The sequence below is a fragment of the Bombyx mandarina genome, chromosome 15 (genome assembly GCF_030267445.1).
Source record: "Bombyx mandarina strain Sakado chromosome 15, ASM3026744v2".
Classification (NCBI taxonomy): domain Eukaryota; kingdom Metazoa; phylum Arthropoda; class Insecta; order Lepidoptera; family Bombycidae; genus Bombyx; species Bombyx mandarina.
In genome coordinates, this window is record NC_143221.1 from 13,887,640 (window position 1) to 14,024,140 (window position 136,501).

Consider the following 136,501-nt stretch of genomic DNA (forward strand, 5'->3'; position numbering starts at 1 on the left):
AGCGACGGTAACCACTCACCATCAGGTGAGCCGTATGCTCGTCTGCCTATAAGGGCAATAAAAAAAAAGGTGGTAATATACATTTTGCGGGGTTTTATTTTCGGGCCTATAAATAATACGAATATTCAAAGTGAGTTTTAATTAGGCAGAAACTTTTTAAACGAAATAGATAAGATACAAAAATATAGAAAGATAGGAGAGAGAAAGAAATTCCGATCATTTTCTATTTAATCCAACTGTTCTCAAACTTTGAAGTCGTCTTGGTCGAAAGAATGATACGCTCATAAGACGTCCGGTCTATCGTACCGAGCGAGGCGATTGTGTTGATGCTCGAAATTCACATTCAGGTACCAATTTTTCTAATGACATGTGTACTTAATACATATTCACGAATGACATCTACGATGAACGAATAACGTCGTGTGATAAAAATAAAAAACGCACAAACTATAATTTGAAGAATTAGTGTGTTCCGGTTCGTAGGGCGGGGTAGCCGGCTCACTGTAAATCTGAGACCCACAACTCATATCTCAAGGTGGGGTGGGGTTATGCCATTTACGTTGTGAATAATACATAGGCGCACTGAAAATTTCGAGAATTAACGAAGTGACACAATATTACTATTTAAAAATGTATTTATTGCTTTTCTAAGTATTCTTCGCGAAATTTGACACATTTTTCCATACGATGGAACCAACCATTGAAGCAACCATTCCATTCGGAAGTTGGGGTCTCCAAAATGGCCGTTTTGTAGGCGTCCACAGCTTCTTCAGGTGATGAAAATCTCTGTCCACGCAATTTATTCTTTATTTTAGGGAAAGTATAGAAATCATTAGGGCTTAGGTCGGGGCTGTACGGCGGATGGTCTAATAATTCTATGTTTTCTTTCTCTAAAAACTCTTTTGTTCTGTGCGCGGTGTGAGAACTCGCATTGTCGTGATGGAGGATGATGCGGCGGTTGCAGTTATCTTTACGGAGTTCAGAAATGACCTGTGGCAAACAAATGCTAGCATACCATTCTGCATTAACCGTTCTTTGTCCCTCAAGAGGAATAGTCGTAACATGGCCGGTTTTGGAGACAAACGTGGCCACCATTTTTTTTGCAACACTCCGTGAACGAACAATTTTTGTTGGCTTTAACTCATTTAACACCCAAACTCGTGACTGGTTTTTTGTTTCGGGTTCGTACGCGTATATCCAGGATTCGTCACCTGATACAATGTTGTATACAGCATTTGAGGATCCGGCGTGGAATCTTTCGAGAGTTCTGACGCACCAAGTAACGCGAGCCGCTTTTTGCTCTTCACAGAGCGAATGCGGTATCCATCGGGAAAACAACTTTTTTACACCTAATTGTTCATGCAAGATTATTTGTATTTGACTCATGCCAATGTCTAAAGTTGCCTGAATTTCGCGGTATGTCACATGTCGAATTTCCTCAATCAGCTTACGCACAGCATCAACGTTTTCTTGGGTGACTGCAGTTTTTGGACGACCTTGACGGGGATCATCACTGAGCTTGACACGTCCACGTTGAAACTCAGCAAACCAGCGATAAATTGTGGTTTTGGATGGGGCTTCATCACCAAATGCAGAAATTATCCGGTCAACACACTGTTTTTGTGTTAAACCACTTCGAAAGTCATAATAAATCATCGTTCTTGAATTCGAGTCGAGTCAATTCCATTTTCTCAACGACTAAACAAGTTTGACAAAACCTCGTGACAAGACCGAGAATCTTTTTTTAAATAAATAAATGATATTCGATTTTGAAAACCAAGGAGTTTTCAATAAAAAGATTTTAATATGACAGGAACAGTGGAAATATTCCATTCCCGATACTTTTAGTGCAGCCCTCGTATAATTGGGATCCGGTCACCACTTAAGACTAGGTCGTGAGCTCTTCGATCCATTAAAGCAATAAAAAAATATTGATATCACTTGGTACAATCGTTCCTGAGAACGTGTTAAAACCTTAGAGAAAATTGTAACATCCCTTAATACGAATGCACCGTGCATTTTTTCCATACTCTAAGTAACGCAGAATTCGATAAGTTGCGGAATATTAGAACACGGACAGAGAGTGTAGCTTGATGTAGGAGTGCTATTCTTGTAGAGTCTGATTGATTGTACAGACTGTAATTCATTTAATATGTTATGACGAAAACGTAAAAAACCTAACCAAATTAATTGCCCAGGCGACAATGCCAAATGATAAACAGTCACCAACATCCTAAGCACGATATTACTGATCCTCCCCTTTCATTATCGGTGCTTTTAGATATTCCAAGCACCGGACACCATTCTTGGCGAACCTGTCAATTGCGACGAAGGGTTCGTCGTACAACTTAATCCATAGACACAGCCCACTGAGTTTCTCGCCGGATTTTCTCAGTCGGCCGTGATTCCGATTCGGTGGTAGATTCAGTGGAGCACTACTCTTGCTAGGAAGGATGTTAACATACCTACTTGAGCCCCTGTGAGCTCGAGGCTACTAGGTAGAAGAAAAATAATGAAAATAGTGCTGCTATATCTGGAACTCACTAAAACTAAAAATAGCGAATAAAAATAGACCATATTATGATGAATAACAAGAAATTTGAAAGCGACTTAATTTAACTTTGATCTTTCTTTAGATTGAAGCTGTTTATAAACAAACATATGTTTGCATGTGCTGTAAGATCTTAACGTGTAATTTAGAATCTCAAAATTTACCACGGTTGAGTTTCGAAAGAGAATATCATTAAAAATTATATAGCAAAGGCTGCCAAAGAATAAATAAAACATAATATTTTCCTTGGTCAATTTCATCGAATGTTGTGTTACGAATTTTTCGTTAACGACCCGTGATGTTTTTTACGTAATATAGAAAACAACATATAATATTATTTTAAAACAAATAAGTGCTAATATTCAACAACAGTATTCTTTGCCAAAGCAGACAAGCGCCGTTACAATACATTTCATGTTGGTAATAAAACGTCTGGCCGCGATTTTCCTTTATCTCGCAGTTTTCCCGCCAGTTTCCCGACTGATGTCGAATGTTGAGGACGGTTGCAAACGAGCTCTGACGTCAGCTCGAGCTTGATATATCGCGCGCGCCAAATTTCGTATTTCGAACCAGTTTCGTTTTGACAACCATTATTGTTTTTTAATTAAAAAATAGATGTAAAAGGAGTTTTAAAAAAAAAGATATTAATCGTTTTTTCCCCTCCAAATACTTTGCTTTGGACGTTACAGTCGCATAGAGTTGTGTTGATTAAAAAAGTTTGTTTTTAGTGATGCCGTCGAATTAATTTATCAGTTTAAAGGTGAGTTTTTTTAATTTAATTTTAAATAACAACGAAGTCTTATACAAATTAGAGACATCACCAAATAACTTACATGGAAAAAATAACCTAGTACAGGAATATTCCAAACTTAAATTAATTTAAATTAATATTCAGACAAGAATACACTCATTTTTTATTACAATTTAATTTTAATTGTTTTAATAAAACTAAAGCCCAAAGACGCAGCGTGAAGAATATCGTAAATGACCGATCATCAATTATTATACTCAAAGTAATTATACTCAAAGTAATTATACTCAAAGTCGACAATCAAATTTAATATTATTCTGTCTCTTGAAGCTCTCACCAGCACACATTTCCAATTTCTCAAAATGTCTTAAAAATCGTACATACAAATTATTAATATTATTTTCTATCGGTTAATTGAGTACTTTCTGGACTTGTAGGCTCAGAAGAAGTATAACTACGCGAGTAGCCCTAACCATCTTGACACATGAGGTCGGAGTTATAATCTATACTTCTATACTAATATTATAAAGAGGAAAGATTTGTTTGTTTGTTTGTTTTGAATAGGCTCCGAAACTACTGAACCGATTTGAAAAATTATTTTTCCATTAGAAGCCGACATTGTCCCTGATGAACATAGGCTACTTTTTTTTATTATTTTTTTATTTTATTTTTTTGGTTACATGTGTGTTTTAATGTTTCCGAAGCGAAGCGAGGGCGGGTCGCTAGTAATATTATATAACGGGTGTCTCATCCTTCAAATTGAACTGCATCGTGGCAGAAATAGGCAATATCTGGTACATACCAAACCGGCTTTCAGTAATTACACAAATTTTATTACGGGTTTGATTCTACGATGTTATTTCTTCATCGTGGAAGTTGTCCGTGAAATGAATGTGCGTGTTGAGGCGGTAATTAAATAAAAAAAAGTTATCTGCAAGTATGGGCTCCTTGTCCATTAGATAGTGCTTAAATGAATACCGTTGATTGATTATTGATTGATTGATTGATTATTATTAACTTACGGCTTCAACTAAACTTAAACTAAAGATTTAAATAAAAAAATAAAAATAAAATTAATTTAAAATTAAATACAATTAAAAATTAAAAAAACTTAAATTAAAAGTTTAAGCGGCTTTTTTATTAGCATAAGCATAAACAGGTGCTCCGTTTAACGCTATGGGGTAATTTGACCTTAGAGACATAGAATATTATACCTATATACCTATCCAGGATTTCAAATCGTAACGCGTTAGGGCTTTGCGATTGAAATAGGCAGGACGAATACAGACTTAGAACACATCCTAAAACCAAAATACAAGATACATCAAATAGAGGGAGTAGTGTTAACGCGTCTTCAGGATAGTAGGGTCCTGGCAAAGAGAAGGAAGAGACTAAACGTAATCTATACTTAATAAAAATGAATTGTTGTTCGTTAGTCTCGCTAAAACTCGAGAACGGCTGGACCGATTTGGCTAATTTTGGTTTTGAATTATTTGTGGAAGTCCAGAGAAGGTTTAAAAGGTAGATAAATATGAAAATGCTCGGAATTAAATAAAAATAACAATTTTGTTTTTCCTTTGATGTGTCCCCCGTCGGACGGATTCTTTTTGTATGTTTTAAGTTTATTTTATACAAAAGTTTAGGTCTTTTATTTATCGATTGAGGCACTACGAAGTCTGCCGGGTCAGCTAATGAAATATAATTATGAAAGGTACCTATTTCGGCTGTGAAACAAGTAATTTCGGAGTGAAGCCTGGGGCGGTTATTCTACTGGAACAAATGAGATTCAAAGTGGGTGGCGACACTTAGGTTGTAGATGTGTAGTGGCTCCGGTAACTACTAAACACCAAGTGGACCATGAGAACGTTCACCCATTTAAGGAATAAAAAAAAACGAAGGCCAAAAACGTTGATGCAATGAAGAATACTTTAAGCGGGAATTTTTGATTCGAACGTTAGCTGAACAAAAAAACCAATGAAATGTTTAATTTTATGATCACCGCAACTTATAGTTATATTATGTTGTTTTTGCAAATCGAAGTCGTCGTGGCCTAAAGGATATCACGTCAGGTGCATTCGTATGTAGCGATGCAACGGTGTTCGAATCCCGCAGGCGGGTACCAATTTTTCTAATGAAATACGTACTCAACAAATGTTCACGATTGACTTCCACGGTGAGGGAATAACATCGTGTAATAAAAATCAAACCCGTAAAATTAAAATTTGCGTAAATACTGGTGGTAGGACCTCTTGTGAGTCCGCACGGGTAGGTGGCACCACCCTGCCTATTTCTGCCGTGAGGCAGTAATGCGTTTCGGTTTGAAGGGGGGGCAGCTGTTGTAACTATACTGAAACCTTAGAACTTAAATCTCAAGGTGGGTGGCGCATGTACGTTGTAGATATCTATGGGCTCCAGTAACCACTTAACACCAGGTGGGCTGTGAGGTCGTCCACCCATCTAAGCAATAAAAAAAAACTATAAGTGAGCTAATTATCCAGTGTACGACGCTTTATAATTACCCGTCATAGTTGGAATAGGAGTCATTTGCCAGTGAGAATAGATTGATGACACACACAAAGAGACATCCCCATCTAAACCTCCTCAGCAGAACTTAGCGGCTTCATTTATAAACGTCGAGCGATATAAGATTGATATACTGAATTATATAATTCGTAATGGCAATTCACATTCAAGTATATGTACTCTAAAAAACAAAACGTGGGTAATAGTCACTAATTGTATTCATTAAATTTGTAGAATTAAAAAAAAATTTCGGCAGTTTTATTGATTACTATTGTACCACGGATGTCATTGTGTTAGGCAAAGGATTTATCGAGGGGTAAGGTTATTTGCTTCAAGCGACACTTTTTGCAACTTAACAGGAGAGCGATTTAAAGTTTAAAATTTGAAAAAATTATCATAACAAAAAAAAAACTTCTTCACCTATTTTAACGGTAGGCAGCGGCTTGGCTCTGCCCTTGGCATTGCTGGAGTCCATGGGCGACGGTAACCACTCACCATCAGGTGGGCCGTATGCTCGCCTGGTACAAGGGTAATAAAAAAAATGGAGTAAACTTAATTGAAGTTCAATTAAAAACATCGAACTTGTTTTTTTTCCCTACCTTTTCCTACTGGTAGCCTAAGAGGCTATTCCAGCTACGCCCGGACGGGTAGGTGAGCTCACGGGCTCAACCTGAGAGAATTTGCTAACACTAGCCCTAGCAAGAGTAGTGCTTCGCAGAATCTACCACCGGATCGGAATGCCGACCCACTGAGAAGATCCGGCCAGAAACTCCGTGGCCTGTGTCTGTGGGCTAGTTCGTCTAACCCTTTGTCGTAATCGACAAGTTCGATGAGGACGGTGACTGGTGCTTGGGAGGCCTAAAAGCACCGAGAGTGGCATTCGAAGAGGTCAAAACATTGTTGGATGTAGCCGTCTCAATGGTTGGCAAAGCTTCGTAGCATTTAGATACGGATCATTTAAAAGTCTCACTGTATGTGTCCACTGATTACAAATAGAATTTCTAGATGTTTCTTTTTTAATTCATAAAGTTCGTAAAGTGTAAATCGCGTAGGTACAAGTAAGAACTTTTTAAAATTTCATTATCATACTTGAAGAATTATTTTGAAACTACGAAATAAGGGGGATCCGATAAGACATGCTTCTAGCGACGGCAGCTTTACGTTGCTCCGTCGCAGTCGGATAAAGCTGTTTATGCTATTAACAAATAAAACGGACCTTTAATTACAAAGATAAATGTCGCGTATTAACCAAACAGCTTTTAACCCCTCGATATAATGCGTCGGCTTTTTTTTCAATAGTTGCAGTAATAGCTGAAATGTCATGCGTATCAGACAATCTAAACGCCCCAATCTCAGATCGTTACATCACTAGCAAATTCACATCACTCGGTCACGCAATATTGTAATGAATCCTCACTATTAGGGACCACTTTTACAGATATCAACTCAATCATTGTTAGATTGAGATAATTTAAATTCGTTCTTCTTATGACTGTTCGATCCATCTATCCAATTATGGTTATCATTCAAATGCTGGAATACTAAGAAAAGTACGTACATACGAACGCGTAAAAAAGCTAAAACACTTCACGAAGGGTTTTTTGCACTTTTTTGTCGAAAGGCGCACCGAGACCAGAGACATTTTGTGGTTTAAGTGTAGATTTTACTTTTATGTTTTATTTTCTATAATTAATGTTTTGTTTAATCTACTTTACTTGTCAGTAAAAAATGTACATATGTTATAATGTTCGGGAAATAAAAGCATTATTATTGTTATAACATTAAAGATTTCGTACATTGATTTTGAGAGCTCTAGAATGATACAATAGTATGAGCGAACAATAAAGTTGTTACTGTGCCAGTGAAAGCAAAAATCAGTCTAAGCGAATAGTATTGATGAGTCATTGTGTAAGTAAGCTATTGTGTTCGTAATACAGCGGTTTCAAGGTCGAATCCTTATCCAGATCATTAGCGGACAATAAAAGGGATAAACAAACGTACAACCATAAATCGTTTCGTGTAGAATAAGCATATTAGAACATTTGTGTTCATGTAAGAAGTAAGAAGTCTGTGCTTAGCTTGAAGCGTGGTCACCTTGTCAGAATGACGTTCACAAATGACTAAGTTAATGAATTGTATGACTTTTGAATGTAGTGCTGCGTTTAGTTCTTGAATACGTACTCAATAAATGTTCACGGTTGACTTCCACGGTGAAGGAATAACATCGTGTAATAAAAATAAAATCCGCAAAATTATAATTTGCGTAATTACTGGTGGTAGGACCTCTTGTGGGTCCGCACGGGTAGGCACCACCACCCTGCATATTTCTGCCGTGAAGCAGTAATGCGTTTCGGTTTGAAGGACTTAGAACATATCTCAAGGTGGGTGGCGCATATACGTCGTAGATGTCTATGGGTTCCAGTAACCATTTAACACCAGGTGGGCTGTGAGCTCGTCCACCCATCTAAGCAATAAAAAAAAAGAAATAGGCACGATGTTGTTACTTTCCCTTGCGGACTCAGAATTGCACCGATACTCATTATGCCATTTTATAATTATCGAGTTGAGCTTTATTTTTATCACACTATGGTATTATTTCAGCGTAAAAGTCTTGTGAGCACGTGTCGTGTTGTTATTTTTTTTAAAGTTACCTACGTGTGTCCCCTAAGCGCGGGGGCCTAGTAGGAAGTTCGGCTCCTGCCCAAAATAATATTATTGTAACCCCAGCAGCGTCACTAGATCTGAATAAGACGGACATTAGGCCACGGTTGCGAAATCGGGTCAAATTTCTTGATCTTCTATCGGTGTAAATATGCACGATCGAGTGATACTCGTGTTTATGTTACTATGATTTATGTTTGACGTCAAATATTTCTTAGGCTCGACAGTAATGCTTTACACATTGTGATGTGACGTAACCGATTATTCAAGCACGGATCTCCACGTAAGTAACAGGTTGGGTAGCATCCATCAATCTATCCATTAACAGAATTGACTCGGTATATCGGGAATCCGGAATCTAGGCTGTTAGGTACGTGGAAGCGAATGATATGTTTTTGTACATCACTATTTGAAACAGCAAGTAGTTTTGATTTCATCAAACACTTTTATCAGAGCGATGAAATTTCGATGCAATTTAAAGTTTCTTTTTGATTTTATTTTCTAAAAATGTTTGACGAAAATATTTCTGACATCTAGTGTATTCCGTAATTTGACGAAATATTAGTAACCCAATTCAAAGATTCAATTGCTGAATGTAGGACCTGTAGAGTTCAAACGCCTTATGTTAAATTCCGGTTATCGTTCTCGTCGAACCTGTCGCTTGCGACGAAGTGCTCGGTGAGTAAATTAACCCAAAGATACAGCCCACTGAGTTTCTCGCCGGATCTTCTCAGTGGATCGCGTTTCCGACCCGGTAGTAGATTCTGCGAAGCATGGCTCTTGCTAGGGTTCGTGTTCGTTACCTAACAACGTCAGGTTTGGGCCTCGTGAGCTCACCTACTCGCCCGGTGACGCTGATATGGTCTCTCAAGACCCTCAGATTAGGTAGGAAAAAATAATGTTGAATTTTTTTTAATTAATCATCATTATCATCATTCTCATAATCATTATAGGCGTCCCCCAAGCTTGGCTCCAGCGACCATCTGTCTAAGAAGCAATGTGCTTCTACGAAAAGAAACTCAGCATGTTTCACGTCCGAATTCTCGAGTCAAACATTTTGTTTAAGTGAAACTCACTCAGACATTCCGTTTTGCCAACGCGTCAGTGAGTATTCTCTTGTAGTCCCCTGACTGACTGGGCACTCGCTCAATCGTTGCATTAAAGAGTTATTGCCTATTAATTTACGAGTATATGTCTGAGATGAAATACGTATGTCATTTGGAATTGTTTTATTTGCATTTAAAATATTTTTCGTTTATTTATTGCACCTGCAGACTATTACTGCTATTTGTATTTAGCTCCAAATAATATTTGTTAAGTATTTTCTTCGGTTTTCCTCGGTCGCTCGCATTATTGCCATTATTTTATTGTGAACATGAAAACAGTAAAGTTTGTTGTTGGTAGCCTAAGTAGCTATTCTAGCTATCCCCGGACAGGTAGGTGAGTTTACGGGCTCAACCTGAGAGAATTTGCTAACACTAGCCCTAGAAAGAGCAGTGCTTTGCAGAATCTACCAACGGATCGGAATCGCGTCCTACTGAGAAGATCCGGCGAGAAACTCAGTGGGATACGCTACACTGGACATGATTTCCTTTGTCCAACCCTGCTAATACTATGGGTCTTAGTAGCAAAGCCGCAATGAATGTTTACTGAAGACAACCAACTCTGATTAGTTTTGAAAAAGGACACACAGTCTGTCAATGGCCGCCTAACCTCTCTGTTTCGGCCCACAATGACATGACCCTCATCCGATACGAGCTCGCAAGGGATTAGCACGAATGAGACTCTATATAATTTTACTGTGGTCACGGGTAGTATCGCTCTATTCAATAAAATCGACCAGTCACTCCGTACATTAATCTATTGTGACCACTCAGAATGGAACGTCTTTATCCAGACACAAAGGTAGCATGAACTGGACTACTTTCCAAGGATATTCTTGACGTCCTCGTGGCATGGAGTGACGTGCGACAGATTTTTTTTATTATTTTATGAATCTTTGTAGCGAATGACTGTCAAAATCTGAACTGAAAAAAAAGGTTTTGGATTCCCACAGAAACCAAATGTAATATTAAACGTGGCCTAGAAACTATCTAAAGACTTGTAAAATTTAGGAGGCTGGCTCACTTTAGGCCGCTAAATTAGGTCAAAGAATCTTCCTAAATTAATTCTGAAGACGAAGAGTGGTCTTTAAACAAAATAATTAGTTGTTTACTTAATCATTATTTTGTAACAATAGCGCGAAGCTTCATCAGGCCTCAAAAGTTTGCGTTAGTGCTTAATTAGTTTAGCCTGAAATTTATACTGGTTTTTTATAAGTAGTAATTAGTTTAATTTTCCAAAGTTAGGGGTGCTATATAATAATGATAATTTCTTTAGCCTTTATTGGTCTTATTCTCCTTATCCTTCTTATTAGCCTTTATTGCTCTATTTACTGCTCTAGCCTTTATTGCTGTTAAAAAAATTACAATACTTATATCTAAATATATTATAATGCTAGGATTTTTATTATATATTTTAAGTATCGACGTCCGGTATCTTTAGGAAACAGCTTGTCTCTCGACATAGGCCTCCTCTAATGTCTTCCACAAGTTCCTGTCCTTTGACTTTCTCAGCCACTCTTCGCCAGCTATTCTTTTAAAATCATCTCTTGGGTACCATTCCGTTACATTCTTTGTCCACTTTTCTTGTGTCTCTCTTAACATATGTCCTGCCCATGGGAGCTATCCCCGTCGTCAAATGAGGGATCACTTGTCGTAGAAGAGTACTTGTAGTGGAGTGGAGTAGATGCATACACATCAACTTGTTTGAAGCACTTTTGTTATACATCAGCGACGGTAGTTACTACTGGTTCAGAGAGCCGACCGTTTTATTGCAATTAGTGCAATAGTAAGAAGAACTATCATCCACCTTGAGAATAAAGAATCAGAACTTCAATTTTTTATGATGATGGTTGTCAAACTTGGACACTTGATTGCTTTGCGCCAGAAATGATGACCATGTTTAGTACTTTCGGTCACATCACCAGCACTTGACAACTTCAGCAGGAAAGCTTCTTTAAGTGAGAATGTGTTAAAACACTTCTAAAGGATTCGTTGCGAAGTGCACGCATGGTTTTTGGCTTGACGGTACGTTATTCCTTGATCGTGGAAGTCATTCGCGGAAGTATTACCACGATGGATTAGTTGAAATTAAAGATTCGAAATAAAAATAAAACATTGAACACCATACAATATTCAAACAATTCTAATTTTCTGTACGTATGAATTTGTACCAGCAAAATATGTTTCTGTGTAAAAGAAATAACGTATTGCTGGAAACAAAGTGTCTCTGTCGAGGAGCTTTTAATTCTGAAGTTTAAGTGCTGCGGTGTGGGTTTGAAGTTCTCAATTATTTAAATTCATGTGATCTTGGTTCCGTTTTTAGATTAAGTTAGATTGTTGAACTTGCATTTAATAGTTTTTCAAGTGTTTCCTCAGTCTCTACGGTTTTTCTGGACATTTACGTCAATCTGTAGAGAGTATTCTATGAGCTTCATGAAGGAGGCTGTGTGACTATCATCACGTAAATAATGAAATTGGTAATATAAACAGAGCCGTAGAGGTAACCCATGGGGGCGGCGATACGATCCTCCGCGAAGGATCGGCTAGAGCGCGGAAGCTCCAATCTTCGTGGTTCGTGCTGGAGGCAAGGGTTTCCCTGTTTGGAGAACCCTTCGACCTGTGTACGGACTGAAGAGGTGCGCCCGGTTTTCGCGTATTAGGTGAACAATGGCGTCTTACCGTGCGATTAACGCAGGAGCTCACTGGTCATGGGTGTCTCAGCCGTTATCTGGAACGCGTCGCCCGGAATTACCGGGGGTGGAGTGCGACCGTTGTGGCTCCGACGAGAATACGTCCTAGCACTCAAATCAAATTAAATCAAATCAAAAAAAATATTCAACACAAATGAAGGTACATACTTGTTGACGTTAAAAAGAACTACCGCCAATTCACAAAAACTAGCCTCCGTCCTGAAAATAACTGGCAAGAAACTCAGCGGGCATGTCTTTTTTTTTTTTAATGGATTTTATGACCTGGTTACTAAGACCTTTAAGTCATGTCTTATTTTAATTTATATTCTTATTTTTATGATAAATGATAATATGAAGTGAAATGAAATGAAGATGATTAATTTGAGGCATTAATCAACTGGGATGACATTAAATGAAATGAGATGATATGGAATGAAATATAATCGCAGTAAAATGGTGGTCATTTACTGAGATTTTTTCAGTGGACTTTTTGGAGGAACCCGAGAAGTTCCGTCCAGCGGCTTTGTTTCATTTTCCCACATTTGTGCACTTTCACAGATATTAAACAGTTAATAAACCACCGTTATTACACATTTAAACCTGAAGAAACACGAAATAGACAAAATAAAACAAATCACACAACTTCACTCCTCGCGTTCCCGCCAAAAAGTCTGTCTTTTTTATTAGATTTTTTTTAAACTGCCCTGCATTTTTTTATTTTTTTTTATTTTAGATTTTTTTACACTGTCCTGCATGGCCAGGGCAGCATCGGACCTAGTTTTTACCGATATTTTTTTTGCCTTGAAAGTATTCGTAATAATATGGTGAAAAAAAAAACATCGGCCGCTTAAACCAACGGACAGAATATGAATTGTTTTTATGAATACTAGAAATCCATTCCATTCGCGAAAGTACTACGCGAATTAAAATGTATCAGACGATAGCTCAATTCAATTTAGAAGAAAGCCCGCTGGCGTTCCACGAATGCTTCCGTCCTAACCGACCTTTGTTTCTGATCTTGATGTTCTTAGCAATATTACATTTTCATAAATATTTGACCTGAGTGCTTGCCCCTGGGGAAATTCTGTCTTAAACACTTGATAGCAAGTCGTATGGGTGCTGATTTGCAACTATAAAAAATTTCTGAAACTCGCTTCTACTTCTATGTCGTTCCCTCACTACTGAGGATCGCGACCACATGCGACCACATGCGTCTGAAACTCGCTTACGTGGTTTTATTTTAAGCGTTTTAATTCAGCAGCTCGAAGATACATTTGACAAGAACGATACACCCTGACCCTGAATACGAAGCATCTTAAAATCGTTATAAATTCCGGCGTGATTCGAACACCGGTGCATCGCTCGTCACGAACGCACCGGACGTCTTATCCTTTAGGCCACGACGGAAGTAATCAAATTTTTATTTGTCTATCATGATACGAAGATTTTTTGTGTTAAATCTTGAAGTTTGTTGAAATATTGAAAGAATCCGTTACACAGATTAATTAAATATTTATAATGTCACGTTGATGTGAAGTGTCATTTTGTTAATGTTATATTTTTTCAAGCGTTAACTTCAATATCTTTGTTTAGAATATTCTTGTTCCTCTAAAATTCCCTGGTAGAGATCGCTCTTAGCGATAAGAACGCCAATAATACCTTTACTCTACTTTAGAACACTGATATTTTTATTTAAATATTTTTATTTATTTATTAAGACGGTTATCGTAAACTCTCTCAGTGTTAGTAATAAAGTTAAAATGTGCTAATGAAATATTATCTATTCGAAACGCAAGTACAAGAGCATCACAAAATTTATTACGAGACGAGTAAAGTATTAGGAATAGTCTTGAAATTTAATTATAAAGCTGGTTCGTAGTGAGGTATTTTTTTATTTCTGTGAGGATGATCCGTTTTTTGAAGTGGATGAGGAGAGCCGAAGACTGGGCTCAGTGGTGGGGATTGGGAGAGGCCTATGTCCAGCAGTGGATGACCGTGGGCTGATGATGATAATGATGATGATGACGTAAGTGAGGTATAAAAGTCATTTGATATAGTGAATTTTCTTACGAAGATCGAAGGAGGTTTCCTCAGTCCTTGCCTTAATGCCTTAATTTTTGTTGGTGACCGGGCTTATTGAAAGTACGGGTAAGTACCCCCCCCCCCGGTCTCAGCCTTATCGGCTGCAAAACAGTCGTACATTCCGAATTGAAGAGTGGAATATCCGTTACCGAGATTTCAAAAGAAATATTATTCTGTGAAGTCGTCAAGTTCCTTATCTATATCTTAAGAGTTTCATGGTAGTCGCCCTTAAAACAAATCTTTGAGCAATAACCGAAGACGACAACTGCGGCTATAAACAAACACACTATCAAGAAGTCAACCAAGCCAAACATATTTAATCATCGCATTAATACTCAGTGCGGCTAATGCCTCATAAAATCGGGCTCGTTTGTTGTACAGTATAAACTTTATGGCAGCATTAGCGTACGCCATTATTTTCAGAATAATTAAGGTTTAGTAGCGATTCATTTCAAAATGAAATACAGTGAGATGACAATCGTGGACAGCCCGCGGATCATTGTTTCGCGGCAAGCGAAGATTATTTCAGTGGCATATTGTTACGCCGGTAAGAGTAATGCCATCTATCGCCGAATAATCGAACGCATATCGAAGGATCTAGTTGCACCTAGAACGCTCGAGAAGTACAACGCCATCTATTGTCAGATAGCGGAAAATCAATACTCGAAGTGTGTGGAATATTCTCGATAATTCTAGGGATGCGGTATCAGCTATAAAAGCGTTGCAGAGTTGGCACGCAGTCAGTCAAAATCGGAACTACTCGAAGCGAAACAGCGAACGAATCACCTGAAACGAAGCGGAAGAAGCGAACTGAGAATTTTAAAGGGTTTTCAGTGTTCTAAGTGTTGAATACAGTGTTAACTTGTTCTTCGGTAGATTTATTTATTTATCCCGAACCCCAGCGCGTAACAATACGATTTTATTGACATTATAAAATTAAGACTTTCATAAATTATTACTACTACTTTCGTTAGCCGACTTCGGCCACGGCGACCACTTCAAGCTCCGTTTCTAACTGTTACGGTATGCTCGTGTGTGGCTAACATAGCCGATCTTATTCCTAAGCGTTCGTGCACATTGCGGAGAGGTGAGCACACTATTATAATAGTTGTAAGAGATAGTACAGCAACATATAGATGGTACGGCGGCTCGGAGAAGCTAATGGTGGCTGGCAAGGTGGACGGAAGAAGACCTCGAAGTAGAGGCTCGACACGTTGGACTGCCCAGATCCGCACTACCCTCGACACCACAGCTCACGATGATCTACACTCAACGGCAGATATAGGCAAATGGCGTGGAATGATCCGGAATAAACTCATGTTGCGAGGTGGTCACGACCCTCAGTATTGAGGAAGTCGAAGCAAGAAGAAGAAGAGATAGTATAAGGCGGGCGTGTTTTCAGTTTATTACGTGGAGCGTTTGTGTCAGAGCAGCGTTTATAAAGTTAAGCACTGCGTAATAAATGTAATATCAATACGAAAAAACAAGTGTGGCACTCGGCGACTGCCGCGTTAAAGCTATTGCATAGATTTTTTTATCAACTTGCGCAATTATAATTAGACAATAATAATTTAATATTAAAACAATAATAAAATAAGACCACACCATTTAACATTAACAAAAGCAAAACATTAAATGTCTCCTTCACACTCATAAGCTGGTCCGCGAGACTTTCATGATGCGCATGAAGCGCAACGTGTGAATGTGTTGAACGCGAGCTACATGGTAGGCGGAGTGGGGGTGTTAGGTTTTATTTTCGTTACGGAATTTCTTGATTCGGTCGCCACGCTCAAAGCTCGCGATAAAAGCTATGCAATAGCTAAAAAACATTTAAAACCAATAATGTATATTTAAATTATTATTATTTTTTATTATAATATGTTTAATTAAATTATTTTCTTCATTGAATGACAGGTGAGTGAACTTGTCTAAGAAATATATATTTAAAACGAAACAGGTTTTTCTTTACATGGCTTTAAGTGTATACATGTATTTTTGCGTCGCATTATCCGCGGCATTATCGCATCCCCTCATACACCGATTGGTTACAAACATTCGTACTATCGTACTGGAAGTGCTCAGTTAGTTTAGAGTAATTCATTGAAAGACCTGTTATATCTATACTAATATTATAAAGAGGAAAGATTTGTTTGTTTGTTTGTTTCGAATAGGCTCCGAAACTACTGGACCGATTTGAAAAATTCTTTTTCCGTTAGAATGTTTTAATGTTTCCGAAGCGAAGCGAGGGCGGGTCGTCTTTAATATAAAACTATTACTGTTTGCTGCCCCGCTACGTTTAGCTATTAACTATTTGAAATTCTGAATCTGCAGTAAACGTGGAAAAAATCTGTTTGAGGAGTAGAAAAAATTTAAAAGAAATCGAAATTGAAATCGCGCGTGTCGAACTAATGTTGTGAAGCCTGAAAAGCTACTGTGGTTCGTCATTTACGAAATTTATACACTACATTTGTAACGTTATATATTATTTTTTTCAAAGTCTGCGTAACCTTTGGCACCGTTGCACGTATTAATTTTAGACAGACTCATACGTGAATGGGACACGGAACTATTTCTTGTTATTGTATTGTTTTCTTTATCTAATTCGGTTGCTCTCATTCAGTTACGTACAAGAATTCCGGTAATAATAACAATAAGGTGAAATCTGTCTGTCTTTTTTTATTGCTCTTGTAGACTGACGAGCATACGGCCCACCTGATGGTGAGTGGTTATCGTCGCTCATGGACGTCAGCAATGCTAGGGACAGAGCAAAGCCGCTACCAACCGCTAAGTACTTTCCACGTGCTTCGTTTGAAGAAGGACGTTTTATAGCACTCGGGAAACACGGTAGAGGGGAGCTCATTTCAAAGCCGGGTGGCAAAAAAGATCCCTGGAAACGCACAGTGATTCTAGGTAGTATAGAACTCTATTCCAATGGCGAGCGGTGCGATGGTAAAAACGAGATGATCAATCACAAGTGGCTAATAAAATAGTATATAATTGATAATGCCTCAGCCCATAAAAGGCACCTATTAACATTTCATCATTCGGCTATTGAAGCAGAATTTCCACTCCCTATGGTCTCTACTATTTTTATCTTAATTTTTTAGACCAAAAATTTGTCTTTGACCTAACGCACTGCATATAATCTGTGATATTAAAATACGCATATACGCAATAGGACTTTTTGGCGGGAACGCGAAGAGTGAAGTTGTGTGATTTGGTTTATTTTGTCTATTTAGTGTTTCTTCAGTTTGAAATGTGTAATAATGGTGGCTTATTAACTGTTTAGTATCTGTGAAAATGCATAAATGTGGGAAAATGAAACAAAGCCGCTAAACGTAACTTCTCAGGATCATCCAAAAAGTCCACTGAAAAAGTCTCAGTAAATGGCCAACATTTTACTGAGACTTTCACATCTCACTTCATTTCGTTTTCATTTTATTTCATGCCATGTTTCATATTAATCAACTTCATTTCATTTCATAATATCATTTTTCTTAGTTACCAGGTCATAAAATACCTTAACAAATAATAATTAAAAAACATATACGCAATATGTACAATACGCTACAATAATTGTGTATATTAAATTACAATAAATATAAATAAAATATAAATATAAAATACAAAACGAAACGTAATTTTTAAGAATTATTAAAAATAACACGCAAACACTCTTCCGCCATTACAGAATGCAAAACAAAATGGACGCCAAACAGTAATGGCGTCCCAAGCGTTTCGTAACAACCAAAACCAATTTTCTACTCTTTTGCTGTACGTTTTTGTACAATATACAGTTGCATCGTGATTGCAGTCTCCTACGTAATGGACCAATGTAATTTTGTCGAGTCAGTGTCGTAATTATGTTCTTTTGTCTCTTGTTTTTATTCAATTAATTAATTCTGGGCATTAATACGGGACTTTCATTAAATCGTGCAAGTGAAGAGAAATTGAAAAAAGTTGATCATCGTAACGTAAAGTACCTAATTCAGTTTGAGCACATAAAGTACTCTATGGAATTGTTTGACTTGATCACACAATCTTCTTTTACTATTAAGATAAGCTTTGCTAGTGAAGTAATTTTTTATGCTACCTTGAGAAACGCATCAATATTTTGTATTTTTTTTATTGCCTTTATGGGTGGACGAGCGCACCTGGTGTTAAGTGGTTGCTGGAGCCCATAGATATCTACAACGTAAATGCGCCACCCACCTTGAGATATAAGTTCTAAGGTCTCAGTATAGTTACAACGGCTGTCCCACCCTTCAAACCGAAACGCATTACTGCTTCAAGGCAGAAATAGGCAGGGTGACGGTACCTACCTATGCGGACTCACAAGAGGTTCTACCACCCTGCCTACCTCTACCATGAAGCAATGATTCGTTTCGGCTTGAAGAGTGGGGCAGCCATTGTATTGTAAGACTGAGACTTAGAACTCATGTCTGAAGATGGGTGGCGACATTTAGGTTGTTGATGTCTATGGGCTTCGGTAACCACTTAACACCAGGTGGGTCGTGAGCATGTCCACCCATCGGGGCGTGCTATATTCTGGTCTATAGAAAAATACGTCCGACTTAACTATAAGCTCCTCTGGTATTTAAATTAAAAATTAAATTAAGCCATGACCGTCATTCCTAGATTTACACAGTTGAAAATTATTTTTGAATATGTTCACAAGATACAACTTCCTCAAAACTTCAAACACATACCGACACAGTAGTAAAAGTCAACATAATAAAATTTCTTTAAAATTATCTAGATTAACACGTACCACCAAGACAGTGAATCTCTTTTCATGCAAATTTCTTTCAAATCTTATTTCCATCTTTATGTATGTGTATGATTGAGCACAAGTGACGTCATACATATTCCTTTATTTCTATATTATTTTCCCTCTTTTTTATGATTCATTTTATACTGACGGCTATATTACATTTGTTGGAATTGGAAGAGACCAACTGAAACAGAAGTAGATGATTAATCTAAAGAAAAGTAGGTAGTTACTTCGCTGCACTTCTGGTATTATTACTGCCCATGAGCGATGGCGGCACGCACCACAATAAATTGTTACGATAAACATAACGATAAACGAACGATAAACATGTTAATTTACTAATCGTCAAGAAACATCAAGGCAACTGGCTGTCGAATGAGGGCTCTTCGTCATTTCGGATCCTCCCGATCCACTAACGGTGCTTTTAGGTACCTCAAGCACCGGTCATCGTTCTTGTCGAACCCGTCGCTTGTGACGCAGGACTGAGCGAGTAAATTAACCCATAGACACAGCCCAGTGAGTTTCTCGCCGGATCTTCCAAGTGGGTCGTGCGTATAAATAATAAAACATTTATTTCAGAAAAAATCCATAAAATAATAATAATACAATAGTCAGCACACAAACAGTTCAACAATACAAATAGAAAATGAACAATATACTAATTCAATTAATTAAATATACAAAGGAAATGAATTAGAAACACATAATTATATGAATACAGTAGTAACCACTCTATGTCAATATTAGATATCATTATGTCAATGAGTTAATTAATTTGGAGAAAAAATAAAATAAAAAGAAAATCATACACATTTCATAATGAGGAGTAAAATAATAATAAGGATATGTCAGTCTTGTCCGGTAATTATACACATCCATTTATGTTGGATCGGACAATCAGCGCGAGAAGCAATCATCCCGAGGATGCCATTATTACTGTCTCTCACTCGTCTTAAAAAAGAGGCAACCTTTTTTCGGATTATAGCTTGATAGCCATCCGTCCGGGCATCAGCAAACATTTGCGACGCACTGCAGTAGGGAGGCAGCCGCAATAGCACCCTGAAGATGTTGTTATATTGAACGCGCAGGACCCTGGCAGCCCGTTGAGTATGATTCACCCATAGACTACTCGCGTAAAACGATTGGCAAAATGCCTTAAACAAAGAAATTTTTACTGGGGAGGAGCACCGAGCGAATCTACGGGCAATCATGTTTCCTCGGACCGCCAATGCCCTGCGCTCCCGCTCCAAATCTGCGTCATCGGACAAATCATCCGTTACAATGTGGCCCAGGTACTTAAAATGCAAACCTATCTTTAAAACATCGTTACAACGATTCGATTCAAGTATCAGTCACATAATTATCTTTTGTTCTATAAAAAGCACCGTTCCAGTATCCTCTCGTCTAGTTACACCAGGTGTAACCCACCAGGTACACCACTAGTTACACCAGGCTCGATATGAATCGTTGGTTACGTATTGATGTACATACATATGTACATACATATAATCCAGTATCAAGAAACATTCACATTGCATCGAACCCAATGAATATTGTTTTTTTTCCTATCTATACGCTGGTAGCCTAAGATACTATTCCAGTTACGCTCGAACGGATAGGTGAGCTCACGGGCTCAACCTGAGAGAATTTGCTAACACTAGCCTTAGCAAGAGCAGTGCGTCGCAGAATCTACCAACGGATCGGAATCGCGACCCACTGAGAAGATCCGGTGAGAAACTCGGTGGGCACCAATGAATTTAATTCGGGTTCAAGTACCGTTGTGAACACCGCCTATATATATACTAGTAGGACAGTCGTGATCTTTCGCGTGACTGATTTTATTTTTTATTACATTACATTAAAAAAAAAGAACGATTTAAGTTTTCGAAGCTATCTTTGGAACATTCATTATCAGTACCTTCTACTACAATATGTCTTTGTTTTAGAGAGGACTTGCAGATTTTGAACCTTATTTTATGTTAGTAAATAGGAGTTTTAATTCTTAATTAAAACTACTTTATCGTTTTAATCTCGAGTAATTTCTTTTAATTAAATTATTCACGAAGATTCGAATAGAGTTTTTGTGTTCAAGAACGTTTATGGATGAGGTTGTTTATCGAAATTGGAATATGGTGCTAACCGCCTTTTACTTTTCTAAAAAAATTCATTCCAAACAGAACGAATTAATAATATCTTGGGTTCGGCTTTGGTTTCACGACAAGAGGATCCCAGGCGTTAGATAAGCGCCAACCATGTTTTTAAATCGCTTTAAAAGTCAACTGTCTGTCATCTATAAACCGAAGAGGGAATAAGATTATTAATTACTAGCGACCAGCCCTCGCTTCGCTTCGGAAACATTAAATTTTATTATTAATAGCCGAGTCCCGCGATGTTACCCGCAGTTATTGTCGTACCGCGGGTGAAGCCACGGGGCGAAGCTAGTCTAAAAAAATTACTCCTTATATCATCAGCTACCTATCAGTGAAAGTCCCGTCAAAATCGGTCCAGCCGTTCCAGAGATTAGCCGGAACAAACAGACAGACAGACAGACAAAAATTGTAAAAGATGTTATTTTGGTGTATGTACCGTATATATATTCATATGCATGTAGTAAAAAGAGGCTATTTCAATATTACAAACAGACACTCCAATTTTATTTATATGTATAGATAACGGTCGAATTCTAAGTTAAGCGTTTCATGATTCTGTAATAATGCGTCTGTGTCAACGGACTTCCTAATGGAAGGTTCATGTATTCTCGATACACAGAGATTTTGATATTGTACCTCTCAACAGAAGGATAGCAGGGTATTGTATACATTTAACATCAACGACGACATTAAATTTGGCACATTCGAGATCTGAGATAAATATGGTAATTGACCCAGAACCCGAAAATATTTCTCAAGAAGGAGGCATGTGTTCCAGCCATCATAGCGGTCTGCTTGTAGGCTTTCGTTTTTGAAGTGTAAGGGCTTTAAAGACCTCCAAATAGGCAGAGAACTTCTCAAACTGAAGTATGTAATGTACTTCTTATGGCTTAGGTCAGTTACTGTTCTCTTAGTATCTCTTAGTATCTCTTTATGCTTAAATTATGAAAGGTGTTTAATGAAAGGGATTCGAATATAAGATTTCTATAAACTAGAAAGAAAAAACAGAACTCGTAAGATATCAGAAAATATCATATAAATGCAGTATTTGGAAGCCCTCGTCCAGAGGTAGGAGACATGAATGACATAAAAAGAAAGGCACCCCACTATTTTCTTTTCTGTACACCGAAATACAATATGAATGCAATATTTCATAATGATCGATTGAGCCGAGTAAGACGCGAAAGCATAACAAACAAACAAACAAATATATTTTTGAATTTATAATATTGGTATGTATGTATGTATAGGGTTTATTAGATATTCAGTTACCATTTCGCATCGCACATACATTCATGTATTTTAGTTTCTTTACGAGTTTGTTGAACAGTAAAAGGATGTTTTTATTGAAACTTTACGATTTATTTTTATGGTATCCGGTTTTTCATTGGATTTTATATTGGGTTTTATTAATCTTTGGTGTTCACCGTACTTATAGTAGAAGAAGTCTTTTGAAATACTGTTTGTTACAGCGATTCGGATTGTATTAACAATTCATCAATGTTATTGTTCCATCGATTCCTAATTGTGTTGTTTCGGAATACATTTATGAATACGCCTTTTATCCCATTATATTGGGTTTTATTAATCCTTGGCGTTCACCGTACTTATAGTAGAAGAAGTCTTCTGAAATACTGTTTGTTAAAGCGATGCGGATTGTATTAACAATTCATCAATGTTATTGTTCCATCGATTCCTAATTGTGGTGTTTCGGAATACATTTATGAACACGCCTTTTTTCCCATTATATTGGGTTTTATTAATCCTTGGCGTTCACCGTACTTATAGTAGAAGAAGTCTTCTGAAATACTGTTTGTTACAGCGATTCGGATTGTATTAACAATTCATCAAAGTTATTGTTCCACTGATTCCCAAATGGGTGGTTTCGGAATATAATATATTTATGAATACGCCTTTTTTTTTCATTACCTAATCGTTGGTACATTAAGGGACTATTCCAGTTACGTTCAAACTGGTAGATGAGCTCACGGGTTCAACCTGAGAGGATTTGCTAACATTAGCCTTAGATAGAACAGTGCTTCGCTAAATCTACCACCAAATCGGAATCACGACCCACCGAGAAAATCTGGCGAGAAACCCAGTGGGGATAACACCGTTATATCTACTTACGTCACGACGCGATCCTGGTTTTTAGCTTGTGATATCTATAATATATACTATATGTCTAAGCCGACCTCATGAATCAAGTTGGACGGCGACCTTTAGATTATGAAGACTCCAGTAAACCCGCCCAGGCGGATGTTATTAAGATGATATTATCGTAAATATTTATATCGTTAAGATAATTAGAATCTCTAAACTGTAGATTATAAATGGATTGTTCTTATAACTCACATCCAACGCATAGTTACGTAAGTCACGTCCATAATATGTTAGACAAGTTTACGGTTTGCAATGTATAATACTCGAAAAAATAATATTTCAATGCAGTTTTTAAAACTAAAAATACAGCTTTCAATAGCAAACCAAACTCAAAATAAATTTCTTTCATTTGTATCCTATTAATATTTGTCAGGTTTTTTATTATTTTATTGCTTAGATCTGTGGACGAGCTCACAGCCCACCTGGTGTTCAGTAGTTACTGGAGCCCATATACTCTACAACGTAAATGCGCCACCCATCTTGAGATATGAGTTCTAAGGTCTCAGTATAGTTACAACGGCTACCCCGCCCTTCAAATCGAAACGCATTACTGCTTCACGGCAGAAATAGGCATGGTGGTGGTACTTACCCGCGCGGACTCACAAGAGGTCCTACTACCAGTGATCGAAGTTATTATTGTCTTGACACCATCGGGTGGCGTTTGCAAGCTCAAGTTAATCGGATGTTTTTAAGCCAATGAGAAAGACATTCAAAGATTCCGTTACATACAAACAAACACCCATACATAGCAAGCCTACAGACTACATATACGTGGAGATTTCTTGGTTTTAATCAATGATCCACCGTCTCTGCATTATCGTTGTGGTAGTACTAAGCGAAAAACCTTGGTTAGTAACTTGATAATCCGTTGTGCTCTAGTAAAATGCTTTTAGAGGACCCAGACCGGTGTGTTATTGCGCAGTATTCACTAGTGCATGCAACACTTATTATAACCTTGACGTGTTTATTGTAAAACTTGGTGAAGGAAACGCAATCTAACATTTATAGGAATATTTTTTTTTACTTTTTTTATTGTTTAGATGGGCGGACGAGCTCACCCGATGTTAAGTGGTTACTGGAGCCCATAGACACCTACAACGTAAATGCGCCACCAACCTTGAGTTATAAGTTCTAAGATCTCAAGTATAGTTAGTTATAATGGCTGCCCCACCCTTCAAATCGAAACGCATTACTGCTTCACGGCAGAAATAGGCAGGGTGGTGGTACCTACCCGTGCGGACTCACAAGAGGCCTTACCACCCGTAAATACGCAAGGTGAATTCGTCTTGAGGTCTTTGGGGCTCTATTACCGCTTAATACCAAAAGGACTGTGAGCTTCTTCATGTACAGCAATAAAGAACAGTAGAGTAAGTCTACATCTAGGGCAACCAGTGGAAATATAACGTTATAATATTACATTTGTGTAAAAGCATGCTGAAAATCGGTTACGTATTTTTATTACATTTTTTTACGAATAATATATTCGTATTTATTGGCACGTAGTCTGAACAAGAAAGCTCCGCGTGAGCTTTCCACGATTTCCACGCGGATACGATTTGGAGCTTTCAATTATTGTTTCCGCAGACATAATGGATGTTTCCTCGTGCGTGTTTTAAGTCAATAAATTGTAAGAAAAAAAAGAAAAAAAAGAAACGTGTTTTCGAGAAACCATGTAATTGAAATTATGGGCACAAAATTGATTATATTTTATCTATTATATATATAAATGAATTGCTGTTCGTTAATCTCGCTAAAACTCGAGAACGGCTGGACCGATTTGGCTAATTTTGGTCTTGAATTATTTGTGGAAGTCCAGAGAAGGTTTAAAAGGTAAATAAATATGAAAATGCTCGGAGTTAAATAAAAATAACAATTTTGTTTTTCCATCGATGTCCCCCCGTTGGACGGATTCCTTTTGTTTGTTTTAAGTTTATTTTATAAAAAAAGTTTAAGTCTTTTATTTATCGATTGAGGCACTACGAAGTCTGCCGGGTCAGCTAGTTTGAAATAAAATAAAACTTTGAGCAATTAGGAAGCTATTGATCTTTTTTTTGTTCAGATAATTTTAAAATACGTCACATTGAGCGAGAAAACGACAAAAATTTGACCAACATTTTATACTTCACAAACATATTCACGTGTTGACGAAACTAGTAACATACGTCTGATGCGAAATTCTCTCTCTCTCTGTGGTCTACAATCCCGAAAGTTTTGACTCGCAATACGGCGTATTGTAAGCCTGGCTATGTGCTATCATACTGCATATTTTGCCGCGAAACAGTAATGCATTCCGGCTTAAAGGCTTAGAAAGTATAAAGGTGTAAGGTGCAGATTGGTTGTTCATGCACAGCTCTGTATATAATGGTATTCAAGCACCCAGACGAAGGTTACGGTTGAGGTTACCGGCGTGCCTCCGAGAGCATGTCCCACGTCAGCTGAAAGAGGTGCTGTGTAATGATGTGAAAGTAACTGAACTCTGGTCTCAAATCGCGCAATGTATGGACGCTTTGGAATATTTACGATATATGGCTCTCTTTTACCTTAGAAATCTCATCTGAATTTCAAGAATAATGGGACATATTGAGCCAATAGGAGCTGGTTCTGTCTCTTTCTTTCGTCAAGTAGCATCTAATAGGATAGTCGTGGATGAGTTTGCGTATCCCAAGATGAATGGCCTGACATTAATTTTCCTAACACCGTCATATTCGTCAGACATCAGATAAAAACAATAAAATTCCAGCGAGGTCCATTAGAAAGTTGTTTGTCAGTAATCTGGACTACATCAGCTGCTCCCGTCTAAATTATGTGCGTTGGTTCAAAGTTTCCGTTGCGGTTTTCCACGGAGATTGTTAGCCAAGTTCACAGTGATGTGGTCGCACTGTAAGATATGAACAAGTTGTCATCCAAAAGAGTCAATCAGTCTTAGTTTTGTATTTCGTGTCGAAATTATAGACTTCTTTGAATGTTTTTCGTTTCAACAATGCCAGTGTTATTAATAATGAGAAATAAATCTTCAGTCTGCCCCACACCAGTTAGTCATTATACAATTAATTCATTAATTATACGGAAGGTTTGTTTTTTGATTGTTTGTTATGTAGAGTTTTCTAAAAGTGGGCATTGACAGGTAGTTTTGTAAATGTCGAACTACGTTCAAATAAACCTTTAAATTTATATATGTTTATTTTATATTATAGCATTTATTATTTATTTAGTATATAACGTATTTATTATATTATATAAAGATTATGACAAAGTAGAATAAAACATTAATAAATTATGCAATCAACTCTAACAATGAACCTAAAACTAAAAACCTTACAAAATAAAAATAAAAATAATAATTGTGCTGTAGACACCGCCATCAGCGGCAATCTATTTCAATATAGTGTTTTTAAAAAATTGTATTTTTAATATCTTTTTTAAAAAATATTGTGTAATTACTAATATTTTAAATAAATATAAATAAACAATAATAATGATTTAATAACTAAAATATATTATTAAAAGGAGTCCCTTTAGGTAAGGTTCCGAAAATACTGGCGGCGTTCTCCCTTTGAATAATATGAAAAATAAATCTTTAACGTAGATACCGGTACAGAAGTAAAAATTAAATGTAAAACGTACTATCAGAAGTTTGTGCTAAGCTACTTTATTCCTATTTCTTTATGCCCAGATATCAAATTATAAAAAGTGCCTACTGACATGCATCGCTTAGTCCCTTTATAAATTTAAATAAATTAAGTATACAATAATAATAATAAATAATAAATAAATATTTACTAACAATCACGCCACTTTATCACGGGGATAAGTTCGTAAAGAACTTGTGTTACAGGTACCAGATAAAGGAAATAAATGTAAGATTTTTATTATACACATACATATATTTAATATACATCCATAACCCTGGAAAAGCCATTTATATTTATCATACAAATATCTTCCCTTGGCGGGATTCGAACCCGTGACCCCCTTGTGTAGTGACCATGTCACTTACCACTACACCAGGCGGCCGTTAAACAAATTGAATACAAATTGAAACTAAGTACTCATTCTACTTCCTAGCCGCTTAGAGTTTATTGATGGTACCATCGAAGAATTTAACCCTGAAGTGTCTACAGCAAACTTTATTGATCGATTCTGATTGTCTTATATTAAAAACACGGTTTCTTTTTATTTTATTTGCAAAAAAACTCATCTATTAATTAAATAAAACAATCAGGGGTTGATATTTGAGTACAGTTTGTGATTATATAAGCTCCAGCAACAGCTTCTCTACAGGCGGGCCATGAACTCCTGTTTATATAGACTAGGCTGTTTGTGAATTCACAATGCGCCTTGACATTAGTCTACTCATGAAGATTGGATAAGACCGACTGACTGGTGGTAGGAGACCTCTTGTGGGTCCGCACGGGTAGGCACCACCGCCCTGCCTGTTTCTGCCGTGAAGCAGTAATGTGTTTCGGTTTGAAGGACGGGGCAGCCGTTGTAACTATACTGAGACCTTAGAACTTATATCTCAAGGTGGGTGGCGCATTTACGTTGTAAAGGTCTATGGGCTCCAGTAACCACTTAAAACCAGGTGGACTGTGAGCTCGACCAACCATCTAAGCTCAAAAAAAAAACGCGGACTACTTTCGTTTCTGCGAAGCACAACTCTTGCTAGGGTTCGTGTTAGTCACGTCGTCAGGTTTGAGCCCCGTGAGCCCACCTACTGGTTAAGGTTCCGCTGAAATAGCCTCTCAAGGCTATCAGCATAGGTAGGAAAAACAACTGGACTCAATATTATCTAGAATTTGGGGGTTGATTGCTTCCCGCTTCCGTAGGTTTAACCCGCGATTCTCTACAAGTGACCCCTGGGTGGTGCAAAACGGGAGCCAAATACATAATCGGTGGTAGGACTTGTCCGACTGGCTGGCGACCACCCTCCAACTAGAGTCCGCCGCCAAATAGCCTAGCTGTGTTCCGGCGTGTGGGTTGGAGAGCCAGTTTTATTCCTTCCCTTTCCTCTTCCTTGTTCGGGGTGAGTCTTGATGATACCTGGAACATGCGGAGCAGAGGTGCGTGCGAGCTCGCGGGACGTGATTGTTTGACGGGGGTATAGGGAGACCTAGTGAAACGGTGTTCGCCGCCGCCCGCCGGTCAGTTGGGGACCTGAACCCGGGTGTCACTACTCAACTCCGCCCCGGGAAGCTGTCCCGCCAACCGGTGTAAAATCGTGTCGTGCGGTCGTCGTGCCATCGTCGATCTTGAGGATCGCCAGCTGATCAGTGACCGACAGTATGGCTTCCGTCACGGTCGCTCAGCTGGCGATCTTCTTGTATACCTTACCCACAGGTGGGCTGAAGCCTTGGAAAGCAAGGGCGAGGCTCTTGCTGTGAGCCTTGATATCGCGAAGGCCTTCGACAGGGTCTGGCATAGGGCACTTCTGTCGAAGCTACCATCTTACGGAATCCCCGAGGGTCTCTGCAAGTGGATCGCTAGCTTTTTGGATGGGCGGAGCATCACGGTCGTTGTAGACGGTGACTGCTCTGATACCATGACCATTAACGCTGGCGTTCCACAAGGTTCGGTGCTCTCCCCCACGCTTTTCATCCTGTATATCAATGACATGCTGTCTATTGATGGCATGCATTGCTATGCGGATGACAGCACGGGGGATGCGCGATATATCGGCCATCAGAGTCTCTCTCGGAGCGTGGTGCAAGAGAGACGATCAAAACTTGTGTCTGAAGTGGAGAACTCTCTGGGGCGAGTCTCCAAATGGGGTGAATTGAACTTGGTTCAATTCAACCCGTTAAAGACACAAGTTTGCGCGTTCACTGCCAAGAAGGACCCCTTTGTCATGGCGCCGCAATTCCAAGGAGTATCCCTTCAACCTTCCAAGAGTATCGGGATACTTGGGGTCGACATTTCGAGCGACGTCCAGTTTCGGAGTCATTTGGAAGGCAAAGCCAAGTTGGCGTCCAAAATGCTGGGAGTCCTCAACAGAGCGAAACGGTACTTCACGTCTGGACGAAGGCTTTTGCTTTATAAAGCACAAGTCCGGCCTCGCGTGGAGTACTGCTCCCATCTCTGGGCCGGGGCTCCCAAATACCAGCTTCTTCCATTTGACTCCCTACAGAAGAGGGCCGTTCGGATTGTCGATAACCCCATTCTCTCGGATCGCTTGGAGCCTCTGGGTCTGCGGAGGGACTTCGGTTCCCTCTGTATTTTGTACCGAATGTTCCATGGGGAGTGCTCTGAGGAATTGTTCGAGATGATACCAACGTCTCGTTTTTACCATCGCACCGCCCGCCACCGGACTAGAGTTCATCCATACTACCTGGAGCCACTGCGGTCATCCACAGTGCGCTTCCAGATATCTTTTTTACCACGTACCATCCGGCTATGGAATGAGTTCCCCTCCACGGTGTTTCCCGAGCGCTATGACATGTCCTTCTTCAAACGAGGCTTATGGAGAGTATTAAGCGGTAGGCAGCGGCTTGGCTCTGCCCCTGGCATTGCTGAAGTCCATGAGCGACGGTAACCACTCACCATCAGGTGGGCCGCATGCTCGTCTGCCTATAAGAGCCATAAAAAAAAAAAAAAAACTAAGTGAAATATTACGAATGTAACAATATAATTTATTTCTCTCACACAGTTAGCTTACTGTGACATCGCTAAGATTTAATATCACCGTAGCTAGTGACTTGACGTGTCCTTTATCATCTTCCAGACTAATCCTGTCAGGGATGCGGGGTTCCTTTGCAACTTAGTTCTTTGGGGTTGTACTTTTGAATTATTTAGGAAATAATCTTTTCTATGCTTCTGTGAGATTGATTTAATAAGCTCCACAAAACGTGGAGATTCGCGATGTGGTAGGAAAAATGAAAACGTAGAACATAGAAATGACTAGTTTTTCGACTATATTATATTGTGGTGTCTATAAGTTTAACGCTAGATGGGTCGTGAAATCGTTTTTATAGCCTTTCTAGGCAAATAAGCAATCCTGATGTTTTTTTCCTACCTATTGCGGTTACCTTGAGGGGTTATTTTAGATTCAACGAACCAGTAGGTAAGCTTACAGAGCTCAAAACTGATGACGTTGCTAACACTAACCTAGCAAGAGCAGTGCTACGCAGAATCTACTACCGGATCGGAAACCCGACCCACTGAGAAGATCCGGCGAGAAACTCAGTGGCCTGTGCCTGAGGGTTAATTTACTCGTCAAACCCTTTGTAGCAAGCGACGGGTTCGACGAGAACGATGACCGGTCCTGATGGTGACTGATTATCGGCGCCCATAGACGTCAGTAATGCCAGGCGTACACTTAAGTCGCTCTCCATCGCTGTGTACTCTACACAAGTCTTGTTTGAAGAAGGACATATGACAGTCCTCAGAAAAAGCCCTCGAGAGGAGTTCATTAAAGAGCCGGATGGTACTCATCTATACTAATATATAAATCTACTGCTGTTTTTACGGATGTTCCGTTATAACTACTGAACCATGCATCCGATTGACTTGTAACTTGGTATCTATGTAGGAAATACATGTACTTAATAGGTAGGCTAATCTTTATATGAGTGTTGGACTCCCTACATCAGTTGGGGGGTCGTTAATGATGAGAATCTTTGTCCCCCACAAAGATTGAGAAATAATAATGTTAATTTTAAATGCCCAGCGAAGCGGACCGGTACAGCTATCGCTTATATGCGCAAAATGTTTTCATAGAACTTGCTTCAAATCTTAAAAGTTTATAAGTTAAACCATTTGTAGTCGAATTACGAGAAAAACAGTGATCTCGATTATGGGAGTTCTTCCCAAAAAATTATTAATTAGAGCGAATTTGCACTTCAACGTGTTTGAAATGTTGATAGCAATTTCATTTAAGTACACTTACTCAAATAAGCATTAGAATAATCAGATATTTCCTAAGCTTTAGTTTATCTATAAAAAAAGGGTAAATTTAAATATATTTTATACCGCTTGTTTATTTTAGCAGTTACCGAAAGCTGTATCACGAGTATAAAGGTATCTCATCTTTTAGACGCGGGATTTCATTCCTGAAATACATAGAACGGTGAATATTGGTCCCACCAGTATTAAGAACTAGGTAGGAAACGAATATTGACGATAGTACTGGACTGACTACATTTGACTGATTTAATAGAGAAAAAAAAAACATAAAGGTGAATTAATATGATTCGTACCGTGATTATTGAGGTATGAACACATGTACGTCGCAAACGCAATGACCTGTTTCCGTCAATGAGCATCGCTAGTCATGTGCACACCGCCGTGTCAAGTCGTATTGCGCTCCCTCCCTAGAGCTGAAGGCGACAGTCGCTCAGAAATATTGTTAAGGTGAACTTAAGTCAATTGTTTAAATCTATACTTAATATTATAGAGCTGAAGAGTTTGTTTGTTTGAACGTGCTAATCTCAGGAACTACTGGTCAAATTTGAAAAATTCTTTCAGTGTTAGATAGCCCATTTATCGAGGAAGGCTATAGGCCGTCCGGCTCTTTCTATCTAATCGATTTTAAATCAATCTTGATGCAATTTCATATCCTAGTTTCACATCTCTATAGTTTTTTGCTTAAGAACGTTAAATTATAACGAAAAAAATAAATAATAGTTAAAAAAAACTAACAAAATACGCTTTTATAGAAAATCCAACTAAAACACAGAAAATAAAATATAATAAATTTGAATTAAAAATAGTGTAAGAAAAATGATTTTATTGTAAAAAAGCGTGGGGTGCTTTTCAGGATATTATCAAAATAACCCTTCTACTCATATCTGTTCATAAAATATTTATAACCACTGATACCATGCACCCCACGCTTTTTACAATAAAATCATTTATACTTACACTTACGATTATTGGTACTAATAGATGCCGGTTGAAGTCTGCAGACGACTAGTAAAATGCCTTAAAACGCTATTGCTGATACCTACCCGATAGCCAAAAATCAGCAATTAGATTCTGTCTCTCTCTCCCTCTCCCTCTCCGCCTCTCTTCCTCTAGTTTACTCCACAAACTGACGATAGGTCAATAACCGACATAAGCTTTGCTAACACTATCCGTAGAGGATTACATTAGAAACATTTCGTTAAGTTTCCCGCGGCCTGTTTACAGCTTCATAACAAACGTCATAAAACTTTATTGGGCGTTTACGAAGAGCGATCTTGCGGTGTGAACGGTCCTAATAAATTTAAATTAATGGTATTCATTAATAACAACGACTTTAATTTTTAACGAAACTCATTTTCTTTCATTCATCGTAATAACCGTTTCCAGTAATAGGAAAAAACTAAGAACAAATTCCAATTCTATACTAATACTAATATTATAAAGCTGAAAAGTTTGTTTGTTTGAACGTGCTAATCTCAGGAATTACTGGTCCGATTTGAAAAATTCTTTCAGTGTTAGATAGCCCATTTATCGAGGAAGAATACAAGCGGGAGCATCAATAAATAATGTTTTAAAATTGGTGTTTTTTTACTTTTGAGAGCTTCCGCTGCGTGCGCTGCAGAAACGGTTAAAGTTTCGCTAAAATAGTGTATTATAGAATAGTGTATTATAGAATTGTTCCGCTATAAAAGATCTAAAAAAAAGTCCGCGGCACCATATGTCTATATGTTAAGGTTGGCTCACTATAATGTTTTTATGCTAACCAAATTTGTTCTAAAATAAAGCATTATTTGTGAACTATTCCACGCGAAGTCGCGGGCAAAAGCTAGTATACAATATAATTTTTTGTATACTTCCAATATGTATTCGTGGTTGTATTTGCTGCGAATCGCGTTTATGCTGTTGTAACAGGAGATTATCCAATTAAATAGACTAGTGGTCGCTTAGTGGTCGAAATTCGACGATAATTCGTTGAAGTTATTAGTTTGAATATTACTAGGTTCAATTGTCAAAGACTATAACTTCTACGAGTATAATCACAGATTTCGCCGAGGCTACACTACAGGCAAATAATATTCAAGACAAACAATATTAATCTATTCTCAATTAGATCACAGACTTTATTAATCTATTCTGAATTTGACCACAGACTTAACAATAAACAAAAGAGTATGTACACGTGTGTGTCAAATACATGATAGTGTGTGTAATGTTTTTATTTATTAATTTAATGTATTTTTATGTATAATTTAAAAAAAAATTAGCTTTTTACACTTCTTCATTATATTCTAAATGTGAGAAATTTCAAACTCCTCCGTCCACGCAATTTTCTTAAAAAGGGGTACAAAGTTTTTGCTTCACGTATTAATATTTATAGATATTCAAAAGCAAATTAATTTATTTTTATCTTGAAGTGTTATCTGTTATCAGAAATTTAGGTCACATAACTGATAGTATTTAATACGCTTTTATTAGCTTCAGACGTATGTATGTATGTTTGTAACGGAATCTTTGAACATGATTTTGACCCCCTTCAAAACGTTGGATTAAATCGAAATTTGGTATACTTATTAAGGACCGATGACAATTCAATATTTAAAAAAAATTTAAAAGATTGAAATTCAACTAAAAAAAAATATATATAATAGTTTAAAAAAACTAACAAAATACGCTTTTAAAGAAAATCCAACTAAAAAATAGAAAATAAATTTTAATAAATATGAATTAAAAATAGTGTAAGAAAAAATGATTTATTGTAAAAACGCGTGGGGTGCTTTTCAGGATATTAACAAAATAACCCTTCTACTCATATCTTTTCATCCATAAGTCTTCTACCTGTGTTGTCTAAGGTGTTTGAAACGTATTTCTAAAAAGACTGAAGCCGCTTCTTGACCAGGAAAAGATTATACCGGATCATCAGTTTGGATTTCTGGCGAAGCATTCTACTGTCGAACAAGTACACAGAGTAGTTCATAAAATTCGACAATCCTTAGAAAAGAAGGAATACTGTTCTGCGGCATTTATTGACATCAAGCAAGCTTTCGATAAAGTCTGGCATAAGGGATTACTATATAAATTGAAAACCCTCCTACCGAATTCTTTTTTCATGCTCTTGAGATCCTACTTAAAACACAGAAAATTCCAAGTTAAATTTGGAGAGGACTGTTCGAAGCTGTATAATATTAACGCCTCCGTACCCCAGGGATCAATGCTTGGTCCGGTCCTGTTTTCTATCTATACTGCAGACCTGCCTCAATCCCAAGATGTTGTAACTGCGACTTACGCTGACGATACAGCTTGTCTGACAAGTGACATAGATCCACATAATGCATCATTACAACTACAAGTACAGCTTGACAAAGTGGATGCTTGGCTGCAGAGATGGCGATTAAAACCTAGTGTAACTAAGTCAACGCAGGTAACATTCACCCTTCGGAAAGGTGTCTGTGGCCCTGTTTACATGGAAGGTAAAGCTTTACCAAATGCCGACTCTGTGAAATACTTGGGATTACACCTAGACAGAAGATTAACCTGGGCGAACCATATAAAAGCAAAAAAACGAGAAGCGAACTTGCAATTTCTCTCTTTGAATTGGTTACTGGGACGCCAGTCTCCACTGTCACTAAGTAACAAACTCCTGGTCTACAAAGCGATTATAAAACCTGTTTGGACTTATGGAATAGAGCTGTGGGGTTCCGCTAGCAACTCGAATATCGAGATCTTACAGAGATTCCAGAACATTGCTCTTAGAACTATCTCAAACGCGCATTGGTTTGTAAGAAATAGTGAGATTCACGAATACTTAGAAATGCCGACTGTTCGAGAGGAAGTCAACAAGAACAGCAACAGATATAAGGAAAGACTAAATGAGCACTCAAATGAATTGGCAAGGTGCCTGCTAGACACAACTGGAGATGTGAAACGTTTAAAAAGATGGCAAATTTTAGACTTAGACCAAATATACTAAATCTACTGCTAATTGATGACATTTAATGTAATGTCATCCACAACTCGAACTTCTTGGAACACATCTGATTATGGCTATAGAGCCGATTGCAGATAAATATAGAGAAAAAAAAAAACTGTTCATAAAATATTTATAGCTACTTATACCATGCACCCCACGCTTTTTACAATAAAATCTGTTTTCCTTACAGTATTTTTAATTCAAATTTATTAAAATTTGTTAAAATTTATTTTTTAATTGGATTTTCTATAAAAGCGTATTTTGTAAGTTTTTTTAAATTATTATTTATTTTTAAGTATTAATCGTTTGAGAAGATTTAGTGGGTATAAATGACGTAAGTGCCAGCCAAGCTTACAGACTTGTGGTTCATTCGGTTCATTGACTGATTAATCAACGCAGAGTCCAAGCTGTTGCGGCTATTTGAAATATTAAAAGTTGATGTCGTGTATACATCTATTTAGGAAGCCTTGTTGGAAATTTCACTGTTAAGTGAATAAAATAAGTTATGAAGATTTCTGTGCAAGCTACCTGCTTCTATTTAGATATCAGTGTTTTTATACGTTTATCGCTAGGAGAGTGGAATTAGGCGTTGAGAGTTAAAATGGATAGTTCGTTAATTTTGAAGACAGAAGATGAAAATTTAATTTAAGGTTTAAAAAAAATGGTTTTATAGTGCCACAACCCAAAATATCTCCACCCGTTTTACGACTTTATGTCTTGTACTGATTGCACGATGATTCTTACAACTCAAATGAGAAGACGAGATTGCGTTGCACCAAAACATATTGACCACGAATCAGAGCGGCCATAGATTTAAAACTTTGATAAGACTGTATATTGGGACTTTTTGTAACGTCGTCGTGTGATGTGAGAATCAAATGAAACAGATAATGACAAAACCTCTTTCGCTCCCAATCTCATTAAGCGTTTCTTTGTTTATTTCCCTTACAGAGTTCAAAAACCCTTTTTTATTTGCCGAACAGAAAATCTATGCAGGGTAACAGATCAAATTTGTCTTCAAACACCTTCATAACACACCCACGTTTTTGATCGGCGCTCGATTTTTAAAGAGTAATCATGTCACTAAGCTTCACTTCGTTTAGTATCTATTTCAGTCTCTGTGTTTACTTCTCGTGATAAATCTATACTAATATTATAAAGCTAAAGAGTTTGTTTGTTTGAACGCGCTAATCTCAGGAACTACTGGTCCGGTTTGAATAATTCTTTCAGTTTTAGATAGTCCATTCATTGAAAAAGGTTATAGGGTATATAAAATCACGCTAAGACTAATACAAGCGGAGCACCAATAAAGAATGTTTCAAAATCGGGGTTTTTTCCCCTTTTGAGAGCTTCCGCTGCGTGCGCTGCCGAAACGGTTAAAGTTTCGCTAACAGAATGTATGACAGAATTGTTACCCTTTAAAAGATCTAAAGAAAAGTCTGCGACAGCATATGTCTATATGTTAAGGTTGGCTCACTATAACGTTTTTTATGCTAACAAAATTTGTTCTAAAATAAAGCATTATTTGTGAACTATTCAACGCGGACGAAGTCGTGGACAAAAGCTATCAAATTTTTTTATTTTTTTTTTTTATTTTTTTTTTATTGCTTAGATGGATGGACGAGCTCACAGCCCACCTGGTGTTAAGTGGTTACTGGAGCCCATAGACATCTACAACGTAAATGCGCCACCCACCTCGAGATATAAGTTCTAAGGTCTCAGTATAGTTACAACGGCTACCCCACCCTTCGAACCGAAACGCATTACTGCTTCACGGCGGAAATAGGCGGGGTGGTGGTACCTACCCGTGCGGACTCACAAGAGGTCCTACCACCAGTGATTACGCAAATTATAATTTTGCGGGTTTGGTTTTTATTACACGATGTTATTCCTTCACCGTGGAAGTCAATCGTGAACATTTGTTGAGTACGTATTTCATTAGAAATAATTGGTACCCGCCTGCGGGATTCGAACATCGGTGCATCGCTACATACGAATGCACCGGTGTCTTATCCTTTAGGCCACGACTATATCGACGACGATATAAAATGGCTTTTAATTTAGATTAGTAATGGTATTAGTAAAGGTAGGCACTACCTTTGTTTGAAGGATAAAACAGTATTTAAGTGATTAGGTTTTAGGTTGAACTTCATGTCTCAAGATGGGTGGAACAATAATTACGTTCCGGTATCTTTGGGTTTCTGTATTCCAGACCATAAGACAATAAGACCTTCAGCCGCTAGCATGTTTGGTCTACAAGCTTCAAATGCAATACGTTTAAGTTAATATATTGTTATTAGTATGAAGTATAAGTTGATTAGGATAGGAAAAGGTAAAATAAAAAATAATAATTAAGAAGTTGAATTGTGTGAAAACGAATGAATGGGATTAAGTGTGAAGGGCCATGGTGAAAGTTGAGTGTACGAACAAAATGTTAAAGTCTGTGTGCTTAGGGAGAGTTTTTTAACGTTAACTTTTACGCTATCGAGAACGTTAAAAAACTCTCACTAAGCACACTTAACAGGTAGCGAGGACCTATCAAATGAATGAAGTACTACTCAATTTGGCTGAGATCTTTAAATTGGGTTTGCTTAGTAAAGGTTTTTTTTTGGCTTTGCGAGAGTTCGTCAGTCGTCTGCTTTTAAAAGTTTGAGAGTACTCTAAGCTTCAAGTGACACGTGCGCTATCTCGTTTAACGTATTGGGGTTTATAGGAAATTTGAAATTAGAAAAAAAAAAAACGACCACACTGCTTATAAAGTGAATACTACTTTAATTATATTAGTATAATAGTAAATAGTTAAATAATAGTTTCATAGCTTTGACAATTAGTGAATTCTGTGTATATTTACAACGCGTTGACTAGACGGCTTATAAAATACAATATGTATTATATTCGGGAGACCAACGTCTTTGTTTCTTCATCATGAATATTTTGAACCTGGTTATGGCTTTGTTTGCTGATTAGGCCGGTTATATCATGTGATGACGTGTGAGCTTAATAGCAAAAATTTTCTTTCGAAGCTTCGAAGTACAAAAGAATACGGGATACCAATTTATTTCTCTATTTTTGTAGCCATTTAGGCCCACGCTGTCTGCACTGATCCCCGAAAATAGTACTTGTGCTAATTAAAGCTATGAGTAAATAAAGCACTGTTTTTCCATTTTGTTTTCTTACGGAGGCCTGGGTTGAGTGAGTTTCGTGGAAAAGTCTTGTTAAGCTTTATGATAAAAGTTTCACACGCGGATTTTCTTGTTTGATTATTTTATTCTTCAGTGTTCCTCTTTCTTCCTTCTTCCGACATTCAGACGCATAATAAAAAAAACGTTTTTTTAGTTCCAAGCAATGCCAAGAATAAAAATCTTCTGCTGAAGATTCTAAGGAGTTGACTTTAATACGGAAGGATTAAGGAGTGGAGTTCATTTCAGAGTTGGATGGTAAGGGGAGAAATTATCTTTGGAATTAGACTGGGATGAACGTTATACACAGCAGTGCTTCAGGGTACTAGAAAAGAACTATCTTTTGGTGGAGTGCGATGTTAAAAAGAAGATGTCTCTATTATCTTCACAATACTTCAGCACAATTTAGATTCCTAAAAAGTTCTTTGAACATATGAAAAGACGGCCTAAAAGCCGGCTTATTATTCGGAGCGTATAAAACTAGAAAGTGCATTGGCGATAATGTAGATACGTAATGTCAATAGATTGTTCCTGAAGATAAAACAGTAACAAACTGACACAGTATTTATTTGCTGATAGCAGCTCAGCACAATGATTCATTTTAGTGCTCCGTTGAATTGCCATTTTAGGTGGGCCGCAGCGGCTCGGCTATGCCTTTGTCGATTTTTTATTTTTATTTTTTGTTAAGTGTTTATTTGTTTTCATTACTTACGATCAGATCGATCTTAGCCTTCGACCACATATTAAGGTGATGAAAAGAAAGGCAGAGTACTTTGTCTCGATCCAATCGAAACTATGACTCCCGGTTCAGAAGTCAGGCTCATTAACTACGGCACTAACCAGAAATACCTAAGGATATTATAGATAATAAATAATATAGTTTTTGGGTTATTCGTAATAATGAACGTTTAATAGCTCCGACTAAATTGACGATATTCTCATTTTATTTTGTTTAGGTAGATTCTGTGTTTTGGAAATTAAAAAAAATAATCGAATAGATTAATATGTTTCAATTCGAAATCATTTTGTGTAAACTGTAATTAAACCTTACAAACTGTGTCATAAACGAAGCCCCTCAGGTATTCCCCCTGGACCTTGGTCCTTGAAAGTTAAATTGACAATGGTAACTTAATCGGAACCTTGATTCCTTGATTACAGCCCCGAGAAATCGTAAACAAAATTTTTGAAGCCAAGTTTCATTTTCAACTTATGTATTTTATCAATAATCGTCATGTTTTTATAAGCTTTTTTATTAGCTTCAGACGAATGTATATTACTATGTTAGTATGTAACGGAATCTTTGAACATGATTTTGACCCCCTTCAAAACGTCAGATTAACTTGAAATTTGGAATACTTATTGAGGACAGATGACAACACGATATTTAAAAAAAAAAATTGAAAAAATTGAAATTCAACTAAAAAATGAAAAATAAATACAAGTTTAAAAAAATTAACAAAATACACTTTTATAGAAAATCCAACTAAAAAATAGAAAATAAATTTTAATACATTTGAATTAAAAATAGTGTAAGAAAAATTGATTTTATTGTAAAAAAAAAGCGTGGGGTGCATGGTATCTGTAGTTATAAATATTTTATGAACAGATATGAGTAGAAGGGTTATTTTGATAATATCCTGAAAAGCGCCCCAAAATTTATTAAAATTTATTTCTATTTTTTAGTTGGATTTTCTATAAAAGCGTATTTTGTTAGTTTTTTTAAACTATTATTTATTGTATAGAAAATCAACTTTACTACGAACAGTAGGTTAGTATGTACGAATACTCAATGCTAGTACATTCTCAATATATTTTTAATATATTATAACATGGGTAGGTCCACTAGGGCAGAGAAAAAGAGGAAGACCAAACACGCACGCTGGACAGACGACATCATAAAAGTAGCAGGCATTCAATGCAGGGGTGGGGTGGCTTTGGCGGTGTCGCTCGATATCGCCAATGCGTTTAACACCCTGCCCTGGTCCGTGATAGGGGGGGCGCTGGAACGACATAGAGTGCCCCCCTACCTTCGCCGGCTGGTGGGTTCCTACTTAGAGGACAGATCGGTCACGTGTACCGGACACGGTCCTGCACCGGTTCCCGGTCGTGCGCGGTGTTCCACAGGGGTCGGTGCTCGGCCCCCTTTTGTGGAATATCGGGTATGACTGGGTGCTGAGAGGTGCCCTTCTCCCGGGCCTGAGCGTAATCTGTTACGCGGACGACACGTTGGTCGTGGCCCGGGGGGGAGTTTTGCTGAGTCTGCCCGTCTTGCTACGGCTGGGGTGGCGCATGTCGTCGGCAAAATTAGGAGATTGGGCCTCGATGTGGCGCTCAGTAAATCCGAGGCCATGTGGTTCCACAGGCCCCGGAGAGTGCCACCTGTCGATGCCCATATCGTGGTTGGAGGCGTCCGTATCGGGGTCGGTGTGCAGTTGAAGTACCTCGGCCTCATTCTGGACAGTCGTTGGACCTTCCGTGCTCACTTTCAGAACCTGGTCCCTCGTTTGTTGGGGGTGGCTGGCGCGTTAAGCCGGCTTCTGCCCAACGTCGGGGGGCCTGACCAGGTGAGGCGCCGTCTCTATACGGGGGTGGTGCGATCAATGGCCCTATACGGGGCGCCCGTGTGGGGCCAGTCCCTGGCCGTGGGGGTGGCGAAGCTGCTGCAACGGCCGCAACGCACCGTCGCGGTCAGGGTCATCCATGGTTATCGCACCATCTCCTTTGAGGCGGCGTGTGTACTGGCTGGGACGCCGCCTTGGGTTCTGGAGGCGGAGGCGCTCGCCGCTGACTATAGGTGGCGGGCTGAACTTCGTGTTCGGGGCGTGGCGCGTCCCAGCCCCAGTGTGGTCAGAGCGCGGGGGGCCCAATCTCGGCGGTCCGTGCTGGAGTCATGGTCCAGACGGCTGGCTGATCCTTCGGCTGGTCGTAGGACCGTCGAGGCGATTCGCCCGGTCCTTGTGGATTGGGTGAATCGTGACAGAGGACGCCTCACTTTCCGGCTCACGCAGGTGCTCACTGGGCATGGTTGTTTCGGTGAGTTCCTGCACCGGATCACAGCCGAGCCGACGGCAGAGTGCCACCATTGTGGTTGCGACTTGGACACGGCAGAGCATACGCTCGTCGCCTGCCCTGCATGGGAGGGGTGGCGCCGTGTCCTCGTCGCAAAAATAGGAACCGACTTGTCGTTGCCGAGTGTTGTGGCATCGATGCTCGGCGACGACGAGTCGTGGAAGGCGAGGCTCGACTTCTGCGAGTGCACCATCTCGGAGAAGGAGGCGGCGGGGCGCGTGAGAGACGCACAGGCCCGCCGCCGTCGAGCGGGGGCCAGGGAGGTGGATCTCGCCCAAGCCCTGGCCCTCTAAGTGTTTCGGGTCTCCCTCACATGTCGGTCTGGGGACCGGCGAGGGGGGCCTAAGAAGACGTCGTGCAAGCTGCTCTTCACGCGCTTTACGCAAGAGCATCCGGGTGATGGAAGGCCGGCTATCCTCGACCCACGCTGGTTCTGGCCCAGCGGGGTATTCCGTAGGGTAACCCACTCTAACCGGCGCCATCTAGGCGGGCTTCGGACAGTCTGCCGACCGAGAGGACTGGTGGTCGTGGCGCCGACGACCGCCAGTTCGGCGTCCCGAGGGGGAGGGTGACGGGAGAGATGCACTAAACGCTTCACTTTCCCCCCTTTGCCTTGTCATGAGACATCTAGTGGCCGACGCCCGGAAACAGTTTTGTTGAGTGCTTGAGTTGCTTGTCAATAACTAATTTATGTGTATTATCTATGGACGCAGCGGCGCGGCTGTGCCTTTGCCCTTGTCGATTTTTTGAAATTTTTTTTTTTTAGTTTTATAAATTGATATAAATTGAACAAGTGACAAATTGAACAAAGCGACTCGCACTTATTATTATAAACTAGAGGTCCCGCAGTAGTCGAAATTCGACTATAATTAATTGGAATTGTAAGATTGTATACTATTATGATTGTATTTTATACTTCTATAATCACAAATTTCGCCAAGACTAAAAAATATTAACAAAGACAAACAATATTTAATCTCAATTTGACAACAGACGTCAAGAACAAAAGTTTGACAATAAATAGTATGCATGCGTGTGTGCGTCAAATACATGGTATGTAGTGTGTGCAATGTTTTCTTTATTGATTTAATTTATCTTTTATGCATTATTTAAAAAAAAAATAGCATTGTGCACTTCTTCTCTATATTCTCCATAAGTGTGGAAAATTTCATACTCCTCTGTCCGCGCAATTTTCGTAAAAAGGGATACTAAGTTTTTGCTTCACGTATTAATATATAGATTCGTCACAATTCTTCCGTACTAGTTATATTAAAAAAAAAAAAAGTTTACTTTCATAAAAATACGAAACTTCAATGAATTTAAATTTGTACTGCACAAATGGCTGGCCGAGGACATGAATATTAAACTTACATGATTGAATGAGGTTTAAACTCTCTTAACTGGATTCTGTGAAGGCTTTATCGCGACTAAATTTGGAATGTGTAGGTACACATCCTGCCTTTTTCTACACATAGTACCTACTTATTTACCTGTGCCTGCTCGCAATACGTCCTACAACGACCCATATTTAATGCTTTAATCCTTGAAGCCTCGAAGAAGAAGATTTCAATAATATGATAATAGGGGTTAAAGCATGAGCTTGCCATTTTATTGTAATAGATACTTCGAGTTGACATAGAACCTTCATGATTTGAGATTTTTGAGTGAAACTTTTTTCAAATGGTACCTTACCTTCAGAATAATCTCCAAATTATGACCAAAAATTGATTTTATAATAATAAATACTATAATAATAAATAAAAAACCCGCTTTAGTAGCAGGCCGCAATAAAAATTCAAACAATCATTTTCTATTTTGGTCAGGATGATAAAATTACTGTTTTATCGCTGATCCTGCGCGTAAAAAAATTCCAGTTACGTAAAACGTCTTGAGGTTTGTGCATGTAATGATGTCACATTCCGTTTCCTATATAAATTCAGGTTCCCAGCCCAGAATCCCAGGCGGGTACCAATTTTTCTAATGAAATACGTACTCAACAAATGTTCACGATGAAGGAATAACATAAAAATCAAACCCACAAAATTATAATTTACGTAATAATTGGTGGTAGGATCTCTTGTGAGTCCGCACGGGTAAGTACCACCACCCTGCCTATTTCTGCCGTAAAGCAGTAATGCGTTTCGGTTTGAAAGTTGGGGCAGCCTTTGTAACTATACTTTAGACCTTAGAAGTAATATCTCAAGGTGGGTGGCGCATTTACGTTGTAGATGTCTATGGAATCCAGTAACCACTGAACACCAAGTGTGTTGTGAGCTCGTCCACCTATCGAAGCAATAATAAAAAAATAAAGTAAAGCTAAAAGCAAAATCAAACAAAATTACACCTTACAATTACTATCAAATTAGCCGATTACCTACTTAATAGAATGGTCTCGAAAGCATATATTGACAGCATAGTCATACATTGATTGTGGTTAACACTAATTGCCTGCATCGGAATTATGCATGCAAATTCTATTTGCAATTTCGATTCTGTATGCTTAAATAGTCAGTGTTTTGGGTCGTAAAATTATTATATTAATATTGATGACGTAATGAGTTCGTAATAACTTGTGGTCTGGTTATCCAATCCAAAATTGGTCTACACGATTTTTTGTAACGAATTGTAGGCTAGTTTTATCTAGCCACGTTTTGTTTTGTGCTTTTGTCTGATATTAATAAGGCTCTTCCATTTAGATTGAATTTTGCTTACAATATCATGGTTTTATGTTTTCTGTACGGAACCCTAATTCTTTCACTAAAATAAAAGTAGCATAACTTACTCCTTATAATATCTCATCCGTGAACTTATCATTTTATAACTGTCACATTATAATTTATCACACCTTCACAAGTGTATTTATTTTTTTCGTTCAATCGAATTATAAGTAACTAGCCGTACTCGCCCGCTTCGCTGGACATTTAAAATTAACATTATTATTTATTGTCATTATTATATAGGGAGTCCAACACTCATATAAATATTAGTCTATCCATTAAATACATGTATTTTCTACATGGATACCAAGTTTCAAGTTAATCGGATGCATGGTTCAGTAGTTATAACGGAACATCCGTAAAACACACTGTAGATTTATATATTAGAGATGATCACAATTGACATAATGTTCGAAATACTAAATCTCAACTCCATCGCGTCGTCTCAGAGTCGCAGCGCGCAAGATACGCCCCACCGCTTTTCACTGGATTCTCTTTTGAAGCGATCCTCAAAGGCCATCATTTCACAAAGTGCAAATGTGTATAGGCATATAATACCTCTGTTATAGGCTGTTCCGTCGGCATAGTTCAAGCGAGTTTGTTTTGCGCGTCTGTTGCAAAAAAAATTGTTATGAGAAAGCATAGCTTACTAAACATTAAAGTGGAACGCATGTTTTGTATCACAATTTTTTTATTTTTTTTTATTGCTTAGATGGGTAGACGAGCTCACAGCCCACCTGGTGTTAAGTGGTTACTGGAGCCCATAGACATCCACAACGTAAATGCGCCACCCACCTTGAGATATAAGTTCTAACGGCTGCCCCACCCTTCAAACCGAAACGCATTACTGCTTCACGGCAGAAATAGGCAGGGCGGGACAAATACTGCCGTGTATATGAAATATACTTTAAGTTCACATAACTCAAAATACATGCACGACTGTAATGATTCGACGTATTTGTATTTATTTCTAATAGACTTCTTAAACGGAGACCAGACGATGACCGGTTTTTTTTTGATAACGCCATCTTGTTGTGTCTTTACATCAGTTAGTTGCCCTCAATTAAGAGAAATAGTATTATTATTCGCCAATATATGTCGGGAAGAGTTGATTATTGAAAACACGAATAAAAAAATATTTTCTGAAAATGAATCGTAGCTAGATCGATTTATCGCCCCCAAAATCCCCTGTATACTAAATTTTATGAAAATCGTTGGAGCCATTTCCGAGATTCAGATTATATATATATTAATATATATATACAAGAATTGCTCGTTTAAAGGTATAAGATAAATATTACGAATAATGTACTGATATATACTGAATCTAAAGGAAATCAGAAGTCTAAAGACATTCGATCAAGCCCTTAGGCCAATCATTCATTCATACTTAATAGCGTCCAACAGTTACATATATTATGTGAAAATAATGATATAATAACACAAAAACGACCATACTTTTCCAAATTCTATATTTCCGGATTAGACAGATGAACGCTTTAAACAAAATCACTGACAAATAAAAAGATTATGAGATGCCTTTGTATCATTTCCATATGAATTCACTTGTCATTTCGCGTGCCACATTTTCGCAAGGTTGGACTGTCAATATTTATACCACATCTATGACAGGAATTTTTTTATTTGAATTACAAATACATTTCACGCTGATATTTTTTTTTGTTTTATACTCGCTCTTCTGTGACGGCAACAAGTCTATTTCTTTATCCTTATTTGTTTAAAAAATGGGCCGGAATTAAATGCTTATTTATTCTTTTGAAAATTTGAGGTCTTAATTTAATTTAACCTTACATTTATTTGGTCAACAGCAATTAAATAATTGAACCATGTTGTCATAATGATAATGGATGTTAGCGCCTATTGTAAAAGACAATGGATGGTCCATTTTACCTATTTCTGCCGCAAGACGGTCGCATTCTTAAAAACTGAAGATGCTTATGAACAGCTCGGGAGTCAAGCATGCGATTAAAAAATGGGTATTTGTGCAGCGAATAACTCTGTCTCTTCTTAAGAGAAAAACCGTTGGTCCAACAATATACTTGTCGGAGAAGCCACAATTATTAATACCATCGTTAGACATCGTAGGGGCGAATAGGGTGGTCGAGCTAAGAGAAATATTGAGTACACCAATCATGTTTGTTGTCTTAGAACAATTTAGAAATCTTCTCTTGACGTTAGCACAAATGAATGACAGTTCTTAGGACGGAGGCACCGCTTTTCAAGAAGGCTGGTTGGTAAGTGTGATGGCGCCTATGCGTCTCCATCGGCTAGGCTCTGTCGTAGCACGAAGTTAGCCGAGTTTCGATACCGCAATCGTGCTGCCATCTCTCGAGAATCGTACCCCGTTTCGTTTAGCTACCAAATTTATGATCGTCTTCGACACACTGATTGAGCAACTCCCCTTTTCTTGGAGTCTTTAAAGAAAATAATTTAATTTACTGAACTAGAACATGGAAATTTGATACTGCACTTTCTTATCGATGACATTGAAACGGACATCCTAGACGAATATTGTAAGCGTCCCGCTCTCAAAAAAGTCACATATTGGTCTAGCGATATTTCAGGAGGATAGTTTTGGTGTACAGTTTAGTTTTTGGCTACTGACATTGACATTTGTTGGGCAAGCTTCATGCTCGTAGGGCCAATTTACAAAAACACCATTAGGGACTTCACAATATGTACATAATGGCTTTAAAACATCATGGTACACACCGAGTGCAGACCTTGACCGAGATGCGTGAGATGAACTTGCATTACGTCAAAATATATTATTATGAGGTCTTTGTGATCGATGTTCAAGAGTCAGTCTTGAAGGTTTCGCGTTAATGAGTCCTTGATAGCTCGCCTTGCCTGTTTAATATGCAGGGGGAAGTGCTCTCATGGCTGTATCAAGGCTTTGATGCCTTTAGTCTCAAAGCCACACGATTATACTTTGGTCATAAAATGTGAAGCACTTATGTATGTTATTAAATGCCTATGATTTTTCACGGAGGAAGGAAGGTCTCAAACTTTTACTTTTCTGTTGAGAAATTGAGGTTTAAGTCATTGTAAATCAGTTTATTACTGCTAAAGTCACTCTCGCCCGAATGGCGAAGAGTTGTCTTTTGACATATGGGTAATAATAAAAATTAATAGTTTCGTAAATATTTATTTATTTATTTTATTACATTATTACACTTCATGTATAATTTACATTGGCGGACTTAATGCCTAAGGCATTCTCTACCAGTCAACCAAAGGTAGTGCAGAGTAAATAGTGGTAGGTGCAATGAAATTTAAATTAGGTTACGAATACATAATTATTATAATAATAAATATTATACGTAGGTAGCGGGTTTCCAAATTTCAAAAAGCTAAAAAAATTGTGAATCCCCTTTTTTTAATTTTATGATTTAACATTAATGTGATAATAATATAAATCTCCAATTTTCTTTTTGGTTCTAGATGTGACAGCCACGTTTCATTCGAAGCTGCGGGAGAAGAAGTTCTACAGTCATGGAATGAGTATGGATACTAATTTCACGTTCATTGAAGAAGCCCTACAAGATTTGCCCTGCCGATTGTACCCTGGAAAGTTTTGCGGCTCTTACTATGGCGTCGACTGTAGCAGCGGAGACTTTAACGCTTATATTTGCGAACTCAACATCGACATCCAAAATGAGACCTCTTACAGCTGCACGACTTGTTTTAATACCAACCTGGTTGTTGATAGCAACGGCACGATCTGCAGCACTGGGCTCAAGATGAATTTGATGAATGTTATGTTCGAAAACGCACTGAAGAGCTTGTGGTTGAGACTGCCTGATACCATTTGCAATTCGGATTTATATTGCTATAGTGATGTGTTGAATCGGACGTTTTACATTAACGATTTTAATAGCACATTCGAAACAAATACAGTGGAAAGTTTTCAGTGTAGCTTTAACTATAGAAACTTAACGGGCGAAGTGCTGGCCGGTAAGGGGTATGATTGGAGTTTTCTGTTTGTGATATTATTTATAATAGCCGGGGGCTTAGGCAATATATTAGTGTGTTTGGCCGTTTGTCTGGACAAGAGACTACAAAACGTTACCAATTACTTTTTACTGTCGTTGGCCATCGCTGATCTGTTGGTTAGTCTGTTTGTGATGCCAATGGGAGCTATACCAGGATTTTTAGGTAAGCTATAAATATTTGAAGTCATTATAATAAGAACACTTTATTTTTAGTTTAAAAATCCATCTATTTGAATTATAAATGCACAAGTCAATCGTAGTAAATCAATTATTTAATGACAATAATTTCATATTTCGGACCAATTTTGGTCTTTATCTAAAAGGAAACACAGTCGATTGACCGCGCACAAGTGACACACTTACAATAAAAATGAACAGCATAATTTCTAATATCTGGTGATTTGTTGTTCTGATATAAAAAAAGAGAGATTCACTGCGCAAAGTGTATTTCAAGGAGCAAGCTTCTATCGAGATAATACTGTCAGGAATGTTGACAGATCGTTTGTACTTCTCCACAACCGTATGTTAACTCCGTAAAGGCTTGTTATTTCCTATTCTAAACATCCTCGAATCCCTATCTATTCGACGGATGAAAGCAATTTTCCCTCCTTAGTTGTACGATCGCGTTCGATGTATGATGCCACTACAACTCGCGTCTGGAGTCACGTTTTTCATATATAATACTTATTTTCATGAAACCTAACAATATTTCTATCTCAGACGCAAAATATTTTATCCTTCATTCATACGATACTTTGTGCGCTGGTTACGGAAAATGAAATTCTTGTAATGTAACTGTAATATACATAGAATGAAGCCTTCATGAAGTTCACTGGAAATATGCTCACAATCTTACGTCTTTAATCCTTAATGGAGGAACCCGAGTTGTTCCGTTCAGTTCACGGTAAATGATTCACTTCGTGAAAGTATTTTTTTTTTGTTTTATTGTGTTCTTGATTTTTGCAGTCTTTTGTAGGGCGGATTTTGTTGTAGGGCTTTTTTATTGCTATATTATGATGAATGAGCACATGGTCTACATCTCTTGCTCAGATGGGCGGACAAGCTCACGGCCCAACTGGTGTTTTTTTTTTTTTTTTTTTTTTTTTTTATTGCCTTTGTAGGCAGACGGGCATACGGCCCACCTGATGGTGAGTGGTTACCGTCGCCCATGGACTTCAGCAATGCCAGGGGCAGAGCCAAGCCGCTGCCTACCGCTTAATACTCTCCACAAGCCTCGTTTGAAGAAGGACATGTCATAGCGCTCGGGAAACACCGTGGAGGGGAGCTCATTCCATAGCCGGATGGTACGTGGCAAAAAAGATCTCTGGAAACGCACTGTGGATGACCGCAGTGGCTCCAGGTAGTATGGATGAACTCTACTCCGGTGGCGGGCGGTGCGATGGTAAAAACGAGATGCTGGTATCATCTCGAACAATTCCTCAGAGCACTCCCCATGGAACATACGGTATAAAATACAGAGGGAACCGAAGTCCCTCCGCAAACCCAGAGGCTCCAAACGATCCGAGAGAATGGGATTATCGACAATCCGAACGGCCCTCCTCTGTATGGAGTCAAATGGAAGAAGCTGGTATTTGGGAGCCCCGGCCCAGAGATGGGAGCAGTACTCCATGCGAGGCCGGACTTGTGCTTTATAAAGCAAAAGTCTTTGTCCAGGCGTGAAGTACCGCTTCGCTCTGTTGAGGACTCCCAGCATTTTGGACGCCAACTTGGCTTTGCCTTCCAAATGACTCCGAAACTGGACATCGCTCGAAATGTCGACCCCAAGTACCCCGATACTCTCGGAAGGTTGCAGGGATACTCCTTGGAATTGCGGCGCCATGACAAAGGGGTCCTTCTTCGCAGTGAACGCGCAAACTTGTGTCTTTATAGGGTTGAATTGAACCAAGTTCAATTCACCCCATTCGGAGACTTGCCCCAGAGAGTTCTCCACTTCAGACACAAGTTTTGATCGTCTCTCTTGCACCACGCTCCGCGAGAGACTCTGATGGCCGATATATCGCGCATCCCCCGTGCTATCATCTGCATAGCAATGCATGCCATCAATAGACAGCATGTCATTGATATACAGGATGAAAAGCGTGGGGGAGAGCACCGAACCTTGTGGAACGCCAGCGTTAATGGTCATGGTATCAGAACAATCACCGTCCACAACGACCGTGATGTTCCGCCCATCCAAAAAGCTAGCGATCCACTTGCAGAGACCCTCGGGGATTCCGTAAGATGGTAACTTCGACAAAAAGTGCCCTATGCCAGACCCTGTCGAAGGCCTTCGCGATATCAAGGCTCACGGCAAGAGCCTCGCCCTTGCTCTCCAAGGCTTCAGCCCACCTGTGAGTAAGGTATACAAGAAGATCGCCAGCTGAGCGACTGTGACGGAAACCGTACTGTCGGTCACTGATCAGCTGGCGATCTTCAAGATACTTCAGGAGTTGTATATTTATAATTCGCTCCATCACCTTGGAAAGCAAGGAAGTTATCGCGATAGGCCTGTAGCTCGATGGGTCCGACCGGTCACCCTTCTTGGGGATAGGGTGGACATGGGCGGTCTTCCATGAAGACGGAACCCTGTTAGTGCAATAAGAGAGGCGATACAAACGCGTTAGCGCAGGTGTCAGCTCAGGGGCGCACGTTTTCAAAACCACTGTTAAGTGGTTACCGGAGCCCATAGAGATCAACAACGTAAATGCCGCCGGCCGCTTTGAAACCTAACTCGTAAGCCTCAGTTTTAAAGTACACGTTACTGCTTCATAGCAGAAACAGGCAGGGCGGTGGTACCTACCCATGCTAACTCACAAGACGGCCCGCGCCAGTAAAAAAGATGAGGTCCAAGATTGAACTGAATTGAGCAATGGTTTATATTTGTTTTACTATACTTGCAGTGGTTACGTGATTGTTGCTTCAAAGTACGAATTTTCGCATCTAGTTTCCCATTTGTGATTTTGTTGTTTTTTTTTTTCTTCTCTATCATTTGAATTTGAAGTCGTCGTAGCCTAACGGATAAGACGTCCGGTGCATTCGTGTTGAGTGATGCACCGGTGTTCGAATCTCAGGCGGGTAACATTTTTTCTAATGAAATACGTACTCAATAAATGTTCACAATTGACTTCCACGGTGAAGGAATAGCATCGTGAAATAAAAATGAAACCCGCAAAATTATAATTTGCGTAATTACTGCTGGTAGGACCTCTTGTGAGTCCGCGCAGGTGGGTACCACCACACTGCCTATTTCTGCCGTGAAGCAGTAATGCGTTTCGGTTTGAAGGGAGGAGCAGCCGTTGTAACTATACTTGGGCCCTTAGAACTTATATCTCAAGGTGAGTGGCGCATTTTCGTTGTGGGTGTCTATGGGCTCCAGTAACCACTTAACACCAGGTGGGCTGTGAGCTCGTCCAGCCATCTAAGCAATAAAAAAAAAACAGCCTACAGACGTAGACGCCCACTGTTGGACATAGGCCTCTCCCAAGCCTCTCCATGACGATCGCTGCTTTTGTCTGTTGGATGTTGTTTGTTTGATCCAATTTGTTGCTTTAATTGGTCATATTTGTCCAGGATATTGGCCGTTGGGTGTGGTGTGGTGTAACGTGTACGTCACTTGCGATGTCTTGGCCTGCTCCGCCAGCATCATGCACATGTGTTTCATCAGTATCGGAAGGTATGTATTATATATTATTACTAGCTGACCCGGCAGACTTCGTAGTGCCTCAGTCGATAAATAAAAGACCTAAACTTTTGTATAAAATAAACTTGAAACAAACAAAATGAATAAAAGGAAAAACAAAATTGTAATTTTTATTTAATTCTGAGCATTTTCATGTTTATCTACCTTTTAAACCTTCTCTGGACTTCCACAAATAATTCAAGACCAAAATTAGCCAAATCGGTCCAGCCGCTCTCGAGTTTTAGCGAGACTAACGAACAGCAATTCATTTTTATTTATATAGATATATAGATTGATTGTTAATAATGTTATTATCGTTGTAGAGTTGAAATTACCTTGACCGTTCTTATGAAATTTTGAAAGTTGTATAGAATCTTTTTTTATGCTATCATCGGCATTCCATTTACAAAAAACACATTAATGAGACAGATATTAATTTTATTTTAATTTTAATTTATCGCTATTTGGACTAACCATATAACAAGTAAAACATAATCTTTATCTGAATCTCAGTGAGCTGATTTTACCATGATGAGAAAAGTACCAAAATATAATTGGTATTAGAATTCTCGAAGGTCATGGTATACGGGCAAATACATAAAGATTAACGGTCGAAGAATACGAAGTGAGAGGTTTCTATCATCGCATTCTTCATCCTGACTACTTGAAACAATGACGCTCTTCCATAATGTGGTTCCATAGATTATATTTTACCATCCGGCATCGGATTCAGACTGTACGCCACTTTCTTTTTCAAACGTCTATAGTCTTTAGTCTTTAACAGTAGTTTTTATTGTAATGTAACTTTTGCCGCTCTAACTTTTTATTTATTGCTTAGATGTGTGGACGAGCACCCACCTGGTGTTAAATGGTTACGGGAGCCCATAAACATCTACAACGCAAATGCGCCACCCACCTTGAGATATAAGTTCTAAGGTCTCAGTATAGTAACAACGGCTGCCCCACCCTTCAAACCGAAATGCATTAATGCTTCGCGGCAGAAATAGGCAGGGCGGTGGTACCTACCCGTGCGGACTCACAAGAAGTCCTGCCACCAGTAATGACGCAAATTATAATTTTGCGGGTTTGATTTTTATTACACGATGTTATTCCTTCACTGTGGAGGTCAATCGCGAACGTTAGTAAAGTACGTATTTCATTAGAAAAATTGGTACCCGCCTGCGGGATTCGAACACCGTTGCATCGCAAGATACGAATGCACCGGACGTCTTATCCTTTAGGCCACGACGACTAAACTTTTAAAACGTTGACTGCCATATAGGTCGCCGGTGCCCTACATGGCGCAATGAAGTAACTTGTTCTATCAGAACGTATTACAAATATTCTACGAAAGAAAATAGCGGTATTTACTGATGCTTCCTATCCCGCAATACTCGACGTTTTATTGAGAACAACAGAATCGGACTCGTCTCGAGTTTGGTAATGACATTTTTATCGAGAACAAGTTTATATCGCGCACAATGTGACCCTTCGTTGTGTCAGTTATCTCGGAATATTGATAAACGAAAGCCCTGTGTGACTGGTGAAAGACAAAAACAAAAAAATAAAATCAAACGAACAAAGCGTATTTTCTCGGATATTCCATTTACGAGATCTGAATTTTTATGGAGCGTAATCTTTGAGCTGGATTTGAGGAGTTCGTTTTCCAGTCAACGGCGTGAATGGTGTTTGAATTGAACTTGGATTTTTTGGTTATAACATAAGATCTTCTTAATACGAATTTTGAATTAGAAGTAAAGTATTGATGGCTGATTATGGATTTTTTTGGAACGAAGTTCCATATGGGACGATGCGGAGGGGTACCCTAACCGGGGAAAAACGTCCGTAACGTAAGATTTTTATTAGAAATGCACACAGTGTACGACTTCACTTTGTAATAACGTTCAAATTATTAATGCACACAGTGTACGACTTCAATTTGTAATAGCGTATAAAAAATAACATATTTTTTTATCATTCATTGACCACAATCTCCGAGCGCTCGTTTGCGCAATACACTAACTCTTATGCAAACAACCGTGAATGAAGTGTACCACAATAAGTTCGCACGTTACCGAATGACCGTGGGTTGTTGAGAAACCTCCAGTTTTATTTTCTTTATACCTCGAATAGAACTAAATATTAATATTTTTATAATAAGGAACTTCGTTCCTATCCGGTGTTGCACGACACCACACATCTTTTTTACTTGAGAAAACGGGTGATTGACCTTACGGGTGGTGTTAAGTAGGTACTAAAGCTCATAAGCTTTACAACGTGAAAGCCAATAACCGTTTTGAGATTTGAGTTCTAGGCTCAGTTCTATACTACTACACCGGCTGTCTCGTACCTCGAATCAGAACACATTACTGCTTGGTGGCAAAAAAGGCGGGGTAGTGGTACCAACCTGTGCAGGCTCATAAGACGGCCTAGTATTACCCGATCAGTAATAACACAAATTATTGGTTCCGTAATTTCAATTTTTATTTCTCATGTTTTTCCTTCGCTGTGAGAGTCATTCATGACATGACAATATGTCGTACGTAGGTATTTCATCAGAAAAATTGGTAAGAAGAAAAATACAGATCTCTAAACCACTCTAAAACATTCTCAAACGTTGATACTTCCGTGTTCAGTTTCTGAACGTAAAAATGTCAGCGAGCGACGTCCGCCATGACACCAATCATCTTTCAATGCATAAATTTTATAGTTTTCTTATATTAAGTCGTTCATTTGTAATATAAAGGTACAATAAATATCTCATACAAAAAATATAGTCCACGCTCAATGACCACCACGCAACATACGGTTTATCTATGATATTATAACTTATCGAAGACAACATTAGTGGTGGTAGGACCTCTTGTGAGTGCGCACGGGTAGGTACCTCCACCCTGCCTATTTCTGCTGTGAAGAGGTAATGCGTTTTGATTTGAAGGCTGGGGCAGCCGTTGTAACTACCTATGTACTGAGACCTTAGAACTCATATCTCAAGGTGGGTGGCGCATTTACGTTGTAGTGGTCTATGGACTCCGGTAACCACTTAACACAAGGTGGGCCGTGAGCTCGTTTACTCATCGAAGCAATTATAAAAACAAACAAAAAAACTGTTTAGGAAACTTTGACTGATGCGACATATTTAGTTAGTATATTATTATAAATATTACTTGAAGCAGAACCTGCGTGTCTACAGATGATTAAGTCTAGCCTCCCGCAGTGAATATAAATCAATTTACTACTACCTTCAAAATAAAAACATTGGTATAACAGTAACGGATAGGTCTGGTCTGTAAATCTTTTTGTTGTCGAGCAGAGAAAAAAAATCCAGGACGTTCCCTTGAGTGGCCATTTTGAGTGACGTACCTTTTACAAGGTAGGCACCTTTTAGTGTTGATATTCCGTTCAGGTAATGCGAAGGGGCTCTTTCACATAAGCGATGTTGACGATGCGACGAATATCTATATATATAAAAATGAATTGCTGTTCGTTAGTCTCGCTAAAACTCGAGAACGGCTGGACCGATTTGGCTAATTTTGGTCTTGAATTATTTGTGTGAAGTCCAGAGAGGGTTTAAAAGGTAGATAAACATGAAAATGCTCAGAATTAAATAAAAATTACAATTTTGTTTTTCCTTTTATTCATTTTGTTTGTTTTAAGTTTGTTTTATACAAAAGTTTTAAGTCTTTTATTTATCGATTGAGGCACTACGAAGTCTGTCGGGTCAGCTAGTCTCTAATATATAAATCTACAGTGTGTTTTACGGATGTTCCGTTATAACTACTGAACCATGCATCCGATTAACTTGAAACTTGGTATTCATGTAGAAAATACATGTATTTAATGGATAGGCTAATATTCATATGAGTGTTATACTCACTAATAATAATGACAATAAATAATCTATATATTAATACGTGAAGCAAAAACTTTGTCCGGACGGATTCCTTTTGTTTGTTTTATGTTTATTTTATACAAAAGCTTAGGTCTTTTATTCATCGATTGAGGCACTACGAAGCCTGCCGGGTCAGCTAGTATAAACTAAATGTTTACGTGTTTGTTTGTTCTCGATGAGCTCGTGCGTCTTTCGTCCGTTCTAGTCGTTATAGTTCGTATTTCAGGTGACGTTTTTATTAAAGTTTGTTTTAGTAAAGATCCATCCGCGGGAATGCTCTTGTTGAGGATTTATTTCAGTCTGAGAGGTCGTTTTCGATATCGGGAAACTAGGAATGATGACTTCTATTAAAATCCCCGAGAAACCGGAGACTATAGAATATTTTCATTTGATAATTTTGTAGTTGAATTCTGTGTGGTTGACCAAACTCACTCTGGATTTCGTCACGCGATTTTTCACACACAATTACATTTTACATTTGGGATTTTAAGTTTTGACTTAGAAAACTGCAGTTAGGTAGTATGATTGATAAAAAAATAAGGGCCAAATATGTGTAAAGAAAATGTAAGTACCCACGTTCCTCGTAATATTAGAAAACATTAGCAGTACAGCTGGTATTTATGATTTATTGTGAAATTTAGAGAAAATATTCTTACTGGTGGCAGGACTTCTTGTGAGTCCGCACGGGTAGGTACCACCGCCCTGCCTATTTCAGCCGTGAAGCAGTAATGCGTTTCGGTTTGAAGGGTAGGGCAGCCGTTGTAACTATACTAAGATCTTAGAACTTATATCTCTAGGTGGGTGGCGCATTTACGTTGTAGATGTCTATGGGCTTCAGTAACCACTTAACACATGCCACATGAGTGAGTATGTACATGCTCACTCTACCTCGAGTTATAAATAAGCAGTAGTCTCAGCTAGAAGACCACGCACAATGAGAATCCACGTCTCTCTCTTTCTCTTCCTCTATTTCTAATACGCAGAGGGTTTAGAAGCTATAAATGACAAAACCAGGCAATTCTTTTCATTTTTTCACACATAGCTTTCACTCAGTTCCACTGTGTATATTATGTTCATATATATGTATATAGTGTATTATATATTAAATCTATACAAAAATACACAGTCAAACGATATAAGACACAGTCCATATATACAGAGCCTAGTATGACTTTATTTCACGGTAAAGGCTTGTTACCGGAGTAATCTCGTACGTGAGAGAATATAATGTTTGCACTAGGCACACTCAACTATTATATATCCCAGAATATTAGTTTCGATGGCACCGAATAGAATGAAACGACGGAAATTTAATTTTGATTTTACCAAATCAATATTATTACAGTATTTAACACAGAGAACCTCATTTACTAGCAAAAATATCTATATATTAATACGTGAAGCCAAAACTTTGTATCCCTTTTTACGAAAATTGCGCGGACGGAGGAGTATGAAATTTTCCACACTTATAGAGAATATAGAGAAGAAGTGCACAATGCTAATATATTTTTTAAAATAATGCATAAAATATACATTAAATCAATAAAGAAAACATTACACACACTACATACCATGTATTTGACGCACACACGCATGCATACTGTTTATTGTCAAACTTTTCTTCTTGACGTCTGTTGTTAAATTGAGAATAGATTATGGTTTGACTTTGTTAATATTTATTATAGTATAGTCTTGGCGAAATTTGTGATTATAGAAGTATAAAATACAATCATAATAGTGTACAAACTTACAATTCAAATTAATTATAGTCGAATTTCGACTACTGCGGGACCTCTAGTAGCTATAATTACATTTTCAAGATAAGCTACGGTGTTGAAATATGAGAGGAAGCCAGGAATTTTCTCGTAGAATCTTTTTCTTTCTTTCTTTTTCATTTCTTTTTCTAGTGAAATACGTACTTAATAGATGTTCGCGAAATACTTTTACTGTAGAGGGATGAGATTCTGTAATGAAAATCAAACCCGAAAAAATTACAATATGTATAATAATCACTGGCGGTAAGGCGTGTGAGTCCGCACGGGTAGGTACCGCCACTCCGTTATTTTTGCCGTGAGTCAAAAATGCATTTGTTTGTAGGGTGGGACAGCCGTTGTACTATAAAACTGTGACTTAGAACTCACGTCTCAAGATGCCTAGCGGCATTTCTGCTGTTGATGTCTATGGGCTTCGGTAACCACTTAAAACCAGATGGACCGTGAGCACTTCCACCCATATAAACAATAAAAGTATTATACCAGCGAACTGTGATTGCTCAATAACATTTAATAGTAGGTCCCAATGTGAGCTCGCACGGGTTGGTACCGCCTCAGTGTGGTGAGTAGGATGCGAGGACTGTTAAATAAAATAATTGAGACTTCGACCTATCCACCTATATAAACAATAAAAAGGCTATCATCATCGTCATTCTCCTGCCCTTCTCCCAGTCAGCTGGGGTCGGCGTAACATGTTTTCTCCTACCATACTCCTCTATCATATACCATTTCTTCGCTCACTCCCCTTTTACACATATCGTCTTTCACGCAATCCATCCACATTATCTATTAGGTCTACCTCTTCCTCTAAAACAGCTAGAGCAATAAAAAGGCTATATTGCGCAGTATTGTGTTGTTGCTGTATTTGCGACTCTGGCCAAATCGGCTACAACTTTCCTTATTTTATCTTGAACAGTGTTATATGTTCAGATTCTTAACTATATAACGGGTATGGAGGTTCTTTTTTTGGCCCACCTGGCGTTAAGTGGTAATCGGAGCCCATAGACATCTACAAGGTAAATGAGCATCCCACCTTGAGATATAAGTTCTAAGGTCTCAAATATAGTTACAACGGCTGCCCCACTCTTCAAACCGAAACGCATTACTGCTTCACGGCAGAAATAGGCAGGGTGGTGGTACCCACCCGCGCGGACTCACAAGAGGTCCTACCATCAATAAGTCTTGTTACAGGATCGCAGTCATACTTATTTGGTTCATACTTTATAATCTTCCACAATCAGTCAAGCTTACTCTGGTATCCGGCTCTAAATTATACCATTAAGACCGACGTCTAATATCTAAACTCACTTCTACAAACACTTTGTATATTACGTTTCACTTTTTTTTTTTAGCGTGTTTAGGTGAGCTCACGGGGCTCAAACCGGAGTGTTGCTAACACTGACCCTGGCAAGAGCAGTGCTTCGCAGAATCTACCACCGGATCGGAAACGCGATCCATTGAGAAGATTCGGCGAGAAACTCAGTGGGCTGTGTCTATGGGTTAATTCGCTCGTCGAGCCCTTCGTCGCAAGCGACGGGTTCGACGAGGACGTTGACCGGTGCTCGTGGTGCCTAAAAGCACCGTTAATGGATCGGGAGGATCCGTAATGACGTGCTTTGGGCGTCGTCGACGGTTTACCATTCGGTCTACAGGATCGGGTATGTAGTTTCCAGCGGCCACGACAAGAGGGTTCTCGTGTCGTGCCGCCTTTTCGAAGTGGCGCAACAATGCCGACTGTAGATACTTACTGACAGAGTCGAGCTCCAGGTCATCGTGGAGATCCACGTTCCTCAGGAACCATGGTGCTCCGACGGCTGTTCTGCAGAATCGGGATTGCGTTTTATATAGTTAATCTAAATTATATACCAAGATACTCACTTAATTTTACATAATTCTATGGTTCTCTATAGATGTCATCTTCAAACGAGATTTGAAACGGTCCTGTAGTAAGTAGAATTGTGGTTGTGAAATTAGCATTATTGACGTTATGAATAAGGCTGTTTTCTATCCATGTCTCGTACATACATCGTATTACTATATTCGACTGCATTCGAAATTAATAAAAGAATGTTTATTCAGAACTCTCAAACCTGTAGGAAACATTATATCACACGTAATTTTAGGCCCGATAAACATTCAGAATAAAATCCATCGCTTCCATTCCCTACTGTTATTGTAATAAAAGCGAATATAAGTTAATGGAATATTTATTGGTATTGAGCTGATATGAAAGATTATTAGATATAATATTATCCCCCTCAGTAATCAGAACGTACATTAGGTAATATTTGAAGTTCATATATAACTATAGATAGATATTGATGTTTCGATGATCCGAGTAATTAATATTATATTGAATCTGTGATTCGTATATTTCTTAGATAATCTTAGTTACAGAATTATTAATTTTATGATAGATTTGTTTCCATTGAAAGAGATTTATATAATGGTATATTAACAACGGATTATACGTGTAGGTGTTTATTTATTGTAATTTACATTAATTAATAATTAATTAATTTACATAATATTTATTTTTAATCAGTATTTAATAATCTGCTTAAGGATTTATAGATCACTCTGAATATTATTAATGTGCAAATATGCAGAATGGTCGATGAAATGGCGACACGTTTCGTTAATGCCGAATGTCCCCTAAACTTAATTATAAGATTTCCAATTCAGCTGTAAGACCTGTCGTATTGTTGGTCTGCGAAAGCGGGGGATGAAAGAAGGTTACATTCACCAGATAGTGTTGAGATGGAAGTGTGGAGTAATGAGAATGGATAAAATTAGAAATTAGGGGAAGTCTGAAAGTAGGAAAATGGAAAAACAGGACCTGCTACGCTGACACATTGTGGGATAAGAGCAAGACGAAGAAAACTCTTAATATTGTTAATAATAGCACACCGCAAAACACTGTATCTTTTTGAATTTTTTTATTGCCTAGATGTGTGGACGAGCTCACAGCCCACCTGGTGTTAAGTGGTTACTGGAACCCATAGACATCTACGACGTAAATGCGCCACCCACCTTGAGATATAAGTTCTAAGGTCTCAAGTATAGTTACAACGGCTGCCCCACCCTTCTAACCGAAACGTATTACTGCTTCACGGCAGAAATGGGCGGGGCGGTGGTACCTACCCGTGCGGACTCACAAGAGGTCCTACCACCAGTAATTACGCAAATTATAATTTTGCGGGTTTGATTTTTATTACACGATGTAATTCCTTCACCGTGGAACCTTCAATCGTGAACAATTGTTAAGTACGTATTTCATTAAAAAATTGGTACCCGCCTGCAGGATTCGCCAAACAAAAATGGTTGTTTGGATAATATCGGTTTTAGCGATAGGACATACCTGTCAGTTGACTGTTTTTCAATGTTGTATTTTGTGCAATAAAGTATACTCTCTCTCTCTTCTTAACATCGAATCTAATTTGAATTTAGCGTTCGAATCGTCGCTACATACACAGCGTGTACACACACACACATACGTCGCTATATACAACTGTATATAAGCTTTTGAGGTGTGTTCTTATCAAGCGATGTAGCCATGGTCTTCAAATCTTTTTATTTAGAAATAACTGAAATGTACTTTATATAATTTTGTTTTTTACTTATTGCGCTAAACGGATTCATTAAGTCACGGCCCACACAGTGCAAATAGGTTATCGAAGCTCACCGTGACAGATAAGTCGAACTCTCAGTCGTATTTTAATACAACCTTTCAAAACGGAACGCACTGTATTGCGACAGAATTAGACAGGATGGTGATACCTATCCACGCATGCTTACAATACCGTCTACCACCAATTGAATATTTCTATCATTACATCTATATGTATAAAAATGAATTGATGTTCGTTAGTCTCGCTAAAACTCGAGAACGGCTGAACCGATTTGGCTAATTTTGGTCTTGAATTATTTGTGGAAGTCCAGAGAAGGTTTAAAAGGTAGATTTTAGATTAATATGAAAATGCTCGAAATTAAATAAAAATAACAATTTTGTTTTCCCTTTGATTTGCCCTCGTCGGACGGATTCCTTTTATTTGTGTCTTTTATTTATTGATTGAGACACTACGAAGTCTGCCGGGTCAGCTAGTTTTTTAATAAAATTATTGACAATACAAATCTTTTGCAAAGACGGTAATGTAAATCGAATTCAACACAGATTTAGCCAGAGATGTATAGAAAACAGAATCATGTGTCATATAAGTCAAGACAAATGAAGCAACGCTAAGAAGTAAAGCTAACACACGCACGCGATTTTCTCGTCTACAATGTTATATTTCCGACTACGGGTAATAACAGTGGTAGCTAGATACATTTTACATTTCGTAGATGTGGCTACGTACGTCATTTCTTTTCGTTTAGTGCGATTGTAAAAACTTCAAGCGTTTTACGATTTTGTTCCTTTTTTTTTTTTTTTTTATTGCCTTTGTAGGCAGACGGGCATACGGCCCACCTGATGGTGAGTGGTTACCGTCACCCATGGACTTCAGCAATGCCAGGGGCAGAGCCAAGCCGCTGCCTACCAATCCTGAAAGGATTCTTTTGTTTTCAAATAACTACAAAGTACTATCTGCTCTGTCATACGAAAACTCGGATCCGAGTTTAATGTAGGTTATAAACGTTAAAACAATGTTGCGATGTTAAAATTAATGCCATTCGTACAGAACGTTAATAACATTGTATTTAGGTGTGATTACTGGTGGTAGGACCTGTTGTGAGTCCGCGCGGGTAGGTACCACCACCCTGCCTGTTTCTGCCGTGAAGCAGTAGTGCGTTTCGGTTTGAAGGGCGGGGCAGCCGTTGTAACTATACTGAGACCTTAGAACTTATATCTCAAGGTGGGTGACGCATTTACGTTGTAGATGTCTATGGGCTCCAGTAACCACTTAACACCAAGTGGGCTGTGAGCTCGTCCACCTATCTATATAATAAAAAAAAAGATTGGTTTCTTCGTGTGCGCGTTATGAGATAGTGGAACTAAGCGCTGATTGGGTCTTCGTCTATTTTTTTGCGCCCTTCCTCCTCCATGGTTCCGCGTGGAGGGGCGCAGAGTATGTTGGACTGGATGGTCCGCAGATGTTGGGAGTGGACTGCGGGCCCAAGGATGGTATTTAGGGCCCTGCGCATTAAACGACTCCCCTGCACTCTGCCCAAGCGTCCGATCCCCCAAAGGTCAGAACCAACCTGCAGGGTCGGGACGCGAGACACCCCCAACCGATCGCTCCGTTCATAATGAAGTCACCCATTTGCAGCGAGTTAGGGTCTGTAGTATGTACCTAACTAATATTTTTTTCGATATAACCTTTGAAATGAAAATCTCTTAACACCAGATGACCCGTTAGTTTGTCTGGCCACCGAAAGCATAAATTAGATCGTGTCGATCAAAATATTTTCTTTCTTTCCATTAAAATGTTGAGCGTCCATATTTAATTTTGTTCCATAATAAAAAGGATCATTCGAGGTTCGGGTCTCGGTGCTTTTCAAACATGCATTCAGCCGAAATACGTTTCGTTATTTAGAAAATCAATTGATCCAAACCGCTCGGAATACGAAAATAAAATCGCAAATGGTTTTTTTTTTTCGTTTTGACGAGAGAAAAAGGCATTCTTTTTTTTTGTGTGTGTAGTCAGTCATTCGTTTTTGGTTTATTTTTACGTAAAGTTTTTTTTTGTTGTAATACCATATAATATGTGGGTGAATGATTTCACGGCTGATACGTAGTTTTTTTTTTCTATTTTATATTGCTTAGATGGGTGGACGGGCTCACAGCCCACATGGTGTTAGGTGGTTACTGGAGCCCCTATAGACATCTACAACGTAAATGCGCCACCCACCTTGAAATATAAGTTCTAAGGTCTCAAGTATAGTTACAAAGGCTGCCCCACCCTTCGAAAAGAATATCATCGATATCTATCGATCTACATCACAATGTCTCCGCCATATCAGAGCAAACATATAGACAATTTGTTTTGCTCACAGCCCACCTGATGTTAAATGAAGCTTATAAATTTCAGAAAGGGCCAATACCAAATTCGAGATAGGATAAGTTTTGTAAAACTGAAACGCGTTTTGACTTCGCGGCAGAAATAAGCCGGATTGCTATACATATCCATCCGGGGCCACCATAGATACTAAAAAGACTTTCTAAGTATACAATTATAGTCTGTATAAGTCTAAGCGCTACATTAAAACTCTTCTACGTACTGATACACTTTTCGTTGTTCCCGAAGGTAGATGAGCATACGATAGTTAGTAGTCACCGTAGCTCAAGTGTCACAGCATGTTAATGAACAACTAAGTCAAGGTAATTGAATCCCACAGGCGGATACCAATTTCTCTAATGAAGTATGTACTTGACAAATGTTGACGATTGACTTCCACGGTGAAGGAATAACGCCGCGTAATAAACGTCAAACCCGCAAAATTAAAATTTACGTAATTACTGGTGGTAGGATGTCTTGTGAGTCCGCGCGGGTAGGTACCACCACCCTGCCTATTTCTGCCGTGAAGCAGTAATGCCTTTCGGTTTGAAGGGTGGGCAATCGTTGTACGTTGTAGATGTCTATGGGCTCCGGTAACCACTTAACACCAGGTGCGCCGTGAGCTCGTCCACCCACCTAAGCAATAAAAAAAATAATTTAAATTACTGTAGCACTTTTATAAAAACGTACATATTAAGATCGTTTTCATAATTAACAGCGTTTTTGTGATCTCAGGTATCTCGGTATACGGAACCCGTTGAAGAGTCGCCATCACTCCACGAAGAGGCTTGTGGTCATCAAGATAGCACTCGTGTGGCTACTCAGCATGGTGGTCTCCAGTTCTATTACGGTATTAGGTAAGATTTTATGAAGTAACTATATAATTGGTAATTCTCAAAGAAGAGCGTATTGGGTTGAGCCACTTCGAGTGACATGAAGCTATGGTGGAGGCTGTTAAAGGTCAATGCTCGATTGTGGATGAGTAAAAACTCACCCGCGAGCACGAAGACTGTGAACTATTGTAATCGTCGAAAATTTATCTATACTTCTATACTAATATATAAATATCTAGTGGTTTTTACGGGTGTTCCGTTATAACTACTGAACCATGCATCCGATTGACTTGAAACTTGGTATCCATGTAGAAAATATATGTACTTAATGGATAGACTAATATTTATATGAGTGTTGGACTCCCTAATAATAATGACAATAAATAATAATGTTAACTTTAAATGCGGGTGAGTAAGGCTAGTAATTAATAAATAAACACGAGATGAAACCGTAATAATAATAGTCGTATTTGTATTAAGATACGTTTCAACATGAATGAGAATTAAAATTAAAATATGTCCGCCAGAAATATACAGGAAACAGCCACAGCTACAGCTGAACAGCCAAAAAATAGGCACATTGAAAAAGATTAAGCTGAACTTAAACAGAGCTTTTACGGTTTTTGATACTCGAAGTTTTACAAGTTCTCGTTAACGGCCTGTAAGTCGAACGTAAAATACAGTCTTGTGATTATAGCCTGCAAGGAATGTTCGTCGTGAAAACTCGACTTTCTTAAGTTTCTCCTCGAACTTTACCACCGATTCTTGTTACGAACTCTACATTAAAGCTTATCTGAATTCTGAGATGTGTCTTTTGCATATTAACAAAATAACTCTTTCGGTTTGACTTAACTTTTCGAATGAATATTTCAGTGTAAGTAGCTTATATTCGAAGTTGGGATGATATTATTGTTAATACACACAAGTATGTATTTTAGCGGTTTCTCATATTTTACTATTTCTTACCTTTCAAATACTTTTACTTACTACTAACCTAACCTCAAGCAAATTCTTAAACAATATTTAGTTAATTCAGTTGGCCCGTAAACTCATCTTCTATTGATCTCAATCAAAAGTATTCAACATTAACGAAATATTCTGTTCTAAATTTAATAAAAGTCTTTGTAATTCAAAGATTAATACTGTCGGAGTTGTATATATTCCTTTGTTTCTTTACAAGTGATCTCAAATGCACTTGAACTTGTCAAGAAATAACACCAATTGCAGACATCCATACTAATATTATAAATGCGAAAGTAACTCTGTCTGTCTGTCTGTCTGTCTGTCTGTTCCTCTTTCACGCCTAAACGGCTGAACGGATTTTGATGAAATTTGGTATGGTGATAGATGATAACCTAGAAATGGTCATAGGCTATAAATAATCACGCCATCGTTCTTAGGGGGTAGGCAGTAGGCAGATAACTAAATTGAGTTAGTGATTTTTAGTCGTTTTTGTTGGGACTTTTTCTCTTTCACGTATAAAAGGCTGAACAGATCTTGATGAAATTTAGTAAGGTAATAGATGGTTACCTAAAAACGGATATAAGATCAAAATGATCACGTCATATTACTTAGGGGGTAGGAAGTAGGCAGAAAACTGAATTGAGTTAGTGATTTTTTTATGGTTTTTGGTGGGAGTTTTGCTCTATCATGCCTAAACGGCTGAACGGATTTTGATGAAATTTAGTTAGGTGATAGATAGTAACCTAGAAAAGGATATGGGCTATTAATATTCATGCTATCGTACTTAAGGCGTAGGCAGTAGGCAGAAAACTAATTAAGTTAGTGATTTTTAATAGTTTGGTTTAAAAGTTTACCTCATTCACGCCTTAACGTCTGAACGGATTTTTATAAGACTTGATTAATATAAAGATAGGATCCTAGGCACGGACACAGGCTAGAATTGAGTTAGTGATTTTTTTATGGTTTTTGGTGGGAGTTTTGCTCTATCATGCCTAAACGGCTGAACGGATTTTGATGAAATTTAGTTAGGTGATAGATAGTAACCTAGAAAAGGATATGGGCTATTAATATTCATGCTATCGTACTTAAGGCGTAGGCAGTAGGCAGAAAACTAATTAAGTTAGTGATTTTTAATAGTTTGGTTTAAAAGTTTACCTCATTCACGCCTTAACGTCTGAACGGATTTTTATAAGACTTGATTAATATAAAGATAGGATCCTAGGCACGGACACAGGCTACTTCTTACGGCGGGAAAATACCTCATTCCCGCGGAAATCTAGCGTGATCGTGTCAAGAAGCTAATGACGCCATAGCTACTGAAATGATTTTGATGTTTTTTTTTTTAAATGAGTGTTACTAAGACTTAAAGTTAGTATTTGATCACTTTTCTAACTTAGAGGGTCGGTAGGCGCCATAATTTAGGGAATTTATTATAAAATTTTGATGCATCTGTCTTTATTTAACAGTTTTACTTGGATCGAAACTTAGCGACATACCATCACACTACTTAACTTATAGGGTAGGAAGGTACCAAAATTCAGACTACTTTTTACTTCGGGAAAATATCTCATTCCCACAGGAACCTATACACAGCTACCTATCTACAACATTAAAACTCTGTCTAGAATCACATTACGCCATAGCTATTGATCTGATTTGTATACGATTTTTTATTCAACTGACTGTTAAATTACATACAGATAAAATCTAATTACCTACACCACAGAATTAATATAGTACTACATAACTAGCTACGCTTTAAACTTGAGGAGGTAATTAGATAGACATTTATACGAACTTTATGCTCAGTAATCAATCATAGTGATAAGTTAATACTCATTTTAGACAAAGAAACGGATAGGTAATCAGTTCATCACCGAAATTATAACACCTACACTTAGTTTGTTTACTATTCAACGAGGGAAAATAATTAAATATAACGGAAAACCTTCAAATCATACGTCGTCGTAGTGCATAGTTGTTTAGGTTCAATACGTTATTGATTGATTTAGATATTTAGGTTATAAGTAAAAAGGTTTGCTTTATCGAAGTTTTTATAAAAAATTGTCTTACGTTGTAGTTTTTAAAACTACCGATTTTAAAAATCTTTAATTATTGTTTTATTGTTTTCGATATGCCACGCAAACGTAAATCTAATCTAAGCCGTAGTTCTAGCAGAGCTCGAACTGCAAAAGTTGCTAGAAGCCAAGAATCTGAAGAGCAGACTCAGACGCGTCAGATGTTAGATTCTCAGCGTCATGCGACTCAAAGAGCTTCTGAGACCTATACGCAGACTCAAGCCCGTAGGACCTTAGATGCTGAGCGCCACGCATCTCAAAGGGCCTCTGAGACGTTTACACAGACTCAAGCCCGTCAGGCCCTAGATGCTGAACGCCACGCATCTCAAAGAGCCTCTGAGACGTTTACGCAGACTGAGACCCGTCAGGCCCTGGATGCTGAACGCCACGCATCTCAAAGGGCCTCTGAGACCTATACGCAGACTCAAGCCCGACAAACCTTAGATGCTGAGCGCCACGCATTTCAAAGGGCCTCTGAGACGTTTACGCAGACTCAGGCCCGTCAGACCCTGGATGCTGAACGCCACGCATCTCAAAGAGCTGCTGAGACAGTGGAACAGACTCAGACACGTCGAGTTTTAGATGCCGAACGTCACGCGCAATTGATTGCGGCAGAGACTGACGAAGATTCACAAAGACGACGTCTTTTAAATGCTGAACGGCAGGCAGAAAGAAGACGTACGTTTTCAATGAGTACGTGGGAGGCATTTAATGGTGCCGCTTTTGAGTATGACCCTTTGATCGACTATGTTAATCACCGATTGGTTATCATTGGGAGAATGGATAAAAAATGCAGATATTGTGAAGCACTGAAATGGAAAGAAGAAACTCCAGGTATGTGCTGTTCTGGTGGAAAGGTTAAAATTCCATTACTTGGCGAGCCAGAGGAACCTCTTAAATCTTTACTTTTATACGACAGTAACGAATCGCGCCGGTTTTTAAGCAGGATTAGAAAGTATAATTCTTGCTTTCAGATGACGTCATTTGGTGTAGATAAGAAGGTCGTAATGCCTGGATTTTCACCTACTTTTACCATCCAAGGACAGGTGTATCACAGGATTGGTTCCTTACTTCCCGCAAATAATGAACAACCAAAGTTTTTGCAACTTTATTTCATGGGCGATGAAAAAAACGAAGCTGATCGCAGGTGTCAAAATATACAAGGAATCGAAAGGGATACTGTTTTAAAAATCCAGAGAATGTTGCATGAACATAATCGCCTTATCAATACTTTCAAAACAGCACTAGAAAGAATGCTGGGAGAGGATTATAGGTTGGTGATGCACCCCGATCGCACACCAAGTGGGGAACATGAAAGGCGGTATAATGCACCGTTAATAAATGAAGTCGCAGCCTTGGTTACAGGCGAACAGTTTGCTTTCCGTGATATAGTTTTACAGGCCCGAGATGACACATTAACCAGGGTGCCTGATACTCATAAATTTTATGATGCGTTGCAATATCCGATCATATTTAGTAAGGGACAAGAGGGGTACCACTTTCAAGTTCCTCAAATTAATCCTGTAACAGGTCTTCCCTTGCATAACAAAAAGGTTTCATGCATGGATTTTTATGCCTACAACATGATATACGAGAAAACAACTTTAACATTGTACAAAGATGCAAGCAACTGGCCAATCAGTTTTACGTTGACATGTACGTTAAAGTTGAAAGCGAGAGGTTACGGTACATATCATTAAATCAAACTAAACTAAGAGCAGAGAATTACATCCATCTTCAAGACGCTGTGGCAAATGACGCTAATTTAAATCCAAATAACTTAGGTCGTATGGTCATTTTACCATCTTCATTTGTAAATAGCCCGCGGTACTTACACGAATATACTCAGGACGCGTTTGTTTATGTGCGTACACATGGTCGCCCTGACTTATTCGTCACCTTTACTTGCAACCCAGCCTGGCCCGAAATAGTCAATCAGTTGATGCCGGGGCAAAGCGCAATAGATAGACATGATGTAGTCGCAAGAGTTTTTAGACTAAAAGTTAAAAAACTAATGGATGTGATTAATAAAGGCCGAGTGTTCAGAGAAGCGCGCTGCTTTATGTACTCTGTCGAATGGCAGAAACGTGGACTGCCACATGTCCATATATTATTGTGGTTAAAAGATAAGTTACGACCCGATCAAATAGATAACATAATCAGCGCTGAAATACCGGATCCTAACATTGACAAGACTCTCCATGACATTATTGTAAAAAATATGATTCACGGTCCATGCGGACCCGAAAATCCACAGTGCCACTGCATGAAAGACGGAAAATGCACAAAAAAATTTCCTCGCAAGTTAGTGAAAGAGACCGTTCACAACGACCACGGATACCCGCAGTATCGTAGAAGAGCGCCAGCAGACGGAGGTCGAACAGCAACCGTGAAGCTCCGAAATGGTAGCTACGTTACGGTTGATAATAGTTGGGTAGTCCCCTATTCACCAATTTTATCAAAAATGTTTAACGCCCACATAAATGTTGAGGCATGCAGTTCAGTACGCGCCATCAAATATATTTGCAAATATATAAACAAGGGTAGTGATCAAGCTATTTTCAATTTTAGAAATACTGATCTTGCGAATCCCGTAGATGAGGTACAAACTTATCAGTCTGGTCGGTATGTCAGCAGCAACGAAGCCGTGTGGCGTCTGTTAGCATTTCCGTTGCACGAAAGGCATCCCACCGTGACACATCTCAGCGTGCATTTAGAAAATGGTGAACGCGTTTATTTTAATGAACACAATTTCCACGAACGAATAACTACTCCGCCAAAAACCACACTCACTGCTTTTTTTGATCTTTGTATCAGAGATGAGTTTGCAAAAACTCTTCTTTATGTCGAGGTGCCGAGGTATTATACTTGGGATGCAAGTAGGAAAACTTGGAAACGCCGCATTCAAGGTACTTCAGTTCACGATTGGCCTGGCGTCAAATCTGGAGATGCTTTAGGACGAGTTTATACAGTTCATGTTAGTAACATGGAATGTTTTTGTCTACGCATGCTTTTACACCATGTGCGCGGACCTACCTCTTTCAATGATCTAAAAAAATACAACACACAAGATTATCCTACATTTCGAGAGGCATGTGAGGCAAGAGGATTACTGGAGAATGACAACCATTGGGATGTGACACTGGAAGAAGCTGCTCAATGTAGATCAGCAGGCAAGATGAGAGAGCTATTTGCTGTATTAGTAGCGACATGTGGTCTTTCAAATCCTCAACAATTGTGGGATAAATACAAAAATGATATGACCGACGATATATTGCACAGATTACAAGAGCAAAATCCCAATGTCACGTACAGTGATTTAATTTACAATGAGGGTCTGACAAAAATTGAAGACCAGGTTAAAACAATTTCTAGAAAGGATTTATCAGATTATGGAATGATCAGACCACAGAGAACCGAGGAAATCAGTAGCGATTTAATACGGGAACTAGATTACGATACTGCTTCCTTACAACAACAATTGACAGAGTCTGTTCCACGTTTGATCCCAGAACAAAGGTTAGTATTTGACAATGTTTTCAAAAAAATCGAAGATGGCGAAGGTGGTTTGTTATTTTTGGATGCTCCCGGAGGCACGGGAAAAACCTTTCTTTTAAACTTGCTTTTAGCGCAAATCCGAAAAGATAAAGGAATTGCTGTAGCAGTTGCCTCTTCCGGAATAGCCGCCACTCTGCTCAATGGTGGTCGAACGGCACATTCGGTGCTTAAACTGCCATTAAACTTAGCCCATGAAGAAATGCCAGTCTGTAATATAAGTAAAAACAGCGAGCGTGGACGTATGTTGCAGCAATGTAAATTATTAGTTTGGGATGAGTGTACTATGTCCCATAAAAGAGCAATTGAAGCTCTAGATCGGACTTTGAAAGACATCAAGAGTAATCCAAATATCATGGGGGGGATGGTGGTACTTTTAGCGGGCGATTTTAGACAGACTTTGCCGGTTATCACTAAAGGCACCCCTGCAGATGAAATAAATGCGTGTTTAAAAGCGTCAACGTTATGGGTGCACGTAAAAACGTTTAGTCTGTCTACAAATATGAGAGTGCAACTACACAATGATGTACAATCTGGACAATATGCTGCTGCTCTTCTTAAAATTGGAGAAGATCGTATGGCAAAGGATGGTAATGGCATGATTACATTGGATCGTGAATTCTGCAATGTTGTGCATAATCCAGATGATCTAAATAACTTCGTCTATAGCGAACTGCTAACTAATATGAGGAATAGAGACTGGTTATGTGAAAGAGCAATTTTAGCGCCGACGAATGAAATGGTGGGACAGATAAACGAGCAAATTATGTCACGCGTGGAAGGTGATATTGTTGAGTTTCTCTCTGTAGACACTGTAATGGATACTGAACAAGTAACATCATACCCTGTAGAATTTCTTAATTCTTTAGAACTGTCGGGAGTACCTTCACACAAACTGAGGCTGAAAGTAGGCGTTCCTGTCCTTTTAATGCGGAATTTAGATGCACCAAGACTGTGTAATGGCACACGGTTGCAAGTGACACACCTCGGTCGCAATATTGTAAAAGCAATCATTATGACTGGAATGGCAAAAGGAGAGAACGTTTTAATCCCCCGTATACCCATAATTCCGACAGATTTGCCATTCCAGTTTAAGAGATTACAGTTTCCGCTGAAAATCGCATTCGCTATGACGATAAATAAAGCTCAGGGGCAAACATTAAAAGTAGCCGGCATTAATTTAGAAAAGAGTTGTTTTTCTCACGGACAATTATACGTGGCTTGCTCACGTGTTTCAAGTCCACAGAATCTCCATGTGTTGGCCAGAGAGGGAAAAACAAAGAACATAGTTTACAAAAATGTACTACAGTAATTAGGCCTCTTATTTTTAGCTTCCTACATTATTATACTACTTACATTAAGTTAGTACTTCCTACGCAGACGATGTTACGGATGTCACACTGTCTAACATCGGGGGTTGGCAGGTAGGTAGTTAGTAGTATTTTAAACCGATTTACATTATTTACTTTTTATATTTACTAAGGAAACATTCGGAGCTATCCATTATGTAGCTTAGGTTGCTTTTGAACAAATTTTGATGTGAAGTTGAGGACTGGAACACGATAGTGGGACATTGTTGCAGGGGGACTTATAGCCGGGAGAAAACAAAAAAACTTATGCGGACGAAGTCGCGGGTAAAAGCTAGTTCTCAATATCTCTTTGGATATCGTCGTAAGAGGACTCCTGCACCGTTCGAGTCTCGAAAAGTTCTTAATTTTTTTTTTTTTTTATGGCTTAGTTGTGTGGACGAGCTCACAGCCCACCTGGTGTTCAGTGGTTACTGGAGCCCATGGACATCTACAACGTAAATGCGCCACCCACCTTGAGATATAAGTTCTAAGATCTCAGTATAGTTACAACGGCTGCCCCACCCTTCAAACCGAAACGCATTACTGCTTCACGACAGAAATAGGCAGGGCGGTGGTACCTACCCGCGCGGACTCACAAGAGGTCCTTCCACCAATTATTTGCTGCAAATTATTTTCTTTCGTGAATTGTGTCAGCAAATTCGAAAAGCCTTCAATTTGAAATACTATACGCCATGTTCGAGTCGCAAACATAACTTAATTAATTTTTATTTAATTACGTTTTCTGTTTTAGCTCGGGTTCGTTATTATCATTAAATGATTTTCGATTTTGTTCTTTCGAACACTGGAAAGTTTACGTGGTCGCCACAGACGATGTTATTGTTCGTTTACATTGAATGTAGCTCACGATCTGTCTTATTTTAATGCCAAAGGTAAATATTCATACATTAGATTTTTTTTATAATAATTTTTAATAACCTAAAATTACATATTATTATCCGCAACACGCTTCGTCAGATTATAGAAAAAGAGTTATTAGCAACATGTTTCGGCAAATTGAAGAGCCGAGTTATCAGATCTAATACTAAAAGAATGCTGTTATCATAATCCAGTAAAGCGCTTAACTATGATTACACGAAGAAGTGTTTTAGAGACTTTATACTATGTATAATACATAATTTATGTAAAATATGTATGTATATAGTATTAATCACACACATACAAACGTGCACAATGTTGTGTACTGCACAAAACAGAATCGAAATTCGAAAATGTAATTAAATTTTTCTAAGATTTATCCGCTAAGGTTGAATCGTTTTTGATAATCTTGGCGAATAAATAAAAATGGTGCAGCTCGAAACGTCTACACAATATGAGCCGACATCATATATTACTATGGTTTTTTTTAATCGATTTTACTAAGTTTAAAAAAAAACTAAATTGATTATTATAATCGTTTTCAATCTATATATATATATAAAAATGAATTGCTGTTCGTTAGTCTCGCTAAAACTCGAAAACGGCTGGACCGATCTCGCTAATTTTGATCTTAAATTAATTGTGGATGTCCAGAGAAGGTTTAAAAGGTAGATAAATATGAAAATGCTCAGAATTAAATAAAAATTACAATTTTGTTTTTCCTTTGATGTGTCCCCCGTCGGACGGATTCCTTTTGTTTGTTTTAAGTTTATTTTATACAAAAGCTTAGGTATTTTATTAATCGATTGAGGCACTACGAAGTCTGCCGGGTCAGCTAGTACTTTTTATAAAAAAAAAACCTTTTTAATTTCATCCTACAATCGAATCTCTCGAATTTTATTTAAAATTTCACGTTGAATGAACGTTGAATGAATATGAAAATTAAAGATGAAAATTTTTGTTCAGTTCGTTAATATTTTAACTCGAATGTCATTGTCATAGAAATGTCTGTTTAAGCAAATTGAATTGCCGTGAGCCCTCAATATCATTTGGCTTTCGTGGTAATTTTTTTATGAATTTAAATTCCAAATTATAAAAATACTATTTTAGACCGAAATTTCGACGAATGTTCAGCTACTACTGCTCTGTTACTTGATGCGGAATGCATGATCGATTCACTGCAAAAATATGCGGGATTTTCTTATCTTATTTCTTTAGGGGCAAACAGTTGATCGATATTTTGACCATTGGGATCTTTTCTGTTGTCCAGTGCCTTGTATTCTTCATCTCCATACTATAATCGCATGCGTTATGAAATTTAGAGGTTAGAGCTTGTAGGCATCTTGGCTTAGATCTATTTCTTGGGTTAGTTGGTACAATTTCCTAAAATATACAATCACGCTTTTGCCTTCCAACACTCAAAATACCATAAAAGATAATATTACCACTTAGGAAAATAGATGAGGAGACATTTTAATTAATAGCCGCATTTAAAGGCTATTTAAAAAAAAATGTGTTCGAAAAATACCTTTTTAATATTTTAGATTGTGGCGTGAGTACAACAAATGGGTCACAACTAGATAATGGTTTTTTAAGAAGACTGTACCGGCTATCAAGTGTATTTACGTAGAAAAACAAAGTTATTACTTACGATTTAATACATATTAATATTGTATGTTTCCTTAAGTCTCTCCAGTCTTCACAATCCTAAAGAAGTGTGTAGATTTTGTTTTCAGTTGCTCTTGGCAGAGCGTAATTATTCGATTTAGTATTTGTAGGTTTTTTTTTTTATTGCTACGTTTCTCTCTTTCGTTTCTTTCTTCTTTGAAAAGAGTCTCATTAAACTAAATAATAACATATACAAAATGATGCGGACAGTGTTAATTTAACTTGAAGACTGTAAACTTAACACCATTAAATCTTAATGGAAAAGATTCGTAAATAATTTTGTGTTGTTGTCAGCTAATTAATGAAGCGGTTTCTAAAGTCGAAACATTTTCACCCTAACGTGCTCACAGTAATAAACTAAAGTAGACTTTACTGAAGGTCCAATTACTTTGAGCGTATTTAAGCTCCTAGCATTTCCACTAATAAATTATTATTTCCTAGACGCTAAGTTATAATTTAATGCAGAATTGGCTATTAGGTTTGACTTTTCCAATATTCAATCCGCTTAAACAAACACTGGATAAAATAATAGGCAAAGGTCATCGGATCATCGAAAAGAAAAATTACCATGGGTAAAGATTAATAATATACATGGTGCTGGAAAGTAATGATACAATCATACGAGGGTATCAGATGGCTAAAAATAATTCCGGATATCACTAGTTGAGTCATCTATTCGCCTTCAGGAACAATGCCCTTAATTAATACTACTCCAACATTCTATAGTTGACACTTGTTCAAAATTCTAGTTAACATTTCCGAAACCTTTAGGTTGGTAGCGTCGGATTTACATTGATTTGAAATTGAAATTTCGTCAGCTATTTGGACGAAGGCCAGAGTTCTCTAAGTCGTTGTAATCGATTCAGTGATTTGCGTTATACCACAAAGAGAACATTAATGGTATTCTAGCTAATGGATATTAGCACGGGAGTGTTGGCAAGATGAGCTGGGGAAATGTTCTTTTGATTTTTCTTGTGTGCTGTCAAATTAGATTAATGTTTTGCGAGACGAAATTTATGTGTCTGTGATATATTTGATATGCGAAGTTATAGTTTTCGTTTAATATAAGCCTTAATTGCACTGATTTAATTAACAAAATTAAATCTATATATATAAAAATGAATTGCTGTTCGTTAGTCTCGCTAAAACTCGAGAACGGCTGGACCGATTTGGCTAATTTTGATCTTGAATTATTTGTGGAAGCCCAGAGAAGGTTTAAAAGGTAGATAAATATGAAAATGCTAGGACTTAAATAAAAATAACAATTTTGTTTTTCCTATGTGATGTGTCCCCCGTCGGACGGATTCCTTTTGTTTAAGTTTATTTTATACAAAAGTTTAGGTCTTTTATTTATCTATTGAGGCACAACAAAGTCTGCCGGGTCAGCTAGTGTAGAATAAAAAAAATTAAGTGCGTCGGAAGCGCAACTAAGTCTTATAACTGGTTTAGATTAGTCGACGAACTTAGAGCTTACATTGTGCTTAGTGGTTACCGTATCACATAAATTTGAAGCGAGAGTCCTAATTCCGTTTGTAATAATGTTGTCCTACTCTCAAAACCGGAGGTTTGACTGGTCTGACACGTATATTAACATCTTTATTAATTCCGACAGGTCTGATCAACAAGACGAATATAATGCCGACGCCGGATTTGTGCGTGATCAACAACAGGCTTTTCTGGATATTCGGGTCTCTGGTTGCGTTCTACATTCCGATGCTGACGATGGTGGTGTCTTTCGCACTAACCGTGCAATTGCTAAAGAGACAGGCGAGGCTTGCTGCGACTCCCGTACCGGGAGGAACTCAGAGAAGGTATGAAGTATACGACAATTTTCAATTGTTTTATAGGTTTTTTTTGTTTATGGCTTAGATGGGTGGACGAACTCACAGCCCACCTGGTGTTAAGTGGTTACTGGAGCCCATAGACATGTACAACGTAAATGCGCCACTCACCTTGAGATATAAGTTCTAAGGTCTCAAGTATAGTTACAACGGCTGCCCCATCCTTCAAACCGAAACGCATTACTGCTTCACGACAGAAATAGATAGGGTGGTGGTAAGTAAGTAAGTAAGTAAGTAGTGACTATCTCTTTGTGGGTGTTGTATGCCACTGCGATCATAGCTCCATGATTAGTGCGTAGCAAAAATATATTAATCTTGATTCCTTCCAACGTTGTTTTCTTACATTTCTAGGGGCTTGATTGGATGGGCAAATATTAGCTCGACACTTGTACTTTAGGGAATATTTTCCTAGCAAGCTCTCATTTTTGTTCTTGTCTTGGATATTTTCGGCCGTCTGCGCGTTTGTGTCCGCTAATCCCTAAAAGGTTGAACAAAATTAGATGTGGTTCTCTTTGATTAATTATGATACTTATACCTTGGGCTAGCTTATTCGTCCGTTGAAATCGGCTGTAAAAATATATTTGTTTAATAAAGTGAGCCAAGTGAACAAAACATGAACGGAGCTGTTTTGTTTTATGACTTGAAAAGGACTTGTAGTTGTCATACAACAAACGACACTGAAGTTGCCAAATTTCTTTGAGACAAGAAAAGAGAGTATAGACCTCAATCGACCGAGATCTTGCTCGTTGCTTGCTTGTTTTTCGTGTTTCTAGTGTACAAGGACTCGTATTCAGCACGCACGGTTTAGGTACATTTTAAGCTATTGCATAGCTTTTAACGCGGCCTTTGAGCGCGGCGACTAAATCAAGAAATTTCGTAACAAAAATAAAACCTAACACCCCCCACTCCGCCTACCATGTAGCTCGCGTTCAACACATTCAGAAGTGCGCTTGTGTAGTGTTTGTGAATAAGCGCGCGGCGTGACGTCGCACTGCATGCGCATCACGAAAAGTCTGCCCATCTCTCTCTCGCGCGGTCTAACTTATGAGTGTGAAGGGGACAGTTAATGTTTTGCTTTTGTTAATCTTATACCTTTAAACGAGCAATTCTTGTATATTAATATATACCTATATAATCTGAATCTCGGAAACGGCTCTAACGATTTTCATAAAATGTAGTATACAGGGGATTTCGGGGGCGATAAATCAATCTAGCTACGATTTATTTTCAGAAAATGTTGTTAAAAATAACATATTTTTTTCATTAAAAACATTATCCGTGTTTTCAATAATCAACTCTTCCCGACATCTATTGGCGAATAATAATACTATATTTCTTAATTGAGGGCAACTAACCGCTTTAAAGACAAAACAAGATGGCTTATCAAAAAAAACCAAGCAAAGCTCGGTCATCATCTACTGTTTATAAATCTAGCGAGCTTTCTACTATTTTAATAGTGCCACACGTGTTTTTTTATCTATACTAATAATATATAAATCTACAGTGGTTTTTACGGATGTTCCGTTATTACTACTGAACCATGCATCCGATTGACTTGAAACTTGGTATCCATGTAGAAAATACATGTAGATAATGGATAGGCTAATATTTACATGAGTGTTGGACTCCCTAGTTTATTTATATATCCATTTCGTCGACGATCCTACGTCAATGTCACGGAGCTCAACCTGAAACCACGATTTAGTTGTTTTCTTTTTTTTCAAACATTTACCTAAACCTATTCATAAAGCTCTCCAACTCGCATATTATATATAGATGTAGAGCTTAGAATGTCAAGTGGTCCATTTCGAGTGGTCTCCACGTTTGGCACAATACGTAGTCCACCTGTCGGCTGCAGAACTAATGATGCATATTCAATTCCCGCTGTTGACTCTCGAGCCCACAGCGACCACTCAACACAGACCCGTCCAATTTGTGCTAACTATAATGCAAAGTCTGTTTGTGCATGAACATGTATAAAAGTATTTTGTTTATTAGAAGTATTTAACGTTTGAAGATGAAAGTTTCTCGATTCGTAGCGGTAAAATCATTTAAATATCTCAACCCTTTTGTTAGCGTAAATTTTAATGGCCACTGATTTAGTATTTTAATTATTTATTGCTTGCATGGGTGGACGAGCTCAGAGCCCACCTGGTGTTAAGTGGTAAACGGAGCCCATAGACATCTACAACTTAAATGCCGCTACTCAACTTGAGATATGAGCTCTAAGGTCTCTGTATAGCTACAACGGCTGCCTCACCATTAAAACCGAAACGCATTACTGCTTTACGGCAGAAATAGGCAGGGTGGTAGTACCTACCCATGTTAGTTCCTCTGATTGCTGGGTCCCAGGTCGTGGGTTCGATTCCCGCGTTAGGCAAACATTCCTGTTATGGACAGGTTTTATATCTCTTTGTTTGGGTGTTTAAAATTTTATGTATATAAGTTTGTATATCAATCTCTTCCTTTCTTTAGTACAGGGAATTCTAGTTTGACGCCAAAGGATCGTGTGTGATTGGTACCCGGTCTATACAATTATAAGTGTATCACGAGCATTTTACGGACGTTTCAAGTCGGTCAAGTTTCATTTTAAAAGCGTGTAGTGTTCTCGAGAGCTTTAGTAAAGCATTTACGAAGCTCGTCTGCTTCAGTAAGCCAATGAAAAAGTGCAATAATCCACAGGCTTCATCTTAGAATTAAGCTGAAGAAATTAATACATCAACTTTCTTAAGTGGCTTGGCGTTATTCCAAACTTGAAGAACTATAGACTAGACTTTTGCTACGTATGGTAGAGTATGTTTTATTACTCGCCAATAAAAATAAAAACGAATGAAAAACATTAAATCATTGTACGATGTTATGTTATGTTCTTTTACAATGAGAAATATTATCACTAAAATTGATCTGTCCCATACAACCATCAAGTGGATAAGAATCATCTCAGGAAAGAAATCAATGGAATTGTATTTGCCGATTGAAAAAAACAATTAAGGATTAAGATCGATAAAGAAAAGAAAGAAGAAATATTAGATAAAGAGTTACTTACTTACTCTCTGGACCATTGACTTGAAGTCGATTTGTAGATTCGTTTTGTAGAAACACGAACCAACGGACAGACTGTAGTCTTTATTATAGCGAATAAGGTATATCCGTAGTTGCTTGGGGCATATCATTTACCATGATAAAATTTTTCTGTATCTTAATAAAATTTTTGCGAAATTTAATACTATTGGTAATTTACTTCTACTGGTGGTAGGACCACTTGTGAGTCTGCGTGGATAGGTACCACCACCTTGCCTATTTCTCCCGTGAAGCAGTAATGCGTTTCGGTTTGAAGGGTGGGGCAGCCGTTGTAACTATACTGAGACTTTAGAACTTGTATCTCAAGGTGGGTGGCGCGTCTACGTTGTGATGTCTATGGGCTCCAGTAGCCACTTAACACCAGGTGGGCTGTGAGCTCGTCCACCCATCTAAGCAATCAAAAAAAAATTTAAATTCGTTCAGTTATATTTGCCTGCAACTTTAATAAATAAATTAGTGTCGGTTTAAATTTTAGCTTTATTAGATCGGTCAATGTACGGTGTACCTGACGTTTCGCTACGAATTAGCGAAGGTATGTTCCGAATAATCGTAGCCCGAAGAGGTCTGACTCGTATGTTATCCTGAAGATTTATCGTGATTGTCTAATAGAATTAAGTGAATTGGTGTAGTGTGTAAATGGCTACGCCGTATTTGCGGTTGATATGATCGGAAGCGTGGTCAGTGCTATTTACGTTGCAATATACTTGTGACTCTGCTACAAGCTGCGTGTGTAGAAGTAACTACAGAAGACCAGAGAAAAGTCGCAGAGAAAACAAAGAAAATAATTTTACAAGATTTTGAACGCGATTTTTTATATTTTTTTTATTGCTAGGTCGGTAGACGAGCTCACAGCCCACCTGGTGTTAAGTGGTTACTGGAGCCCATAGACATTTACGACGTAAATGTGCCACCCACCTTGAGATATAAGTTCTAAGGTTTCAAGTATAGTTACAACGGCTGCCCCACCCTTCAAACCGAAACCGAACCCTTCAATTCAAATCTGCTTCGCGGCAGAAATAGGCAGGGTGGTGGTACCCACCCGCGCGGACTCACAAGAGGTCCTACCACCAGTGAGATGTGAGAATAGACAATATTATTGAAATAAGAATTAATATATAATATCTCTGAGTGCTGTCATCAGTAATTAAGATAACAATACTAATAACAGTTCTGATAGTTCAACTGAATAAATGCAATATTTTGAAACGAAGTTCCTTGTGACCATTAATTTATTTCAGTCCAAGGTTAAATACACTACGTTTTAGGTACTCATGTCTATAAAAGTATAGGGTACCTTAGTAGTATGATATAATAGATCTCTCAATGCTTAGACACATAACAACATAGTAGATAACTACTACATAATAATATGAGGAGCATGATATTGGTTTATCAGCGCTTTAAGGAGCCAGGTAGCACGTTTTGGATGGACGCCAAGAGCCTTTACAAAGAAGCAAGCTTGGATAACTAAGCTATTGAGCACATACTGCAATCAACACTCCATTGTCGTTGAAACACGAATTTTGACACAAGAAGCGAAAACTATACAGAATATTTGCTTTTACTTCAAGGCATCTTGAAATTGCCTGTTATCAGAATTATAGATATCAATTGCTTTAATATTACGTATTTCTATTTACGTTGTACAGTAATTCTGATTGTATTGCTTAAAAAAACATTCGCTACGGACATGTGCCGACGTTTCGTCTGAACCTACAGTTTTTTCAAACAAATTCTTAAAAAAATCCCGTCTTAAAATAAAATCGCGGTTCAAACTTCAGGCCTCTATGTCTGATAATGTTTTTATTTGACTAAATGTATAGCGGCATGCGGATCACTCCTTACTGGAGCAGAAGTTAGAATTTTCGATCAGAGAAGCCATAGCACTTCTTGTATGAAACGACCACGTGTTGCGTTGTGGTAAACGAGAGTGGACTGTATTTATTGGTTTTGATATCTTTATTAGTCCTTATGTGACAAATCAAAGATATATGAATATATGAAATATATTTTTTTATTGCTTAGTTGGGAGGACGAGCTCACAGCCCACCTGGTGTTAAGTGGTTACTGGAGCCCATGGACATCTACAACGTAAAAGCGCCACCCAGCTTGAGATACAAGTTCTAAAGTCTCATTATAGTTACAACGGCTGCCCCACCCTTCAAACCAAAATGCTTCTACTGCTTCACGGCAGAAATAGGCAAGGCCGTGGTACCTACCCGCGCGGACTCACCAGAGGTCCTACCACCAGTAAAACAAGAGGTCCTAAAACCAGTAAAACAAGAGGTCCTACCACCAGTAAATATGAAATCGATGTGTCGCCCTTGGCGGCTAGAATTGAAAGGGGAAAAGTGTCATAGCGGACGTCGCTCGTTGACACTTTTGACGTTCTGAATTGAAACACCACGTCCTAATAGCAAACGACGGTAAACAATGACAAAATTATTGGTGTAATTTAAACCAGATGTATGGTAGATTTTTACTAATACTTTTGGTAGCAATGTAGTTTGAAACTGCGCTCAGGATACTGTACTCTTGTAAGTCCTCAAAAGAATTAGCTTTTGCTTGAGAGTTTGAGAAACACTGATGCCTACTTATTGTCCCAAGATATTGGCAACTTTAAAAATTCTGCACTGAAGGTTTCGATCGATTTTTGTTTATTTAATGAATATCTTTCTTTATCTTTACATAAAATTATATTTTTTTAATAGTAATAAACATCACAATAATATAAAAGAGTTTGCAATATGATGAGAACTATTTACTAAATCGTCAAAGAAACTAATTCGTAAAAACCAGTACCTAATGTAAAAAAGATAAGATTCGGAACGTAAAAAGCAAACGGTTGACTTAACCAACACCTACTTAAAAAGTAATGAAAAACCTTCGGAATGTATCTATGTTTCTAAACAAAATAACGTGATGAGATTTTAAAATACAAGCTTTATCCTGTAAGAGCTCTGTAATACGAAACGACTTTTGTACTTAAGCCTGTTTGTGTTAACTTAAGTAGAGATGATTAGAATTCGTAGGCTATACAGAAATTTCCTGAAAAAATAAATAAATAAATATAAGGCCCAAAAAGTAAGCTGTGTATGATAGTTCCTATAAATAAATATAAGGCCCAAAAAGTAAGCTGTGTATGATAGTTCCTATAAATAAATATAAGGCCCAAAAAGTAAGCTGTGTATGATAGTTCCTATAAATAAATATAAGGCCCAAAAAGTAAGCTGTGTGTGATAGTTCCTATAAATAAATATAAGGCCCAAAAAGTAAGCTGTGTATGATAGTTCCTATAAATAAATATAAGGCCCAAAAAGTAAGCTGTGTATGATAGTTCCTAGTTTAAAATAAAATAAAACAAATAAAGGCTTGCTGATTTATCTAAATCGCATTGAAATGACTAACTTTTAAAAATATGGTTTAGCGCTTATTAGAATTATCATAAGACTGTTGTATATACATAATATGTAGATACAACATTGATAGACATGTAATTATTTTTGACTGTTGTAAAGTTAAATGTTTTAGTTTGCAATTGCAAGGCTATTTGCCTTTTTTATTTTTATTGCTTAGATGGTTGGACGAACTCACAGCCCACCCGGTGTTAAGTGGTTACTGGAGCCCACTGACATCTACGACGTAAATGCGCCACCCACCTTGAGATATAAGTTCTAAGGTCTCAAGTATAGTTACAACGGCTGCCCCACTCTTCAAACCGAAACGCATTACTGCTTCACGGCAGAAATTGGCAGAGTGGTGGTACCTACCCGTGTGGACTCACAAGAGGTCCTACCACCAGTAATTACGCAAATTATAATTTTGCGGGTTTGATTTTTATTACACGATGTTATTCCTTCACCGTGGAAGTCGATCGTGAACATTTGTTGAGTACGTATTTCATTAGAAAAATTGCTACTTGCCAGCGGGATTCGAACACCGGTGCATCGCCCAACACGAATGGACGCCTTATCCTTTACGCCACGTCGACTTCTAAAACATTTTTGTGTGTTTGAAATTCTGTTTGTCAGATGACAAATGCCGTGGGAATGCTAGTGCGGTGTCATACAAATCTGAAAGATATCAAAACAGAAGGCAATTTAAGCGTGCAAGGCTAGGTCTATATTGTCGATGCATTGGCACTTATAAGCCAAGCTCTCTGGATGTTTGCTGGATGGTTAAAGCATATGTGTGGTTTAGCGTTATCATAATCGCATCGCATACCCATCACACACGCATTTAGGCATAAAGATTGCCAGATTGAAAATGTTTGAACCAATTTTGTGCTACTCTTACTGACATTACCCTAAATTCATAAATGTCACAAATATATTCGCTAATTTTGTTAAAACTATAGAAATTATTCGTTTTCTATTATTATTTTAGCAGACAGAAAACAATAAAACATGGCCGGAAACTAGTTTTAATCTTTATTTTTCAAAGCTGTCCTCTGATTTAATTCTATTAAATGTAACTGGAACTTTACAATTATTAAACCAAAAAACTCTTTCGCCGACCTAGGGTAACTTTTTGAACATACACTCTTAGCTTATGAGCACTTTGAGAAGGCGGCACGACATGCAAACCCTCTTGTTGTGGCTGCCGGTAATTACATACCCGATCCCGTGAACCGAATGGTAAACAGTCGACGTTGCCTTAAACACGTCATTACGGATCCTCCCGATCCATTAACGGTACTTTTAGTTACCTCAAGCACGTCCTTCAAGCAAGACGAGCGAATTAACCCACAGACACAGACCACTGAGTTTCTCGCCGGATCTTCTCAGTGGGTCGCGTTTAAGATCCGGTGGTAGATTCTGCGAAGCACTGCTCTTACTAGGGCCAGTGTTAGCAACATACCCGGTTTGAGTCCCATGAGCTCACCTACACGTCAAGGAGAAGCTGAAGTAGCCTCTCAAGGCTATCAGCATAGACAGGAAAAAAAAACTTATGAGTGTACATTGGATTCAAATAGTTACAGATATTATATACATGTAAGGCGAATAACAAGGCGTGTAATAAAAGTATTTTCCTTGTGTGCCCAATAATGTCAATAGTGTCCCTAAATTACATCGAGATTTGAGTATGTGCCAATATGTATTCAATATTGTGATTATTGAGCCCGGGGGACCGCAATTCCGTATTATTACGGGGTTTGACGGAAATGTCCTTGAATTGAAATACTCTTGACCTTAATAGTTGAAATTGATAGTTGCATTTGGATTTATATTCGTCTATTGGGTTATTTTCAAATGTAAAATCCGTTATTTTTTCTTGCCTCCACTAAAACATATATCTTTTACTTTTACTACTTACTTAAACTTTATTACAGTCTATCCAGATATTAATAAGAGGCATGGATTACGTACTGTTTAAGAATCCGTCCGATGGGGGACACATCACAGGATAAACAAAATTGTTATTTTTATTTAATTTCATATTTCATTTCATATTTATCTACCTTTCAAACCTTCTTTGGACTTCCACAAATAATTCAAAGCCAAAATTAGCCGAATCGGTCCAGCCGCTCTCGAGTTTTAGCGAGGCCAACGAACAGCAATTCATTTATATATTAATATATAGATTTTCAAATTTGTAAGCCTTTAATTTCTATCTTAAGTGCTCTTTGCATTGTCTTGGAAATTTTTACTGCGAGCGAACAATGCTGTCTTGCTTGAAGGTTAAGCATATCTTAAAGAAGGCAAGCTACAACTATGTGTCTTACATACATAAGTCGATAATGTTCAAATCAGGTTATCTTTAAATGCTAATTGAATTACTTCTTTTTTTGTCTCGGATATGATTATTAAAGCAGCAGCTAAGCACCAGGTGGACATCTGATGAGTAGTGTAAGAATTATGCATCTTTCAAAATTTTCGTATTCTATCCAAGCAATTAAAATAAATAAAAATTTTGCAACCAATATCCAATGTTTGTCCAACATACCCAACTTTACGAGTCGACTAAGCTCGTAAATTCTCTGTTGGACGCGTGATATTGGTCAGAACAAACAATTACATTAAATCGTTTGCTGAAGACGCTTAGTACTGCTCACATCCAATATTTCGAGATTTTTTTACGACCATCATAATCTTTATATTTTGTTTTGTGTCTTATATTGAATCTTTATGTTCCATAATAGATATTAATTTAATTACGAATCGTTCAGGATTGTTTATGTTCTGTTGCCAAGTTTTATTTTCCAATGTTTTAGGCTTAAATTTTATCAGTCCTATCCTTTCATACCATAAACCAAGGGATTTCGATTTGAAGTTACAAAAATAAGAAGGACAACAACAAGGGTAGGTGGTTAATCACTAACGAGATGATTTATAAGTAATAGACATTTCAATCATAGATTACGAAATACATTATCATTACGATTTCGAAGATAATGATTCCAATAAGTTTTGACAGGCGAATCGTTTGTGTTTACAAAAGCAAATTATAATTAGCAGCCGTGATTAGGACTAGATGTATGCCGCGGGTCGACTTGGCTCAATATTTAGATAATTCAACCATATACTGCATATGTTGCTGGAATTAAATATGGGCTTACTGTCTCATGTTTAAGTCATGGTTACAAAATAAATATTAACTTTTGTCCCTATAATAGACACAATAGCGCAATTCTTAAATTAAACTGTTCTAATAGTATTTGCTTTTTTTTTAGGTATTTTATGACCTGGTAACTAAGACCTTTAAGTCATGTCTTATTTTAATTTATATTCATATTTTTGTGAAAAATGATGAAATGAAATGAAGATGATTAATTTGAGACATTAATCAAGTGGGATTAAATGAAATGAAATGAAATGAAATGAGATGATATGGGATGAAATATTATAATCTCAGTAAAATGGTGGTTATTTACTGAGGCTTTTTCGTTGGACTTTTTGGAGGATCCCGAGAAGTGACGTCCAGCGGCTTTGTTTCATTTTCCCACATTTGTGCACTTTCACAGTTATTAAACAGCTAATAAACCACCATTATTACACATATAAACCTGAAGAAACACCAAATAGACAAAAGAAAACAAATCACACAACTTCACTCCTCGCGTTCCCGCCAAAAAGTCCCTATTTGCTTTGTGCTCAAAGAATCGTAACTACCCTTTAATGTACGGTATAATTGACATTGCATAAAAGTAATTTAAAAGTCACAAACTTTATTTATTTATTTATTAGGCACACAATACACACCACAAGCTAAAAGGATACATAAAAACACAAGTAAAAAGAAACAAAATCTAACTTGCAATATAAGCCATGTGCGCACGATTAAGCCAGACAAAGTGCTGGACTTGTACACAATGTTCCTTACAACTATACGACAAAACAACACGATGACGAAAACGAATCTGATTTGTAATGTAAGGAAATGATTATATTCACAATATACATTAAACAATTACACTACTTCGTCGTCGCGGCCCAGAGGTTAAGACGTCCGGTGCATTTGTGTTGAGCGATGCATCAGTGTTCATATCCCAGGCGGGTACCAATTTTTCTAATGAAATACGTACTCAACAAAATATGTTCACGATTGACTTCCACGGTGAAGGAATAACATCGTGTAATAAAAATCAAACCCGCAAAATTATAATTTGCGTAATTACTGGTGGTAGAACGTCTTGTGAGTCCGCGCGGGTAGGTACCACCGCCCCGCCTATTTCTGCCGTGAAGCAGTAATGCGTTTCGGTTTGAAGGGTGGGGCAGCCGTTGTAACTATACTTGAGACCTTAGAACTTATACCTCAGGGTAGGTGGTGCATTTACGTTGTATATGGGCCTCAGGGCCTATGGGCTTCAGTAACCACTTAACACCAGGTGGGCTGCGAGCTCGTCCACCCAACTAAGCAATAAAAAAAAAACTTAACCTCCATTAATTAACGTGGAGGACGCCCTTGAACATTTTTATAAACGTCACTAACCTACAAGTAAAAATATCCAACTCAAACCTTCATATCATGTCAATATAAGTGACCGAAACGAGAATCAACGTAGAGAACTGCTTACTCGCAAATCCCGGGCCTTTATCTCAAATAGGATCATTGTTTCATGTAGTGAAAAATATACCCACCTCAATAGAATCGGCTGGGGATCGAAGCGACGTCAGATTGTAAGATTATTATTCTTGACTCGTAGGGGTGTGTGCGAGATTGCCACGATAATAATTCTTGAAGTTTTGGCACTTTATATTATCGGATGGAATTATACATGTAATTAATTTTCGGTAGATAGCCTAAAGAGATTATGAAAATATTTTACGTACTTTAATTTTTATTATTGTAGCCTGTAATCCCATGAGCTATTAGTAGGTTTTAGTCCAATGGTTAAGAATTTCGTCACGAATGTGATCGGTAGTCATATACCAACTCGTCTGCCTTATAAAATGTTAATTGGAAGTGACGAGCTGATATTCTTGTGAATATCGTAGTAAATTATTGAGGATATCACCTAGAAGACGTCGTGGACTAAAGTCGGGTAAAAAGCTCGATGTATTCTTATTAAATGATTTGCTTATTTAGTGATGATACGGAGCCTTGTGATCCCACACGGTTAGATACCATAACTCTGCCTATTTATGCCGCGAAGCATAAATGCGTTTCGGGTATGCCAGTCGTTGTACTATAGAAAAGAGACTTAGAACTCATTATTCACGGTAAGTGGTGGTATTTTCGTCTTTGATGTATATGGCGATTGCATGCAGTAAAGATGCGAATGTTGCGATTGATGTGTGGAGTAACGAGAATGGATAGAATACGGAATGAATATGTTAGAGGAAGTCTGAAAGTGGCACCTGTCACAGAGATGCTGAGAAGTGCGCGTTTGGTATAGTATGGACATGTGATGAGACGAAATGAAAATGAGGTTGGTAAGAGAATGTTAACTATGAATGTGGAAGGATATAGAGGAAGAGGTAGACCTAAGAAAAAATGGATGGATTGCGTGAAAGACGATATGGGTAAGAAGGGAGTGAGCGAAGAAATGGTATATGATAGAAGAGTATGGAAGGAGAAAACATATTGTGCCGACCCAGGTGACGGGAAGAAGGGCAGGATAATGATGATGAAAATGATGGGCTCTAGCAATCTCCTAACACCGTGTGTGCCGTGGCCTCGTCCACCCATTCAAACAAATAGAAAAATACCTTGTAAAATAGCGTTGTTTTAAATGCCATATTATTATGCAAATTTCGATATGAAATATTAAAAATCGGACCATATGCGTTTATTGTCGTCGATAATACAGTCACCTCTATAATCCTGCAACGATATCGTCCATTTTTAAATCTCGTTTAGATAAGAGGCCCTTTACACGGCAAATCCTGCGGGAATGAGATGTAGCAGAATCTACATATTATTTTTTGAATGGTACCTTATACCTGAGTCCATCAATATGGATTACGTTGAAGGACCCTTCTTCGATCCTGAAAAACGAGCCTTAAATAGAATTAAGATAGAAAGGTATGAAGTAATTTCAGGAATTCTGCTTGATGGTACGACTAATATCCTAGGTACTTAACTATTTACTTGAGGAAGATCGGTAAATAAGTAAATCCCATTTCTCCTGTGTTATGGTTTATGCAGGTGATAAACGTTCGTAAAATTAAAAGAAATTTTCAGAAACTGTGACAACTGTGACAAAGTCGTCGTGGCCTAAAGGATAAGACGTCCGGTGCATTCGTTGTTGCGATGCACCGGTGTTCGAATCCCGCAGGTGGGTACCAATTTTTCGAATGAAATACGTAATTAACAAATGTTCACGATTGACTTCCACGGTGAAGGAATAACATCGTGTAATAAAAATCAAACCCGCAAAATTATAATTTGCGTAATCACTGGTGGTAGGACCTATTGTGAGTCCGCACGGGTAGGTACCACCGCCCTGCCTATTTCTGCCGTGAAGCAGTAATGCGTTTCGGTTTGAAGGGTAGGGTAGCCGTTGTAACTATACTGAGACCTTAGAACTTATATCTCAAGGTGGGTGGCGCATTTACGTTGTAGATGTCTATGGGCTCCAGTAACCACTTAACACCAGGTGGGCTGTGAGCTCGTCCACCCATCTAAGCAATAAAAAAAAAAAAACATTTATCTTTTACATTAATTGGACTTCGGATTGGAATCTGTAGGCTAAGTTCTACTTTTGTCAGATAGAAATTTTACACCTAGAATTCTCAAATTAAAGGCAGGACATGGAAACAAAAAAAACCCAGCGCTCTCCTCAGGATCTTTTGAAATCTATAGCAGAGATAGCATATTTTGACATTCTTTAAGTATGCTTCAATGGCATTTAGGTTTAACCCGGCGTCACGGGGGTGGAAAATGACTACACGGACGTGGGGGTGGGTCATAACTACCCGATATTTTGACTTACGATATTTCTATAATATTAAAAGAAATTATTAATTATTTCATGGTAATGGCTTTATTGTCTAATGGTTTAGTAAATAAAACAAGAATTTATATTGCAGAATATCGTAATTAAATCTTTAAGCCTTCCAAAAGATAAACACGTAAAAATTAACAAAATTGCCGTTCCTTAGCTTAATTGTACATTTCTATGCACTAATTGACAAAATTTAATTATATATAGCACTTTTATAAACTTAATTACGATGTATTTAGATAAAACTTACTTAAAACTAATCAGAATCATCGTTGTGAATGCAATCATTGCAGAAAGGTACGACATGTTCAGGTCAAATATATTTGTTGCAACCATAGCATTTATGGGTTGTTTCATCGCAGGACATACCTAACGTATTTTATGAGTATTGGGTCTCTTAGCTGGACAATCTTCCACATCTTCGCTAGCAAATAGTCCTATTTTTTTCGCATTTCTCGAGGCAAACGTGTCATTTCTGGCAGACTTTCAAATGTTCACTCACAAGGGCAAGGCCTAGTTTCTTCTAATAATGATATCGTTTTTGGTTCGACTCATTATTGATTCTATGTATGTATGTAAGTCCATTGACAGTAAACATATTCAAAACGGCTTAGAAAACTCAAAGATCAGTTTATTGAATTGAGACACACGTCATATTATTATGTAGCGAACAATTCATCAGCCATATCCACTCCATATTTTATTGAATTGTAATACGTATTGATTTCCGACTTTCGCTTTTCTCCGGTTCAATTATCAATACTGTTGTTATGGTGCAGACTTGACATGAGCAGCCTCCTGATCAGAGGACATGACATCCAAGTCATATGCTTCAAGAATTAATAAAATATGTTCTCGTTCTCTTTCCTCTCGATCCATTCTTTTTCGATATACCAATAAAAAGATAGTAAAATAGTAAGAGACGATAGTTGAAACATAAAATGTAAAATAACAACACTTAAAACAATGAAAAAACATAAAAGCCATATTTGGAAACAATGGCGCAAAACTGTTACACCGAGTACGGGGATGGGTCATATTTACCCTTTCTTAACTTTGGTCACAGTTAGCTCTAAGCACGGTCGCAGCACAACTAAATAATTATAAACAATGCTTAGAGGAAGTCATAAATTCCAGCTATTGAGAGGTACGGCATCGTCACGTGCGTAATTACGAATCTATAAGCTAACAAAAACGTCTCGGTCATTTTGACCCAACCCCCATGACGCCGGGTTAAATAAGTTGGGTTCAAATTGTATTGAATATAGATAAGTCCTAATGACCATTTGATTTTAGGTACAGAAAAATAACTTGTTGATTCAACTGTTTCTTTATTTAAAGGCAATGTGGAGGCTTTGATAATGGACCGATTCAGTGCGTGCGTCGTCTTGGCGCTAGGAGTTCACCAGATTTATCTCCTGGAAGACCCGTGTCCAGACAGATGACTTGGAGAGTCACCAGTGCTAGGTAAGGTTTTTTCTAATTAGCATACAAGATGACGAGTTAGCTTGATGTCATCACCGCCTTACATAAACAGTAGCTCAAATCGCAAAAGCGGTTATAGTTATATCTGCGGCTCCTGAAAATGGGGGAAAACACACTGATGGCAATATTGTCTCACAAGGCTTGGCGCATTTAATGTTATAGCATCGCAGAATTATAGCACAGAGCGCAGAGAATGGATCACTGCCCGAAAATTTTATATCTTGCATAAATTTATCCACTTAATTTCAGTTTAAATTATACAATTGTTACTTTAATAAAATAATTGTCAATTAAAAACGTATAAGCATATAAGTTATAATTATTTTATAATTACTTTGTCGGTACAATCATCAAATCAATTTTCGTAACAAGTACAGTACGTAAATACAAATAAAAAGTAGATACATAGAAAAAAATACTAAGTACATTTTATTACTATTATCTGACTCGGTGGTCCTGTAGTTAGAGCCCATGATTATTGCGCTGAGGGTCGTTGATTCGGATCCCACATGGGGCAAGCATTCATGTAATGAACGGGTTTGTTTTCTCTTTTTTCGGTGTCTATTATCTATATATTGACATATATATTTAAACATATATATGTATGTTTGTCATTCTCTGGTACCCATAATACAGGGAATTCTAATTTGGGGCTAAATGATCGTACGTTATTTATTCCCAGTCATTTATTATAATTATTCAAATCTCATAACCGTTGAATAATATTAAGATATTTTTTGTCGCTTGGCTTTTTTTGTCGCAAGTTTGGGGATTTGACAGGAATCACGCGATATCTAAGCGTCAGTAAAACTGGTCGTAGATTTATGCTTCGCTAGAAACAGATAGGGCGGGACATAGACCCTCGCAGAATTACAAAATTACTTTATCACTGGATACTGGGTAAAATAGCGATAGTGGAATTTATAAGCTTATTTTCGTAACCAGATCACAAAGGAACAAGATCGGGATGAGCGTGTCTCATCCGCAGTTAAGCTACATGAATGGCTGTGGTACTGGCAAATCTAAGAGAAGAGGGCATGACGTGGCCACACAGACTCCACCGAGCATAGCAGCAGAAACAAGAAGAGCAAGGTTGAGGCCGTTGAAGTTGACCCTGGCTACTCCAAATGCTTTGACTCTAAGGTAAGACCCGAAACGTTTACTTCCAAGAAAATGAGGTTCAGTTGCGTCATATGGATAGCTCTTTGCATTATTGAACCTTGTTAATGCTCTAAAGATTGTTAGTTGTAAAGGAATACAACAAAAATGCATTTGTCAAGAAACTGTACACGGTACTAACGCTACTACTGTACAGCGGAAGCTAGTGACGTTTTAGGAGATTCTCATTATATGGTAAGACCTTTGCTTTGGACTATTTTTTAAACTATGAGTAATACTATTGTCTCCGACATCGATATTAACCGCGAACGACTGATTATAGGACTATTTTTTTCGCCCTTGTAGGCGGACTAGCATACCCTATCTGACACCTACCTGATAGTAAGTGGTTACCGTCGCCCGTGGACTTAAGCAATGCTAGGGACAGAGCCAAGCCATTGCCTCCGTTAAATAATTTAAATTATTTTAATCATGTATGTCATATCATTCGAATTCTAAGTTCATTGGAACGTTTAGTGGTTCAAGGAAGAGTAGACGGTTAACGCTCTCGCGGCCGATCATCCACAAGGTGGACAGACTTGATGAAGTCATCTACGAAGTGTTCCCTTACTGAATGTACACGTACCGCCACAAATAGAGAGAGATGGAGAAGTCTCTCAAAGGCCGCAACCAAGCATTAAGACTTACGTAACCACGACCACTCCGCCAGGAGTGTACGACTGAGAAGAAGAATTTTGACCATAGATAATGACCATACACCTACACCATTTGTGATTAGGGCGGAGGAAAAATGTAATGTCAAGCTGGAGCACACTTTCTTTGACACATCTTAAATTATACACGAATTATAAATTATACACGAATTATATTTTTGGGCCGATAAAATATCTCGTTGAAAAAACTATACGAAATCGACGAAGAATCGAAGAAGCTTACGTGTTTCAATAACAAACAAAAGGTATTGGACTCATTCCCTTGTGTGGCTTTTTGATTGAATCTTCACAAGGCTGGTCGCGATCCCACAGGACTCATTTTTCATACTACACAAAGACATTGTATAAGAAAAGTTGGTATTCGAAGTATGATCACATTCTTTAGGATATCATAAGATTTTAAGTCAGTATAAAAAATATCTCTGGAATCGTATAAATGATTGGAAAGCATGCCGATCTTTCTCTCACTTATTTTGTACAGTAAATTCATTAGAGAAACCGTATGAATATTCATTATAAGAGTATTACAAGATATATTAAATAAGCTGTTCATTGTATGCCAAAAAACTTTTTTGATAATATAATTTTCACGTCAATTACACGGAAATAATAATATGAGACGCAAAAGTGAATTTAATTTCAATTTAAAATATGACAATGAAGTTTTGGATTGTTGAACTATAGAAATTAAATTAATTTTTAAGCGCAATTATAAAAATTAGATGTCGTTTTACAGTTCGATAAATAATATTTTACTAGTTTCGTTAATCAATGATTTTACGGGTTGCTACTGCTGGCTATTGCTTGTATACTATTGAAAACAAGTTCGACAATACGCGCGTGCATAGAAAATCAACAATAAACTTTAAAAAAAATCGATTCACTTTTTTAAAACATAGGATTCTTTATCAACAAATTACTGTTGATATATACAAGTGCTACTTTCATACGAAAACCCCAATCGAAATCATTTCGCGAATTTAACACGATGAATAATTTGTTTGGAAACCTAGGGAATCAAAGAACTTTCTGGATTATTGTGTTATGTTCATTCGTCACGGTTGAGAAATCATAATGAAGTTTCTGACATCTATTATATTGTCGAATCGAAAACAAATTTAAAGTTATTAAACGAGCTCACTGAATTCAATGTTTTATGCGTGCCGAATGAATAATATAGTTTTAGATATTAAAACTATTGTTGAAAATATTACGTTTTACAATCTATAATACCTTTAAGCTGTCATAGCATGTATTTCTCGAAAGGGTAATTATGAAATGAGATCCTGAATAAGTAGAAAATTAGCCAGAAATTCAAACTAATTAATAAGATGAATAATTGTGGAATATGTATTGAAAATCTTGAAAACTGTAATACCACTAAATATACCCTAACAAAACGCCTATTTATTATCTAAGTAGTCATGGGTTCCGGATTAATACAAAAATAACAGATAGTCTTTATTTTCTTGAGGAAGTGGGTGCGCGCTTTCTGAGCCGTAGCAACTAGGTGTGAAAGGTGTAGAATTTTTCTCTCTTCATAGTATCTGAAATTGATTAGTTTTTAATATGCAATTGTTTAACACAACCCAACAGAAACAATTTTATTCAATACTCAAGAGAAGTCAAAAGTCAAGATAGTTGGGAATGAAAGAAAAGCAAAGTCAGAAATGAAATCAATTAGTTTAACTAAAACAATACAGATCGAAAAATTATTCCAGATATAAAAAGCCCAAATTGGGCAGATCAAAATTACGATAGGGTAGCCGTTTTAGGTTAAAAGGTTAGATGGTGACGAGAAAAACATTTCAGTTTAGGTACAAAAAATCGGAAAGAAAGCAATTTTATTCTCCATTCATAAAAATAGTAGAAATTCAATAAATAAAAACTTGAAGCTCTACAAATACTGATGATAATTAAAGGTCGCTTTACCTGCAGATTCTTAGCGAACCGCAAAAAAGGAAGATCTCTATCAGCCAACGCAGTAGCCAACGAACAGAAAGCAACCAAAGTGTTAGGTCTGGTTTTCTTCACCTTTGTCCTGTGCTGGGCTCCGTTCTTTCTACTTAATATTCTATTTGCTGCCTGTCCTGCCTGCGTTGTACCTGGTAAGTTCCAAGTTTACTTTCTATGTTTAAGCCCTAGACTGCTAGTCCTATCGTTATGTCGTAAAATAATAATGGCTTTGAGTTTCTAGTGTGGAGTTTCGAAAATGACTCCAACTTCGTGTCCAAAGATAGCTAGTGCCATTCGGATTGTTAATTATCAGTGAAAGCTAGGCATCTCGGAAGTTCATCTGACTATTTACGTAAAGAAGGAGTTGAACAAAATGTTGTACAAGTCAAGTCACAAACATGTCTAAAACCAATGCGGAAATATAGTTTGTTACAGAGTTTGGAAGAAAATTGTGGAAAATATATTCAAAAGTTTTTTGAGGATGGACCCAGCGTTAGAAATCAACCATGCTCACCCGATCAATGTGCTTCGGTATGCATTTTAAAAGTAATTTAATTTGTTCCCAGAGCACGTGGTCGACATCTGCTTGTGGTTGGGTTACGTGTCTTCTACCATCAACCCTATTATTTACACGGTCTTCAATAGGACGTTCAGAGCTGCTTTCCTGAGACTGTTAAAATGCCACTGCACAAGGTAAGCATTTTGCATAGGCTAGTGGTCGGTAAACTTATTAGCCAAAGAGTCAAAAATGAACATTCCAACAATAAAAAAAAAATTGTAGCCAAATATACTTGTTTAGTGAACTCTTATTACACTAAATAAGTACACTAAATTCAGAGCCGCACTTAAGGAGCCAAAGAGCCACATGCGGCCTGCAGCTCTGGACCACTGGCATAGGCACATATTATTATACCAAGTATTTGAGAGCTTCATTGGTCTAGTGATGTACTTGTTACTACTTGCCTTGCGTATTCGTACAAGTGTATCTGATAACAATTCCATAGGTCAAAATCCTAGTTAGGAGCTGTTAAGTTTGGGACCTTTAGAATATATTCCTAATTCCTATCTGTTGTGAATATCTGAATTTGTTGATTAGATACACCGAACAGAGCTAAGGAGCTATATCTTCAACTGTGTTTCGCCGTAATTTAGATTTTTGGTCTTTTCAATTTCTCTATAAAAAGTGCTATTAGATATTTGAATCAAGAGATTAAGGTATTCTGTAACAGTTGAGAAAATAAATTCAACTTGAAATGATAAATTTAACTTCTCAGTCAAAAGGATACGAACAATGAAACAACAAGCAAATCTACATATTTATTGTGGCTTATCGTAGGACTTTCAGATTATTTCTAGAAAACTGTTTCATGATTGACTTGTTATAGAGACTAGAAAAATTTGGGATTCATTTTGAAAATTGAACCCAAATATAAAATCCACAATATAAAAGAAGCTATTATGTTTTCTTCAATCTCCCAGATTGAACACTAGTTATAAAGCCTAGAATAAATGAATGAGTTATTTTGTTTCTCCCAAAAGCTTTTGTAGTTTACTTCAAAGAATTTTATCGCTTCAGATCAGTATGAATGTTTTTAAAAATAATGTTTTGGTTTAGAGCGAATACTTTATGTTACGTTAGATAATTGTTTTTCTTTTTCCTACAATATTAAATAATTTTTATGTAGAAAACTACAGAAGAATGGTCTTCTGCCCAGTGAGTGTTATTGCTAGACAGACAAACTGTCCGAATATTGTTATTAAGTTTTTGTTTATTTATATGCAAGCCTATCTTGAAAATGTTGTCAGCACATGATTAATTATACTTATAATTTGGCAAATTCATTAAAGCATTTTAGATGTAATAATGTCAAGCCTTCGATTTGTTTGTTCTTCCTCAGCATTAAGCCACCCAATCCTGAATATAGGTCGTTTTCGTGCATTTAAATTTCTTACGGCCTTGTAATGGGTGTACATAACCCAGTTTTCACTATGGCTCTAATGTAAATATTGGTCCATCTCATTTGTTGCCTCTTTAGATTTTAATTTTATTACTAGATTCGGAAATTTGTTTGTATAGCTAGCAGGTATAAATGAAATAGTAGACCAAATAATATAGTAGATAAATAAATAATTTAAACCTCTGTGTGAGGTCTTCTAGTGCCAAAAAATTCACCGACTTCCTGTAAATTATACGCATTCATTACAGTATTAGCATCTCTTAATGTATTTACATTAAAACATCCATCTTAATTAGGAACACAATTAAGTTCTTACGCCAGACATAAGCTCTTACAGCATCCAAAATCTAGAGACCACGAGACCCTTGTTCGAATTGAATACAAAAGCTAAAATCTCCCGCAACGCTGAAGGCGGCTCCGATGAACAAAATGGTCTATTAAGTTTATTTATTATTATGCCAGCGGTTTTCTAAATTGAATTAACGAAATGTCTTTTACCTCGCTTTAAGGAGATAATTAAATTTTACAACGGTTCGGAGTGGAGAGAGAGGGTTGTTATAATTTTTGGTCTCGTGTTTTTTACAGTTCATTTTTTTTTATTGTTTAGATGGATGGACGAGCTCACAGCCCACCTGGTGTTAAGTGGTTACTGGAGCCCATAGACATCTACAACGTAAATGCGCCACCCACCTCGAGATATAAGTTCTAAGGTCTCAGTATAGTTACAACGGCTATCCCACCCTTCGAACCGAAACGCATTACTGCTTCACGGCGGAAATAGGCGGGGTGGTGGTACCTACCCGTGCGGACTCCCAAGAGGTCTTACCACCAGTGATTACGCAAATTAAAATTTTGCGGGTTTGGTTTTTATTACACGATGTTATTCCTTCACCGTGGAAGTCAATCGTGAACATTTGTTGAGTACGTATTTCATTAGAAAAATTGGTACCCGCCTGCGGGATTCGAACACCGGTGCATCGCTACATACGAATGCACCGGACGTCTTATTCTTTAGGCCACGTCGACTTCGTGTACTATTGTATTGAGCAGTATGCGTTTTGTATCCCTAGTATAATGTATGTATTTGCGAAGTCTACCTAGTCAGGTCATAGGTATTGTCACACAGTAAAAACTTTTCTTTTAGAATGCTGGCCACAAAAAAGTTTATTGAATTCGAATTTCGAATTGTTCATGAAAATAAAAATGTATACTTTTAAAATTTTACTCAATTTTTAAATATGGAGTGGGCGCTTAAAGAAGACCGTGTTGCAGTTATTGCGTTGCATCGTTGCGGTTACGCGCCAATTCAAATTTTTAACATACTGAAAAATTTGAATATAACCAAAAGATTCGTTTATCGTACCATCAATCGATACAATGAAGACTCTAGTGTAGATGACAGGTCAAGAAGTGGTCGCCCTCGGTCTGTTAGGACTCCAGCAGTGATAAAATCTGTGAAGGCGCGAATTCAAAGAAATCCCAAACGTAAGCAGAAACTGTTGGCCCTTCAGATGGGGTTATGCAGAACCACGGTGAAAAGGGTGTTAAATGAAGACTTAGGGCTTCGGGCATATCGAAGAAAAACAGGACATCGTTGAATGCTCGTCTAATGGCCCTTTGACTGAAGAGATGCCGCGCTTTGTTGAAGCGGTACGCGGGAAAAAAATATCGGGAAATTCTTTTTTCGAATGAAAAAATTTTTACCGTAGAAGAGAGCTACAAGAAACAAAATGATAAGGTGTACGCACACAGTAGTGAAGAAGCGAGCAACCGTATTCCGCGTGTCCAACGAGGTCATTTTCCATCCTCGCTCATGGTATGGTTGGAAGTTTCTTATTGGGGCTTAACAGAGGCACATTTTTGTGAGAAAGGTGTAAAAACGAATGCAGTTGTGTATCAAAATACAGTCCTGACGAACCTTGTGGAACCTGTTTCTCATACCATGTTCAATAACAGGCACTGGGTATTCCAACAAGATTCGGCGCCAGCTCATAGAGCGAAGAGCACACAAGACTGGCTGGCGGCGCGTGAAATCGACTTCATCCGGCACGAAGACTGGCCCTCCTCCAGTCCAGATTTGAATCCGTTAGATTACAAGATATGGCAACACTTGGAGGAAAAGGCGTGCTCAAAGCCTCATCCCAATTTGGAGTCACTCAAGACATCCTTGATTAAGGCAGCCGCCGATATTGACATGGACCTCGTTCGTGCTGCGATAGACGACTGGCCGCGCAGATTGAAGGCCTGTATTCAAAATCACGGAGGTCATTTTGAATAAACTTTAGTGTCATAAGAATCTATGTTTTGTTAAGTTCATTTTGGTATATGAATGGTTACATAATGAATAAACTTGTTTCAATTATTTTAAATTAAACATGTGACAGAATTTATGACCTGACTAGGTATTTCACGTTATCCGTTTAAACTATTGGCGCTTAGAGTCCAAAATCTCATACTCCAATTGCTGGGATTATTTTCTGTCACGAAAACGAATTGACGAGATTATAATGGCTTATTTTGCCATTGTCTATCAAAGGGCCTTAAGGATGACGGAACCATGCAGACAAACGGTTAGCGAATTAGCAACACGAAGGGATACCGGATTGTATAGACATACTAATTCCGTTTAGCATCTTGGGTTATCAGATCAGAACGTTATTGGCGCTACCAGTCCTCTAGATTATAATTAAAGGGAGGAGAAAATCGCTATTTTCTAAAAAATTACTTAAGTGACATCCTTAAGCATCCTTAGCATAAATAACGCTAACAAGTTAAAAAATTCGATAAATTTACCAATTTCAGCCTTCACTAACTAATTATATACCTAAATCGATATTATTATGTCATCTGTTTTTCACATATTTTATAAGAATTTGATACCAAAATCAACGAACAGTTATGAAATAAAGATAAGCTGAATGCCCGCATGTATATGTAGTTACAGGAGTCTATAGATATCACAATATGAATGGCGGTGTCCATTCTTGCAGGATTTTAATAAGTCCCATAAAAAGCATTCCGGTTTGATGGAATAGCTGCTATGCAAGATAATTTCGACTTATACCAAATGTCTCAAAGGGGATTCAGTTCCAGTCCATGATGCTTAAAGACTTCGGTGGCCAATGAATACTAGGAAGCTCTTCTCGCTATCTGCATCAATGAAATAGGAGGATATCATTGTGCAAACGGACAACAAACTGTAGCTTTTAGAGTAGATATTCGTAACATAATCACATCGAAACACTAATTCATTTAGGCATTGTACTGCTGTCACGAACAAACAAATGAAGCAGAGGAGGATATAATTAATTTGGTTATTAACGTTTACTTGCACTCAGCCCTTTGTATCAAAATCTGTTGTATCAAATCGCTTTGTCCTTTCGAGTCTCTTGTTCGCAATTATTATCAGGTACGGTATGTTCCGAAATTTGCATTTAAAATTCCAATGTTTATATACGTAATGTATGTGATTTTAACTTGTAAAACATAGAGGGTACCCAGAGGATGTTAAATATACATACGTGGTGTCAGAAAGCTTAATGCCTATGACGAATGTACATTTTAATGTTTCCTATAAAATTGGTGAGACATGTCAACCATGACACACTCCGGTCATCGTTCTCGTCGAACCTTGCGACGAAGGGCTCGGCGAGTAAATTAACCCACAGACACAGCCCACTGAGTTTCTCGCCGGATCGTCGAAGTGGGTCGCGTTTCTGATCCGGTGGTAGATTCTGCGAAGCACCGCTCTTGTTAAGTTTCGTGTTAGCAATATCGTCAGGCTTAAGCCCCGTGAGCTCACCTACTAGCCCAGCGACGCTGACATGGTCTCTCTAGACCATCAGGTTAGGAAGGAAAAAAAAAGTGACACACTCGAAGTAAAATTGAACGCTTGAAGTAAAATTACGAAAGCCTTCAAGCAGTAGTGGTATGGACAGGGAGCTCTGACGATTAGATAGTGCAAAAAAAATGTCGTTTTGTTTAAAAGAAAAACTTTTTACCAAATGTTAAGTCCAATCGAACTTGTTGGCACCTCCTGATAAAACAATCCCTGGACAATTCCGGAGTCAGGCCCAAAGTAAACGAATTGAAAAATCGATATCTCGCGAAACTTATCTCACCTGTGTCTCGAGAGAGACCATTTAGGGTCGGTAAATAGTTCATAGCTAATACAAAATACGATACTTCCTAAAGAGACTTGTCATTTTGCAAGCCTTATTGTTTGAGCTGTATCTACAAGTGTATGGTGACATTAACATTATGAGGTCTATACTTTAGGTCTCAGTGACTATCTATACTAATATTATAAAGAGGAAAGATTTGATTGTTTGTTTGTGTGGCGGTAGCCATCACAGAACACAAGATATTTAACAGACGCCTGAATCTCGCTTACGACATTTTCAAGATAAGCTTGCATATATACAAGTTCCGAACAACAACATTTGGACCGTCGGTCTACCGAGCAAATATCATCCGCTCGGTGGAAGATCTTCCTTTGTCGTATTCCTTCATTTGTATTGAATTGGCTCCCAAACTACTGAACCGATTTAAAAAATTCTTTCACTGTTGGCAAGCTACACTATCCCCGGGTGACATAGGCTATATATATATTGGGTTTTCAAAAAAATAGGGATCCTTACTGAAACACCAATAATGTAACCCAATGTGTAAAAAAATTACCTACAACTCCTACAAGTCTTTACTTCACGTGCGCTACTACCCAAGCGAAGCCGGGGCGGGCCGCTAGTATAATATAAAGTGAGCTTATCTACTCTTCAATTCAATTTATTCTGCTCTCGAACGTTCCTTATGTGGCTATTGAAGCTTTCAAAATAGTAAGGTAACATTGTTGAATAATTTTATTTTTCTTCAACAGACGTGGTAGATGCACCAGATATCATTCAGTTGGTTCTACCCGTGGGGCTTCACAGCTATGCGCAAGATCAGCACTTCCTCTGGCCATCTCCCTGCGACCCTCGGGGCTGCCCACTCCCACACCAGCAGCGCAGGACACAACGGAAACAGTCCTGATGGATCCACCGCTCGGTGAATTCAATATGAGATATTAGTACCGGAATGACAAGCTATGTACATCTTTGCATGTATTTTCCTCCAAAGATACAAGTAATGTGATTGTTTTGTGCCAAATTTATATTCTAATTTTACTCACTATAAGATTCGTCGGCTTAGCGACTCATTCGAGAATCATCCGGAAAAAAGATTGTTTTAAGTGAACGATGAACTTTCTAGAAGATTATCTCACAATTATAAGTAGATGGAAACTTTGCGATCGTTATGAATAGGTTTCTCTTGTCGCGTGCCATGGATTGACGCTCCCTTAGTGGCAGCTGTAGAAGTACTTTAAACTTATAAGCATTTCTGTTTTTAGTACTTTAAACTTTTATCAGTATTAGTAAGTTATAATAGATAATTAATTAAGTAGTATATAGAGAGTTTAAAATAAGTTACTAGCCCAAATAACTAGTTATTCATGTTTTATACAATACTAAATGTGCGCCGTGGTTTTATCCGCGGTTTTATTCCGAAACTAGCTGTACCCGTACGCTTCGCTGGGCATTTAAAATTAACATTATTTCTCACCACCACAAAGATTCTCATAATTAACGCCCCCGCAACTAGTGTAGAGAGTCCAACACTCATATAAATATTAGCCTATCCACTAAGTACATGTGTTTTCTACATGGATACCAAGTTTCAAGTCAATCGGATGCATGATTCAGTAGTTATAACGGAACATCTGTAAAAACCACTGTTGATTTATATATTAGTAAAGGTAATTCAATTCAATTCATAAAATTATACAATTTTTCATCAATGTCTCTTTATGCCGTTATCACGTAAAACTATCGTCCGTAAATTGATTTTACGGACAACCAATTTTTTATTATACCATATAATACCACGAAACATCAAAATTCCTTTAAATATTTCTGCGTAATTGTGTACCAAATATCCAAATAGACAAACTTACATATTAATAATATTAGCATACAAAATTGACAGTAACACGAAACAATATCGTCTTCGACCTCATGTTCCAATGTCTGTGGTGCTGTGGTATCCAGCTGCCAGCTGAACCGTACCCATTTTGTTGCCTACCTTACCGTCAGCATACCGGGCTATTCTGGCTTTACTATGACTGGTGGGTAAGTGAGGCTCAGCCCGGACGTGTCTTAGCAAGAGCAGTGCTCCGCTGAATCTACCATCAGATCAGAAACGCGACCCGTTGAAAAGATCCCGCGAGAAATTCAATGGGTTGTCGTGCCCATTTAGATCAATAGCATGAGTAGACGAGCGAGTTTAGAACTCTCTAAGCTACAATGATTACTTCACGTGTGAAGTCTAACCTTAAAAAAACATGAGTATCTCCAACAAACTCTTAGCTTATGGCCTACTTCAATCTACACGTACATGAACCTTTATTGTAAATGCTATGAATACAATAAATAAGAAATACAAGTATAGTTACACAACGGCTGCCTCACTCTTCAAACCAAAACACATTACTGCTTCACGGCAGAAATAGGCAGGGTGGGTAGTACCTACCCGGACGAACTCATAAGACGTCCTATTACCGATAAAACTATTTGTTGTAAAAATGAATGTCTCGCACTTTGGGGTAATTACGCTAATCTCATTGACGAACCGCTCTATGACCTAATGTTTCTTGGCCAATTGTTTGGCGACATAACATAAAATATAGTCTTTTTTTATGTATCTATTATATTGGTAACGCTGTTTTATTTCCGTTCATGTACGGAACCCGCACGAATAGAATGTGATTTTGTATAACACTCAAAAAAATAAAATTCTAGTGACTTCAGTGGCTTCTAAACGATTCCAGTTTGTAATGTGTTTTTAAAAAAAAAACGTGTGGGACTCGGGAACTGCCGCGGTAAAACCATTGCATAGTATTTTTTATCAACTTATGCAATTATAATTAGACAATGATAATTTAATATTAAAACAATAATAAAACAAGACCACGCTATATTAAACATTAATAAAAGCAAAACGTTAACTGTCCCCTTCACACTCATAAGCTAGACCGCGCGCGAGAGAGAGATGGGCAGATTTTCATGATGCGCATGCAGTGTGACGTCACGCCACGCGCTTATTCACAAACACTACACAAGCGCAACGTGTGAATGTGTTGAACGCGAGCGCATGGTAGGCGGAGTGAGGAGTGTAAGGTTTTTTTCGTTACGGAATTTCATGATTCGGTCGCCGCGCTCAAGGCCCGCGATAAAAGCTATGCAATAGCTTAAAAAAAAGGTCTACAAAGAAAAATATATTCAACGGAGATGCATCAAGGTTGGTAAATACAGGGATAAAGTGTTGCCAGATTCTCCTCTCCGTGCCAATACTTCGTTTACGTGATTTACCTCAGAATGTTAGGATTTACGTAACGTACCCACTGAATTTATTATGACGTGAAATTTGGAGTTACGCGAATATGTACCTACATTTTCCCCTTTGTTTTGTATTGTTATTGTAAAATTATCAAACGTGTAATTAGGGAATGTTGTGACTTTTATTGAAAATCAGGTAGTTTGTGAGACGGAACAGCGGCCGAAGCGTTCGTGGTCGCATCAGTAAGACTCGCGATGAATTCGCATAGACCGTTGTGATTGTTCCAGATCTCGATTTTTTTTGTTCCTTCATTGATGCACAAAACAAATTACAACCATACAAATTATAAGTTTAAATATTTAATATAACAATCAGGATTGCAATTCAGAACACGTGCATACAGAAAAATTATAACTGAACAAATGCCTAAATAGCTTGTGTGTGTATATATTTACATACACACATACGCTCACACACACACACACACACACACACACACACACACACACACACACACACACACACACACACACACACACACACACACACACACACACACACACAAACACACAAATACACAGACACACACACACACATGTGAGTTACTATCTAATTAAATTTAATCTAATGTATCCATTAACTGGACAATATTAATTATTTGAGAATAATGTTTAACTAATTTACAATATTTATAAAAAAATATTTTCAAATTTATCAAGATTAGTGTTGTTACTTGCCAACTCATTATAATGTCGTGCCATCCTAACAATAGGATTAAAGTATGAGATGTTGTTTTTGTGAACTTCAATTGCAAACAGATTAGTGCAATGTGATCTACGCGCAGTATATCTCATATTTAAAGTATTATTTCTCGCAAACAAAACATACTTGTTTTAAAACGACTCAGTCATTAAAACAATGATAAAGCGTCTACGTTAGAGAAAGAAAACAATATATTATTTACGATAAACATTTTATTATTGTTAGAAAATTTTCATTCAACTGACAATTAACTTGAATCGATGTTCCGAGATTCCACGAAAACGTCGCGCCCAAACTCAATAACTGCCTACAAAAGTTTGTGATCTCGAGATTAAGTTTCAATAAGCCGCCAAAAGTTCGACCACGGCCATTAGCTTAAAATACAAGTATTTTTGGGCCAAATAGCTTTTTTATTTGAGACGAAATCGCTCAGTCTTTTAGTTTTTAATTGAAAACTTTTGGTGTTCGATGTAAAATTAGCTTCTTATTCTGGATTAAAAAAATTAGATGATTAGTCAATAGGGACATAGCGGTGATTGCGCTATTACCGATCCTTTTTTTTATTGCCCTTGTAGGTAGACGAGCATACAGTCCACCTGATGGTGAGTGGTTACCGTCGCCCATGGACTTCAGCAATGCCAGGGGCAGAGCCAAGCCGCTGCCTACAAAGCTGCCCCTCCTTTCACTGTAATGCCCAAGACAACTGTACCGGGGCTCATCGCAATCGAATGTATGGCTTAAAATCACATAGAAGACAAACATATTATAAACATTAATATTGTATATATTTAAAATCAAAATAACGACACAGATAATGTTTTTTTCTTAATAAAATCTAAAACGCAACTATAGTTAGACGTATTTTTATTATTCCTGTACATAGTCACTAGCGTCATCTTTGATATGCTGTTAAACAGATTAAGAAGTCCATAGACATCACAACGTATACGCGCCTCCTTTTTGTTGTTGGTAGAGCCCATATTGACAGGTGCCACTGCCCTGCCCATTACCGCCGCGAAGCAGTCCAACTTAATGGGCGGGGCAGCGTTTGTACTATACTTAGAACTTAGGCTTAGAATTCATATCTCAAGGTGAGTGACGGCATTTGAGTTGTTGATGTCTATAGGCTCTCGTAACGAGTTAACACCAGGTGAGCCATGAGCTTGTCGAAAGAAAAAAACCATAAAAACAATTGTAAGTTTCATGAATTTATTCGTATTAGTGGAAAAAAAATATTTATTCATAAATAGTCTTATCTAACCTTAAGTAGACTTAGTATTCAAAAGACGTTCAATTAAATATTTTTGTGTATTAAAGATATGAATGTGTAGTAATTAAATGGTGATGAAAACTCTATATATGGTTTTAATTACTCCAAATTCTTTTCGATCATGATTGCATTTGACTTGATTGATTGATTGTGTATGCTCTACTGTACACTGAGATAATAATAAAAACAAATTATTTAACCTTAATCAATCCATACAAAAAGATGCTATGAGGTTTTTTTTTTTTTTATTGCTTAGATGGGTGGACGAGCTCACAGCCCACCTGGTGTTAAGTGGTTACCGGAACCCTTAGACATCTACAACGTAAATGCGCCACCCACTTTGAGACATAAGTTCTAAGGTCTCAGGTATAGTTACAACGGCTGCCCCTCCCTTCAAACCGAAACGGATTATGCTGCTTTACGGCAGAAATAGGCAGGGCGGTGGTGCCTACCCGTGCGGACTCACAAGAGATCCTACCATAAGTAAAAATTTTTGATACCTGCATTGAACCATGTGGACCTGTTAGATTCAAATTGCGACCGATAATTGGTTCGTGTACGAAATAAATATGAGCGAAACAAATTCTGTGTACATATCCTCAAAAACTCTACATTACATTATACTACACAAAGCCCTTTGTAAGCTCTTTAGTTCCACCCCGAGGTCGATGCGAAACGAAGGGATAACAGCTTTATTCTCGAACTTTTATCGTGTTACGTACTAACGAACCGAGAATTCAACGAATAAATAATATCACGAATACAGATTTCCACAAATCGCCGAGCGCGTGACCCTAATGTGTGTACTGTGTTCATTTCTGGGAGGCATAACTCAACCTTGTGCAGACAAATTTATTTGTTTAGGCATTAATCCTGCAGAAAGAATCCACAAGTAATTCATCTGATAAAGTTGCGCATTTGGATGGTAATGTTTTCGTGTTGAATCTTATAAAATAATATAAAAAGATGTGTGGTGTGGTGGGACACCGGATAGGAGCGAAGTTCCTTATTACAAAAGTTCTATTCGAAGTATAAAGAAAATAATTATTCAGGTATACATTTTTTATTATGGTTTTTTATTGATAACAATTAAAAAAAACTACAAAGTTATCATCTTTATTCTATTCACAATGATTTACAAAAATATATAATAATAATATACAAAGAAACAGCTATTTACATGAATAATAATAAAAACCGTTATCACGTAGACTATACATTAGACACTATAGCTATCATACTAAGGCTATATATAAATAATAAAAATCTTAGGTTACGGTCCTTTTTTCCCGGTTAGGGTACCCATAAAGAACTTCGTTTCAAAAATGTGGTTTAAAAATTAAAAGAATCCCCTAAGCGTTTTGCTTGTTGCCAATATTAGTGTAAAAACCAACCCAAAATTTTTTGTTCCTTGTGATCCTGACCATAAATGAGGCTAAAAGAACAAAGCTATTGTATTCTCATCTGTCCTTGATATGTGAGCAAAATTTCAAATTAATTAAATGTCTTGAAGCTGGTGAAAAATTTGTTTTTTAGTGTCACTGTTGGCAGATAATAATATTGTCCACCTGATCGAGAATGACGACCTCCGTTAATGGGCATCAGCAAAGTCAGGGGCACAGCTAAGTTGCTGACTACAAGAAACCTGAAAGATTCCATAATATGAAGGGTTTAATTCCAATCGGCCAACGTGAGGATAGGCATAAGCATACCCACACATACGCAGCACAAAGCTTTTTCTTTTTCGCTCTCTTATAGTAAGTAAAAATATGAAAAGAGTCCTTTTCTGTATGTCGAGTTGAGGCTGTGGAGACTAATAATAGCCCTGCGGAACAATTTATATTCAAAAGGCAACCGAAATAGTTCTTGAATGGTAAAAGTCAACTTTTGTGTCAACTCTTGTTCGAAACCCGAGTGCTAAAACAGGGTAAGTGAGTAAACAATATTAAATGAACAAACAAGTTTGGAACTGCCAGACGTTAAGGCTCAACCACCTCCTGGAAACGCTGGAAGCCATTCGCCAAAATCCTTGGGCAGTTCGGAAGTTCCTTTAGAAGATATGTGTGCAATTTCATCGGTTTAGTTTTCGGAAAATTAGAACTTACACGTTGGTATACAAACTTAGATATCTTCAAAGCAAAAAAAAAATTAAAGTAAAAAATGCTATTGCAAATTCTATGCAAATAGAAGTATTCGTGGTCAAGGACTAGTCTAAAGTATTTGAAATATCGATATTAATATAATGACAGTAAAATTTGTTTTAAAACTATTCAAGTGTTCACAGTATTACAGAGCTTCGGTTTACAATTCTATGGCTGATCGTATAGTTTGCCTGCTATCCGGAACAGAAAAAACGATCTAAGCTTAGGACCATTGATTTAGTACCCAAAATCCCACTTATGAGATCTTGCGGAAAAAAAACAACATCTATAAAAGCAGAGTTGATTCGGAAGTCAGATGACAGACACGAAAATCGATTAACTCCCTTTCTGAAAGCTCCACGCTAGAGCATTCGAGCTTTTAACCAAACCACACGAGAGCCACTTTGCAAGAGGTTGGTAACCATTGGTCGGAGTGCATTTGCACTAATTAGCTCAAGACGGCGTCCTTAATGCGATCTGAAAGAGGAAAATGGCCCACAGTAATTACGATAACCCAATATGCCGTGATCTAATAGATAAGACTTATAAGGAAGGTAAGCGTATAATTAATCGGGATCAAATGTCCTTTTCAATATTGGATTTCGTTATTGTCGAGTATATGGTATATGACAGGAATATTCTTATTGTATTAATGTGATAATGTATATTACAGTAATGTTAAAATGAGCTATAAACCATGTTTTTTTTTCGCCTAATGTCGAGCCTCATTCGAGGTTCCCGCGTCTTAGGAAGCGTCCCGGATATGTGAGATTCGGTGGCCGAAGATGTTAAAGCCAGAGACAGTAGAGGCGTTCGATGACACTGTGCTAACCGTCACGGTGCGGCAGCCCGTGAGATCGTTACAGGTGGTGCCGTTGATTCTTCAGAATATTCTTATACTGATTCTTCAGAATTCGTCCCTGCTGGACCAAAACTGAAATATATCGCTTAAGGGTCGCCCTTCAACAATTTTGTTGCCTGGTGTGCGCGTCATACCAAGGAGAAGTAGGTGCACCACATGGCCTTGGCTCCTCAGGTCGTCTCGTGAAGCAATTCTCTTGCTGGGGCCATTATAAGCAAGTTATCTTCGGTTGAGCCTGTGAGCTCACCTACGCGTCCGCGTGTAGCAGGTATAGCCCCTTAGCTATGAGTAGGTAGGTTAAGACGATGAGTAAGTATCTTGTCCAGCGTAGATAGATACTCTGTAAATTAGTCAACACTTAGTATATTAAATAGCGAAAAGTGCAAACAGATTGCAGTCTAATTAGCACAAAGTGAACGCTAACATAATTTCCGAGCAAGCTACTGACTAATGCTTGTACCTTAATAAGAATATAAAGTGCAAGAGTTAAAATAGGTCGGTAATTGAATATTTATTTTATGTAAGGACGCGATTGAAACTTAGTCTTTATTGAGATAATCAAAAGAGCATTATATTGTAGGAGATTTAGATCAACTATTCTAGAAACTCCAATGAGAATAATCTGCGTTTCTATCGAAATGGATTATGGCATTCAGTTCGCGATTTGCGTATTTATGTATATGTCACAGAATGGGCCGATTTCTTCATTATTTCTTGACATAGTGGGCGTTTGGTGGGTAATCGTGCAAAGAGATTGCGCACCACAAAACGATGACAGTTCCGAGACGTCTTCACTCTTCCTAGGTTAGGCAAGGAATATGTTTCGATTCTACAGTCCACTCGAGCGATGACACCTCGACTCTGCCGAAGCACACCACCCGAAGTGAGCCGATGTTTGACGAGTAGTTGCGGCTCGCATCCACTAGATGGCACGGTTTCGCTTCGTTTGTCGTGTTGGGATGTGACATACATATAAATAGGTAAAGACGAAACATTTCAGCATCTTTTCCTCTCGGATTTTTTTTATCCGATTTCCTTTTGTTTAGTAGATATTTACGAGCTTTACTGCTGTTAAGACCTGAAATTGAATACCAATTCTTCTGACAGAAAAATAAAGGGAAAAACAAAAGAGAAAATGTAATAATATTGTTCATAAAATGAATTTGAATTGGGAGGTGTGATTGTGATTAAAATTGAATTTAGACTACTGGGGGTAAGCTGGAAAGCCTAAATATACTGAATTCACTGAGTTAATCGTTTGTTAGGCGATAATTTTACACAAATACAGCTGCGTGGTGCCTCCGGATTGTCTTGAGACGGTTGACCTCTGAACCTTGCGTTCTATTAAATGCCCTGTATAATTATTGTGCATGACCTGTAGTCCGATGAAGCATTTGCAGTGATAAAATAAAAATGACTGCATCATCGCTGACCATAGCGACACAGAAACCTCCATATTTTACAAATTTAAGGAATACTTTAAGGTATACGTCCATTTTAAGTGACGTCATTTGAGGCCATAATAGGTGAAATGCTAATGCTATAATGGTATGTTTTTTGAGTCGACACGGGTAGGTACCACTAACCCGTTCAATCTTCTAATCAATAAAAAAATCTGTTGTTTATTTGTCCTGAAAAAAAAAACGCAATTTTACTTAGATACAGTAGATTATTTTATTTCGTAATTTACAATGTACTAGAAATTAATTTGGTAACTCAAAATCATTTTCCAAAAATACACGTGACAATAAAATTAATTTCTTACCAGCTTTATTGTTGTTAATAGGTTTCATTGTACAAAACTAGTGCGAATGAAGAAATCGACATCCACAAAATTTTCCACAACAATAAGCTACAATGTATCTAATTTTCCGTCGGCGTGGTGGTAGCATCTGCCGCTGAACTTAGTTTTACTGTCTTATATTTCAGCACACGACCCAGTGAGTACATAATATTCTAGCACAAATTTATGAAGACGTTTTTTCGAGTGCAAAATTGGCCTATTACACAACAAAATGCGGTGCTTGAAGGAGAACTGTTTTTTTTTTTTTTTTGCCACGTACTATCCACGTACTGTGGAACGCATCTCTCGCATTGTTTCCCAAGCGCTATGTCATGTCCTTCAAACGAGGTTTGAAGAGTTCCGCAGACTCCATGAGCGCAGGTGAGCCAGGTTAATAGGGGACCGTATGCTCGTTTAACTACACAGATAATAAAAACAACGAAAACTTTTACGTATGTCTCATGAATAGGATACGCAGGACTGTGGTAATTGCGCGGGCTTAAAACTCGCCTTACTATCAGTAAACATGACACGATAAAATGATTGTTAGGTCTGTTTAAATTTTATAATTTAGATAGTTTAAGGTAACCTAACAAAATTGTGGTATTTTTTCTGTCGGTTCTTCCTTCGCAAAGCTAAATGAAGATTATTAAAAAAACTAAGGCAAGCTAAAAGTAATAAATTACCGTAAATAAATAAAAAAAACTGTCCTTCCTAGTTTTTTTTTTTGTTTTTATGGCACGTGTAGGCATACGGCCCCCCACCTGATGGTGAGTGGTTACCATCGCACATGGACGTCAGCAATGAAAGGGGCGCCAAGCCGCTGCCTACCGTTTAATACTCTCCACAAGCTTCGCTTGAAGAAGAACATGTCATAGCGCTCGGGAAACACCGTGGAGAGGTGCTCATTCCAAAGCCGGATGGTACGTGGCGAAAAAGATCTCTGGAAACATACTGTGATGATGATATCTCAAATAATTCCTCAGAGCACTCCCCACGGAAAATACGCTGCGGTTTAGAAAATACATTGCTTCACTATGCATATAATGTTAGGGTTAAATGCTGGTTGGGGGTTTTGCGTCATCCATCGTACTCATCAGACCTTGCGCCGACAGACCTCTATTTTTCCAAAGTTTGAACAATTGTTTGTAGGGAAAAAATTAATACTCGAGAAGCTGTTCAAAATACCCTTAAAGATTATATTGGTTTCGGTATGAAAGTTTTTTAATTATTAAGGACTCAGCGTAGTTGACCCAAAAGCCATTTAAGAGATCGTATGTGTGGACTGAAAACACATTTCTTTATAATTGTGGAATTTGTTCTTAGTTTTTTCCTATTACTGGAAACGCTATTACGATGAATGAAAGAAATGAGTTTCATTAAAAATTAAAGACGTTGTCATTAATAATGCCTACCATTAATTTAAATTTATTAGGACCGTTCACTCCACAAGATCGCTCTTCATAAACGCCCAATAAAGTTTTATCACGGTTATTATGAAGTTGTAAACGGGCCGCGGGAAACTTAACGAAATAGTCCAAACGTAGTCCTGTACGGATAAAGTGTTAGCAAAGCTTATATAAGCTATTGACCTATCGTCAGTTTGTGGTGCGAACTAGAGAGCGGGAGAGGGAAAGAGAAGGAGAGAGAGAGAGAGAGAGAGAGAGAGAGAGAGAGAGAGAGAGAGAGAGAAAATTTAATTGCAAAATTGGCTATCGGGTAGGTATCAGCAATAGCGTTTTAAGGCATTTTACTAGTCTTCTGTAATCTTCAACCGGCATCTATTAGTACCAATAATCGTAAGTACTAAGTCTAGAGCCTATTTATGCTATGATGTCGCCATTTTTTTCGTAATATTTTAACGTTCTTAAGCATAAAACTATAGAGATGTGAAACTAGGATATGAAAATGCATCAAGATTGATTTAAAATCGATTAGATAACAACAGCCGGACGGCATATATGGATGCGACTTAACAAAAAAAATTTTCAAATTTATATTATATTTGTCATGAGATTTATTTGATCGTAGGTCTTATCTATTTAGGTTCCGTCGAAATATTACAGTAAAATATTTTCAGCTCCAACTTCCCAAAACGAAAAGCCGATTGGGTTCCGTAGGGTCCGCGTCCGTAACGTATTTTTCACAGAACGAAAGCAAAGCACCTATTTATTTCGGTTGGGCTTCAAATAAATGGACGCACTCATTCCCTCACGTACACTATTAAAACAGCGATCCTCAAATGTTTCTCTCACGTTTATTGTTGCAGAAAATTATTTTATCCATTTCATAGCGCCGGAACGAATATATACATGGTGTTCCTAAAGGTTAAACTATAATAATAATAATAATAATAATAAGCCTTTATTGCTGTTTTGTTTACTAATTACTAACTTAATACATTACTTAATAATAAATTAAATTTAAGTGCAACTTATAATCAATTATTCCGTTCGGCGTTCGGTGTGGTTTTAAAAACAGCTTGTCTCTCGACAAAGGCCTACTCTAAAGATTGCCAATATTCTCGATTTTTGGCCATTCGACTCCAATGCGGGCCGGCTACACTCTTTATTTCATCTTCCCAACGTTTTGGCTGTCTTCCTTTTTTTCTACAGCCATCCCGTGGGTACCACTCTGTAATTATTTTGGTCCATTTCTCATATTTCTCTCTTAAGATATGTCCTGTCCATCTCCACTTCAGCGTTCTACTTATTTGGATTGCGTTTTTAAATTTAGTAAATCTTTTTATTTCCTATAATAAAGTTACCAAAACGAAAACTTAGAACAGTGCTTGTTTTCGTGTACAAAGAAACGTAAATATGCTAGTTAACGTATTAATAAAATTTGATTAAATGAGAAACATCTAAAGAATATAATATACTAAGTATATTCCATTAGTACGCTTTCCTATAGTCCGAAATATATGTTCTATTCATTGAAATATGACACATTAGGTATATTTACAGGTGGTAGGACGTCTTGTGAGTCCGCACTGGTAGGTACCACCGCCCTGCCTATTTCTGCCATGGAGCAGTAATGCCTTTCGGTTTGAGGCGGGGCAGCCGTTGTACAGTTAAAAGTGAGACTTTAGAACTCATGCCTAAGATGGGTGGCGGCATTTACGTTGTATATATGTCTATGGGCTCCGATAACTACTTAACACCTGGTGGGCCGTGAGCTCATCCACCCATCAAAGCCATAACAAAAAATAAAAAAGGCAAAATCATGAGTTCGAGAATATATTTTAATAAATATATTTCAAACCGAAACACATTACTGCTCCACGGCAGAAATAGGCGGAGTGGTGGTACCTACCCGTGCGGACTCACGCGAGGTCCTACCACCAGTAATTAGTAAACCAGTAAAGTGAGCTTAACAAACACTTTTCCACCTTCACTTTCACGGGCGGTGTAGCTCATTTCCCAAAGCACTGCCGCGAAGACATTTAGGTATTATCAATGCAGGAATATGTAAAAGCAGTTTGTTTGTCCCTCTTTCGATGGTATCAAACACGCGCAGTTAATAACACTTAATTCACAGTTTACCATCTAAGTGCACTTGAGTCGCAGTGGAATCACGTTCGTTAAAATTATGGGCGGACGAGCCAGTATCAGCGGCAAGAAAAACGTGGAAAGCTGTTTATTATTCATGTTTTATGAAAGTAACGTAAAATGATCCTTATCTTTGTTCGCTTAATGTTGTGTTTTGAAGACAGCATTTGTAAATGCTACAATTATTTCATGAAAGCAACGTGAATGTATGATTGTTGTAAATTTTCATGGAGCTAACATTGTATTTAGGGTATGCTATGAGGGAATAGAGCAAGATGATAGCAGTATATTATTATGAGAGGAATAATAATATCTCCACTTTACTTTGTCATTTAATGTGTTCAAAGTAATGTATTAAGATATATCGAAAGATTCCATTTACGGTATTCTAAATTAGAAGATAATGCTTACTAGACTTTTAAATATGGCCGTAAGGTCAGAAGTGTGATAGTCGAAATAGGAACTTCATAGATGTATCCTAACTTTTGCGTCTACGGAGAGATTTTGGTGTGCTTGTGTGTCTTGTCCATGAAGAGAGCACTACGAAGAATTGTTTTAGGTAAATCTGTCAACTTTTTTTTCATTACATCACCTGCTCCCAGGTCAGAGTTCTCCAGTTCTGTTTGATTAGGGATTTGAGACACATCTACAGGGATTTTCGGGACGCCCTTGGGTGTTCATCTTTAAACGAGGTCCTCAGTAGTAGGTGCAGAGACTTGGTGTTACCCTGCCCTCACTGGTGTTAATATGACATCGTATAGCATAGGAATGCATTTTGCATCGGAGTTATTTATTTTCAAATCAGTCATCAGTAAGGGATCGCGTGTTTGTATAAAATAATTTCTACGGTAGTATCTATTAGATAAGTTACTGGTGGTAGGACCTTTTGTGAGTCCGTATGGGTAGGTACCACGCGCTGTGTCTATTTCTACCGTAAAACAGTAATGCTTTTCGGTTTGAAAGGCGGGGTAGCCGTTGTAACTATACTGAGACCTTATAACTTATCTCAAGGTGGCGCATTTACATTGTAGATGTCTATGGGCTACAGTAACCACTTAGCATCAGGTGGGCTGTGAGGTCGTCCGCCCATCTAAGCAATAAATATATGTTTTAAGCTTATTAATAAATAATCTCTCAAATCATCAAAGCTGTTGTCATTATCACAACAAAAGGAAACCTGAACACCGCACAAAAGAAGGAAAACGAAGGAAGTGTAGCTTTTTGAAAGCCCACTTCTTGTGGTCTTTCCACTACGACAGGTGGGCCAGCGTGGGCTCAGCTGGGAAGTTCAGCCCACAATAATACACTGCTATTAGAGAGGCTGGTACCTATAAGCGCTTCTAAAATAGGTCTTCTACTAAGAATGGAATCCAAATACTTCTTCAAGTCAAGTCATTGTTACAGGAGTATAAAAAATAACTTTTTTAAGTATATTGCATTTAGTTAATTCTTATATTACGTCAATGCACATCTAAGCACAGCGCTTATTACACGTGTAGATAATTTATCGAAATGAAATAAAAGGTTTCAATATAGGCTGTGATTACGGGAACAGAATAATGATTAGGAATTATTTGAAAATGAAATGTCAGGAATTAGGAGGCGTTTGTGATTTTCAAATAGCACTTTGTAGAGTTTTATTGAAGAAAATGTAAAAGTGTTCATATAGCTAGTGATTTTAATAAACAGTATATATTTCACTTCATTGACTTATCGGTCAGTTCCACAGTGACGTGTGTTCGAATATTGTTTTATGGGGCTTTGTGTATAAGTGAGATTTATTAGTTGCATTCCTTTAACGGTAGTGGTTTGGGCGGATAACTGTCAACCAAACGATACCTTCATTGAGTAAGAGTTCGTAAGAGTTGATGCTGTTTCTTCAAACGTGATGCTATACATCATTTAAAATTTAGCAGTATCCATCGCGGAGACAATGAATAATTTTCAACGTAAAAGCCAAATTTTTAAAATTGATGTTTGTATATTTCGATTGTAATGAAATCAAATTGAAAATAATATAAAGGCAAACTTATATATTTATGACCTCAATTTCTTAGAGCAATTTTTCTTATTTCTCCTACAAAGACAGATGAGTCTGGTATCAAAAGTGAAGTAAAGATACCGCCGCCAGTATCTATTAGATATTTTTTATTGATTATAAACAAGTTTCTTAAATTGTAATATGGATTGGTTCTTTTTTTAATTAACACAGAAAGTCTTCCGATAATGAAGACATGTGATGCTGACGATTCCTGAATTTCATTTGACATAATTGCAACATACAATTGCTTTGTTACTTAACAATATATTCGTCATTGAAAGTATTATAAATATTTGTGTGTACTGAAGAACAAATGCGCGGGTCAACGCTATTGAAACACACGGGTTTGCTTTCGATTCTTTCACGAAATATTACTGACACGATTACATAACTCCAAAGCTTACATTGTAATATTGCACAGATTGTTCCGTCACAGAAGATAAATAACTTCTTGGATTTTAAATTAGTAATTAGACATTCGAATGGAAAATTCCATGAACATATTACAAGTGGGGCTCGAGAAATTAGAATGCTCATTGTTGTGTGATAAAAAACGGAGTATTAGGATATTTCTGCCTATTTCTGCCGTGAAGCAGTAATGCGTTTCGGTTTAAAGGGTGGGGCAGCCGTTGTAACTATACTTGAGACCTTAGAACTTATATCTCAAGGTGGGTGGCGCATTTACGTTGTGGATGTCTATGGGCTCCAGTAACCACTTAACACCAGGTGGGCTGTGAGCTCGTCCATCCATATAAGCAATAAAAAAAAAATTTTTTTTTTTAGAATACTAGCTAAATATATATAAATAATAATAATAAATATTTACTAACAATCACGCCACGTTAACTGGTCCCGTGATAAGTTCGTAAAGAACTTGTGTTACAGGTACCAGATAACGGAAATAAATGTAAGATTTTTATTATACACGTACATATATTTTAATATTTAATATACATCCATAACCCTGGAAAAGACATTGATATTTATCATACAAATATCTTCCCTTGGCGGGATCCGAACCCGCGACCCCCTTGTGTAGTGACCATGTCACTTACCACTACACCAGACGGCCGTTCAAAGTATAGCTGACTCGGTAGACTTCGTAGTGCCTCAATCGATAAATAAAAGACTTAGACTTTTGTATAAAATAAACTTAAAACAAACAAAAGGAATACGTCCGACGGGGGACACATCAAAGGAAAAACAATATTGCTATTTTTATTTAATTCAGAGTATTTTCATATTTATCTACCTTTTAAACCTTCTCTGGGCTTCCACAAATGATTCAAGACCAAAATTAGCCAAATCGGTCGAGCCGTTCTCGAGTTTTAGAGAGACTAACGAACAGCAATTCATTTTTATATATATGGATAAGGACAAATTTCAGGAGTTTCTTCCGACAATGACACGGATCTTCTCGATGACGCGATACTTTGGCGTTTCTACATGTAAGCCCAGTATCGCATTCGGCTGGACAGTTATATTATTTTTAATGCTACTGGCTATTGAAGTGGGAGCTATATGGAAGATCGTGAGGCTTCTCGGAGGATGGACGGTTCATAGTACTGATAGTCGTACGTCTTTTTATTACTTAAATAAACTGGATTTGTTGGAGAAGGATGCAAATATTGAAAATACGTCATTGACTCATCGACAGTGTGTTTTCAGAGATTTGAGTTTCTATTCCTCAAACTAAGGAGTAAAACTTCTATTCTTTTTTTATTTATTGCTTAGATGGGTGGACGAGCTCACAGCCCATCTGGTGTTAAGTGGTTAGTGGAGTCCATAGACATCTACAACGTAAATGCGCCACCCACCTTGAGATAAGTTCTAAGGTCTCAGTATAGTTACAACGGCTACCCCACCCTTCAAACCGAAATGCATTACTGCTTCGCGGCAGAAATAGGCGGGATGGTGGTACCTACCCGCGCGGACTCACAAGAGGTCCTACCACCAGTAAAGTAAGTAATTTTGTGTTTTCGGTGTGCATCTGTTCTTGATACTTTAAAAATAATGTTTAGATTTTGAAGTTTCGATATATTATTATATTGGTGACTGTGAATGAAAGGAGTCTATAATAAAATATTAAAGTGTAATATTAAAGTCCTTGGGTCAAGCACAAAATGAGGTCAAACAATATTTTATAACACGATAGAAATAACAATCCGTGCGAATATTCCCAATTCGACGATGATACACTAGCGAGGGCTCTCATTATTACCGAAAATTATTAAAGTAAATGTTAGTGGCCCTAAACTTTAGCCTATATTTCAAATGAATAAGTCTAAGCTATGAAAACAGGGAAAGGATTATTTTCCAGGGGGCTTCACAGCGAGACTGTCAGGTTGTATATTCTATGGGAACGCTCTTCTATCACTGAGCTTGTCAATCAAATTTGTGTCCTCTTGGGAACAGTTATCTGAACACTGGTCGAGAACAGAAACGGATCCAGGACTGCGGCTCCCATCTGATAGTAGAATTAAAAGACGAACTGTCCTAGTAAGTGCCTTCGTCATGACATGCGCTTGTGGTGAGTAATGGGTTTACTATAAAATTGTTTTAGGATTACTTCTTGCTCCGGATATAACGCCAATTTTTCACGTGCATCTTTATAGTGGACGACTTGTGAGCACGCCCGAGTAGGTACCACTAACCTGCCTATTTCTGCCTTGTACTATATACATGAGATACAGGTGGGCTGTGAACTCTTTTACCCATCGAAGCAGTAAAAAATTCAATTCCTTTGTCATGTTCTACAATCGAAACAGAAGATGTTGCCATAAAAGGACTGTACTCTACACAATTACGAGTGACACTACTTTCGATTATTTATATAGTCAAGCAGGTGTTTTGTTTGTTTGTTTTTATCCTAAAAAAAATAACCGTCCTGGTGATATTACCGTGTTGTGAACCCGCAAGATCCCAAAGTGTTGGTGTTAAATGGTTACCGTAGTCTATGGATATCCCAATCTGAATCCGCTATTCACCCCGTGACTTGAGCCGCCTTGATTTGGCTTGATCAGACTTTAGAAGAGACTACATGACTTAGTTGCGGCAGTAATAGGCACGGTGGTGGTAGAAGGTACCACAGGTGCACACTTTAATACGCGCTTCCAGCAGTTGACAATTACGGTATACCCACCATTCTCCGAATGGTTTTAAAGCACTTTCAGCCGGTGCTATTCTAAGCACTCACCACAAACAAAAGAGTTTATATTTAATTATGATTTTACTTTTCTCTAATGTTTTAAGATCTAAAGCCACTCTAACAACCGACTTCTACATAATCAGATTCATTAAATTTTCCATAAAAAGCTATTTTTACAAAAAACATTATTAGAATTCAATTAGGAGCTTCCGGTGTACCTTTTCTTGGAAAACTAGAGTACCAACTGAAAATTCACTTTCAGTTGAGTCAATTTAAAAATATACTGGTTTCTTTTCTTCTAAAACAGCCAACACCATTATGTTTCGCTGCATCACGACATCATCATTCGTAATATCCGTATTCATTATTCCTAATACGAATGTAGTTTTCGAAAAACAATCAAAAAAACTTGATAAATTTACATTCAATTTGGATCCCGCCGAAATACATTGTGTGGAAGCACCAAGAGGGTTCCGCATGTGGTGTAATCACTACATAGTTTAAAACAAAGTCGCTTTCTATGTCCCTATATCCCTATGTATGCTTAAATCTTTAAAACTACGCAACGGATTTTGATGCGGTTTATTTTAGTAGATAGAGTGATTTAAGAGGAAGGTTTATATGTATAATAACATCCATTAAATAGTGGAGAAATCAATAATAAATTACAGCTTCCGAAGCAAAGCGAGGGCGGGTTGCTAGTACTTGATAAATTGTAAACAAGTTTTGCCAATCCGAGCACGTATGCTGAAGCCCCGGAAATCCTCGGCTCGCCGCCGGTCTCTGCGGAAGTTTTAACTGGCAGGTGCTCTTAACACGACGTATAAACGTCAGTACGGGGTTTTATAACCGTTTGCGGGTTTATGACATAGTATGGCTATTAAAGGATGTTTTTGATAAAATGATAGTCACAATGGTTACTTACCAGTGGTGGGTTGTGAGCTGAAAAGGGTAGGTACCACCACCATGCCTGGTCCTGTCGTGAAAGAGTGGTACATTTTGGTTTGAAGAGTGGGGCAACGGTTAAACGTACGATACGGTACAATAGTATGAGACTTGAAATGTCATAAGATGGGAGGCGGCATAAACGTCGTTGATATTTTTGAGCTTAAAGCAGTAAACAACATAACGCCAAGAGGATCTACTACCCAACCTCCAAAAAATAAATAGGAGGGTGCGATTAATTACTGATTTTTAAACATCTGGTTGAGCTACCCTAACTTTGACTACTTACAAAAGAAGTCATATTTCAAATCGTTTACTATAAAAATAGATCCAATACGATGTTGAAACTTCTCCGATAAAAACCTAATTATTTGGTTGGAGGATATGATTCGTTTATTTCTCAAAGACTAAGTATAGCTGGGTCATAATTTATTATAATTTACCTTTGGACTACAAATATGATTAAAGTACCTTGTTATTTTTATGGTAGTATGGCTTAATCTGATAACATTATAAATGAAAATAGGTCTCTTCCGATTTTGACCTTCCGTAAGTAAACTTAGAATTAAGATTGATTCGCTTATCCACTAAGGTTAATGTAAATTTAATTTTGGTTAACTCTAATTAAGTAGGATAAACTACACACAGTAAAAAGGCTTTGAGTACATACATAGTAAGAATGTCTGTCCGCATTTACAAATATGTATGTAAATGAGTGTTGTTGGAAAAGATAATAATTTTAAATATCAAGCTTCGGTCACATTCCTCATATTGTATTAGAAAACTGAGTCTGGGGAAATGTAGTAGTTGTAAAAGTAGTAGGAAGTATTTTAATACTTTCTGACAGGAATAATGTGGTCACGACGACTGGTGTTCTTATAGTCCCAACATCCACTGCGTCTTGCTAAAAATTATAAAATAATGTTACGCGCTGGGGCTCGGGATAAATAAAAAAATTATACCGAAGTACAAATCAAAACTGTATTCAATACTCAGAGCACTTGAAACACTCAACAGAAACCTTAAAATTTTCAATTCACTTCTTCCGTTTCGCTTCAGGTGATCCGTTCGCTGTTTCGCTTCGAGTAGTTCCAATTACTAACTGACTGCATGACATCTCTGTAACGCTTTTATAGCCGATACTACATCTCTAGAATTAACGAGAATATTCCACACAAGTCGAGTATTGTGTTTTCGCTATCTGACAATAGATGGCGTTGTACTTCTCAAGCGTTCTAGATGCTACTAGATCCTTCGATATTCGTTCGACTGTTCGGCGCTACTCTTACCGGCGTAACAATAACAATGCACACATCACATTTAAAATGTACCCGATCCACTTTCAACGTTATTATACGCTTCTAGTTCTAACATTACTGACAGCCCTAACACAGATTATCGTAATGGTCGAGCTCTTCGAAGAGCTTTCGGTGAAACACAGGTCATAGCCGACTAAGCCAGTTCGCTGAGGTTCTCGGATCTTTTTAGCAGATCGCGATTTCGATCCGATATTACATGCATTTGTATGAGCTAGGTCTTTTTGGGAGGCGCTCGGGTACCTTTTAGAAAATCTCACTTCGAGACGCACAAAGTGCCTAAAGTCACCAAGTCCAACACAAAAAAGACATTTAACCACACACACAATTTGCTTCCACTACATACATCTTATTTTAAATAACGTCGCGTTTTATGTTTTTTTTTTTTTTTTTTTCTTCTTTTGTTTACGTAATAACTTAGTGAAGGCTATCTAAGATTTTAAGTATTGCAACGAATATATGAGTTTTATAGACCATTTTCTATCATTTCTTTCAAGCTAATAAGGCTTAGAGGAAGAAACTACTAACTCCTTGAGATTAACAGAGCGTGCTTTTGAGGAATTACTATTAAATTTCCCTTTACTTCAGTGGAGCACATGTTAAGTATGATGTCGGCCACAGGCTTCGATTGTCCCCCTGAAGAATATATGGAGAGATACATTCTAAGCTCACATGGATTCCTCGTTCAAAACGGTTGGTTGTAGTTAAATTACATTTCATTGAAGTGTGAATGTCTTTTGGTATTATATTCAATTGTAGGCGCTTTTTTTTATCCCCATGGTATGTTACTGTTACCACTATCCTGCTTGTTTTTTCAGGATAGCTGTGTTGCCTTTTATTACGATTTAAGGGAATGGGGAGGGAATTCCTTGACACTTGGAAATTTTACCACGTACTACTGTTTAGTGACAGAAGCAATGGTGGTTATAAAACAGGGGAAGCTGTGATCGGAACTCATTATTATTTCGCGGAATATGGGAGACTGGATAAAATCTTTGAGGCTTCACACTAAGCAGATCTTTATATTGCATTGTTTATATTAAACATCACGTGTAACATTATTTTTTCATTATCTAACTTGTTGCAATTATTATTCCTGATAGATTTTTAATGGTGATAAACTTTCAGATGAATACAACCTCTGGTTGGCAATACCGATTTTCATAATGAGTAAACTTGCAACGGCTTTGTGGAATTTCCAAGATTTGATCATTATTTTGATTAGTATGGGATTCACATCGCGATATAATAGACTTAATACGTACGTACATCGAGTTGTGATGCTTGAGAGGAACCTAAAGGAAGGTGCTCAGGTAAGATGGCTCGCTCCATAGTCCTATTAAGGTGCATATATCTTTAAACTTGCTGCTTCTGTACTTTTGTTTACGGGCCTTCAATGTCTGGCGGTGTGAAGAGAATGTCAGATTTGGTTAGTTTGGTTCTTAGATTTAATTCATGTTGAATAAGTCGTGGCCTAAAGGATAAGACGTTTGGTGCATTTGTGTCGAGCGATGCACCAGTGTTCGAATCCCTCAGGCGGGTACCAATTTTTCTAATGAAATTCGTACTTAACAAATGTTCACGATTCACTTCCACGGTAAAGGAATAACACAGTGTAATAAAAATTAAAGACACAAAATTTGCGTAATTGCTGATGTTAGGACGTCTTGGGAGTCCGCACTGGTAGGTACCACCACCCCGCCTATGTCCGCCGTGAAGCAGCAATGCGTTTCGGTTCGAAGGGTGGAGTAGCCGTTGTAAGTATACTTGAGACCTTAGAACTTGTATCTCGAGGTGGGTGGCGCATTTACGTTGTAGGTGTCTATCACTTAACACCAGGATGGGCTGTGAGCTCGTCCATCCATCTAAGCAATAAAAAAAAAAAAAAAAACGAGGCGCCCGTGTGGCGTGCACCGGATCGGAGCCGAGCCGACGGCAGAGTGCCACCATTGTGGTTGCGACTTGGACACGGCAGAGCATACGCTCGTCGCCTGCCCCGCATGGGACGTGCACGGGGTGGCGGCGTGTCCTCGTCGCAAAAATAGGAAACGACAAGTCGTTTCCGACTGTTCTGGCATCGATGCTCGGTGACGACGAGTCGTGGAAGGCGATGATCTTGTAAGTCCGGACGTGTAGGTACCATTATCTTGCCTCCCTCCATTTCCAACTACCTTCATACCCAAGGTATTTTTTACCACATGATCATCTTCTTTGCGCACAATATCATGAAAACTTTTTATTCTTTATTTTCTAAGTGACTGGCGCAATACTTTCAGATTTTCTCTTAAATACTTATTTCTCATTTTATTTATCTTTACTTCACACATCCATCTCAACACTCTCATTTAAGCACATATTATTGGTTCATCTATCGTTTTCGTAAGCCCAATAGTCTAATCCATACAATGCGACAGTTAATAAGCTCGTTACAGGTTTCGTCTGAAAATCACATGCGATTCCAAATATGGCGTCGGATTAGACAAGCGTATGTTAGACAGGCAGCCCTCGTGCGGTTAGTTGACGATCAAATCGGGGCTTTGGTCTTATTGTCAAACGTCAACAATTTATACTTCATCTGTCTTCAATTATTTCTTGGGATCAAGTAAGAGCTTCTTTTTCCTCATTCATTTTTATTTCATCTTCCATGGTAAAGGCGGTTTGTGGTTTTAGACCGCTTCTTCGAATAAGCGGTGCTTTTTTCCCATGCCAATGCTGATAGCCTTGTGAGGCTATTTCAGCTTCTCCTTAACGTGTAGATGAGCACACGGGAGATGAGCTCAAACCGGGAGCGTTGCTAACACTGGCCCTAGCAAAAGCAGTGCTTCGTAGAATCTACTACTGGATTGGAAACGCAACCCACTGAGAAGATTCTGTCAGAAACTCAGTGAGCTGTGTCTGTGGATTAATTTACTAAGCAGTGCGACACCATAACCCCCTTATTGTGGCCGTCTCTAATTATATACTCTATCTTGAGAATAAGGCAAAAAACAGGATCCTTTCGTTCGAAGAGTTCAACGTACATCCTAGTCCATAGACAAAACCTACTGAGTTCCTTACCGGACTTTCTCAATGGGTCGCGATTCCGATCCAGTGGTAGATTAAACGAAGCCCCGCCCTTGCTTGGGATATTGTTAAAAAAATCTGTTGGGTTGAGGTTCATGAGCTCACTTACTAAATAAATTTCAATAGTATTAGAATATAATTTATTCAGACTGTTTTATATACGAACTGAGGAGCAACATTTTCTACATCACACCGCATTGAAATAACGTTATATGAGTAGAACTGCTGTATAAATTTATTAGGTATTTTCAAGCGAATCACAGGTTTTAATTAGTGAATGTTTGTTTTCCAGTTCAAAAGACAGAGGAAGTTTCATCAACAGGTTATATTATTTCATTTCTCTCGGTTGGTTGATGTTCAGAGCTTGTGGCGTAGTGTTGGCGGCTGCAGACGTATATATTCATTCGAAAAAAGCTTTAATCTCCTTGTACTTGTGTCCCGAATTAGCTTACAATCTGGAGGTAAGATTATTGGGAATTGCATCTGCTTCATATTTATTATTTAAGATTCCTTGCTAGATGAACATATACCTATATTTAATGACCTAAGCTTTCATTGCATTGCCCCACAGACTACTTTCATGCTGCAGTTATTGAAATATCTATATGTCGCAGAGTGGGTCGATAATTTCATTATTTCTTGAAATAGTGGGCGTATGATGGGCAATTGTGCGAAGAGATTGAGCAGCACGTAACGATGACAGTTCCGAGACGTGTTTACCCTTCCTAAGTTAGACAACGAATGTGGTTCGATTCCACTTCGATTCGATTTTTACTGGTGATAAAACCTCTTGTGAGTTTGCATGGGTAGGTAGGTACCACCGGCCTGCCTATTTCTGCCGTGAAGCAGTAATGCGTTTCGGCTTGAAGAGTGGGGCAGTCGTTATAACTATACTGAGACCTTAGAACTTATATCTCAAGGTGGGTGGCTCCCGTAACCACTTAACACCAGGTGGGCTGTGAGCTCTTTTACCCATCTAAGCAATAAAAAAAAAAACAAAAAAAAAACATGAAAATACATAATGTTAGATTTTCAATTTCAATCAAGCTACGAGATGTAATACGACTTACTTGTTTTCAGATTAAGAGATTAAAGTATCAGTTGAAGAATGATGAAGTTACTCTAACTGGAATGGGTTTATTTTCGTTGAATCGCGAATTGTTGTTAGAGGTACCTAAACTGAACCTAAAATTTATTTTCATATTAGTTTTCCTTTTTTACTTTTTCTTTTTGGGAATTGGAGTAACCAGTTATACAAGAGATGAGATGAACTTGTCCCCATAAATCTATACATTTATACATATAAATAAAATTGTTGTGGCTGTTTGTAATATTGAAATAGCCGCTTTTTACTACATGCATATGAATATACGGTACATGCATCAAAATTACATTTTTTACAATTTTTGTCTGTCTGTTTGTTCCGGCTAATCTCTGAAACGGCTGGACCGATTTTGACGGGACTTTCACTGATAAGTAGCTGATGATATAAGGAGTAACTTAAGCTACTTTTTTTAGACTAGCTTTGCCTCGCGGCGTCACCCGCGGTACGACAATAACCGCGGGTTACATCGCGGGACTCAGCTATCAATAATAAAATGTAATGTTTCCGAAGCGACGCGAGGGCGGGTCGCTAATACACTTTAAAACAAATTTTGTTTGCAGGTAGCTGCAGCCGTTTTGAAATACGAACTGGTTTTAGTGCAATACGATAAATGAATGTATTAAATAAATACAGTACACGAGTTTAATGTCTTATCATTTATTAATGCTTGTAACAAAAGAGGAATATACATAGTATAGGCAGATAAGATTAGCTGCGATACGAAGCTTTTACATGTGCCTTCCAAGTGTTTGAACGATTTGTTTATAGTTTGTCATTTTACAAAGTAATTTGTAAATATTACGTCTTCGGAACGACGAATCTCCAATAGATTCGCCAGTAGACATTATTAAAGCGAATTAATATCTTAGTATTTCGTATTATAACGTGTCCGTGTCTGAGGGTGTCCCTTGGGTATGCTGATGTTACATGAGGCCCAGTCGCGTCACTCCCCAAAAGGTGGTCTATGGGTCGAGAGACACGGGGCCGAGTTGCACCACTTCTAGACACGTCACCGCCGGTGAACAGGAGACTCGGTAAGGAGGATTTCAGGGCGCCACCACTTACCGCTCTGGGAGACTTACAACAATATAAAAAAACAAATTAAAAATAACAATATTGTGTTTATTACACACAAATATAAAAGGATAAAATGAGTTACAATAATTTACAAAGTATTAGTGAGAGGTCAAGTTCCAAGTTGAAGGTGTGTCGGTAGATACACCGAACACTCGAGAATGTTACACAGAAAGAAAATTAATATAAATTAGTTAAAAGAAACAAGCTTCACCGGATCACTTCCCAGCAACCGGGGTTGCTGTATGCGAGCGAGGCTGGGAATGCGGGTGAGTTATACGTCTACCGCAGTCAAGCAGCCTTTCTTGGACCGACTTGCTAGAGCTCCCCGCTTCTGGCAGCGTCCATTCAGAAAGGTGCTTTGGGATCCCGAAGGTGAACAGAAGGTCACACTCTGCACCCTAACTGTAGTACTTATTTTGTACCAGTTACAAGGACCTACGTGTTAAGACATAATTATGTTTTAAATTTGATTTAATTAAGGTTTGTGGACACAGTGTGGAGAATAATTCAAAAACACTTACCCTGGTTTATCACACGAAACCAAGAATTAATGTAACAGACTTTGGTAAATCAAAGAATTTAATCACCTCGCAGCTCAAGAGATGTTACATGAAAGAGACTTGGACAAAGTGGACTTGTCCTTTTATATGATTAATGTGTCGTTTCTCGAAGATTCTGCATGCCAGTGATGTGCAAAATCTGTCGACAAACAACATAAAAATTGCACAGTCACGATATGCAGTGTCGAGTATGCGAGCTTTAAAATCAGATTCTCCACACTGCGCCACGTTAGCTAGATAGGGTTAATTTAAAAAAAAATGTAATTAAATTTTCTGCCGTTACAGTATGTCGTATGTCGTATCATTCTTGTCAGAGCGGTCGTGGTCGTCATCCAGTATCATTGGTGTGGGCAGATGTTATATGCCTCACGAGCAATTGCCACTCCTCGCGGTTTGTTGTGAGTCTGGTACACTCATGCAAACAGCCGCCCACTGCCGACTTGATCTGGTCGGTTAATATCTTTTATATCTTTAGTACATTGATATAAAAGTCATGCAAGATGGCTTATTGGTTATGAGATCAAGCTTAAAGTAGCGTCGGTTCAGAATTGAAATGGCTTCCAGTAAAAATCTGGTGCCTATGGTATTAACTCGTGCTAGTAATCTCGGATAGATAGATACCATTATCCATTTCACACTGTATGATGTCTACGGATTCCGGTAATCCCTTAAAATCATGTAGGTCGTAAATTCGAATGAGTTCATATCATAAGGTGGGTGAATCTTAGCAATAAAGTAAAAAAAATATGTCTAGTAACATTATTTATCTACTTAAACCTTTGTCCTATTTTGATAGAGCGCTCCTAAATATTGTTAATAATAGTACACCGCCAATATACCTGTATCTTTTTCGGAATTTCTTGAAATAAAACGGATGTCTGGAAGAGATCCTCTTGTACAATCACAGCTGCTTGTTAATAGTTTTTCAATGTGTAATTGTGTTGTATTGTAAGTATATTATATAATCTCTCTCTCTCTCTCTCTCTTTGTGAAACTATAATAGAATTAGATGCTCATTGGATTGCCGACTTTTTGTTCATCCAGTTTGGTTCTATCTCAATGTTTTTGCGGGCAAAATCATGAAGACGGCTTCACTTATAAAGGACTATGATTACATACGACTCACTATAATTGCTAGCCGCATTGACTTGTGGGATCTGTGAGAAATCTTTTCTGTAATTTTCGTTCTACTAAATGAGGTAAAAGGAAAAAAATACTCTCCAGCCGATTGTTACGTATCCTTTAGTCTTTACAGGTTTCTTTATTGTTTCAGTGCCAAATTATCGAAATTACGCTGTCAAATCATTAATTAAAGAGAATAACATTGGAAAATAAGGATTTGATTGTTCAAAAACAAAATTTATGAAGAATCGGAAATTCGATGAAAAAAATTTAATTTCGATATTCCAGACACGGAAATTGGCGTAAAACATAAAGACCTGTTTATTAATAACTAGCGACCCGCCCTCGCTTCGCTGAGGGAACTGTAATTTATTATTGATAGCCGAGTCCCGCGATGCTACCCGCGGTTATTGCCGTACCGCGGGTGACGCCATTTTAAAAAAGTAGCCTAAGTTACTCCTTATATCATCAGCTACCTATTAGTGAAAGTCTCATCAAAATCGGTCCAGCCGTTCCAGAGCTTAGCCGGAACAAACAGACAGACAGCCATACGGACAGACAGACAAAAATTGTAAAAAATGTTATTTTGGTGTATGTACCGTATATATATTCATATGCATGTAGTAAAAAGCGGTTATTTGAATACTACAAACAGACACTCTAATTTTATTTATATGTATAAATTTGTTTGTTAATAAAGAATCAGAAACGAATGAATCGCGATCGAATTGTAATTTGAGACTTTCGCGTTTGTATATCGCTGAATTCAGTTTGAGTTGTATTCCAATTTTAGCGAACCCCAAATAACATTATCTTCTCTATCGCAAGTGCCAGAAATATATACGAGAGAAGAACATTCAGAACACGAAAAAAGCATTTCTAACAAATATACTAACTCCGGTTAGGAACTGTACCCACATCCTGAGGTACAGAAGTCGGGCTCGCTTAGATAATGAACCATTATGAATCAACCTACACTTTTTTCTTAAAAGTGCTTCATGAGACGGCTTAAGTGCCGTCAAATGATTTTGACTTAGTGATTATTGGAAAAATAATAAAAGTATCAACTCTTTATTTACTACAATTAAATACATATTGCATTCTATGAGTTTAACTCAGTGGAGTCCACGGATTTAACGTATTTGTGGGAGATAATTACAACGTCAAGTGAATCCTGCCATTCACCTTGAGAAGTGTGGTATATTGCTAGCGCAGAATGCTACCAATTTCTTTTTTTTTTCTCCACCATATCCCACTGGGTAGGGTCAGCACAGCAAATTTTTCTCTTCCATTCTCTTCTATCAGCCGTCATATCAAAACTGACACTTCTCTGTCATATCGTCATTCACACACTCCATACATGTCTTCTTCAGTCGACCTCTTTGCAACCAATTTGTCTTATTAAATTCTAACACGGACTCGTAAACCACTTCTATGATTATAGAAAAATATGTTGTCCACCAAATTAATCTTATTTGTCGCGGGCTACGACGTGAGTTCTAATCGACACAAAACAAAGAATCAAATTGAGATCCTCGGAAAGTATTTTATCATAAAACAAAGGCGTTAAGTGTCTCGCGAACTGTAATTAAATAACAAACGGCGGATTGCGAACGTACCCATTGTGGAGTTGCAGAGACAACTCAGTTAGCGGTTCACCGTTATGAAATTCCTTTGGAGGCGAAAGGAAGGGCTCTGTTAATTGTGTCGCTTCGTAATCGACATTGTTTTGATCTCGCGAATAGTGAAAAGATTATTTATTAAGATTGTTTATTATTTAAGAAAAGATTTATTTATTCAACTTTATGCACAAAAGTGTACCGGCGGAATTGATGCTTAAGGCATTCTCTACCAGTCAACTAAGGTGGTATAGGGAGTCCTGTGGTAGTAGCATTGATTTTGGAGAAATAAAATTTCTTTTTAAGCTATTGCATTAGATTTTATCGCGGGCTTTGAGCGCGGCGACTGAATCAAGAAATTCCGTAACGAAAATAACTTATAAGCTAGCTAGTCTAGCTTATGAGTGTGAAGGGGACAGTTAATGTTTTGCTTTTATTAATGTTTTATATAGCGTGGTCTTGTTTTATTATTGGTTTAATATTAAATTATCATTGTCTAATTATAATTGCATAAGCTGATAAAAAATGCTATGTAATAGCTTTACCGCGGCAGTTGCCACACTTTTTTTTTATTGCTTAGATGGGTGGACGAGCTCACAGCCCACCTGGTGTTAAGTGGTTACAGGAGCCCATAGACATTCACAACGTAAATGCACCACCCACCTCGAGATATAAGTTCTAAGATCTCAGTACAGTTACAACGGCTGCCCTACCCTTCAAACCGAAACGAATTACTGCTTCACGGCAGAAATAGGCAGGGTGGTGGTATCTACCCGCGCGGACTCACAAGAGGTCCTACCACCAGTAAAATAATAATATTATATTCATATACAAATACACAGTATACATACATAGACGAAACATACAATACCGTACATAAAATAATAACTACATAATAATAATGTAAAACAAGATCATGTAAAGAATGGTAACTTTTAAAAGTATAGCTCAGTTTTTTAAGCATTGAAGCAGAAAGACGATAATATACTCTTAATGTGGTTACCAAAGACAGTTCCAACTATTAAGAGGACATGCTGCCCCAATATCAGAAGAATAGAGAAGGATGGAAGAAGGAAGAAGAAGAGATAGAGTGACTGTCTCACCCTTCAAAATGAAACCCATTACAGGTTCGCGACAGAAATGGCCAAGATGGTGTTTGCTACATATGGCATCTTAAAATACCTATTAAATATAACATCTTAAAATACCTATTAAATAAAATAATATGTGAATTATATTGTCCAATTAAAATTGCTAGCACCAAAGAAATAATAAAGATCCATTGATTTCAACAAACCAAATTCGACTTTCAAAACTAAGCCGGTGGTTTATTTAATTCGTCATTCGCGACCGCGCTGTCTTAAAATTCAGGAGCACTGTGGTATTTCATTAGCAGTTTGCCGCGAATTAGTATGCTGTAAAACTTTAATATCCGAAGTTGAAATGTTAGCACCGAGCTTCAAGAACCTTTTATTGTAGCTCATATCAAAGGTGTTAACGATGTTAAGAGGAGCCGAAAAGCATGTTAACGTTCCTTGAGACATGAGGTCGAGTCTCAATGATATTATATAATCAGTTCTACCGGCAGTAAAAAATGGCTTATATAATATATTAGTATTCAGAATATTGTATAGGTAATCCTCATATTCTATAAACGAATCCATTTAAGGCAAGCAACTTTCACGAAATATTTGTTTTGCCATATATGTTTATGAGCTCCGGTAAACACTTAACGTCGAGCGGAGCGTTAGACTGTTCATAATAATATGTATATCCAAATAAAGTTATATTTAATATTCAAGCAAACTTTTCATCACGGAAAAAAACCTGCTCTCAAGTGATGTGTGCTACTATAACTAATATGATTATCAAGTTAAAAATATTGGCCGTAGAAAACAAAAGATTGCTTTCGAAGTTATTAAATTAAAATGTGTTCATGTTAATAAATCCGACGATTGACGATAGTCTGTCACAGCCGAGCCGAACTTCTTGTTGTTAACATGATCATTTTAGGGTACTATTCATTTTGCTTTAGCTCGCTGTCGACTTCATATTAAGCGGTTACTGATCCCACACAAATGCCGCCATCAACATTAAAATTACTTTGTAAATACAACGGGTGTCTCAGCCTTGAAATTTCACAGCACTTACTCGAGTTACCAGGAACAACGTACCCAAATTTTACCAATAAATTTACAATTCTTAAGTTTTTATCTCTAATAAATCTCTGTTCGACAGACTGGTGATTGTCGAGTTAACCCAATTTTAGACGTTCGAATTAATCGTAAGTTCCAACACCAAAATAAGAAGACTAAAACAAAGAGTTTTAATTAAAAGCGAAATGAAGACCGCTCTTGAACTTTAGACGATCTCTGTGGATAGTTTGCGATAACGAAACAATAATACTAAACAGCAGACTTTGTTAAAATTATCGTCTTTTCTGTGCTATATTCGTTCTTTAGAAACGTTTATGAAAATATTCAAAATACAATTGATTAATTGTTGATATTACAGGCATAAGTCTCATTTGATTCTATTTTTATACTGAATATTAAAAATTGGGCTTAGAGTCCACATGGTTCTTTATATAATTGATTTTAGAGATATATTTATTTGAAGTCGTCGTGGCCTAAAGGATAAGACGTCCGGTGCATTCGTATGTAGCGATACACCGGTGTTCGAATCCCGCAGGCGGGTATCAATTTTTGTAATGAAATACGTACTCAACAAATGTTCACGATTGACTTCCACAGTGAAGGCATAACATCGTGTAATAAAAACCAAACCCGAAAAATTATAATTTGCGTAATCACTGGTGGTAGGACCTCTTGGGAGTCCGCACGGGTAGGTACCACCACCCCGCCTATTTCCGCCGTGAAGCAGTAATGCGTTTCGGTTCGAAGGGTGGGGTAGCCGTTGTAACTATACTGAGAGACCTTAGAACTTATATCTCGAGGTGGGTGGCGCATTTACGTTCTAGATGTTTATGGGCTCCAGTAACCACTTAACATCAGGTGGGCTGTGAGCTCGTCCATCCATCTAAGCAATAAAAAAATAAAAAATTAACTAGATGTGTCCTGCGGCTTCTTTCGTTCTACATAAGTTATTCAGTAAGAATGAAACATATTGCATTTTCCGGGAAAAAAGAGAGTGGCTTATGTCACTTTCTGATCCATAAACTACACTGTGTGTGTGATCTTATTGTGAATCAAACCACCCAAATTGATACATAAAATCGAAGTCTCTCAAAATTCTTCAAAAATTAACCCAAAATACCGCGATAGGATGTTGGTATCTGGCACATAGGCCTACAACATATCAAACTATCAGTTAATACCAATTGGCGATCCTACTGCGAATACCGATGGGATGATACTATCATTGGCCAATACCACATAGCTAAAAAAACCTGAAGTTACGAAGAAGCCAAATCGATTTGAGAAGCCACAAACTTAAAGTTCCGGATATAATTTGCCGAAAACATTTCCGTTCAGAATAAATGAGGAAGCTCTGTGATAAATATCCGGGGCTGTATCCGGATTTTGGCGGCATGCCCGGCTCTCACCAAGGTTGCGACTAACAACATTGTCGAACTTCAACTCTATATTAAGTGGTTCGGTTAAGGCTTCTCTGCCATTTGTACAGTGTTTGAAGATAACTGTTAGAAATTTTTGATATGGACGTGGAATGAGGATTCAGAGTACTGATCTACTGGATTTCTGGTAGTGTGATTTATGAGCTCATACAGGTAGGTACTACTACTGTGCCTATGTCTGCCGCGAAGCAGTAATGCGTTTCGGTGTGAAGGGTAGGGCAGTCGTTGTACTGTAAAAATTGAGACTTAGAACTCATGTCTTAAAGTAAGTGGTGGCATTGACGTGCTTGATGTCTATGAGCTCCATTAACCACTTAACTAGAAGTGAGAACTTCCCCTTATTTAACAATACAAGTCAGCGAATTGGGATTGCTAAATGATATTTACTGGTAGGTCGTATTGTGAACTCGTACGGCTTGGTACCGCCTGAGATGGTGAGTAGGATGAGAGAACTGTTATATTATAATACAATAGGGACTTTGACTTTTTGTTTCAAAGCGAATAGCATTTACGTTGTGATGCTTGTAGGGTTAGGTGATCACTTTAATTAAAAATAAAATATTTTTTTTAATACAAACTTAAAGGGTAATTTAACATGAAAAATGTTGGTCTCGGAATTTTCGGAGATCACGATTACAGTTTGAAAAAAGTGGGCTGTGATGAATTTATTCGGACACCTATCAAAAATAAAGAAGTTTTCACACAGTTGCGGATGAGGGAGTAGCGTAGTTAGTGATCCTAGGTTATAACTGTTGGAGTGATTTGGGTTTCGTGTGAAAAGACGAAGATTTGCAAGGATAGTTTTTATTCAAACGGTGATACACGTATTTGTGTCAGGGCTCATTGACTACGCAAGAAGAGAATAAAAGGACGACCACTACAATTGACATTGACACATATTAGGCGAGTGACAGCTGTCAGTTGATATTGATATAAAGATGCGTTTAGGAATTATACAATTCTAACAATACCATGGAGGTCCGAGTTGGCAGTTTCTTAAGGGCGGAACTTCATATCTCATATGATTTTTCGAGTACATATAGATAATACAACATATAAATACTTACACATATAAAAATACAGCAAAAAACCTAAGTTTAGATTGTTTAATATAAAAGTTACCAAAAGGAAACAAAAAATAAGTCTGTCATTAGAAATAAGAGTAGGTAACGCGTCGGTTTGTTTCAAGCCAGCCCCAATGTGTACGTACAAAATAAACTATCCAAACATTTACGAAAATGCCAACACTCAATCAATCAATGCTGTCTAAGCCGTTGACGTTTCGAATGAATTGTTCCCATGAAATATTAAGTCAAAAATATTTACATTTGTTACCCGAATATCGAACATGTAGACTTGTTTGGAATAGTTTGGATTAACTTGACGTTTTCGAGCTTGGTTTAATAATACGCAGTTGTTTCAGACGGCGAGGCTCTAGGTGGGCCGTTTGGTAAGTAGTTACCGGGGTCTACGTGTAAACTAATGTAGTTTGTTTAAATTAAGGTACACTGTATCTAGTTTAGAGGTGGAATGTTGGTCGAAACGTTGGAGCAATTCGCGATCTTGGCACAAATATTTGCGGTATTTGAGCGACGTAGAACAACAAATCCAGTTCTAAAACATTAAGTTGATTTTTTATCAAACAAACTACATCGCAGGTATTACAGA

General features: G+C 37.8%; 2 protein-coding genes and 1 long non-coding RNA gene across 3 annotated transcripts; 2 read left to right on the forward strand and 1 right to left on the reverse strand.

Annotated features, from left to right (window-relative positions):
- Positions 1-3,042: 3,042 nt before the first annotated feature.
- On the forward strand, positions 3,043-103,386 carry 5-HT2A (5-hydroxytryptamine receptor 2A). Its single transcript, XM_089733443.1, has 10 exons — positions 3,043-3,311; positions 47,745-48,458; positions 51,866-51,968; positions 64,370-64,491; positions 76,569-76,767; positions 91,610-91,735; positions 92,699-92,896; positions 95,524-95,693; positions 96,108-96,234; positions 102,376-103,386. Exons 2-10 carry the CDS (start codon positions 47,801-47,803, stop codon positions 102,566-102,568), a joined length of 1,896 nt encoding a protein of 631 aa, XP_089589569.1. The 5' UTR covers positions 3,043-3,311; positions 47,745-47,800; the 3' UTR covers positions 102,569-103,386.
- Positions 103,387-118,285: 14,899 nt separating this feature from the next.
- On the forward strand, positions 118,286-127,501 carry LOC114248574 (gustatory receptor for sugar taste 64a). The gene is made up of 8 exons (XM_089732780.1): positions 118,286-118,857; positions 119,604-119,813; positions 123,281-123,385; positions 123,821-124,005; positions 125,125-125,294; positions 126,048-126,216; positions 126,836-126,925; positions 127,421-127,501. The coding sequence occupies exons 1-8, from the start codon at positions 118,650-118,652 to the stop codon at positions 127,472-127,474; spliced, it is 1,191 nt and encodes a 396-aa protein (XP_089588906.1). The 5' UTR covers positions 118,286-118,649; the 3' UTR covers positions 127,475-127,501.
- Positions 127,502-127,966: 465 nt separating this feature from the next.
- On the reverse strand, positions 127,967-128,603 carry LOC149501527 (uncharacterized). The gene is made up of 2 exons (XR_016324287.1): positions 128,459-128,603; positions 127,967-128,372 (listed from the first exon to the last, which is right to left on the reverse strand). It is a non-coding gene; the product is annotated as an uncharacterized LOC149501527 (long non-coding RNA).
- Positions 128,604-136,501: the final 7,898 nt, after the last annotated feature.

Coding starts and splice junctions, on each gene's coding strand:
- 5-HT2A (XM_089733443.1), top strand. CDS start 47,801: ATGAGTATGGATACTAATTTCACGTTCATTGAAGAAGCCCTACAAGAT. Junction 64,492..76,568: donor CAGTTCTATTACGGTATTAG/GTAAGATTTTAT, acceptor TAATTCCGACAG/GTCTGATCAACAAGACGAAT. Junction 92,897..95,523: donor CCAAATGCTTTGACTCTAAG/GTAAGACCCGAA, acceptor CTTTACCTGCAG/ATTCTTAGCGAACCGCAAAA.
- LOC114248574 (XM_089732780.1), top strand. CDS start 118,650: ATGGATAAGGACAAATTTCAGGAGTTTCTTCCGACAATGACACGGATC. Junction 123,386..123,820: donor TGGATTCCTCGTTCAAAACG/GTTGGTTGTAGT, acceptor ATAAACTTTCAG/ATGAATACAACCTCTGGTTG. Junction 126,926..127,420: donor ATCGCGAATTGTTGTTAGAG/GTACCTAAACTG, acceptor TTTTGTTTGCAG/GTAGCTGCAGCCGTTTTGAA.